Source organism: Saimiri boliviensis, chromosome 15 (assembly GCF_048565385.1).
Source record: "Saimiri boliviensis isolate mSaiBol1 chromosome 15, mSaiBol1.pri, whole genome shotgun sequence".
Classification (NCBI taxonomy): Eukaryota; Metazoa; Chordata; class Mammalia; order Primates; family Cebidae; genus Saimiri; species Saimiri boliviensis.
In genome coordinates, this window is record NC_133463.1 from 68,053,651 (window position 1) to 68,197,829 (window position 144,179).

A 144,179-nucleotide genomic window follows, 5' to 3' on the forward strand; every position below is an offset into this window, starting at 1 on the left:
TAACAAGGTGCTGATGTTGCTTGTCCAGGAACAGCACTTCAATAATAATTAAGACATTCAATAGTTCAACAATTAGAAAACAAATAAAGTGTTCAAAAGGAAGAAAATATTAAAGATTAGAACCAAAACTAATGAAACATACAACTGACATATAATAGAGAAAACACATAAAACCCAAAGTTGTTAAGAGATTAGTGAAATAATAAACTTCATATAGATTGAACAAGAAAAAAAGAGAAAAGGTACATATTACAGATATCAAGAATAAAAGAGAGCATGTCTCCACAGACCCCAAAGGGATTAAAAATATAATAGGAAATCATTATGGATAACTTCGTGACAATATATTTGAAACACTGATGAAATTGACATATTTTTTAATGTCTTTGTATTTTAAAACTTTATGTCATTTAGAATATTCCCACGAAGAAAGTTCTGGGTCTGAACGGCTTCACCAGGGAATTCTATCAAATACTTAGGAGAAAATAATACCAATCCTACAAAAATCTCTCAGAAAATGAAGGATAAACATTTCCGAGGTCATTTAATAGGACCAAAATTACATTGATATCAATGACACTGCAAAAAAAAAAAAAGAAAGAAAGAAAGAAAGAAAACTACAACTGTCCTCCCTTATTTTTAATTTTGCTCTCTGAAGTGTCAGTTACCACAGTCAACTGCAATCTGAAAATATTTAATGCAAAATTCCAGAAATAAACAATTCACACATTTTAAATTGTGTGCCATTCTGAGCATGATGAAACCCTTCAACCTTCAGCTCCACCCTCCCTGGATGTGATGTAAGCCTTTGCTGAGTGTCTCCATCCTGTATAGTTCGTCACTTAGTCCTCTGGGTTGTGGTATTGCAGTGCCTGTCTTCAAGTAACCCTTATTTTACTTAATAACGGTCCCAAAGTGCAAGAGTAATGATGCTGGCAATTTTTGTTTGCCAAAGAGAAGCCATAAAGTGCTTCCTTTAAGTAAAAAGGTGAAAGATCTTTGTTTAATAAGGAAAGAAAAAAAATATGCTGGGATTGCTAAGCTACTGTATGATTGAATCTTCTCCCAGTCATGAATCGCGAAGAAGGAAAAAGAAGGATGCTAGTTCTGCTATCACACATCAGGCAGATGGTCCTCCTTCTGTACTGTTGTCAGAAGGTCAGTAGTAACCTAATGCTAAATCACAATGCCTGTATCAGTCACCTCACTTCATCTCATTACTTAGGCATTATGTCATCTCACACCGTCACATGAAAAAGAAAGGTGAGGCCAGTACAGTAAGATATTTTGAGAGGGAGGGAGGGACGGAGAGAGAGAGAGAGAGAGAGAGAGAGAGAGAGAGAGTTGTCCATGAATAAGGAAGGACTATTGTACCAAAGACTTTTCCTAGTGAAACTCCTTTATATTATATTAGCAAATATGATTCAGTAATATAGCATAATAGGGTAAAAATAATATGATCATCTTACTAAGTGCATGCTAAGCATTTGAAAAAATCTAACATACATTCTTGATAAAACCGCTTAGCAAATTAGAAGTACAGGGCAAATATTTCAATATGATAAAGGCCATCTGCGACAAAACTGCAGCTAACATCACACCCTCTGATTGAAAATTGAATATTCTCTCTTTGAATATCTATCTCAAAAGTAAGAATTTCTACTCTCACCTCTTTAATGGACTTTGTATTCAAACTCCTAGCCAGTGCTACATAACAAGAAAACAAGTAAAAGACATACAGATTGGGAAGGAAGAAATAAAATAGGCTGTATGTGATAATACCTACAAAAAAGCCTAAGAAACCTAGAAATATAAGCTAGTAGAACTAATACATGTGTTTAGAAAGATCACAGAATACAAAATCAAAAATCCAAAATTAGTTCTATTTCTATATGCCTGAAGTGAACAACTGAAAATTGCAGTTAAAAACAACATAATTTATAATAGTGTCAAAAAAATAAATACATAGGAATAAATTTAACAATGCATATGCATGCCCTCTACAGTGGTAATTACAAAACATTGCTGAAAGAAATTAAGTTAGACTTAAATAAAAGTAGAAATATAGCATGCTTATAGTTTTGAACAATCAATGCTTTTAAGATGTCACTGAAGTAAAATGCCAAATTCTCAGCAGGCTTTTAGGTAGAATGTGACAAGGTGATTTTAAAATTTGTATGGAAATTCAAATGACTAAGAAAAGCAATTTGAAAAAGGAGGAAAAAAGGTGAAGGTCTTAACACTCATGATTTCAAGATTTACAGTCAAGTTTAAAAAATCAAGACAGTAGGATGTTATAAGAATAAACACATAGATTAATAAAGCAGAATAAACTGACTCTCCACCTCCTGTTTCTTTCTCTCTTCCTCCTTCTCTTCCTCTGGGCCCCTCTGTTTCTACTTCCCTCCCTTCTTCCCCTCCTCCTCGTTCCCTCTCTTCTGTCCTCTCCTTCTTCCTCCCTCTTTTCTCCCTCCTTTCCTCATTTCATCTCTTCATCTGTTTATCTTAAACTTATATTTGATACAGATATCAGGAAAACTGGGAAAAGTGTAGTTTTTCAATAAACCATACTGAACAATTAGATACATATATTCTGCTAAATGAAAAGCAACCCATTTACCAAAGCGGTATTATACAATTCCACTTACATGAAATGTCCAGAATAGATAAACTGTAGAGACAGAATATACATTAGTGGTTTTCTGGGGCTGCGCAGAGACCTGGGGGAAAATGAGGAGTGATTGCTAATGAGTATGGGATTTCTTTCTGGGGATGATGAAAATGTTCTAAATCGATTTTGTTCATGGTTACACACAGTGACTATAATAAACACCACTGCATTGTACACTTCAGTGGGTGAAATATGTGATATATAACTTATATCTCCATAAAACTGCTTTCTTAAAAAAATAGAAAAGAAAGAAAGGTAGCATTTGATTAGATAGCACCCAGCAGTCATTAATTACTTCAACATGAACAGTTTCAATTTGAGTTCAGAGAAGGGTTATAGAAGCCAAATTATGTTGTTTGTTATTAAAATTAAAAGGAAGTTGTTGAAAACAATGATTGTCGATAACTCGTTTAAAAACTCTAGCTGCAATGAGTAAGCAAAGGCATACGGAATGATGTAATGGACTTTAGAGACCCGGAAGAAGAATATCAGGGAGGGCTAGGGATCAAAAACTATACATTATGTATAATGTACCTCCTTGGGTGATAGGTGCAGTAAAATCTCAGAATTCACCACCATCTAATTCATCCATGTAACAAAAAACCACTTGTACTCCCAAAGCTATTGAAACAAGAAATCTTTTTAAAAGTGAAAATAACAAAAATTTTAAAAATTAAAATAAAATATCTGGCTGCAAAAGACAGAAAACAGTCAACCAGTAAGATCTGTGGTAGATGGAATGAGATCATAGGAGGTGAAAGGAAAAGATAGAGCAGAGTGCTATGGGAATGGGAGCTGACGGTGAGAGGCTTGAGGGGAAATGGAATCTAGAGAACTAAAAGGAATTAACCCTGGACATTTTGACATTATCACTCTGTAACCGACATGAGAAGGAAAAAATGAAGAACAGGTGTTCTACCTTTGTGTTGCTCACAACTCAAGGTGTAGCAAAGTGGCTCTTGCTGAGGGGACATTACTCAGATATCTCTAAACCTCTCCAGCATTTGAATACTATCCATCCAGACACTTGGAGTGTTTGCATGCATGTGCATGTGTGTGTGCATGGGTGTGTTGTGGTGAGGGAAACAGTCCTTCTCAATGAGGTGTCAGTAAGAAAAAAATGACAGTATTCATGAGGAAACCTGACAGTTTTGAAAGTACAGCATTTACGGGGAATTCTCAAACCAAACTTAGAGATTTTAAAACAGGGGCTGACAACTCAATGCCTGTGAGGTTCAGGTGGTTAATAATAACACCCACAGTGTATTGAGCACATATTACATGCAGGCACCAGTCTAAGCACTTTACATTCATAAGCTTATTTAACACTCACAACAATTGTATGAGGTAGGTACTCTCAACCTTTCAAGACAGGTAGAGCATCAAAGCACACACAGGTACAGGAACTCACCAAAGACAGAGTTAGAAAGTACGTGGTGGGGGGAGGGTGTCACATCCAGGAGGTTTGACTGAGAACATATGCTTCTCAGGAATGAAGCCATATTGGCTCTCGGCAAAGGGATATACACAAGGAAATGGTCTGACTGGGGCCTACAGGGAAGAGAAGCACCTATGACTACCCTGGAAGGAAGCAGCCATTACTTATATCCAGTCCATTCCTGACACACACAAACATGGGCCCAGCGTTCCCAGATCATAAGAAGCAGCTGCAATCTAAACTTATAAATGAAACTTCACAATTTTTAAACATTGTAGACTTATTTTTAGTTTGAATATTATTGGCAAATGTGTCAACAATCCAGATATGGCACATGATAAGCCAGTGTGTGACCTCTGCTTTAAAGAGACCTGTAGTCTGCTAAGGGTGTCCAAGATAAAAAGGAGTATACATTCAAAATAGGAAGTTTGATAACTTCAGAAGCTTGAGGTATGTAAAAATGGAATTTTTAAATGTACAGTGTAAGGGGCAAAAGTACACAAAGGAACAAGCCACCTAACGAATATGCATCAAGAAGCAAACTTGGTAATACCAGCCCAATGCAAAGAGGGAAAAAAAAAGACATTTTAAAGTAACAAACAATGCCAACAAGAATGCTGGGATCCTGCATTGACAAGGACAGTTGGGATGAGACATCATTCACCAAGAAAGCTAAATGTGATCTGGAAGAATACATCTTTGCTGTGAAAATCCTGCCCTACTTACATCAGACATACTGTATTCAATGAGACATTAACAAGTAAGTAGCAAATCCACACCTCACAAAGTCATTGGAAAAAGAAGGGAAGAAATGCAGATCAGTGTGGGCCAAATACATCCCATCTTTAATTAAGTATTTTGAAACTCTATCTGACTTTCTCCCAGGCAGATGCAACCAGGAAATGTAAATGGTTCTAGAAATCCTTACCAAAATATTTTTATTCTTAGTAAGGTTGAATACTTTCCATCTACTTATTCGACATTTGTGTTATTATTTTATGGATAATCTTTTCTTATCCTTTGCCCATTAATCTATTTAAAATACCATTTTGACTATCAAGTTATTATAGCAATTCTTTTAAATAGCATCATGTAATACAAGTTAGCATGCGGTGAAACTGGCATTCTCACCCATGACTGACACTTTGAAAAGCAATTTGATATATGTGTCAACACAGTTTTACATCTTTTTACTTAATAATATCAATTTTGGGAATGTATTAACAAATTCACCTGACACACAGAAAAAAAAAATGTTTTATGAACAAAGATATTCAACATTGGAGGTACTTAAAAGACTGCAAAACTGAAAACACAGTAGGTAAAGTAATATTCATTTTTTAAAAAAATAGCACAGGAAACACTTAAAATGTCTCAGGAAAAGGATGTTCAGATGCTATTACCACTGCTGTGCAAATATACATAGAAAGATTACTAGAAGGAAAATATTAAAGTATCAACGAATGGGATTATCGATTATTATTTTCTACTCTAATGCATTTTTCATATTTCTTCAATAAATATGTATCATTTTTAATCATACACCACTAACATGAGACCTGAAATGCCGTAATTAGAAATATATTTCTTTACATCATGAAAACTCAGATAATCAACTCACGTATAAGGCCAGGCACAGTGGCTCAGAGCTTTAATCCCAACACTTGGAAGGCTGAGGTGGGAGGAGTTTGAGACCAGCCTTGGCAACATGGTAGTATCCCATCTCGACAAAAAAATTAAAACTTAGGCATGTGGCGTGTACCTGTGGACCCAGCATTCCCAGCTACTCAGGAAGCTGAGATGGGATGATAACTTGAGCCCAGGAGTTTGGGGCTGCAATAAGCCATGTTCCTGCCACCACCCTTGAGGCTGAGTGACAGAGCAAGACCATGTCTCAAAAAAGATTTATATAAAGATGGCTTGATGATGGATGAATGAATGCCTGTGTTATATAAATGGCAAGTGGCAAGCAGCAAGTGATAGGTAGCAGGTAAGTAGCGGAGATTTTCTTTGAGGATGTATCAATTGAGGACCCCATTTGCAATGAAGAGAAACACTCTGTTTACCTGCTGCACACATAATGGAAGCTGTCACTGGAGCAGCTGCCACTGCAAGTTGGGTATTTGTTCTGTAGAGCACAAATGGTCTCATCTTCATTTCATTATCAGCTTCTGAGTCGACATCTGAAGTGGGCCCATCTGATAGGTGGACCCAATGTAACATGCTCAATCCAAACTACAAGGGGGACTAGAAAGTGAGTACCTAGCATTTTAGCTTCTCGCATGTGGGAAGGGGTGTCTATCTCAGGTGAGGAAATTCCCCAAATTCACGAAGGAGGTTCCTATACGATGGCAGAAAGGACAAATACACAATACAGAAGGCATATCACTGATGACCTATAAAGGGATGGCTCTACCTTGCTGCACTGGACGCCTTGCATGTATCCATTCAAGCAAGGGTTAGACCACAGCTCTTCTGAGTCTTGGCAGAAGTACTTACGAATCTCCAAGAACATGATGGACAAGAACATGTCTAAGAAACAACTATGAAGCCATCTACTATGTGCCTTCCTATTCCTGCTCCTTGTCTTCTTGGATTTCTGATGAAGTGTGGGCCTTTGTATCATCCTTCTTGGAATAGAGGTGCAGAATGTAAAATTTCTTAGCTGACATCTCGAATTGATTCCTCAGAAACAGAGTATCTCTCACAACTAGTGATTCATGCATCTGATTTTTTTTTTTGCTTTTTTAAATGATAAACTTTATTTTTATTAATTTTTAACAAACAAAAATCTGTAAATAATTAGGGCATATAACCTGATGAGGCTAAATATAAGTGTATACCCATGAAAATATCACCACAATCTGTGCCATAAAACCATCCATCGTTTTTGGCTAGCATCTATGACACTCTTCTTTTAGCTCTCTATACTATACGAGTAACAAATTACCCCCCCCCCCAAAAAAAAAGTGGCTCATTGTATCTTTACAGGTCAAATCCCTTCAACCTTGGTTTTGGCCTTACCTTGTCTTACATATGTTTCCAACCTAAACCATCTCAAACAAGAAAATTGATTAAGCCATGGAACTAAAAACTGGATCCAGGAGCTCAAATGAAATTATTATGATACAGTTTCTCTTCTTATTACAGATTCTGTTATCTTCAGTTTGGCTTTTATTTCCAGAAAGTCTAGCTTCACAAGATGGTCTCTGGCAAATCCAGGTTCAAGAAATCCTTAGAGCAGCAGTCCAGTGGAAAGAGTTTATCTTTCCCAAACATTCCAACAGGACAGGAACCCCAGAAATTAATCTCACAGGATGGATTTGGATCATGAATAGAATTTAAACTTCTCAGGGCTCCACCATGTTCTTACCCTTGAAGGCCACAACAGAACTTTTCCTACCCAAACTACACAGTCTGAGGTTGGAGAAATGGGATTCATTAAAGGAAATGCAAAGTCCTATAGCCAGAAGGGGGAAATACATGCTGCTCAACAAGCAAACCACTGATGTTCACCTCAAAGGATAACATCTGAGGCTGTTACCAGCTTACATCATGCTCAGGTGCAGTTGAAAGGGAGATTGTGTTGAACTTACAAGAATTAGATGTAGTAAATAATGGGTGGGGGTGGACATGAAAGAATGCAGAGGAGATAGAAAAATGCTGATGAATAAATAGGAAGCCAGAAAACGCTGACTTTATAAATACTCCCAATGTCTGCTGGCACTGACCTTAACAAACAGAAGGGGTCAAGGTACCACTCATTCCATAATGAACATGTAAGAGCCTATCCTAATGCAGGGAAATAGGTAGATATTTGAGACGTCAGAAACAAGACATATGAGTCAGGCACACATTTGCAAGAGATGCTTTATAATCATAGATAGGAATTACCTGGGGTCTTGGTTAAAGGCAGACTCTGATTCAGTAGATTTGAGGTAAGGCCAGTGATGCTTCATCTCTAACAAGCATACAGGTGATGCTGAGTCTGTTGGTCCACACTGGTAGCAACAATCTAGGTGGCAAAACTTAGATGTGCTATTCATAGCTTCATTGGTGGTGCAAATCAAATCTTTCTTTTTGTTGTTGCTGTTTTTTTCTTTCTGCTCAGGATTCATATACCAGAGAGCACAGATATGATTGGTCTAACTTGGGTCATATGGTCACCTCTTGGCTAACGAGCATTAACCGATGCATGGATAGGAGAAAGGTATTTCCCCAAAGGCAAAATTAGTCTGCTGGTACAATGAGAAGAAATAGTGGGTGCTGAATGGTTCTGCAGGGGTATATATTGTTGTAAGGTACACAGCAAGAATCTGAAAACAGATCACCAGGCCAGTACTCTTCAGTACAACCTATTCACAGTCCATTTTCAAACATTTCTGTCGGCATTACTGAAGGGGCTGAAAGTTACAAACTGCCTTTGAAGTACCCAGCAATAATTACAAACCAATCACAATGACAAGACCAAAGGTACCTGCATCTGCACAAGAGTCCACTGTTATCACACTGGACTGGGTAACAGTTCGCTGGGTTGTCCCTGTCTGGAAGAAACTGTTTATTGCCCCAAGAGAGTTCTATTTTGTACACAGAATTGTCTTTTGTGCCTGTAAAGAAACTCTTAGTTGCCAGCTTAACCATATGCTACACCTCCTGCCTCTTACAACTCTTTGTTAAATCCCATGACCCCCTCAAGCCAAGATTCCATCTGGCAGAATTGCTAAAACCACAAAAACAAACAAACCAGCAGCAACATTAAAGAATGACAATTTTATTAATGCGTAATTGTGTGCGGGTGCTTCTCTAAGATTTTACATGTATTGTTTCTTTTATGATGCAATATGTGATTTTGCACTCGTCAACTTAGCTGAGCTAGGTCTTCACTTTCTGTATTCCTTTACCCATATAGTTCCAGGTTAAGTTTGGCCACAGGAAAAGCTAAGTTGGGATTTGGTGAGGTGGAAGTAAAGTGACAGCCATTACACTCTGGTCATCATTGGTTCGAGGTAGTGAGAAACAGTTGCAAAGGTGCTGGTGGGTTTTAGGCTATTCTTGATTTTTCCTGTTTCACGCTTGCTTCTTTGTCCCAACTGCTGGCCTCACTGACCAAAAGTTACCACAGGCCATGGTTACCAGATTTAGCAATAAAAATACAGAAATATTCAGCTAAATTTGAATTTCAGATAAGTAGCATTTTTAAAAGCATGACTATGTTCCATGTAAGAGATTATGTGTTGTTTATCTCAAATTCAAATTTAACAGGGCATCCTGTAGTTTCTCTGGACCCTAAGACAGGCATACCTTCAGGTGCTTTACTGAGAACTCAGAGAGGCAGCAATGGCAAAGAGCCAACCACCTTCACTTCATGGGCTTCTACAACAGCTTGATGTACCCCGCTTCGGGAAATTCAAAAGTTTTTTCCAATGTTTTTCAGAACTTTATTTCCCTAAATTCTTCCCATGGTCGTATAAGGTTGAATTCCTACAATGCATGCTTTATTCCATAAGACTCATGAGGTTTCTACTTCTCTGATTAAATGCTAACTAATACTCTCTATGACTTTAACAGAAAAGTGGTATTATTCCTACTTCACAATAAAGAAAATGCAGCACAAAGAGGTAAAGCTACCTGCCCAAAATCGCACAACTGATAATCAGTGGAACTAGAACTCAAACCCAGTAACTCTGATATAATAGCTAAATTAACTTCCACAACATATTGCCATAGCAGTATTTCTATGTAGGGATAAATATTATATAACTGTCATATCAGTATTTATAAAGATATAATTTATATTATATATATCTTATACATATATAAAGCATGTGTAAGTTTGTATATATAAACTATATAACTGATTGGATAGATAGATATAAATATTTACCCTATATATAAAATTTAGCTCCAGAATTTCATAAAAACTGGTTTTTCAGTGTTGTCCCTAGTGGATATCAAAAATACCAACTGTGTGCAATGGAAAATTCTCAACTGTATAGAGTTGGTATTTTGATATCTGCTAGTGACAACAGTTGAAAAACCAGTTTCTGTAAAACCCTGGAGCCAAACTCTCATACAAACTAAAAGATGAGTGCAACTGCTTCTTTGGATAATATTGGTTATTCAAAAAAAAGAGAGAGAGAGAGAGAGAGAGAGAAGAAAAAAAGAGACTGAGTTCATTAATGTTCAAATGAGGATCCATTTGAACAGAGAAGGTTAATGAGTACACAGCGTGGGATGAGTCCTGAGACAGTTTAAGGCTGTGAAACAAATGCAATGTTTAGAAGAAAATGATAGGTAATTCCACTTAATGAGTACACAGCAGACTAATTATTGCAATAAAAAACGTTTAATTAAAAAGAAGTCTGCTTTCTAATGATTGTACTGACTGTAAACCAGTTTAGAAAATCCCAAAGACAGCCAAAGACAATATATCTAAAGACTACAGAGAAAATTTACACAAAGAAGATAAGTATATTTGTTTATTATCATGGTGTAGAATTAGCACTCTAGCAATCCTAGCCTCCTTTAATACAATGTTTCCTGATCTCTTCAGGAAACACCCAGTTGAACATGGGAGAAGAGAGTAGTTGGAAACAAAACAAAGTCATAGCAGAATCATTTTAATACATTTTAATATTAATTCAGAGAAAATACATGTTAACACAAATTTGTTTTTAAAAATGTGAAATGATAGCACATTCCATTGAGGTCATTGGTGCCAAAATCCATTCCTGGAATCAAAATATTAACCAAGCCTATATAGCTCCAGTTTGTGTTGGGACTTGAGAAAGACAGATAAGGAGTATTTTCACATTGTGCTTTACTTCAACAACCACCAGTGTCTCAATGGACAGGGCACACAACCGGAAGAGAGTACAACTAGGAGTTTCAAGACAGGGCAGCAAAATGTGACGCTTTCTGCCTCTAATTTCTCTGTGAGTATGAGAGAGAGAAAGAGAGAGAGAGAGAGAGAGACAGAGAGAGAGAGAGAGAGAGTGTGTGTGTGTGTGTGTGTGTGTATGTTTGTGAGAGAGAGAGAGAATGAGAGAGAGTAGCAGGTACACCGATTTCCACATTTATCTTGTATCACTTCAAGACAGAGAACGAGACAGAGTTCAGGTATGGATAGTGTTAGTTATCAAGCAGGTACACTAATTTCCATATGTATCTTGCATCACTGAGAGAGAGAGAGAGAGATGAGACAGAGTTCAGGTATGGATAGTGTTATTAGTTATCAATTTCAGTCTGGGGGAATACATAATGATTCACTTTCTGGGCCTATTCTTCCCTTGACTTGCCCATTTCTCTTCCTCTTCCCAGACAAATGGAGAGATGAAGGCAGTGGTATGGTGGGGTCAGCCTGCACCAACTCATGAGAACTGTCAAATTTTTAAATAACTTGCAAGCTCCCTTTTACAAAATTTATAGCCATATTAAAGTTTAAATTATATGCACTTACAAGTAGATAAATTATATTAGAAACAAAAGTAATATTCAAACTCAACAATTTTGAATTTTGCCCTGGAGCTTATCTACACTTGTCATTTCTGTCGACTGTATGTACTACTGCACACCTCTTTGTAATTCTACCCTCAGTGACTTCATATTGGTAGCTTGAAATTGACCATGGCAGAAATATTTGCACCATTGAAGCAGCATGTGCTAGAAATTAGAGCTTCCCTCTCCCCACAGTGGTTGTTAAACATTTACCAACACAGCACTGAATAGAGGCCATCATGGGGAACTAAGCCATGGGGAGTAGATTCTATGTTTAAAGGGTGGCACTTAAAACTCTGGCTGCTGTTGGAGCAGAGGGAAGTGATAAGAGCTGAGTATGCAGAAGAAAACCCAAACAGATGTGCTCTCAATGCAGTGATATTCTGAAGTAGCTAGTGAGAAAGAAATCAAGACTGGCTAGGAGCTGTTGAAATGAGAATTTAGAAAGCCCAACAAAAGCAGAAATTATTTTTTTTTAAGTAGACCAATGATGAAACCACAGAACAATTATTCAACTGGGTAGATCAGCGTGTTTTATCAGCTGGGTATGAGACATGGATAAGGGAGAAGCATGTAAAAGCAGGTACATTGATTTCCACATTTATCTGCGTCACTTCGAACACAACTTTGGTTTTCTGAAGTTATTTATTTTCTCTCTATTCAAAGCTCTCTAACCCTCAATATCTGATCTAGACTTAAAAATAATGAAATTGGATTAAAATAACTTACACTGAGGTATTATTAACATTCCTGAATACTAGGATCAGTGTTCTCACACACATACACACGCACAGAGAGCAAGAAAGAGAGAAAGAGAAGTGGGGGTGTTGCTAGAATAGCATTCATTGATAAAAACTATTGGAAATAGAATTAGTAGCAGATTGGTAGGTTCCTAGTTGTGGCATAACTGTGCATAAGAGTCAGATGACCCTAAACTTTGAGCTGTGAAGTTGTAATCATGCTACGTGATTAGAGAAGCATTGTTTCCCCTTCCCTTGTGTGATTATCTGCTGTGATGTGGCACATACTTGGCTCCAACTGTATCCTGCCTGTTTATTATTCATGAGTAGTGAGAAACAAGAGTCTCTGTCCTGGGCAGTGAGGTCTAAGCCTTGTAGTTTCAGTTATATGATATACCAAACTAGCAGTAGAAATTGCATCAACAGGGTTTATGGTTGGAGACACATCAGTCCTGCCCTGGCATGATCGAGGGTTGGAGCTCAAGCCTTGCATTCAACTAGGATTGATGACCCTGAGAAGTGGGACATAACCAGCTGGCACAGAGTCTGTGCAAAGTCAGCTCCTTTTCTGGGAGGTCATCTGAAGGAGATCATTCTTGGACAAGTTTATCCTTCTTTTTCATTGACGTATATTCCCTGGATTCTTCAGGAAATTCTTGGAATGTAATTGATGAGTTAATTAGAAATATGTATATATATAGTATATATATAGTTACATATATAGTATAGTTATATCTAGTATATATATATACTATATGCTATAGATATATATGTTATATATAGTATATGTTATATATGTATATACTATATACATGTATATGTTATATATGTATATATACATATATAACATATTTATGTGTGTGTATATGTAGGCATATATATACTATGTGCATATATACATATATGTATATATAATATATACATATATGTGTTATATATGTATATACATATGTAACATATATACTATATATAAGATATACTATAACATATATCTATATAGCATATACTATAGTACAGACTATAGTATATGCTACAGATATATATGTTATATATAGTATATATACTTTTTATAGTATATAACTATATAATTACATATACTATATATGCAGGCAGAAACATAATATATACAACATACTATATATATTATAATATACAGTATATATAATATATACTACATACTATATATAGTATGTACAGACAGAATATGTACTACATACTATATATCTATATACTATATATAGTATGTAGTATATATTATATTTATATATGTAGTATATATTATATATCTACATACTATATAGCTACATATGTATATATATTATAGTATATATATACTATAGTATATATATATGTACTATATATAGCTATATATATAGTATATAGCTATATAGTATGTAGTATGTATTATATTTCTGTCCATATATACTATATATGTCTGTCTATGTATAATCACTTTAATTCATTATACATGTATACATATATGTGAGTTTGCATGTATACTGATATTATATATATATATATATATATATATATACATATATACACACATACATATGTGTGTGTAAGAGAGTGCGAGCTAGTGAATGACCATTATGTAAGATACAGTGTGAAAAGTGTTGGAAAGTTACAGAGATCAAAAGGAAAAGCAACAGAGAGCCTTTTGAAAGAGGTACTTTTCAGGCAGGATCTTAAAGCATAAATGAAATTTGAATATTCAAAAGTTTAAGGAGGAAGTTGGGACAAATGGAGGGATGAGCAAAGGCACAGAGATCAGAATGTGCAGAGTTATGAGGTATAACAAGTTGTTCAGTTTCTCCTTTACTTAGATGCAATGGGCAGCCATCAAAAGCTACTAGGAAGGAAAATGGCATGTCTAGGCTGTGCTTTGATAAAATCAGTGTGACAGAACTATTTAAAATTTACCAGCAGATAAAAAGACTAGATACAATGAAATCAGTTATTTGAGAAAAAAAGAAGAGGTTTAATTGACTAAAAGAGTATGGCATTGTTTTAAGTTGTAGGAATAAATGAATAAGACAGATGTATGAGATATCAAAAAAGTAAGATTGCAAAGATTTGGAAACTGAATATAGACGTACACTAGAAGAAAGGTATTTTTGTGCAATGAAATTAAAAACTGAATAACTAGGAATATGGTAATAGCAAGAACGGAAGAAATATAATTAAAAGGTGAAGTTTCATAGAGAAAGATAAAATTGCCTACAAGATATACTGTATTAGTCTGTTCTCATGCTGCTAATAGAGACATACCCAAGACCGGGTAATTTATAAGGGAAAGAGATTTAGTTGACTCACAGTTTCACATGACTGAGGAGGCCTCATATTCATGGTGGAAGATGAAGGAAGGGGAAAGGGATTTCTTACATGGTGGCAGGCAAGAGAGCTTGTGTAGGGGAACTCCTCTTTATAAAACCATCAGATATCATGAGACTTATTCACTATCAGAAGAACAGCATGGGAAAAACCTCCACCCCATGATTCAATTACCTTCCACTGGGTCCCTCCCATGACACATGGGAATTATGGGAGCTACAATTCAAGAAGAGATTTGGGTGGAGACATAGCCAAACTGTATCATACGTTAAGCTTAAAGTAGATGTTCATTCCAACAGACAATTGAAGTAGAGGTCTGAAGTTTGAAAAAGAAATCAGAGTTAGGAGTGTAGATTAGGGAGTGAAGCAGATAATGTCATTGCTTTCCCAGATTCCTTCAGATCCCTTTACACCATTTCTGTGCACCCACCTTTACACTTTGGTGTGGATTCCATGATCAGCACCTATGGCTCATTTTTGGAAGAGCTCCTAAAGGTGCATGTGCAGAGAACTGGAAGAGTTTGCAGTCTATGTTCCTCCTTCCCCTTCCTCCTTAGCCTTTGACAGTGATAGATAGGTGAAGACATGAAGACAGAAGAAAGCCTTGCCTCAGATTGTGCAACACTGAGTCATAACTTACATTCCAAGTTTTTCTGCTGTATTAGGTTGACTTTTGCCTGAGATCATACTCTTGGCCTGGCTTCCTCTGCCTTGTCCTGTTTTGCTTACCTTTTTTTTTTTTTTTTCCCCCTCAGACTCAGCACAAGAGTACTTCTCTAATCAATCACTTGCACATTAATCTGTATCTCAGGAAGCCAGGCTGAAGACAGGGCATTGTTTGATAGTGTTGATCAAGTCTTTTATAATGTCACTGATTTTCTAATTGTTTCTATCAAATACTGAGAAAGAACTATGAGATTTCTAATTGTGAATTTCTTTACTTCTCTTTGCATCTTAATATTTTGTTAAAACTTTTATAAGGTGTATTAACATTTCAGAGTTTAAAAACCTTCTTGATAAATTGACCCTTTTTGTCATTATGCAATAAGCTTCTTTATCTTTCATAACTTTCCTAGCATTAAAATCCATGTAGCCTGATATTGATATGGCCCCTTGGGTTTTCATTTGCTTATTTTTTTCATGAGATACCTATTTACATTCTTTCGCTTTTAATATATTTGTGTCTTTATATTTAAAGTAAGTTTTTCTGTAGATAGTATATAGTTGTGTCTCACTTTTTATCAAATCTGATCATCTCTGCCTTTAAATTGAAGACTTGGAAGGAATTGGCATTTAATGTAATTAATGGTCTAATTTTACCATCTTCCTGTTTTCTATTTGTTTCATATATTCTTTGCTTCCTTTTTCATCTTTACATGACTTCTTCTGGATTAATTTTATGTTGCCTCTGATTCTTTTATATCTTCTTCATTGAATTATTAGCTATGACTGCCTTTTTCTTGTTTTGCAATTTATTTAGAATTTAGAGTATACATCTTTAATTTTCCACAGCCTATCTTCACATACTATTACAGCACTTCAAATGGAGTATAAAAATTTTAGAACACTACTGTGGCACTTCCCTCTCAAGACCTTGCTGTTGTCATAATATATTCTATTTTTACATATATTATAAATGTTAAATAAACTCATAATTTTAGCTTTAATCAATGACTATAATTTAATTTTTTTAAATTTTCAATACGTCTTATAGTTACCCAAATATTTACCCTTTCTGGCCATTTTATTTCTTTGTTTCAGGCAGACATAAATTGATGTCAGTTGGAATTTCTTCAAATTTCTGCCTGAAAGACTTTATCATTTCCTATAGTGCATTTTCTGCTGCTATCAATCTTTTTCTGCTTCTTCATATCTGAAAAAGTCTATATTTCATTTTCATTTTAAAGGATACTTTTGTTGTGTATAAATTAAGTTTACAGTGTTTATTTTCTTTTAGCAGCTTAAAGATGGTCTACTCTCTTCTTGCTTAAATTGTTTCCTTTGAGACGTCTGTTAGTATTCTTATCTTTGTTGTTCTGTACGTAACGCGTCTTTTTTGCTGTATACTAAAAGATTTTCTCTTTATTATTGCTTATAGGCAATTTGATTATGATGTGCCTTGGTTTTGATTTTATGTGTCAGTTCTTAAGAGTCACTGAGTTAATTTGATCTGTAGGTATAATTTACAACGTTTTGAAATCCTTCAGCCATTATTTCTTTAAACATTTTTCGTGTCTTCCTCTCTCTTTTCTCCTTCTGAGACTCTAATTACAAATATATTAAAACATTTGGCAGGCCTCCCTACGAGCTGGGATTAGTGGCTCATGCCTGTAATCCCAGCACTTTGGGAGGCAGCGGCGGGTAGATCATTTGATGTCAGGAGTTTAAAATCAACCTGGCCAACATTGTGAAATCCCGTCTCTACTAAAAATACAAAAATTAGCCATGTGTGACGGTGGGCACCCATAATCCCAGCTACTTGGGAGGCTGAGGCAGAAGAAATACTTGAACCCAGGAGATACAGGTTGCAGTGAGCTGAGATTGCACCACTGTACTACAGCCTGGGCAACAGAGTGAGATTCCATCTCAAAAAAAATTAAAAACACTTAATATTGTACTGCTGGCTAATGCTCTGTTCATTTTTTCAGCTATTTTTTTCCTTTGTGTGTTTCATTTTAAATTGTTTCTATGGCTGAGCATGGTGGCTCATGCCTGCAAGCCCAGCACTTTGGGAGGCCAAGGCAGGCAGATCATGAGGTCAAGAGATCGAGACCGTCTTAGCCAACATGGTGAAACCCCATCTCTACTAAAAAATTACCTGTGTGTGGTGGCGTACACCTGTAGTTCCAGCTCCTCTGGAGGCTGAGGCAGGAGAATTGCTTAAATCTGGGAGGTGGAGGTTGCAGTGAGCCAAGATCGCGCCTCTACACTCCAGCCTGGCAACAAAGCAAGACTCCATCTAAAAAAAAAAAAAAAAAAAAAAAAAAAAACCTTTTTATTTTCTATGTCTTCATGGTAAATAATCATTTCTTCTGCAGTATCTAACCTGTTGTCAATCCTCTGCAGGTATCTTTCATCTTAGACATTGTAGTCTTCATATCTAGAGGTTGTTTGGATTTTTTAAAGTGTCTTTTGTGCTCAAATATTTACTCTATTTTTCAACATAAGATACATTTATAACAACTGTCTTAATGTTCTTTTTACTACCACAATCGACTGTGCGATTTCTGATTCTGCTTGTAGTGAATGATTATATCCTTACTATGGATCCTATTTCCTGCTTCTTTGTATGCCTGGCAATTTTTAATTGGATGCCAGACACTGTGAACCTTTTCATGATTGCTGGACATTTTTGTATTCCTATAATATTCTTGAGCACTGTACTGTGATTCATTTGAATTATTTGACCCTTCTGATGCTTTTTATAAAGTTTTGTAAAGCAAAATAAAAGCAGCCTTATTTATTTATTTATTTGTCTAAGGTTGACTTTGCCCAGTACTCAGGCAATATCCTTCTGAATATTCTACCTAGTGCTCCATTAATTAGAAGATTTTCCACTCTGGATGGTGGAAACATGAACTATTCCTGGTCCTGCATGAATTCCCGGGATCCTTCCTCTGTGCCTTTGGAATGTTTCTTCCCTGGCCTCGGGTAAGTTAGTCATATACTAGTCAGTACTTATTGAAGATTTAAGGGGGCCCTTTGCTGGCCTCCCATCTTTATCTGTATGCAGCTCTTTTCTCCCCATACTCTGTGAACTCTGGCTTCCTTGGCCTCCTTAAATTCCCAGCTTTACCACCTCATCTCATTGAGACCTCTAGCTTCCGCCAATGTCTCCCTTCCCTGTGCTCTGAAAACTCTCTCCAAGCTGAGGAAATCGCGGGGCTCCTATCATTTTTTCCCATGTCTAGTGGATCACTGTTCTCAGTTACCTGAAGTGCGATGACTATTGTTTCATGTTTTCTCCGGGATTTTAGCTATTTAATGCAAGGAAGGTTAATCTAGTCCTGGTTATTGTATTTTTGACTGGAATTACTTGTTGCTATTTTTGATAAGGGAAACATACATATTCAAAGAGAAAGACTGTGTATAAAGCAGAAATTGAACATTGACGAGAGAGAAAAGAAAATTAATGACTTAATTTCCTAAGGAAAAATACAAAGGGGAAATGATAAAAAGCTGAGATGGGGCTCAACTTTGCCCAGGGGAAGAAATGCTTCTTATGAAACATGAAGTAGCATAGGAACAACAATGAAGCATTGCAGTTTAGATGCAGTCAGTGTTCACTTGGTCAGCTGATTTTGCTCGAGTTCCTATTATACAATGTGAATAAAATTCAGCTGTTTCCTCCAATGAGGAAGAGGGTAGATGGAGAAGGGAGGAAAGTGAGGTGTGATTCCCAGCACAGTTTCTCCCCACTCCACTGCCAGAAAAAACTAAAATCTTTCCAAATCCTCTAACTCATGAGCTTTTCATATTCTTGATAGAAGTAAGGGGTTTATAGATTGCCTAAGCAGCTCACAGTCAGCCCACTTTAGAACTTCTGGTGATCTGATTCACAGCTGACATTGGCATCTGATATCTACCATCTCCTGGTGCCTCCACTGAACTTTTCAATTTAATATCCTGTTATAACACTAACAAGGAATAGGAGACAAGTCAAAATCCAATTTCAGTTCAGTGAGATACTCTCTCTATGTGGATTAAGCACAGCAGGTTATAGAAACACACTGGGTGAGAAAGGGGTCCATACATAATCTTAAATGGGCAGAGAAAGGCTGCCAGAAAGATACGTACCTGTGACCTAAAAGATACAGGAAATAGGTTTCGGATATGGGCGGGGGTAAAAAGAAAAGGATGTTTCACAAAAGAGAGGAGAATGTGTAAAGGTTAGAGGCAGGAGATATTGAAGATATAAGTATATCAATAAGGCTGGCCAGGTGGGAGGGCTCATCAGAAGCCACATGCCAGAAATACCTTGAATGCACTCCAGGGCATCTGTAATTGATCCTGAGAAAAGCAGGGAATTGGAGGTGTTTTAAGTAGAGGAGTGATTAATCAATTTTCTGTTTAGAGATCATTCTGATAGCGATGCAGAAAATGTAACAGAGGGAAATTCACTGTCAGAAGCATATTCCTTGTGAGAAAAGCATTGTGAGAGGGATAGTGAGAGTCAGAACAGTGGGAATGGAAAGTGGATACATTCTAGAAAATAAAATGGTAGCACTGTCAGAACCTGATAACTGATTAAATATGTGTCATGAGAAGGAGGTACCTAGGGAAACACCCAGGTGTTTGTCTTGGATAACTGGATTGATGGCAGTGTTTTCAATGAAACGAGTATTACTGGTTAGATGTCCTAAAACATCTTGTAAACTAAAAGAAACTATGGAAGGGTGGAATAGCCCAAATTTGCTTTCGTTTGGTGAACATAATGCCTACTTGTGACAGGCACAAAGACAAGTAAAACAAAAGAAGCTGTGGAATAAGAACTAAGAGATATGTTGCCAGGCCTGGGGGTGAGGGTGAGGTAAGAGGAAAGTGACAGCTGGGAATCCCCAAGGCCCAGCCAAGGTTAGACAACATGAATTAGTAGTGAAACCAAGGGTCTTCATTATTACCTTCTTCCGGCAACCCTTAGCAGTATGATGAATGGTTCAGAGAGGCCAGATGTAGATTGTGGGTTGAACTCAAGCTGAAGAATATGGAAGGTGAAAGTAAGTTGGAGTTAAGTACAAGAAGGGAAGCAATGTGGGACCAATACGAGCATCACTAAAATGCTTTCCCGTAATCACAGGCTAGATGCGGAAGCTAGAAAAGCTAGAAGGGGGCCCAATAAGAAGATATGAGGGATGGAAAGGCTGGAGGCTGAAGAACTGGGGATAAAAGCAAGAGATCAATAGGAGACAGACATCAGAATGTCAGCATCCAAGAGAATGGCAGAAGCAAAATTCTCAATCATAAGGTGAGAATTTATTGAAGCCAGCAAGTAGTTGTGAGTCAAGATCATTGAAAGTATTATAATATGAATGTTGACATTCCATAAAAATGGAGTTCAAAGTAAGTCTATGAGCTGGGTTAAAGTTATGCTGGAAATCAGAAACCACAGAAACAGGATGGGAAACGAACAGAAAGGTGAAACTGTTAAGAGCTCACAGTTAGTGTCCTGCAGGAAGAGATGAAGGGGTGGGGTGGGGTGGAGTGGAGTGGAGCTAAGTGTGTTTTCTTCCTTTGATTTGAGAGGTGTTGCCTTCACTAGAAGGAAATTGGTATTATCAAGAACAAACAGGTGTTGGTAGTGATGATAAGAGGAAAAAAGTTCTAGAAAAGGGCTCTTTTTCAAGGAGATGATATGTTACAATAACAGAGCGCTCATTAACAACCTTTTTGTGCCACTGTTCACTGTGAAAGCAGGAAGTGGATGCAAAGCAAGGATGGCTGAGGATACGCAGTACAGCAGTGAAGGTGGTGCAGTAAGAAACACAGTGAAAGTGTTCTCCTAGGTGGCAATGTTAAAATAAGCTCACTTGAGACTCTTCTGAATCATTAGCCCTTCTAGAAACACCAAGGACATATTAAGTTCATTCACTAAAACATTTTGGGCATATTGTAGTTGCAGATTATCTCCATGATTACTTCTTTCAAGTCTTTTCTTTGAACATTTTTAAGTGCTTCTTGAGAATTCTTAGGCAGACAATAAAACAGAAAGATCATCCCCTGCCAATCAGAGTTTGAACACAGAAAGGGCTCATTGATCAAATGAATCAATGCAGAAAACGTAAAATTTCCTATTAAATAAACACCACACATTAAATACCAGAAAGTGGTGACTAACAGGTGGAGAGAGGAGGGATATACAAAAGGTTTCACCCACACCCTGTTTTGTGGTTTTTACCCAGATGCCACCACCACACCTATGAGTTTCACCTATTAAAATAATAGAGAAGTAGAGTAACTAGAATCTGCTGACCAGAGTATAGTTCTAAATACAGTTCCTCAAAGACTAAACCTGACAGACAAGGTCAGGATTCAACTTGGAGAATGTCTGATGACATTAGCTAATGTTTTTTTCCAACCTAGTTTACCTGTGTGTGCTGATGTGTGTGGATTTGCTCATGTTGAGTAGATCTTTGAGAAAATTAAGCTTATCTCCTCTATTGCACTTACAAAATGTTAACGTTAAAACCAAAGACAAAATGGACATAAATGTGATAAACTAGAGTAGGGAATTCGAACGATACATAGAATCCTTAAAAAAAAAATTCCTTAAGCATTTAAAAGGCAAAAAGCAAGTAATTTTATACCAGTGAAATTAATAATTAAAAGTTTTATGTAAAAAAAAATAATAAACCCATGGAACATTGTGTGTCCACTGAGCAGTTACACATGCGTGTGTAAGGAAAAGAACCGTCATCATATCAGCTAGCATTTAAGGAGCTTACTGAGCGCTAAACTCTTTTCATGTTATTTGATCTAATCAGAGCGTCTGTGCCAGCGGATTTCACATCCCCGTTTCACGGACGAGGACACCGCAGGTGCACAAAGCAGCCACTGACCTGCACGGACCCTGCGCCAGCGGCTGCTGCAGCTGACTCATCCAACTCCCACGTGCGACGCTGCCCGAGTGGCATTTAAAAAGATCCCACTCGAGTCCCATTTAAAATATATGCACCCCGCTTTTTACGTGTAATTGGTGACCTCGATTTTACCTTCTGAGTCACAGTCCCAAACCTGCGTATCTGTCAAATTGAGCACAGTGGGCGAGGGCGCGCAGTGAGAGTTGGGGAACAGACAGGTGGAGAGCACAGGTGCAGACTAAAGGGAGGGCTCGAAGGTAAAATAGCGACCAGGGGTGTGGGGCCGCGCAGGGAGACGCCGGGACAGCGCTGGCGCCGGCCCGCGGAGCAAGAGGCGAGGACTGCGGGGCTGGGACGACCGCACCTGGCGGCGGCCGCACCTGTGCACGTGACTGCGAGCCGCTCGAGCGCCCGGGCGGAGCCGTGCTCACCTGGGCCCACGTGACGGGGCGGGGCCCGAGGACCCCACGGCCACGCCTCCTCCCGCGGGGCGCGCCTGGACCCCGCGGAGCCGAGCGGCGGCGGCGGCTGCGGCGGGAGCCCGGGAGGCGGAGGCGGGCGGCGGCGGCGGCGGCGGCGGCGGCGGCGGCGGCGCGCGGAGACGCAGCAGCGGCAGCGGCAGCATGTCGGCCGGCGGAGCGTCAGTCCCGCCGCCCCCGAACCCCGCCGTGTCCTTCCCGGCGCCTCGGGTCACCCTGCCCGCCGGGCCCGACATCCTGCGGACCTATTCGGGCGCCTTCGTCTGCCTGGAGATTGTAAGTGGGGCCGCCGGGGCGAGGGTCGCGCGGGAAGCGAGGACGGGCGGCGGCATCCTTGTCCCCCGGGCTGTCCTCCTCTGCGCCCGCCTCGGCTTCTTCCCTTCGACGTGGCCTTTTCCTGCGCCCCCTCCCGGGGTCCTCTTGGTGCCCTGCGCCGCCGCCCGGGCCCGCCCGCCTGGCACCTGTTAACGCGGGCACCTGCTCCCCCGCGGGCGACGGAAATGGCCTGGGGAGAGCGAGCAGGCTGCTCAGCAGGGCTGAACACTTGGGGACGTGGAAAGGAGAAAGGTGTTGGGGCTCGGAGGCGCCTTTAGAAACCCAGGGCTCGGCCAGGGGCCGGGCTTGGCTGGAGTAAGCTCCTGGCTTTCGGCCGGCCTGGCCTGTTGCTAACCTGCCATTTTGTTGGGTGGTGCAAAGGTGTAGCCTGTGACTGGGTGACCTGGAGGCTGCCACGCCGTGGGAAGTCGGGGCCGAGGACTTGAGCATGCTTTTCCCCACTCACCCTTGCCATCATTAGTGCCCTTTGGGTTGGAAAGAGGAGCTGGGCAGGAGGCAGGGCAAAGAGAAAGGTGAGATATGTGCCATGCCCTTGGCAGTTTCGAATCCGGTGGACGCAAGAATGGTGGGGGAAAGGTGGAAACGTGGCTGTCGCGTTCTTCCCTGCCTGTCTTTGTACCAACTCACTCACTTGTCCTCTATGCAACTCCAAGGCTTTTCAGCACACTTCGTTGGGCCCAAGTAAAGGCGGGGTCATCTGCCTGCCGTGGAACCTTTTTAGGTGGCACTTGAACTTTTTAAATGGAATTTTATGGAGCTGGAAACTTTCGAAGCTCCTTGTGGACAAGGAGAAAATGTGCAAATATAAATTGGGCAACCTGAGGTTGCATCATGCCCTGAGAATGGCAAATAGAGAACTGTTAGCGAGTTAGTGCCTTTCTGGCAGGCTGGTGGTGTTTGCTGGGGTTAGGATTTTCATCTCTCCCCTCACCCTCGCCTTTTGAGTTTGCATAACCTGGATTTGGGTCTCTTTGGTTTCGTTTTTCTGCTTGTGGAGCTGGAACACCTTATGAGCACTGTTCTATTACGCTAAGGCAACCAAACCACCCTACGTTAAGTTTAGCCCAGATTTGAATCTGAAAGAGGACATGTGAGTGAGTTGCAGGCGATGACATAAGTAATGGGATCCTGACTGTGAGGCTGGTTTGAGTTTGAGCCTGGTTCAGAAGCATCTGAAGTGCTTAGGATGAGGTGCAAGCATCCATGTGGGAAGAATGGAGAGAGGATGGCATTGGGCTGGCTGCCTTGCTGTGGGAGGGAGACATGTTTAGAACAGGAGGATATGCAAGGAACGATTTCTTAGGTTCTCGGCTACTTTATTCCGTGTTCTACAAGCTTTGCCTACCTCTCTGAGAGGCAAAAGTTTTTTGTCTACCTCTTGGAGAAGTTTTTGCCCTATCTGCATTCCATCTGTCTGTCCTAGAATTTACAGACAGTTCATTGAAATACTTTCTATGCCTCAGTACTTTATCCTCTTCTTAAGCAGTAATATACATGAAATTTCAAATTTGATATTCTGGTTATATTTTTCTAATGTTTAGTCAAATGTATATGTAAAGATACATATATGTAAATATATGCATATGTATATGCAAAGAAGGCTTATCCATGCGCCATCTAATCAATACCATCTCAAGAACCTGTAGTCATGTCAGACTTTTAGAAAACAAGGCCTAATTCTGAGGAAAAAGTAGAAAGTGACTTACTCAATTTTCCCTTCCCCCTACCCCGTTATATCTTTTTAAAATCTAGCTCAGTGGTTAGTTCTCAATTCTTGCTGTACTTAATAACTTGGACAGCTTTTTAAAGTACTGTTGCCAGCCCAGACTAATTAAATAAGAATCTCTGGGGGAGTGCCAGAGTTCACTAGTTATTTTTTAAAGCTTCCCTGGAGATTCTAATATTCAGACTGTAATATACAGCAGGGAAGCACTGTAGAGAAGACAGCTCTGCTCTCACAGATGTGAATTCTCTCTACTGCTAAAACTTCCACCACTCCCCAACCTAGAAGGGATCCCAGACTCACAGCAGTGTCCAGTCTATTCCTTTTATCTCAATTCCTCTGGCCTCTTAACCTCCTGAAACATGCCTCACACTCTTGGCCAGGTTGAACATCATCACTTTCAAAAGCTTATCAGTTTGCTTTTCTCTTTTTATGGCCAACTCAATAAGTTTACATTTTAGGCCCCCTTTACCTCCTTTATTTGAATATCAGTCTCCCCACCCCATTGAAAAATGACTAAAATGTTCCAATGAAACTGGTGACCTTAGAGAAAAAGGAGACCACACTAGAGTCAAACTACAGCTCCTCAGCTCTCATCCTTTAGGACTGTTTAGAGAAATGGGTTTACATGCTTTAAGAGAGCAGAGCTCAAAGCTGCCGTATTTCTCCTTTATTTAGAATACCCATCTTGAGTGGATGTGCAGCTAGGAGCTGAGTGAACACTTTCGAAACATCTTAGCTCCTAGATGCCTCAGTTTCTCTCTGATTCTTTTAAAATTTTCCATCTCCTATGCTCCTTCCCAAAAATTCCTCAACCTGTAAATTAAATGTGAGTATTTCCCAGGCACAGTCCTAAATGCTAAGTGATCTCTATGCTGGGGACCCGTTATTTTAACCTCTGCCTGCGTTTCTGGATATCCTCAAACTCCATTTTAATTTTGACCTTCTATTCAAATTCATTTGTCTTTAAGAATTCTTCATTTCTGTCCCATTGCCTTCTGAAACTTAACATGTGAAAATTGTACCTGACTGGGCTATCAGTAGTTGACTACGCTACTGGCACCACATTCTTGAAGTCTGGTTCTCACACTAACAATTTAACTTGGCTCGAAGAATTCATTCCCAATCCCCCTTAGTGTATTATATTCACAGTCTCTCAGATGTAAGTCGTTTGTTGGGGAGATACTACAAAATATATAAATAGTACCAGTCTCCCAGCACCAGGTAAAGCATTATGGCACTGGCTTCTTAGGTGGAGAATATTACAACTTCACATGCATAGTGATTTTTTTTCTTCTTTTTTTTATTGCATTTTAGGTTTGGGGGTACATGTGAAGAACATGCCAGATTGTTGCATAGGTACACACATGGCAGTGTGATTTGCTGCCTTCCTTCCCCTCAGCTATATCTGTCATTTCTCCCCATGCTATCTCTCCCCACCTCCCCACCCCCCATCCCTCCCCCATTTCCCCCCAATGGACCCCAGTGTGTAGTGCTCCCCTCCCTGTGTCCATTTGTTCTCATTGTTCAACACCCACCTATGAATGAGAGCATGCGGTGTTTGATTTTCTGTTCTTGTGTCAGTTTGCTGAGAATGATGGTTTCCAGGTTCATCCATGTCCCTTTTAAAATAGGTGTGTCCCACTCCTGGATACCTAATTGTCAGCCCCTTGGTTTTGGCCCTAGCAATATTTACCAATGCATACTTGCCACAGACTTTAATACTAAGTTAGTATTGCAAAGCTAAGCTTTTTAGTTTAGGATGGCAGACATTACCTTCGGAATTCTCATTTTCAAAATCTCAGTTTTCTGAGTGAATATTTTCTAAAAATCACTCATTGGGCACTTACTGAATACCTACTATGCGCAAGGCACTCCTCTGAGAACAAAGATGTTTAAACCCTTCCTCGCCAGAAAGACCTATAATCTAGTTGAGACTAATACACAAAAGTAACTACCATTCAGGGAAGAAATCATTAAGTATGGGAAGTAGACTGCAGCTAAAACATTTTCCAGGTGGGTCTGTCTACTTTAAAAAATGACAGTGGAGCATCTGTACTATTGGGCTGAACAAGATATTTAGGGTCCCTTTTCTCAATGGGCTTACCTTGTAAAATGCACAAGAAAAAATGAATTTTAATAGTATTAATTGCAAAAAAGAACACAGATCATCATTGAATTTGCTGTGTTTTATTTTACAGTTTCAGCGTTTAAGAAACTACTTATATTTGCCAAGTTATTTATTCACATTTATCTTTGTGAGAGATACTCTAGGACTCTAATTCACATGCTTCTAACTGCAGCGTTTTGGGTGACACCATAGTTTTCATTTACTCGGCATATAATTAAAAACATACTATGCATCAAGCCTTCTTTTATGCCCTGAAAATAGAGCAACTAACATAGCCCCTGCCCCTAAAAGAAATTACTGTTTGGTGGAATATAAAGTCATGAAAAAATTACAGTGCGGTGTATGAAGTGCTAATATAGGTTTATAAGAAATATTGTGGAAAAGCAGGGTAGAGTACGTCTGACTTCTGGAGAGGCCAGAACAAGCAGCTTTAATAAGTGGGGACATTTGAGGTTAGCCTTCAATGATGAGCCATAGTTTATTAGAAAATGGGAAAGAGAATTCCAGGTAGAAAAAAGGACATGTGCAAACATGGAGAGAGGAAGGACAATGACGAGAACGTTCTGTCGGTTGTGAGATTTTGGTGGGCAGATCAGGTTCTGGTTTGCTGAGAAGTGCTAGGCCAAGGCATTGGATTTCTTATCTGTGATGGGAAGCTCTGAAGGACAGGGATAAACTTGATCCAACTTGTGTCTTGGAAACCTTTGAGCGATAAAGTTCGGTGGTAAAAGAAAGAGATTGAGGGCAGCGGGGAGCAGTTAGGGGGCCTATTGCAATTGTTTAGAGAAGGGATGAAAAGAACGTGAAACAGGACCAAGGAAAGAAGGATAGAGAAGCCGAGAGAGAGGTTTGAGGTTTCAGAAGTTAACTAAGCATGTAAAGTTTGACTTGCCCCAAAATGAAACCTGGATTAAACTTAAATATAAGATGTAACTCAGAGGAATTATGCCAGAAAAAAAAATGTTAATGAAAGGATGATTGTGAGGGAGGGGCTGTGGGAGAGGCAGGTGCAGTCATGCAGATAAATCTATGGAAGGGACTTCAAGTTATTTTCAACTGAAAGCTTTGACTTTGGACTAGATAACATGTATATGTTCTGATGTATACAGTTTTCTTTTATTGCCCGGAAAATAAATTTTGACTGAGAAGGGACACTGTTTATTTGCAGTGTACAAGAGAACTATCCATGGACATAGTTGTCTCCTAAATAGGTTTTAAAATTTTAAGTATTTTTTTTCTTTTGCCTCTGGATTAAAAATCTTCATCCACATTAAAATAACCTTTAGGCCAGGCACAGTGGTTCATGCCTGTAATCCCAGCACTTTGGGAGGCCGAGCCAGGTGGATCACCTGAGGTCAGGAGTTCGAGACCAGCCTGACCAATATGGTGAAACCCCCATCTCTACTAAAAATACAAAATTAGCCAGGCATGGTGGTGCATGCCTGTAATCTCAGCTACCTGGGAGGCTGTGGTAGGAGAATTGCTTGAACCTGGGAAGTCAGTCAGAAGTTTGAGGTTTAAGAAGTCAACTAAGGATGTAAAGTTTGACTTGACTCAAAATGATACCTAAGCTAAACTTAAATATAAGATGTAACTCAGAGAAATTATGCCAGAAAAATAGATGTTAATGAAACTCAGCTCACTGCAGAGGTTGCAATAAATAAATAAATAACCTTTGAAGTTTCTAAGAGAAAATAAACCAGTGGCCCCACCAGAGATTACTATCAACAATCACTTGCCCCCACTGGCATTCCTTTAAAAAAAAACTATGAAGAACTGAAATATGGAATACTTTAAACCAAGTAGCTGTAAAAATTCACCTTGAGCCCCAAAGGAAAAAGTCACAGAGAAGAGATTTGTTTTGTAGAACCTTATAGAAATGTATGTGGTGGTAGGAGCTGTGGACATGGTATATTTGCAATGATATGGCTGAATAGAAATGACCCTGTAATGACAAAGGACAGGAACCAGGTTGGCATACCCAGTTTCATGCACGTGCAGTACTTAACAAATGCTCCTTTTTGTTCTATAGTACAAACTGAGCAGTGTGTGAAAATGGTCTGGAGACACTGGCTGGAGGGGAGAAAGGCAGGTTGGAAGTAGACGCTTTCTTAAATCTTGCCCAACATGTAAACTGCCATAATTCTTCTCCAGGTTTCTACACTTTGACCTGAATTTCCTAAGTGTTCTATTTTATATGATAGGGCCATGTCCTTTCATAGACAACATATATGACAATCTGAACTTTTGTATAATAACTATGAGAAGGAGGAAGGTAAAAAGAAAGGAAGGAGGACATGATTTATATGGGTCTCTCCAGTGTCAGGGCATTGGCATGCAGGAACAATTTTAACCTAAAAATGATAGTTACTTATAAACATGAAAAGAGAATTTTCCAAATCAAGGGGAATTATGATAAACAAGAATAAAAAGAACGAGGACACATTTCTCCTCTGTAATATGAGCTTTCCATTTTAGGGTCAGTGTCAGCTATTTAAGCAGCTGAACTAGAGGTTTAGGTCAGAGGGGGAGGAAGAAAGTAGAACTCTCTGTAGCATTCTCAGACTTATTTTTAAAGCTTTCAAATGTAAAGCTAAAAAGTAGAAATTCTTTTGTAATGAGTATTAATATATTTTGGTCCTTAGCCTCTTGTATCTATGTCATTTCTCATTACATCCAAGAATTGTTTCTGTTTTCCTTTTCCTAGTTAAAAAAAAAAAGAGAGAAAAAAAAAAAAAAAAAAAAACTTGCTGCCTTACCTCTCTAATGCAGGCCTATACCAGGGCCAGTCCAGAAGCAGTTTGGACGGAAGTGAGCATGGTTACAGGATTCATGGGGACTGATGAGGGGAGCATGGGGACTGGGAGAAGGCACAAGACTTACCCTGGTCAAAAGTTCCAGGGGCAATTATAGTAGGAATAGGTCATGTGGGCAAATACGGGGCCGAAAAAACATTTAAATTGGGTGTCATAACTCAACTGGCAAGAGGTACAAACTTTCCCATAACTTTTCATCTCAGTCCCCTGCGATCTGATACTAAGTGGTGGGTGTTGCCAGCAATAACTTGAGAATTGAGAAGTACATATTCTTGCTTCACTAGTTTTCTTTCTATTTTTTTTTTTTTTTTTTTTTTTTTTTTTTTTTTTTTGAGACAGAGTCTTACTCTGTCACCCAGGCTGGAGTGCAGTGGCACGATCTTGGCTAACTGCAACCTCCACCACTCGGGTTCAAGCAATTCTCTGCAACCTCCCGGGTAGCTGGAATTACAGGCACCTGCCACCACACCAGGCTAATTTTTGTAATTTTTGTATTTTTAGTAGATATGGGGTTTCACCATCTTGGCCAGGCTTGTCTTGAACTCCTGACCTCATGATCCACCCGCCTCAGCCTCCCAAAGTGCTGGGATTACAGGCATGAGCCACCATGCCCAGCTGATACACTAGTTTTCATGCCTATATTTGGACATCCAGCATGAACCAGGGAGTTAGCTGGGTTCTAGACAGCAGTGTGTTCCTAGCATCCCAAGCTGCACTTCTAGAACATTCTCTTCTGGAACCATTCATTACACATGCCGGTTGGATTCCATTCATTACATACCCGGTTAGTTTCCATTCATTTCAAGGAGAATGGACTGAGGACCTTCTGTAGAAAGCACCATCCTGAGTTCTGAGCATACAGAGATGTTAAAGGCAATGTCACCAACTCTGACGTCACAGTCTAGTGTGTGAAACAAGCATGTGGACCCATGATTTTAATCCACTTGTTGTAATTGCTGTGGAGAATACATGCACCAGTAACCATGGAAGCACCAAGGGATGGCATCTGGCCAGGGAAGTCTTTCTGGAAAACATGGTACTGGGGTTTAGTTATTCAGCAAAATTTTTACTGGCAGCATAGACAGAAGCATGGGCAAATGTGATCAATTCTCTATTCTCAGGGGATGAAGGACAGAGGCTGGAGTGCAAAGAGAGAGGGCTGTAGGAAAAGAAGCATTACAGGAGAGATAGTGAGCTTGGGAAGGGGGGCAGCAGTATGCCTAGTAGTGGTACCACTGAACTACGGTTGCATTGTGAATGAATCTACACTTGTGTGGGCTGCCTTGTAAATATATCTACCAGTCATTTTATCTGTTGGTTGAAGTATGTTTCCAGTTTAAAGAAATATTTCAAAATGCAAGTTGTATGTAAAATGGAGCTAATGTAGGTAATCTTTTTTTCTAGCTGATAAATTCCTGAACATACTACACCCATCTGTAACCATGATGTTTCATGTGCAGCACCCCATAAGTAAACATCCATTAAAGCAGAAGGGGTTACAGGTGATTCTGATGAAAGGTGTGGACTGTGTCCTCAGAGAAATGCATGCACTTATCTACCCAATTTTATATGATTTTAGGGAATCATATGGAAAATGGGTAGAAAACTGCTTTAGAATGAACACTAAACCATGAGGGGGCAGAATAGCATAATGTTAAAATCGTAAGTTCTGGAAGCCAATTGCCAAGTTCAGATTTCAGGTCTAACACTTATTAACTGTAGAACTAGGGACAAGTTATTAATGGATTTGTACCTCAATTAACTTATCTACAAAATAGGAATAATAATATTGTCTCAAGGTTTGTGAGGATTAAATTGACACAAATAAAACGCTTATAACAATGTTTATAAGAGCTCAGTAAATATTAAGTAATATTTCTGCTATCACCATTAGCTTCAACCTCTTACTGTAACTCTACAGACCAGGCTGGGAGACACTTTTTTTTTCCACCTTTCCTCTTTGCTGGTTGTTCATTCTCACTGCAGTAGAATAATGCAATGTCCAATATATAGATAACAGGAGAATTCGAAAAAGGCAACTTAATACGGAAAGTTCTAAATAATGTTTTCCCTTATGGGTAGTTTAGCCAGTCTTTTATACTTTCAGATTCACTTACCTTTTACAGTTCTCATTCCAAACATTCACTGAAGATAGGTCACAGTAGAAAGTAGCCTGTTTACTTTGTGGGTATACTAAGATGGAGGTGTCAAATTGAAAAAATTGTTAGCTGTCAGAGGGCATGTTTAAAAGCAGGTAATTTGGAAAGAAGTGACATTTGAAAAGAACAAGGGCATTTGCAAAATGATTCCTTTGGGAACATAAGACCATCCAAATAGGAGATTTGTTAAGGCGCCTGTAATCCATGCACTCATAATTGCAAGAGTTGCTGCTTGCCCAAGAGCATGTTTTCCCATGGGACGATGTATTTTTCCCATTCCACGGTTTCTAGCGAAAACATGTTTTAACACCAACTCTGAGGGTTCACTTTAGTGTGATTTGCAGATAAATAATTCTGTGGTTTTCTTATGGGAGGGATTCAGCCAAGTCATACCTTTCTGGTCTGCGGAGACCAAGTGAACATAACAAACCTATGTTAAACCACAAAGAAGATCATTCGTTTTAGGAATGTGTAGCAATTTAATACCTGCAACTCAGAATATATTTGAGGACTTCTGGTGTGTACCCAGTACACCTAAAGATGGGTTAAGGAGATAAGAGATCACCGAGTCTCAGGGGAAGGCTGATACCTACTTCTGGGAGGTTTTTACCTTTGCAGTATCTGGAAGCAGAGGTAGTCTTTTTGTTAGAGCTTGAGGTTTGAAGTCATGAGCACTGACTTAGTTTCTTAAATTTCAAATTGAGGAGCATTTGGCTGTTTTATATATAATTATTGGACTTTTTAAAACCTTAGAAAGCAGTGGAAGGCAGTGGTAGAGAAGGGGTCAAAATATGGATTCATATCCAAGATGATGAGAACAACGTGGGCGAAACATATGATTCTGAATACCTTTCTTCACAGTGTGTACTCTGCGGTTGCTACGGCATTTATCATCTGTTCTCTGTCAGATTTAACCATGTTTTTGCTCTGCTTTTTACCTCCAAAAATGTGGCCGCCTCCAGTGTCATCTCTACTAAACAGGAATGCTGATAATTAAACTGTTTTTGCAAACACTCTAAGTTCACTAATGCACAGAATTACATGAAGTGAATAGACTGAGCATTGGTAATCTCAGTTTTTTTAAGTTCCGTTTTTTCGTTGGATCCAAGTTGGGAAGCTCAAGAAGAAAAGTAGCTTTTATCAAAAGGAAATCACAAAGTAGGGAATAATAACTGAGTTAAGGCCAGAGTGACCCATACATCAGTATGACAGTCTCAAAATGAGAAACGTGGCTCTCCAAAGTGGGCTCCGTTATGTTCTTTCCCCCATCCTCTCTCTCGCAAAGCGAGCCTAGATTTCACAGAATCTCAGATGTATTCTGAGGGAATGTAAGGATGTATCATATGTATTTATGTGGGTGAGAGAGAGGGGGTGTTCATACACTCCTTCCTTCTCCCTTTTCCATGCAGCAACACCCCACAAATCAGGAGGTGAATCGGACCTCCGTTCATGTAGCACTTAGTTTCCTTCCCAAGCCTTTGAGCTGTTCGAAGAGCTATAATTCTGAGTACATTAAGAACAGTTAATCTATACTGTTTTACAATATAGCCTCTGCTGTCAAAGCCTTGGTCTGTCTCGAAAGCTTGCTTGGAAGCCTGCCTCCCCTGCCTACCTTTCCACATTCTTCCTGTTATGTATTTTCTCCCCTCTCCCAGCCTCTCAGAGCACTCTGTTGAGTGAGCTCTTTTTATAGCACCCACCACAATCTGCTCCTGAATCCATTTAATGGTGTCTCTTTCTTCCTTATTTCAAGCTCCTGGAGATGGAACCTTGCCTTTTTTTTTTTTTTCCTTGAGTGTTCTTCTACAGTGCCTAGCAGTAGGTTTGGGGCTGGTCTGTTTGAGGTCCAGTCTGGGTTTAGTAAATGCTGTGTTTAATTCCAAAAGATCACATAGCCTTCTCTTTAGAGGTGTGAATGTATCATAATCCCTAACTCATTATGTTTATGTATTTGGCTCTGCCTGCCCCTAATAAACAGTGGGCAATTCCTTTTTATTATCCTTTATATTTTTACATAAGTTCTCAGGAAATAACCCATAAGAGCTATTTAATAATGATGTATGTTTCTCAAACTAAATTGAAAGTTTTGTAGGTTATTCTTTGTGGGAGAGTAAGAAAATGCTACAAGAAGTGGAAGAAAAAGGGAAAGATTGATCTACTAAAGACATTCTTATCGCCATCAGATATTTATTTGGTAGTATATAAAAGTAGATACTTTTTTATTAGGAATAAGTTGGTTTCTTCTACAGGCATTGATAAGGTGGTGATTGAACTTTTAATATGCACTGACATTCATTAGATTTATTTCATAACACTTTCTGGATCAATTGTTAATTTTTCATTTGACATTAGGACTTCAGGTATACACCACAACTATACAGTTTTTAGACTGGTGATTTGATTATCATTGCTCAAGTGATCATTTATGCTTTCAAAAATGTTTCTTCAAAGTAGTAACAAATTATATGATTGGGCCTTTTCTTGAAGCTTGAATTAAAACTTGTGTTTTTAATGTTCAGAGACTTGTGAAGTAAATTGGATATCTAGACACTTAAATGCAATGTACAGATGAGTATTTTTAATATTTGGAGCTTAAACTGTTCTCATGAGCATTAGTTTGTTCACTAAGCAAATAATTAGGAGCTTGCTCTACCTCACTCTCTCTCTGGGGGTGTGTGTGTATTATGAGAGAGAAAGAGAGATTCTCACTTTCTTGAGGTGTTTTCAGGGCAGGTATGCAGGCCTAAGGTTTTGTGCTGCCAAATCTAGCACAGTACCTGACTGATGGTTAGGAAAGGATTACTGTGTAGATTAATAAATGCTTTATATGTGCAGAGACATATAAAGCAGTATGCTCCCAAGAAGGCCTGGTAGCGTAAGTGGAGAGCCAAAGGGATTTAATTACAGTGTTTCTCATTGATGTAACAAAGCTCTAACAGGGAGGTTGCCCAGTGGAGGGAGGCATAACTGAGCTAAGGGTGGATCTCAGGAAAAATGTTGTAAATGACGTGTTCATGATTAGATACAAGTGGGAGTATCTCAAGTACACATAGGGAGGGAATGGCATTCACAGCCAGCAAGTAACAGGCTACTTTGATGTGAAAGATCTTTGTCATGGAACTGTGGATTTTTTTCTCCCTGTAATACAAAATGTGAGGGCATAGTGGCAAGAGACAAGGATGAAAAAGACATGTCAGATCACAAATGGCTTGGAATACCATGCAAAGAATGCATAGTATGGAGGAGACAATGGTGACCAATGCATAAAACTCATTATCTTCACCCCATTTCTCCTGCGGTATTCTCCGGTGTTCTCTCAAGCCTAGTGACTCATGCCAGAAATCTGGGTATTTTCCTTATCTGTTCTTTTTCTGTTGTGTCCCACATCTGATCGCTTACCAATTATTATGTCCACTTTTAAATTTCTCTCTAATCTATGCCTTTCTCTCTGTCCTCTGTTCTGATTCTTATACTCTGTTGGTATAACAGCCTCCTGTGTGGCTCCCTGCCATCCACCCTTTCCTCCCCAGTCCATTCTCACATTCTAGCCAGAGAGAAATTTCTAAAGGCGAATCTTGACCCTGCTAGTTTCTGCTCAAGATGATGTTGGCTTTGCAGTTACCCTTAGATGAACTTCAGTTCCTTGCCCTGAGCTTTGGCACCTCCTTGCCCAGTCTCCAGTGTAGTTTTCACCAGTCCCCACCCGCGCATGCCCCTCCTGTCTTGCTGGGCTTTGTTCTTCACCTGTGCTGGGCTCCTGTCAGCTCCCACCCTGGAACCCACTTTCCTCCCTCTTTTTTACCCCATAGCACTGTGCTTTGGATTTTGCTTCTAGGAAGTATTTACTTTCTTTTCAAATGTGGATTTAGAGCCCTTGCTGTGTGGACCTGCAGTGCCCATTATTTGTTCAATTGTGACATTTACGAAGCAGCTTTTTAATCACTTGCTTGTCTTTTTCCTCTAATGGACTTTGAGTTCAGTAGTGACAGAAACCAAGAGTAACCTGTTTACCACTTGATTCCCAGCACCTGGCATAATGCTTGAAATGTAGTAGGTATTTATTATTAGATCCACAGATAAGTGAAGTACTTATTCCAGTGTCCAGCACATAAGAGATACTCAGTATATGATGGTAGTTTTTTTTGTTTACCACCATATATAACAGCTATAATTATTATTCTAATCATTTTTTATTAACAAACTCCCTAAGAAGTTCGGGCAAAAGCTGGTTTATAGTGATGTGAAGAGCAGCTTCAAGGAGAGGAAGTAGAAACCAAGCACAGATGAATTTGGTAAAATGGTTGACTGAAAAAATACCTTCATTGAAAGGGTGGTAGTCAGAGATCAATGAAGTTAAAGGAAGGTATTTTTCAATGGTGAGGGAATGCTGGGCATGTACATGGGTTAAAGAAGAGAGTCCAACCTGAAGATACAGTTGTGGAGTCGGATCAATCCTCCAAGTAGGAGGATTGGTCTTGCATCTAAAAACAGAAGGGATCTTGCATAATAAGGAGAAAATAGAAGGGGTGGGGTTGCTGCAGTATGTGCAGGGGTCTGGGGAAGAAAATAAAAGCATCACCGAGGGTAACACAAGCATGTTTAATTATGTTGCATGAAAGGTATCTTTTAAGCAAAGCAATTACCCTCTTTCTTTTTTTCTTTCAGCTGTTCGGGGGTCTCGTCTGGATTTTGGTTGCCTCCTCCAATGTTCCTCTACCTCTGCTACAAGGATGGGTCATGTTTGTGTCCGTGACGGCATTTTTCTTTTCGCTCCTCTTTTTGGGCATGTTCCTCTCTGGGATGGTGACCCAAATTGATGCCAACTGGAACTTTCTGGTAAGGGCTTTTTAAGTCTGTTTTGCAAGAAGATGGAGAAACCTACATTCCATTCTGTTCTGAAAAGCCAGAGTCCTAGTTCTGCCTGTTGTCTCTAATGTCCTTGATGGACAACAGGGCCCCAGTTTGTGAAATCTCTGTGTTGATAGAGCTGAGAAATAATTCTGTTACTCCTGTAGCTTAGATGACTCTTAAAAACTGTTTCATTTCATACAGCAAGTGAATGGCATTACAATTTTTTAAAATTTATTATACTTTAAGTTATGAGGTACATGTGCAGAAAATGCATGTTTGTTACATAGATATACACATGCCATGGTAGTTTGCTGCATCCATCACCCTGTCACCTACATTAGGTATTTCTCCTAATGCTATTCCTCCCCAATCCCCCCACACCCTTCTATCCCTCCCCAAACCCCCTACCCATCTCCCCCACCCCCCGACAAGCCCTGGTGTGTGATGGTCCTCTCCCTGTATATGTGCCACATTTTCTTTATCCAGTCTATCTCTGATGAGCATTTGGGTTGGTTCCAACTCTTTGCTATTGTGAACAGTGCTGCAAAAACAGGTGTGAGCATGTGTCTTTATAATAGAATGATTTATATCTTTTGGGTATATACCCAATAATGGGATTGCTAGATCAAATGGTATTTCCAGTTCTAGATCTCTGAGGAATCACCACACTGTCTTCCACAATGGTTGAACTAATTTACACTCCCACCAATAGTGTAGAAGTGTTCCTACTTCTCCACATCCTCTCCAGCATCTGTTGTCTTCTGATTTTTTAATGATCGCCATTCTAACTGGCATGAAATGGTATCTCAATGTGATTTTGATTTGCATGTCTATAGTGACTAGTCATGATGAGCTTTTTAAAATGTTTGTTGGCTGCCTCTTTTGAAAAGTGTCTGTTCTATTCTTCACCCACTTTTTGATGGGATTGTTTTTCTCTTATAAATCTGTTTAAAGTTCTTTGTAGATTCTGGATATTAGCCCTTTGTCAGATGTGTAGATTGCAAAATTTTTCCCCATTCTATTGGTTGCCAGTTCACTCTGATGATAGTTTCTTTTGCTATGCAGAAGCGCTTTAGTTTAATTGTATCCCATTTGTCTATTTAGGCTTTTGTTGCCATTACTTTTGGTGTTTTAGTCATGAAGTCCTTGCCCATGCCTACACCCTGAATGGTATTGGGAAGGTTTTCTTCTAGGGTTTTTATGGCGTTATGTTTTATGTTTAAATATTTAATCCATCTTGAGTTAATTTTTGTATAAGGTATAAGGAAGGGGTCCAGTTTCAGTTTTCTACATATGGCTAGCCAGGTTTCCCAACACCATTTATTAAATAGGGAATCCTTTTCCCATTGTTTGTTTTTGTCAGGTTTGTCAAAGATTGGATGGTTATAGATGTGCGGCATTATTTCTGAGGCCTCTGTTCTGTTCCATTGATCTATATCTCTGTTTTGGTACCAGTACCATGCTGTTTTGATTACTGTAGACTTGTAGTATAATTTGAAGTCAGGTAACCGATGCCTCCAGCTTTTTTTTTATTTTTTATTTTTTTTTGGTTGTGGGGAGGGGGCTTAGGATTTTCTTGGCTCTGCGGGCTCTTTTTTGGTTCCATATGAAGTGTAAGGTTGTTTTTGTTTTTTTTTTTTTTTTTCCAATTCTTTGAAGAAAGTCAATGTTAGCTTGATGGGGATTGTTATTTAGTCATTTTTTTTTTAATTGCATGGCTTGCTTTTGATAGTTTGGTAACATATTTTATACACTCTCTCCCAGGAAAACTTTTTAGCCATGTATATAATGGAATTGTCACTAGTTGGTAACAATTTTTAATTGTTGCTTTCTGGAACTGTTGGCTCAAAAATAATTGTTTCCCCCTGTGATGATAGTTTATTACCACTTTATGCCATGCTTGAAGGAAGCAAGAATGCATTATGATAAAGAACTTATTTTTAGATGTATTTGTTGTAGGATATTGAGTTTACTATTTCTTCTAGTTTTTAAGAAATTAAATTTACATTCATGATTGATAGCTTCAGTAGTTTTTCCTGAGCTTTCTAGCTTTGATATAGTGAAATAAAAATAAAATATCTAATAACAGATATAAAGTGCTAAAATACTTGCCTTGCTGTATTCTAGGCAAATGATGAGATTTTGGTTTTGAAATAGTTTTTCTGTATTTGTGTGTGTATGGAGAGGAAAAAATACCATTTTTGTTGAACCTTAAACAGAAGATTATAAATTTATAGTTTCCTTTGTACAGGAAAGGTACTAAGGAAAGATACATTTTAGGAAAAAGAGCTATTTAAAAGTCCTATGCACCTAAACATATTTCTCTTTATTGCCCCATAGTATAACTAACTGTCACACATTTGATCATTTGCCTGTTATGGACATCACTTAATATATTTTTAGTTTTTAATTTTTTTTATTTCAATAGCTTGTAGGGCATAAGTGATTTTGTATTACATGGATGAATTGCATAGTGGTGAAATCTGAGATGTTAGTGTACTCAGTCCCCTGAGTTGTAGTATACATTGTGCCCAATATGGAGTTTGTGTTTTTTAATCCCTCCCTCTCCTCTCCTTGCCCATTCCTGAGTCTCCAGTGCCATAGCTTAGCTCCCACTTACAACTGAGACCATACAATATTTGGTTTTCAAATAACAAGTGAGTTACTTAGAATAACAGGCTCCAGCTCCATCCACTGCTTAATATCCTACGTGTCCTCTGTTCTTGTTCTCATTTATAAAAAAGAGAAAGCTAAGGTTCAAAGTGGGTGTCATCCTTCTTTTCTTGCTGTTAATGTAAACCAGCATCCCCCTATATACAATGCAGCTTTTTTATTAAACTAGTAGATAGAAGTTTGACCCTGAACTGAAGAGCAATGCATGGGCTTAAGACAAGAATGTAGGATATAGTCACTTGTGAAGGAAAACAAAAACCAAGCTATGCTTGAGGCTGAGGTTGCCCAAGGAAAAGGGGAACACAAGTGGGCAGTGCTCTGGGGTATGTGAGCATTGAGAAGGTTGGAAGAGCAAGAGTACATGAAGGTGACTAAGAAAGAGGCTGGGTTCATCTGTTAATAAGTGGAGGCCAGGGGCCTAGGGCAGAGGTTCGCAAATGGTGGTCCTGGCCAGACGAGCAGCAGCATCTGGAGACGTGTCAGGAATGGACATTCTCAAGTTCCACTGTGAGCTAAGTCAGAAACTCTGGGAGTAAGACTCAGCTGTCTGTGTTTAAACAAGCTCTCCAGGTGGTTCTGATGCAGGCTATCATTTGAGAACCACTGGCTTAGCAGAAATGATCTGGGCTGTCAAATGTCATGAGTGAGCCTTGTGGAAGAACTTCTTACACAAATGAGAATGATACATTCAGGATGGCCAAATACAAATATGGGTATAGCTCTCCAGAAGTTGGGAGTATTTACTGAGTAGTAAGCACTATACTAGGCCCTGGGAATACAATTGTGAAAAACAGGTCCAGTAGTCACTCTGAGTTTGTTATACTAGACAACATAAGAAATTGTTACATAATCAATGCATTAATTAATGTTATGTTAATAGCCAAAAAGCAAAAGCCTAGCATGCCAAAACAACGTAGGTGTCATCTCAGATCCACTGGGAAGCAGACTCTAAGATGGATTTAGAGGTACAAGAGTTTTGGTTTGGGCTTTTTGTGCATTTTGTTGTTGTTACTCTTTGTTTGAGGGAAAGGGGAGATAACACTTGTAAAAGGAAGATAAGGAAGAAAACCCAGATTGATGTATGCCACAAGTTCTTGACCACATCAATCTAAAACTTCAGAGCACAGCCGATCCTTCAAGACTTTTGTGTTGGGGCACAAGTGGCCAGGCACTAGAATCTCCACTGTGCTGTCTGTCAGTAGTGGGGTTGGGAGATATCCTGGAAGAATGTGGCCTTGGCTCACCCATTGTAGCAGATCCCAAATCCACTGAAGCTGGAGGCTGTCAGCTACGTGCACTCCTCATAGCTAAATATCAATTTCTTTCTTGATGGAAAATGTGTACAGTACACAATTAGATGCAACAGGTTTTTTTTGTTTGTTTGTTTTGAGATGGAGTTTCGCTCTTGCTGCCCAGGCTGGAGTGCAATGGCATGGCCTCAGCTCACAGCAACCTCAGCCACCCATGTTCAAGTGATTCTCCTGCCACAGCCTCCAGAGTAGCTGGGGTTACAGGCCTGCACCACCACGTCCAGCTAGTTTTTTATATTTTTAGTATAGACAGGGTTTCTCCAATGTTGGTCAGGCTGGTCTCAAAGTCCTGACCTCAGGTGATCCACCACCTTGGCCTCCCACGGTGTTGGGATTACAGGTGTGAGCCACTGTGCCCAGCTTTTTCTTTTTTCTTCTTCTTCTTTTTTTTTTTTTTTTAATACAGTGTCTTGCACTGTCGCCTGGGCTGGACTGGAGTGCAATGGTGCAATCTCAGCATACTGCAACCTCCGCCTCCCCGGTTCACATGCTTCTCTTGCCTCAGCCTCCCAAGTAGCTGGAATTACAGGTGCACACCACCACACCTGGCTAATTTTTTCTATTTTTAGAAAAGACAGGGTTTCACTATGTTGGCCAGGCTGGTTTTGAACTCCTCTCATGATCCATCCACCTTGGTCTTCCAAAATGCTGGGATTATAATAATGAGCCACAGCACCCTGCCCAAAGTTTTTTTTTATTTTTTTGAGACAGAGTCTCGCTCTGTCGCCACACTGGAGTGCAGTGGTGCGATCTTGGCTCACTGCAACCTCTGTCTCCTGGGTTCAAGCAATTCTCCTGCCTCAGGCTTCCAAGTGGCTGGGACTATAGGCATGCTCCACCATGCCTGGGTAGTTTTTGTATTTTTAGTAGAGATGGGGGTCCACCACATTGGCCAGGATGGTCTCGATCTCTTGACCTCATGATCTGTCCACCTCAGCCTCCCAAAGTGCAGGTGCCAGCCACGGTGCCCAGCCTTAGTCTCTCCTTTCATAATGTAGGTCCATTTCTCCATATGCATCTGGATAGTTGCTCCTCCGGGGTTCCAGCGTACCTTTCTTCCTGAGGAAAGACTTAGGTTAGAGGGATACATGACAGCTCCTTTCACTAGAGTTGGTCTCAAGGCCGTCTGGTACTTATCTTCTTCATCTTCCGCTGACTGTTTTACACTCCTCTCCTCAGCTTTTCTGTCCTCTGGTCTCAGTGGTTTCCTGGAGGTGAATCCAAACTCTCATTCCTGAGAAAGTAAGAGCCCCTGGCAACCAGATCTGCTTCAGGCCAGCATTGCTACACCTGTTTTTAATCACAGTAGGCACAGAGGGCTTCCAAGAAGCCCTCAAGTAGATCACCTAAGTTCTACATATAATTCTTCTCGCTCTGCGGTGGCACATACACTAGGGAAGCACATGCTCCTTACTGCTGTCTTGACTTCCAGCAGCTCTGTTTCCTCATGATTAGGGGCACCTACCTTTGTCAAGATGGTAACTCCTCTGCCTGCTTTTTTGTCCCTGGACAGAAGAGTTCGAAGTGGCCAGGGAGTAGCCATAGCTTGTAGCTCAGTGGGACCATTGCTGTATCCTCTGTGAAGAATACTCCTTTGGGGACAGGGACCCCAACCAGGAAAGGCCTAGAGTTGTAGGGACAGAAATCAAAGAATTTCAGCAAGTTATTAGAAGTGATGACAAGTGGGGAAACTCTTGCTTTCACCCCTAAGTTTCCATTCTTCCCATGGGGACACAATAACACGTAAGAAACTCTTCTTCAGTATATTTACTGCGTCCTAAAGGATGGCTCCCATCCTCACAGACTAGTGCCCCAAGCTGTACCTTCATCCAGACATTCCTCTGTGCTATCAGGCCAGGCCGGCAGCTTCTAGGTGGTACAGTATGTGATCCAGCCCGTGGGTGGGCACCCGTTTCCACTTCTGCTTTGATGATAAGTGTTTTCCTTGGTCAGAGACTGGAATGCTTGTGAATTGGGCACTCTGTAAATCCTTGCATATAGCTGGTGGCTCAGGTGCTGGGAGACAGAAAAGCAAATTCATAAATCCATACCCTAGGGTAATTCTGTTTTTGTGAGAATAACCATTATGCATGTCTGTTTTTGAGAGTGAAGTATTTTGCCCTCCAAGAAGGTAGGAGCTCAGTTTTCATTCACTTACTACAGGTGACTGGTTGGTGGTCCCCTTGAAAATAATACCTTATCAGGAGTTCAGAGTTGGTCTCTGTTCCGGGCAGGTTCAACATTCAGAGGAAGCAGTGGGTAGATCAGCTTTGGCAATAAGGAGTCCATGCTCTTGGGCCTTTCCATGACCATTTTCTCTGACCATGGGTGCTCTGTTTATGTGCCCACAATGACAGGTATGAGGTGGTCGATGACAAAGGCTTGCTAACATCAACTAGAAGGGCCCTTTTGTCTGTATAACATTCCAAAGTGATGCTTCTGGTAAGCATTACCAAATGACAGCAAGATGGTTGCATTTCATGCCTAGTCCCTTCCTTGTCCCTCAAGCTGTGATCTGTTTTATCCCAGGGCCCTGACAAGTGCAATAGGCTATTTGCTATGGACCATGAGTCTATATAATCTCTCTGTGGCCTTTTTTTTAATGTGAGACAGAGTCTTGCTCTGTCACCCAGGCTGGAGTGCGGTGGCAGGATCTCTGCTCACTGCAACCTCCACCTCCCAGCTTCATGTGATTCTTCTGCCTCAGCTTTCTGAGTAGCTGGGATTACAGGCATGCCCAGCTAATTTTTGTATTTTCAATAGAGATGGGCTTTCTGCATGTTGCCTAGGTTGGTCTCGAACTCCTGACCTCAAGTTATTCACCACCTCGGCCTCCCAAAGTGCTAGGATTACAGACATGAACCACTACACGCAGCCATGGGCCACTTTCCTTTCTAAGCAAAGTGTGTGACACGCGTCATCACTCAGCTCCACCCATTGGGAAAATATTCCCAAACCACTGTCTTTCAAAGCCAACTCTAAATGTGGCTATAATACACATATAGTATAGCTGCTGTCCCTTTCCACTTTGCAACCACCCAGGAGCCCACTCTTCCATAAATGAAGCTCAGGGTTTTGTTCTCCTGAGGAAATCCCTGCTTCTCTGTGGCCATAGGTATGAACTGAGGAAGGAGAGCAGTTTCACTCTGGTGGGTAACGTGAGAGTCTAGGCTACCTGCTCACACAGTTAACTCCTGTTGTCTGGTCTTGCTCAGGTCAGTATCATATGTGCCTTTACCATCACAAGGAGACAGCCTCTGGACCACCTGACTTTTTCAGTTAGTGGCTTCTGAGGAACCCAACTCAAAATAAGCAGTTCTGGATGCCTGGCCACTTGGTATCTCAAAATCAAGTGTTTCTTCTCTACCAGGCCTAGCACCAGGAGCTGCTTTTCAGACCTGTCACTCTCTAATGCAGGATACTAGAGGCTCTAAAACTCCAGGAACCTCCATAGTAATTTTCACACTGGCATTGCCATAAATTCCCCACTATATCCTTTCTCCTAACACCAAGAGTATATATGACCCTAGCTGGTTAGGATGACCCAAGTATATCGAGTGAGGAGCACAAGGGAAGTAACACCTGTAAAAGATGAAAGGGGAAGAAACAGGATTGGACAGGAAAGCCTTACTCCTGAAAAGGAGGGTGGAAGAAGTAAAACTGGCAGGAATAGAGAGAGAGACGGGAAGGGGCAAGCAGTAACTGCTAGTTGGCAGAATCCTCTCTGGCAAAAACAATACCATGTGTCAAGAGTAGCATTCTTGACCTATGAAATGCTTCCTAGAGACCCAAATGAGGCGAATGTGGCCGACATGAAAAAGGTGTCTAATGGTAAAGAAGTCACAGGGTCAGATCACACCAAGAGTTGCTGGTCCTGTCACTGAATCTCTTTATTACAAGATCGGCTGTATCTGAGGATTCACCTCAGTAACTTAAATGAGTGTCTAGTGATCTCAAATTTTCTCTTAATTTTTCTTACTAAGATCCAGCTGCATTTCATTTAGCCATTAAAAGTGGTGACATTTGAATTTAGAGTTGACCCTTCGTCAGCTAGTATTTATTGAATAACCACATGTATTTAGCATATATCCTATAGATTAGACATGTGGCCAGTATGTAACACTTTTCTTAAATCTTTTGAAGGCATTTGTGAATCAGTTTACAAATGAGAGTTATTTAATAGAAAGCACACCTTTGTAGTTTTTAACCCATGGTTAGTTAAATTTGTCCTAGCAGAGTATTTCAGATGTGAAGACAATTCCTGTAAACAGTATCATTTGCTGTATGGGCATTTGCAAAGGCAGTACAATGCTCTCCTTTGTAATATTGCTATAACACTAATAGAAATCAGTAATAGGTTTGACAGGAAAGAAAGCGTACTTCAAAGGGAACCCTTGCACACTGTTGGTAGGAATGTAACAGTACAGTCATTATAGGGAACAGTGTGGAAGTTCCTCAAAAAGTTAGAACTACTATATGATCTAGCCAATCCCACGCCCAGGTATATATCCGAAGGAAATAAAATCAGTGAGATATCTGCATTCTCATATTCATTACAGCATCATTCATAACAGCCAAGATACAGATTCAAACCTGAGGGTCTATCAGCAGATGAATGGATAAAGAAAATCCAGTACATAGTTCATATTACTAATTCAGCCTTTAGAAAGAAGGAAATCCTGTCAATTGCAATATACATGAACAATATGTTATATAAAGTAAGCAAGGCACAGAAAGACCACATAATCTTAAGCTGAATTTACAGAAGTAGACAGTAGAATGGTGATTTCCCAAGGGATGAGCTGATGGGGGACTGTGGAAAATGTTGGTCAAAGGATACAAATTTTAGTTAGGAGAAATAAGTTCAAGAGATCTGTTGTATAACATGATGACTATAGTTAATAACAGTGTATTGTATTCTTGAAAAATGCTAAAATAATAGATTTTAAATGTTCTCACCACAAAAAAAAAGAATTATGGGGAGTAATATATATATATATATATATATATGTATATATATATGTATATATATATATATATATATATATATATATATAAGCTCCATTTAGCCATTCCACAATGTATAAATATTTCAAAATATGTAAACAATAAATAGGTTTTTGTAAAGTAAAATAATTTAAAAAAAAAAAAAACTGGACTTAGGGACCAGACACACTACAGGTTTTTCTCCCTCCTAAAATTAATATTTACTGGCTTTAAACAGTCATTTAACTGAAAAGAAATTATTTGTAAAATGGAGATAATTAATTGTGGTTATAAGGTTGAGTAATAATACACATAAGGTATCTGATATGTGGGAGCTATTACAAACAGTGATGTGTTGATATATTAATTCAGGTAAGACCATATGAACTGTAACAGTGTTAATGCTTCACTTAAATGTCAGCAACATACAAAGAAGCCTAACAAATGAGTTCTTATACTTTGTGTGGAAGTATATAACATGTTTTTAATGAAACAAACATATGGATATATGTTATTGAATTATGTATTTAATTAGTCTTCTGAATCTTTCAGTGGAAAATCTCTAATGATAAAAATAACTGGTCAAAAATAATTTATATAATTTATATGAATACATATAATAATATAAAAATATGTTATTTAAATGCTATTTTACTTGAATTTTAAAGACAGCATATGTTATGGCTTTTTTATATTATCCTAATTAACATTGATCTCTAGGGGCATCTTAATCCAAATTAAAATAGTATATAATTATAAAATTCAGTATATGGAAAGGTTTACCAGTTTACCAATGTGCCCGTTAAAATGGGTTGATTTTTGCTTGGATTCTAACAGTTGCTTTAGAAATGTCAGGCTAAGATAAACAGAGAACGTGATTAAGATGATTTAATTAAATGTTTTGATCTTGCGAAACCTAGACTTCATTTGAAATACGGAACAGAAAAATATCTTATTAATTGCAGATGTCTTTTCTCTCCTCTTTTAGGATTTTGCCTACCATTTTACAGTGTTTGTCTTCTATTTTGGAGCCTTTTTATTGGAAGCAGCAGCCACATCCCTGCATGATTTGCATTGCAATACAACCATGACCCTGCAGCCGCTCCTGAGTGATAACCAGTATAACATAAACGTAGCAGCCACAGTAAGTACTCAATGAGTACCGTTCACCAGCACTTCCGCTCCACTGTCAAGGCCTCCAAGAAACTCTTCAGGCAACAATAGTTCTCTTTAATACTAGCCATTAATGTTAAATATATCATAGCTATTATCTGTACAATAACCCTGTGAGTAAAGTGCCATGATCACTTTGCTCACAGGGTTGCGGGTGATTAAACAGAAGCATAAAGAGAATGATGTTCATATAAGACCACAGCAAGCCACCGTCTCTCATTAAGAATTGGCCAGGCCTGGTGTGTTGTGCCTGTAGTGCCACCTGTTGGGAGGCTAAGGTGAGAAAATCTACAGAGCCCAAGGAAGCGGAGTTGCAGTGAGCCAGTGAGCCGAGACCACACAACTGCACTCCAATGGGGAGTAACCAGTATGACTAAGGAACTGTATTTTTAATATTATTTTAATAGTTTTAGCCACATGTGACTAGTGGCTATCATATTAGACGGTACAGGTCTGGAGTCTGAGTTTTGAGTGGTCTGCAAAAAGAACTGTGTTTTTTGCTTCTTATAACTTTCAGACATGGTAAGGGAGATTTCCCAGTTTGGTTCTTTAGTATTCAATAGCTGTTTGCACTTTATTTTTATTCAATGAATAGATACCGTGGGCCTACTATATATCAAGTAATTTTGCTGGCTGTTGAGGATGGGGTGAATAAGCTGCAGTTGCTGCCATTCAGGGAAGTGCAGGTGAGGAAGGGAGGCAAATATGGCAGCCATTGCAGTAGATGATAGGTAGATGACATGCATTCCTTGGGGCATTTATAAATTTTTAAATCATCTTTAATTCACATACTGGAGTGAATTTGTCATTTGGTATTGTATAGATAATTTGAAGAACTAAGGTATTTTTGTTGTTAAAGATCACTTTTAAGATGCTAGAAATCCAAATTTTCTGAAATAGTGTGATATTTAATATAAATATATGGCAAATTAGTGACCCTAATGTTTTATTATTTTTTCCAGGTTGCCTATAAATAACCCAGTACTCCCCATATAGGCGTTAAAATCTGTCTGGAGCAGCACTGTCTAGTAGAACTTTCTTTTTTGTAAGTGCTGTACAATATGTTGGCCACTAGCCTCATGTGGCTGTTGTGCAATTGAAAAGTTACTAAGCCAAAGAGCCATGGCTCATGCCTGTGATCCCAGCACTTTGGTAGACCGAGGTGGGAGGACATCTTGAGGCCAGGATTTCCAGAGCAGCCTGGTCAACATAGCAAGACCCTGTCTCTCAAAGTGGGGGGAAAATGTCTCTCAAAGTGGGGGGAAAAAAAAGAATAAAGAATGGGCCAGGCCTGGTGGCTTGTTGCCTGTAGGGAAGCTGTTTGGGAAGGTGAGGTGAGAAAATCTCTTTAGCCCAGGAGGCAGAGGTTGTCTTGAGCTGAGACCACACCACTGCACACCAGTATGATGAAGGGATTGAATTTTTAGTATTTTAACCACATGTGGCTAGTGGCTATCAAACTAGACAATACAGGTCTAGAATCTGAGTTTTGAAATGATTTCAAGACCCATTATAAGTTTCCCAAGTCTCTGATAGGATTTGTCAAAATTTATTGAGTGCCTGCAATGAATTAGGCTGAAGGTGGGATTACAACAAAGAGTCATGGTTTTAGCTTTGAAATGTCCCATCCATGGGACATTAGATTGGGAGGAAAATTCCTTTTCTCTAATGCATGTATCAAAAGCTGTTGCTCTCATTTAGAAAACAATGTCTAGATTAAAAATTGTCAGAGAATCAATCAGCAGAAAGAGGGTGGAAAGAATAGCAGAAAAGCAATTAAATTGTGAAAATGGTCTGTAGGTGAATCCGATATTGCTTCCCAGAGCTATGGTTTCCTGGTTAAGAACCCCTGTGCTAAAACATAATATTGATCATGTTGAACTGCTTTAGCTTTGTCTTTTAGTCTTCTATGGATCATAAACCCCCAAAGGGTGACGACATCATCTACCGTTTGCTTATATGTACCAAATGTAGTGATATACACACAGCTGGTGCTGAAGAAATTCTCATTAAATTCTAAGGACAGTAATTCACAGTAGAGTGCAGATTTGTGCATAGGACTGTCTCCCAGACAAGAGAAAGCCAACCTGGTCATTCATTTCCACTTGTCTTTGTTGACTTTTAAATTCTGAATTTTTAAATACAGTGCCTGGGGGTTCACAGTTACTTAATAAGTGAGTCCAGCATGTGAACCAATGTTCAATATAAAGTTGTCTACAAATGAGAAAATTAATTATTAGGCCTAAAATGTTTAAAGGAATTGGGGGGTAATTGTATGAGGGAATAAAACAGTTGTACAAATCATCAAAAAAATATATTTTCTAAGTGTCTTTAGGTAGAGTGATCAATCTTCATATGGTTGTTCTTTAGGACACTGCTTTTAAGTCAGTGTTGTGAATCTGATGTGAATTTTTGCTTCTTTTTTCTTAGATTTTTGCCTTTATGACGACAGCTTGTTATGGTTGCAGTTTGGGTCTGGCTTTACGAAGATGGCGACCGTAACACTCCTTACTGACAGTCGGGTGTTAGTTTCATTTGTCTACTTTATATGTCTGATCAATTTGGATAACATTTTGTCCAGATATAAAAACATTCCAAAAGTAGTTTGTTTAGTAGGGAGAGACTCTAAGCTCAAGTTTTGGTTTATTTCATGGATGGAATGTTAATTTTCTTATGACGTTAAAAAAAATGGCCTTTTATATTTCTCCCCTTCTTCCCTTCCTTGTTCCTTTTCTTAAAGTTTCCTTTTATGTCCATAAAATACAAACATATGGTTCATAAAAAATTAGTATACGTTCTGTTTGGTTGCTGAGTCACCTGACCCTTAATTTTAACCTTTCAAATAGGCTTCCCACTGACCTCTACATTTTAGTGTAAAACAGAAAATGGCACACTTTGTTTTAGAACAGACCAGATGGTAAATATTTGTGCTTCATGGGCCATACAGTCTCTGCCACAACTATTCAGTTCTGCTGTTGTAGCATGAAAGCAGCTATAGATAAAACAGAAATGAATGAGTGTGGTTATGTTCTTATGAAACTTTATAAAAACAAGGGGAGTCTGAGTTTAACCTTGTGGGCTATTGTTTATCGACCACTGGTGTAAAACAACTGATCATGAAAACATAGAAACCTAACAACTAGACAAGCCACATAATATTTAGTCTCATTATGCAATAATCACATTGCCTTTGTGTTAATAGTCAAATGCTTACCTTTGGAGGGGCATGTAGTTTCTCAAACTGTCTCAGGCAGAGTCCTGAATATAGGAAAAAGTAATTTAAAAAGTAATTTAGGAAGTAAACTTTAGTTGCTTAATCAAACTAATGATCTAACAACTGAGCAAGATTCTTATCTGCGAGTCCTTAAAATGGGATCCCCAGAGACCATTAATCACTACTGGAACTGGTATCTAGCTACTCATGTCTTACTTTTAATTTATTTATGCTTCAGAATACAGTTGTTTTCCCTGTGCATGAATAGAGCCATATTTGTGTGTGGAATGTGAAGCTTTTCCAAATAGAGCTCTCAGAATAATTGTTACTTCTAATTATTTTGCATTACTTTGAGTTAAATTTGAATAGAGTATTACATATAAAGTTGTAGATTCTTATATGTTTTTATATTAGCCCAAACATCTATACTGTTTTTGCACTGGTGACAGAAAGGCAAAATCAGTTTTCTAGCAATAGCCAGGAATAAAAACTATTTCTGGCTGAATAGCATAGAAAAGCATTTTAACCTACCTGTAGAGATCCTGGTTATGGAAAGGTGCCAAAGTGCTTTGAATGGAAGAACAAATAGAGTGAGGCCACAGTTCCCACCACACCAGGGCTTTTGTATTGCTCTGTTCTTTCAGCCCTTTCCTTTCTGGCTGAAGCATCCCCTTGGAGTGCCACGTACAAGTCAGGCTATCAGAGTTCATGGAACGTACAACAACTGTGAATGAGTGGCATGATCAGTACTTAATGATTAAGTGTTATTTATCTAATAATCCTCTAGAAAGAACCCTGTTAGAACTTGGTTTGTGATTAAAAAAATATAAAGACAGAAGACATGAAGGGAAAAACAAGGCTTGAGGAAATCAGGCATTATGACTTTATACTTACATCAGATCTTTTAATATTCTACTTCCTTGGTTTTCCTAGCTACATCCCACACACCTAAACCTGTATTATGAATTACATGTCATAAATGTGCCATAAGGACATATAGTCCATTCTAGTTGGAATCGTTTAGTCTGCTAAAATTTAGTTGTGAGATTTTATTTTTGTTTCCCAGGTATAGCAAGCTTATGTTTGGTGGCATTAAAGTGATTTCTTTAAAATGCTTTGGTGGCACTTTTTGTAAGTAGATTGCTTCTAGATTGTTACAAACCAAGCCTAAGGACACATCTGTGAATACTTAGATTTGTAGGTTAATCACAGTCTAGATGTGTGAGTTGAATGACAAAGCAGTTGAACAAAAATTATGGAATTTAAGGATTTTACATATCTTGTAAAAATGAGGAAGTGTTGGTTGGTTTTAAAATCTGGTGACTCCATGATGAAAAGAAATTTATTTTATATGTGTTATGACTAATAAAGTATTCATTTGATAATCTTTGTGGTTATCTATTTATTGTACCATTTTCTTTGAAATTCAGTTAAAGGCTTAATATAAACTTGATAGAGCTTCTAGACTTACAATGTATAAAAAGTTCTGCTTAAAATATTTCTGTGCAAAAGAGTCTCTCAGGAATTGTCAGTAAGTCTTATTTCTTTGATGAAGGTGAAAGAGGTAAGTCTTTGAAAGTAATGTTGCAAAGGAAGTTTAAATGAGAATTCTGTTTTGCTGAGTGCAGTGACTTACGTCTATAATCCCAATATTTGGGAAGCTGAGGCAGGAGAATCACTTGAGCCTAGGAATTCAAGACCAACCTGGGCAGTATACTGAGACTTCATCTCTACAAAAAAAAAAAAAAAAAAAAAAAAAAAAAAATTAGCTGAGCATATGGTGAGGCACGTGCCTTTAGTCCCAGCTACTTGGGAAACTGAGGTGGGAGGACTGCCTGAGCCCAGGTAGAGGCTGCAGCCTGGGTAACAGAGTGAGACCCTATCTCACCAAAAAAAAAAAAAAAAAAAAAAAAAAAATTATATATATATATATATGTGTGTGTGTGTGTGTGTGTGTGTATATATACACACACACTTTATATATATAAATTATATAAATTTATATTTTATATATATACACACACACACACATATATATATAACTATCCATGCCAAAAAGAGAGAATTCTGTTTTATCTAAAAAAGCATTCTTGCCATACTTTGTATATTCCAAGCATTTTTTTCAGGCATTACTTAATTTATTCCTCATCATAACAACCCTATGGGGTGTATAATCTTTTCCCATTTTAAAGGCTTGGAGACTAAAACACAGATGTTAAGAAACACCCAGTGCTGCCTACCTAGCAAGTGAGAAAGCTGGGATTTAAACCCTGGCAGTCTAACTCCAAAGTGCAGACTTAATTTCTGTTTACCTCAGTTTACCGAGATTTTACATACATATCCAAAAATGTGATCTTCCCCGCCCCCCACAGAAGTTTTAGCAGAATGTTTAACAACATAATTACGGTAAATTTCATATCTTAGAACATTTTTTTCATAACCAAGGACTCATGATTTTAGCTGGAAGAATTTAAGCCAAACCTGCATGAGGGAGAAAAGGTTAGGCTGCTTGCATCTTAAACCTACTTATGCCTAGTGCTCCATTATTGGAACACTAAGCTTGTGGGAGTTATTTATATCCTACTGCTTAAGGTCATCGTCAAGGTCTGACTTTTCACAAAAAAATATTTGCAACCTCTGGCAAAAATGGGTTATGTTTAGTGTTTTGAACATCCAACTTTGTAACGAAAAAGCATGTTAGTTACACTTTTATTAGGCTGTGCCCCTAGCAAAAGGGCAATCCTAGTGCCTCTTATCTCAAGTCACCTGCATGGCTGGCTTTCTCACCCTCTGGGTCTTTGCTTTGTTGTTGCCTTTACAGTGAGGTCCTACCTCAGAACCACATTTAATCTCAAATCTCACAGTAGCACTCCCTGTCCTCCTTTTCTACATTTTTCTCCATAGCGCTTAGGACATATTTTACATACAGTGTATACGTATATAGCATTAATTTCTTATACATTTACTTTGCCCTCTTCTCCACTAGAAGGTAAGATTTGTGTTTTGTTAATTTTACACAGTGACTAAGTTTGGGCAACTTATACCACATGGGAAAATTACATAATGTCTTATTTCTTTGTTGAGAATTTATTTGTTCGATGAACAAATTTTAACAGAATTAAAATATTTCCTTTGTCACTAGGTAATTATCTTGCATATTTCCTCACACTCCATTTTAGAGACCATATAAATAGAATATTGGCTTGGAGGGCATAAAACTATCTCCTTTGTTGTTTGATGGAAGTGTCTAACATAGAGGCTGGCAGCCGTAAGCACTGAAATTGGTTTCTCAGTAAGAAGATAGGTATCCCATTTCTTCAGAATGACAAAGTTGACTAAATCTCAAAAATTAACTCTTGGCCGAATATGCTTTCATAGAACAAATAAATTCCCAACAAATAAATATATTATGTATTTTTCCCATGTGGAATAACTAAGTTGCCCAAACTTGGTCTTGTTTTTTTATTTTAACTTTAATAGTTATACTTTCCATGTGAATTAGGGAATTGTAACTTGCGCATCAATTACATGATTTCATGGATATTATTCAGTGTAAGAATAAAATATGAAAAAACAGTTCACTGAATATTTGTGGGACCTGAGGTGAACCACTTAATTTATTCAAGCCTAAGTTATCATCTACCAGTGATGATGACGCAAGTCTGGGAGACGAAGACCTTTGGAAAGCATCAGCCAAGATGCAGTTCCAAGCCCAAGTTGTTTGTTGGAGATAATGCCTCCAAAAGACAAAGGGGAGAGGGAGAACAAGTAGGAAAAGAAAGCTTTCTGCCCCTGATGCAGGTTTGACTTTCATGAAAGTAGAAGAAGATTAGGGAGTAAGACCCTCAGACTGCACTCACTCTGAGAAAGTCTCAACCAATTTAGCAGTGAGCTCCAACACAGAGATTGCCCATCGAGGAGCCTCATGCTAGCTAGAAGCAATGAACTCTGGGACCAGCACCGTGTGCAGTCATTGTCTGTGGACTGCCCAGAACGAATGGGCCCAGCTCCTTGTCCTGGACACTGAAGGAAGATCCTGAAGGCATCTGCAACTGGTGCTATCAGAGAACTGCACTCCCTGTGAACCGTTCTCTTTTGGAGATCTAAATAGCACACTTCATAACTGCCACTTTTCACTCTTTCTATCAAATAAATCCACTTCTTCATGCATATCCTGGGAGCCACTCCTTAGTGGGCCTCTCATCCTGAGGGTAAGACTTCTAGAAAAGGAAGATTAGTGGGTCAAACTCAGCCACATCACTCCAGTTGGTCTTGGGAACACAACTGGTTTCATCTCTCTCTCCAACCATCCATTCTGAATTCTCTTCGCAGCTATCACCTACCTCTGCAGGTCTGGGTGAGTTATCTGGTGATGTGACCCTCACCCTCATTCCTGAAGGGTCTGAATCCAAGAAAGTAACTTTTTCAGGTGGGGGTCACTGCACTTGCCCATCCACAGTCACAACTGGGCAAGAAATTACCACAAAGCTACCCATGTGGATCACCTGAGTTTCATACATTCTCCTCCCTATTTCTCTGGTGTAGTATCAGTCCTATGTGCCTTTTTATCAGGATCAATTACCACTGCAAAGAGGGCAACTCCTTCCTGCTCGCTGGTGCTTGGACTCCAAAATGCCTCAAGAGCTGCTACAGCTTGTACTTCAATAAAGCCCTTGCTCTGCATTTAATTCTCCACTTCAAAGGGCATGACCTTGCTGCAGAATCCACAATCTTGGACCTAAATTGTAATTCCATTTTTACCCACACCTCCACCTGAATTCATATGTTGAAGCCTTCATTTCCAATGCAACTGTATTTGGAGATAGGATCTTCAGAAGATAAAGTTCAATGATTTTATAAAGGTTGGGCCCTAATCCATAGGACTGGTGGACGCTCTAGAAGAGGAACTCTCTCTGACTCTGTCATGTGAGGGCAGAGCAAGAAGATAACCCTTGAAAGCCAGGAAGAGGCCCTTAACGGGAACTGGCTCTGTCAGAAATGGATTTAGGACATGTAGCCTCCAGAACTGTGAGAAAATAGATTTCTATTATTTAAGCCACACAGTTCTGTGGCATTTTGTTATGGTAAACTGAAGTCACCAAGACAAGATGCTGTGTCACAGCCTGGATCTGCTGCACAGCTCTTTCCTGTTCCAGACACCACTCAGAGACCATCCCCTTTTATGTCAGTGTAGGAGCCAAAGGAATATTCCTACCCATGGAACATATTGCCCCTAGAAAACCCAGTGAGATCTACAAACCATGGTACTTCCGTTTTGGAATGAAGAAAGCAAAATGCAACCATTTAACTTTTTCTATGCCCCCGACAAGTAGATGTCTAAAATTTTTATAGAAAGAGCAGGTGCTTGAATCTTCAGAGGGTTCATCTCATGCCCTCTGGAGTGCACATTTTACCAAGGTTTTCATTCTGCCCTTGTTCATTCTGATAAAGAACCCAGTATCATGTTTTGCAGTTATTACCAGGAGGTCTTCAGATTATGACACACAGCAGGAGAATTATGCCAGACCTGCTACAAATCTGTCAACATGAAGGAGGACACTCTGGCCAACGTAATGATTTGGGCCTTTGAAAGTACAGAGAGAACAATACTTGAAAGTATGTTTAGTTTAAACAATACGTTTAGTGCTGTGTGACCCTTGTAAAAGTAAACTGTTTCTGATGTTCTTTTCTGGCCAAGAACAAATTCCTTCCCCATACCATATTCCCCATACCTCATCTGGCATCACAGTTGTTGTCAGGATCATCACTTGGTTGAGCTTGTGGTATTCTATGGTCGGCCTCCAGGATGCATCTGATTTCCACACCGGCCATACTGTTGAATTAAGCAGAGATATAGTAAAGACAAACTTCCTTGAATCATTAAGATCCTTAGCGATGGCACTATTCTCTGTCAACTCCCTTCCCATGAAATGTAATATTGTTTTTTCTTTTTAATTTAATACATTGGCTGAAGGGCTGCACAGTTTCAGAAACCTTTACCTGGGCTTCTCCACTACGATAGTTCTTAATATACAGACTAAAAATTCAATACAAGGTTTACACCAATTGCCAAGCATATAAACCCAATTATACATTTAGGGAACAGGGAGATGGCCAAAGCTTAGTTCATAAACTCAGTAAGCTTATCAGGAGATGGACTTTGACCAGGGTTCTATTTATTACCTTTCTACTTATGTACCCAGTCCAACAGTGAAATGATAATGACGTTTGGGGCCTTCAAATATGAATGTCAACTCAGTCCCTGTGTCCAAAACCCTCACGATATCTTATACTTCCCCTTGACCCAGTATCAATCCCTTGAGTAAATTTTCATACATGTCTTTGGGAAAAGACCAAGGGAATCACCATAGTATATAATTGCCCTGGTACTGCAGGGTTCTTTTTTATGGAAAACCATCCACCTCATCAGTCAATAGCTTCCTGGTCTTAATACTGGTTCAGATTTGTTACCTGACCAAGAAAATGTGAGCCCTTGCCAAAAGCTTCCTGCTCAACTATTCTTGCCTTTTTTTTTTTACTGTGTATAATAAGCAGTACCCTCATTCATTGTCCATTTGTTCTCGCCCCTAAGAATACCATGTTCTAATAAACATCTGCATAAATCTCTGTAGGTCAAGGCTCTATGACTACCTCTCCCAGAATGTGCAGCATCCTGGAAGTGGGTCGTTAAGCCTCACCGTTTACTCTTACCTTGGGGTCTCATCATCTTCATTATTGATGAGTCAGGCTTTGTTAATGTTTTTTACACCATCAATCCTGGTCTTTGGAGGGGATCCATCACTGACCTTAGGATGACCTTCCTGGTTCCTCTCATCAGAGCCTTCCTGCGAGCATGGGCAAATTATGTGTTTTCTACAACTTCCTACAAAATAAAATTTTAGAGAGTATTTTTCCCTTGCATAATATATTACCCCAGCATGCCAACTTTGCTGAGTTTTCCAATCCCTTCTTGCACTGTATTCTTTCATAATTCAGTTACCGCAACCTCTGGAATTAAAGCATTTTTTCTCATCTAGTCCTATGTTCTGCTTTGCTTGATCAAGCATCCTTAAACTCCAATCTCACTGGTACTCCCCTGGCTCCCACTAATACACGCTAGTTAACTTTTGCAACTGCTTTAGGGTATAATCTCCTTATTAACATACCCTGCATTAATTCAGCTGGGATAGCTGAGAATTAACTGTAGTCATCAGCCTGCAGCCAGGAGAACAGTGGAGACATATCCCAAGGAAAGCCTTCTGCTGCCTCCTGAGGGAGAGGCCTCTGTGTGGGGACATTTCTAGTAATTAGTAGGGAAGGATTAAGGGAGGGAACAGCAGCACCTCTGCAGCTCTAATGTTCAGGGGATTCTGGAAAGCCTCAGTATTTGAGAGTATTCATTCAAATGTCCCATTTCATGTTTTCCTGGGCTTTCCCTACTAGGGTGCTGAACTTATCATTACATATTTGCTTGGCAGAGCATTCTACCATCTTTGAAGTTCAATAAACCTGTCAGATCTTGAGTGTGTTCTTCAGCTGTGTTATTCTTTCATGGCAAAAGACAGGTCTTCTTTATATACTACAAAATAAGCTCTCTAGCTGTTACATTTAGCTTTCAGTATTTGTTAAGGACCTCCGTGTGTCACCATCCTTCTGTAGGGCATCAGTATAGCCAATCATTAGATTTGGTTGTTTGTAATTTAATGTATTATTCCCTCTGTACTTTCAAAGGCCTGAGTCATCACACTGGCCAGAGTGTTCCCCTCCACATTGATCTTCCCCTGTAGAGTGGAATTAGGATGATTATCTTTACCATTAAGGTATTTGTGCTTTTTATCAGTTCTACTGTTACTATAAAATTTAATATAAATGTATAAATGTGCTTGCCATTAACCCAAAAGAATAGTATTTTACTCTACATAGAGTATCATTGCAAAATATACTAAGGTTCCAATAACTAGTCATAATATTTTTTAGTCCAAATGAATTTAAGTAGATTTCATTCTCAAACATAGAAAAAGGAATCCAAATGACTTGCTAAAACAAAGTAGAGGAATAATGTAAGAGATTCCCACAAACTAGTATGAGTCTCCTTCAACAACTGCACATTATCTGGAACCATTCAGTCCTAAATTTACTTGTGGTGTTTGTTCACATTTTAATAACACTCATCTGGGTAAATTATAAAAGTTCTCCTTTTTCTTTTTTTAACTTCTTCCACTTTTGAATCTATCGGTCATTTTAGGTATATCAAACATGGATTTTAAATTGTTAAACTATGTCATGTGCGGTAATTTAGGGGAGCACAAATAAATAATATTGAGTGTACGTGCCCATTTTTTAAAAAACTGAGTGCTTTTGCATTGCTCTAAAGAAATATCTGATTAATAAAGAAAAGAGGTTTATTTGACTCATGGGTTTGCAGACTGTACAAGAAGCATGGTGCCAGCATCTACTTCTGGTGAGGGCCTCAGGAAGCTTACAATCATGGTGGAAGGCAAATCAGAAGCAGGTGTATCACATGATAGGAGACAGAGAAGGAGGTTCCAATCTTTTTAAACAATGAACTGTAATCGTGACTAATAGAGTGAGAACGCACTCACCACCAAGGGGATGGAAACCAAGCCATTCATAAGGAATCCACGCCCATGACCTAAACACCTCCCACTAGGGCCCAGCTCTAACACTGGGGATCACATTTCAATATGAGATTTGGAGGGGACACACATCCGAACATATCAGTCATTTGTTTTGTGCTATATATTTTTCTCATTTGTGTATAATAGAAAAAGAGACCGTTATTTAAGAGGTGTTTCATTTATCCACTTAATTCAGCAAATATTTATTGAACTCCCATGTATTCTATATGCTCCAGACAGACAGTAAAGAAAATTATATTCCTGTCCTCATGGCACTTCCATTTTGGTGTAAGGAGAGAGGCAAAGCATAAATGCAAGGTACATACATGAAGTATTATTCATGAATGCTAAGGACAAAAGCAATGTAAAATAAAGAGGGTGGATGTGCCAGGAAAGGGGCAGTTGCCGTTTTAAATAATCTGGAAAAGGAAAGCCTAACTTGGAGGCAATTAGCAGAATTCTAAAGTTGAGGGAAGGAATCATGTAGGTGTCTAGGAGAAGGAAGAACCCTTTAGAACTGACATGAGAGCATCGTGATATGATCAAGTTCAGCAAAGAAGGCCGTGTATCCAGAAAATGAGTAGGAGTAGGAGTGGCGTGAGATGAGACAGGAAGCTGTGCTGCTTGATGCAGCTCACATAAAACCTTGACATCTAATGAAAGGACCCTACATATTTCCGGGATAGGTGGGAAGCCACTTCAGACTTTTGAGCAGAGGTATGGTATGATCTAATGTGTACTGAGTTTTTGTTTTTGTTTTGATACGGAGTCTTGCTCTGTCTCCCAGGCTGTAGTGTAGTGGCATGATTTCAGCTCATTGCCACCTCTGCCTCCTGGGTTTAAACGATGCTTCTGCCTCAGCCTCCCAAGTAGCTGGGACTATAGGCATGTGCCACCACACTCGTTTTGTTTTGTTCGTACTTTTAGTAGAGACAGGGTTTCACTATACTGGCCAGGCTGGTCTCAAACTCCTGACCTTGTGATCCACCCGCCTCGACCTCCCAAAGTGCTGGGATTATAGGCATGAGCCACTGTGCCTGGTTAATCTAACATGTTTTAAGAGGACAGTGCTGGCTGCTGGGTTGAGAATAGATGGTAGGAGAACAAAAGGAGGAACAGGGACACTTGTGAAGAGGCTCCTGAAATAGACCAGGTGAGAGACGGATAGGCGAGAATTCAGTGTCAGCAGTGGAGGCGGTGATAAGTGCTTAGAGTGTAGACATGTTGTGAAGGTAAAGCTAATTTAATGCACTGATAGACTGAGTATGGAATAGGAGCAAAAGAGAGAAAAGTTTAAGACCAAGGATGAAGTGACCATTTACTGCTTTACAAGAGACTGTGGCAGAAGGTGTGTGGAGGCAAAGGCGACCCCATCTTGGATACTAACCCACCCTGTTGACATTTGAGTTGCCCCAGTTCTGGAAGTGCCTCCTGATTCCTACTTTATTTACTGTCCTTAGTATTCTCCATAAACTCTTTTCTAGATCAAAACAAACTTGATGTTATTATGCAAACTCTAGGCTATGACGCACATAGCATTCTTGCCTGTTCTGAAGTTTGCCTTTAATTGTCTCTATTGAGCATGTACACCTTTTCTCTATAGCATACAAGCCCTAGATTTGGGGGTGTCATGATGTGCAAGTCTACCTGTCTTACTGCTGTACAAGAGTACACCTCTGTTTGTAACATCCGCAGTAAACCACCCTCTACTGACATTTGCCTCCCTTGCTCATTGATTTCTCAGCTCCTTCTGCGTTTGGGGGTCACTTTGCACATAGAGAACAACGTGTTTTGGAGAAGAGTCAGGAGTTAAGTTTTGAACATTGCATTTGTTTTTTAGGGCTGCCTCAACAGAGCACCACAATCTAGTACCTTATGTATTTCCTCACAGTTCTGGAGGGTAGAAGTCAAAAATCAAGGCGTCAACAGGATCTTGTTCCCTCTGAGATTCTTATAGAAGCCTTTCTCACCTCTTAGCTTCTGGGGGCGGCCTGCAATCCATAGTGTTTCTTGGCTTGCAGCTGTGTCATTCCAATCTCTGCCTCAATTGTCACCTGGCATTCCCTCTGCATGTCTCTGTCTCTTCTTCTTAGACACCAGATTGAATTAGGGCCCACCCTCATGACTGCATTTTAACTAAACTGCATCTGCAAAGATTCTATTTCCAAATCAGGTCACTCCCAGGTCCCATGAGTTTGGACTTCAATGTAACTTTCTGGGGACACAATTCAAACCGTAACAAATATGTCAAGTTTGTTTGCAAGTTTGAGATTCCTTAGACATCTATGTAGGTAGTTGGATATACAAGTCTGGAGTTCAGATGAAAGATCCAAACTAAAAATGTTTAGGGCTGTCAACTCTGGTAACCACTTAATTACTGGATAAGCTTGGGAAAACCACAAAGCAATCATAATTTCCTTCTTCTCTGTAAGATGGGGAAAATACAATCCCCACTTAGAAGGGACTGTGGTGAGAGTTTATGGGACAATGAACGTGAAAGACTCCCATGAAGTTTCAAGAGCCATGTGAGTCAAAGCTCCTCATATTGTCTACTGTTCTAAATTCAGCAGTCACATATTTGGTGCAAATGTTTTTGGAATATAACAAGCTTTATGTTTTAGTAATATACCACCAGTTTGTATTTACAGCTAAACATCAGCTTGATTTGGGGCAGTTAATGTATACAAATAAATTACACATTGGTGGAATTTAAAAAACAAAAAAAGAAAAGAAGAGTTATGGATTATTCATCAATCTGAGAGCTTTTAGACCCTTAATATTTCATTAAATCAATATCCAAAGCTTACCACATGAATAAAGTGAAATCACCACTCAGAGAACTTCTCAAGTGGAAATTCTGCATGACTCTTAGAGTAAAAGAATCCTTTCAATTATTCAAAAATAAATTGAAAATATATTTTAGGCTAGGCATTATTCAAGAGATGGGGCTATAATGGTTAATAAGACCTAACAACTGTCCCTAAGGAGAGATACCTACAAATCAGCATACAATTAACACAGAGCAAGTTAATTTTAGATATAAAGGTAAGATGCTATTGGAATCGCAGGGAAAGGCTAGCTAGCTGGATCTTGGAGTAAGGAATGACAGATATGCAATCTGACAGATAAATTAGAGTCAATCAAGAAAATAACGAAAGGGCATTCCAGGCAGAAGGACTCACCCGTAAAGGTTCAAAAAAAAAAAAAAAAAAAAAAGAGATGATGTGTTCAAGAAGGAAAATGGTTCAATGCAGCTGACATGGAGGATAAGATGGTGATGGATATACCGATGACTCTGCCATTGTTAGCAGGAAGATCCCTGTGTGACATGCTGAGGAGTACGGGCTTTGTCCTATGAGATTTGAAGCCACTTTAAACCAAATTGCACCTGCCCAGGTATTTCTCAATATTTCTTTCTTTACCTATATGCTATTTTGTTTTATTTAAGGACTATGAATGTTGAAGTTTTCCCAACTGCCCTGGAAGTCTGTCCAACATCTTGGCTAGATCACTCTAGTCCAAGAATTCTAACGCTCAGTTTCAGAAGCATACAGCAGATCACTCACAGGCACTCAGAGGTAGCAGGTCTGTTTTTAAGTTTGCCTTCCTTTCTCTTTGCCAACTCACTCTCTTAATCCCCTAATCTGCTGCCAGGTATTCTGTGACTTGGTATTCTAACCTGGTAACATTCTAGTTCACAATGATCTCTTTATTTCTGAAATGAAGAATAGTCAGAAATCCCTATTCCTTTTCCATTTTTGCTAACAGATTTAAGAGCAAAGGTGCATATCTGATATTGCATAATTATGTGGCCTTTCTACTTTAGTCAAAACTGCTGGAATGATGCTAAATCAAAGGCAAGTACCTATGGGAGCTCTGTAGTGAGTGGAGCACTCAAAGGATACTTACCATTGCCTGGCCATTGTGAATCTGTGTGTTCCCTACCATTGAAATAGTCAAGTTTTTCTTCCCCTCCATCAATGGATAAAAAGAATGATGCCCTTCAAAAAATTTCCCATTAACCTGTAAAACTTCAAGTCACTTCTGACATTTTGAGCTATTCGCTGGATACTTGGCCTGAAGATGTTTTTAATGAATTTCTTCTACTTCAAAACAGCAGCAGAAAAAAAAAAATCTCCGTTTGTGTGTTGTGTGGGTCACAGTCAGGAAATAAGGTATATATGGCAGATCTCAGGAGAGGAACAAAGATCTAGAGAGGGTCTTGAGGTCAGCGTAATTCTACTAGACACATCAAATCTGTTAGACATGTTGGTGGCAAGGAACAATTTTATGGTTCCTCTGCTGAATGGAGCTTTTAACAAGTTACTGATCCTACCCTTCTTTTGACTATAGAGTAACATAAGCAGCTAACATTTACGAGCATTTATTCTGTGTTAGTTACTGATTTAAGAATTTTAAATGTATCAGATTTAATCTTCATGATAATCCAAAACATGTGCTCATAATCACCATTTTACAGATGTGGAAACTGAAGACACAGAGATTAAGGGACTTATGGAGGTAACACAGCTTGGTGCACAGATGCATTTCATACCCAAGTAATCCTTCAAGGCCAGGAAATATTGGCATCCAAAGCATTTTTAAGAATCAGAATTCTGAACCAGAGGCAAGGAGTTGAATAGATACATACATTTTAGGTTTTTATCACAGCCATGAATTTGGTAGATGAATGACAGAGAAATGCTGGAATGTTTTACAATGAAAAACAGAACATTTTCCACGGATCTCCAGCTACCTCTGCACTTTCACACTTCAGCCTGATATCAGTCTCTTTATCTGTCACAGAGACACCCCAAAGGGCACCAGGCTACAAAATACATATATAAATTAAAACAAATCCAACATTGGTCTCCCCAGCTTCCACTGGGTTCTGACTGACAGTGTATGAGGCTGAAACCAAACCTATTCAGAACTTGCATGAGTTCTGGTCACTCATAAGAGGTAACTGTGGGACAGCCCTGCTGACCAAATGGCCCTAAAGCAAGACTTTAGTCCAACATTGGAGTGCTTTTTCGTGGGATCTGATGAGTCAGGGTTTATGTTTGCACTGCAGAGTCACATCTGAGAAATTCTTTTTCTGCCCCATTGTTTTTCTCTTTTGATCACTAGGTAATTTCCATTTCTATTAAATTCAGATTTGTCAAAGAGCATGCAATGAACGCTAAAACCAGTGTTCCTAACTTCCCTTCTTGCTATTCCTATATCCAACCAGGAGAGGGCAGTCAGAGTACATTTTAGAGACTACAGGCGGCTGCTGACGGTGGGAACCCTCAGAGAGATTTTTCCTTTTAATATGAGGTACCCCTGAATCCCTTTCTTCAGCGTAATGTGAAAACCCAAATTTTAAAGCCATATGTAACATGTTGTCCTAAATAACAGCAGAGAGTTATGGTCCCTTTTAAGACACTAGTCAAAACTTAATCTTTAAAAGCACAGATTGCAATAAATGTAATCAGAATCCAATTAAAAGCACAGAAAAATATAATCAGAATGCAAGTTTACATTAAGCAGGGAGTTGAGGGTGGATCAGACTGAAAACACCAGTGTCTTTCGTGTCCTTGAGACACTCACTTTGGTATAATTAAAAGTTATTTTTCAGCACCTTGCAATATATTTCTGTTAAAATACAATTTCAGAACATGTAAACTGGGCTCTGCTTGCAAAATTTGGATTCTTCTATTGAGGTTGGGCACAGGTCTTTCACTTTTCACTAGAAAACCTTAGCAATGATTGAGTTATTAATAACAACACGGGCTTAAGGCCAACAGACATTACGTGCAGGAGTAAAAGTAAAAGAAAGAAGGCTACATCTTATAGCAAACTTTCTATTTTGGTCTTCGCCTTCTTGATTGAAGTTACAGTTATTCTCACAACCAGCTTTATCAGGTGGTTACTTAAAAGGAAGACAGGGTTTAGAGCCAGGTAGAACTTGTTTCATAGTTTGGCTCAGTGAAAAGATTTGGGGCAAGTCTCATAATTTCTGGGTCAGATTTTCCCCCAGCAAAGTGAACATTGCTCTGATCTTAATTGAAGCAGGAGAAGTAAGAATTGAAGCAGGAGCTGCTGCTGCTGCTGTTTTTGTCATTATTTTGACCAAACTAGCCAGATACTAACCAGTGACTTCCTTCCAAAGAGTAGCTAAGCTTTGCTTTGCTCTGGCAATGCAAATGTAAATCCAATAATTCTGGCTTTTACCTAAACATGCCAGTTTTCAATATTAAAAGGTAAAAATTCAACTTAGGGGGTTTTGACCCCTCAGATAGTTACATTTCTCAAATTTCTTTTCTATAAAGTCTTCTACATACTTTTCTTCCCCTTAGGAATGTGAACACTAAAAATAATGAAAAATAATAGCAAAAAAAGTTCTCATTACTAGTCACAGTTGACACTAAGTATGTGTAACAGTTACCTCTCAGGAACCAAATTTGGTTCTTAAAAAAAAAAAAAAAAAAACGTATTTTCAGCAAATACCATAAATGTACCAAAAGTTATTCTCAGGTTATTTGTATATTGTGTTGCATTTTATATGTGTAAATTTAATGCAGAAATAAAATTATCAGTTTTAACAAAACACTTTCACAAACATGATTTGTTATTTTACAAGTCTTCTAGAGAAACATATTACTTTATTCATATTCTTCCAATAAATAAACTGATGCTAAAGGATCTACACAGATCTCAGAAACCAGGTTTTCAGACTCCTAGCTCAGTCTTCTTTATACAGTACTGAATAATTTTTATAGCCCAGTTTCCAGAAATTTTAATCAGGGTGCGTTTATAAGGAATCAATGAGTGTACCGGCCACCATCCATGTTCTCAGCAGGCACACCAGGGCCCCATTGTAACATCTTCTGACCACCCTTAATACTACAAAGCCTAGTTTTATAATATACCATCCTGCCCCAGAGCTAACCAAAGATTTTTGAAATTTCTTAAGTCAGAAGTGTAATGAAACTAGTCCATGAGAGGACACTAGCAGCTAAAAAGGCAAATTATTTGATCCTCAGGGTAAAAACACCTTTGAGTGGGTGCTTAACTGTTGGTAGAGTGAAACTTAGCAAGACTAAGAACTAGAAGAGTGTGCCATCATTTGGATAATACAAACTGGAATAATTTGTTGCAAAGAACTGGGTTATAGCCATTTATTTAGTTTTTTCAGTTTGAATGACTGGCATATGTATGTTGTTAGTAAACTCTATTCTCAGAGAATCCCAAAGAATGATATTGGAATACTGCACAGGCACTGCTAATTAATAAGGAATTAATGGGAGTGCCAGAAAAGGGTAATACATATTTTAAACAGTGTGTCACAATAATGTCAAGGGCTGACTATATGTCAGGATTGTGTGATCAGGGCTTTTTATATATTGTTTCATTCAATATTCATGACAAGGCTATGAGATAGGTACTGTCATTATTAAACCAGTACAGATAAGAAAGCGAAGGCTCAGGGAGGGCCCCTTTGCATGAGCCAAAGACTTTCACGAGGAGATAATGAGAAAATGAGGTCACAGTAGAGGTGGGGAACAAATTATAACAGGCCTTGGGCGATAAGCTTTAGGCTGAATATTTTATTCTACAACCTTTGGTGAAAGACTGAAACCCTATGGAATATTTTAATGGGATTATTCAAGCTGCAATGTGTAGGAGCAAAATGAAGGAGGTAGACTGAGAACAGTCAGCAAGCTAGCACTATATTCCAGAGATGAAGGCCCGGGCAAGGACCACAGAGAGAGGAAGGAAGGATTCCCTTGATGATGGAATGCATGGCAGGCATGGTGTTTAAGATTTTAGAGGCTCAGAGAGTCAGGGCTTCATATGCTGATCTAGAAGGAGAAGAAAAATCAAACAAATTCATATTCATCTAGAAGTTTCTTTATAAAAATCAACTTGTGATGTTAAACAGTATGTTTTTTTTCTCATAAATGTAGTTTTAAACATGATAAAACAAATCAAAGGTCTTTATATATAAAGTTCTGCTGGTCACCAAGTATTATAAATGTTTCAGGATTCTAGGCACATGGACGGCTTGTCCTTTCTGGGGCCCATTGAAGCCATATGACCTCTAAGATTAGAGATTGTTTATTACTGCTTATAACCTTACTTAATCTGAATGATATGCTAGTAGTTTGAATCACAAAAATCAGAACAGCATTTCTTAGAGTTAATGAGCCAATAGCTAAACTTTAGAAAAAAAGAAACATACTGAATACTTTATGAGAGCCTTAATATGTGAGAAAGGGGAGTGAGTGCGTCAGAGTGTGTGTTCATTGATTCCCCCATTAGACAGAAGTTTACTGAGAAAAATGCATCCAACATTATCTAGACAATGAGGATATGAACTTCTTGGCCTCTGCTGAAATAAATCCAGAAATCTTATGAAAGACGATCAACACTATAAAGTATTTCTAATAGGATTATAAACAGAGTGCTATAGGTGTGCAGAGGAGTATAGTGATTCCAGCTGGACATGATCAGAAAAAGTTTCTGGAGAAGCAGGTGTCTGAGCTGAGTCTGAATCATAAATATAATTAGTTATTTGAGGAGATAAGCAGTTTTAGAAAATGAGGCTACCATGTGCAAAGAAACAAGACAAAATGGTTTGAGCACGTTTGGAGAGATACAAATAATTTCCTAAGATTGGGACACAGAATGGAAACCGAAAGTGAGTGCAGAAACTAGAGGCCAGGTGACCTGACTGCAGTATCAGAGAATGGAATTTGGACTTGATCTTGAGGGTGAGGAAAGTCACAGACTTGAAGCAGAGTGATGACTTGATTAGATTTTTGAGAAAATAAAGAAGATAATGACTTATAAAGAGTGTTAACTAGAAACAGGAAAGTGAGTTAGGACGCTGCTGAGTAGTTCATGCAAAGAATAATGAAGTTCAGAATTAAGATGGTCACAGAATAAATGATGGAGAAAAATAAATATATAGGAAAGATATAAGCTAGGTACTGTGCAAGAGATAGAACTTCATAACTCAGGAATCTGTCTTGGGGACCTGAATAGATGGTGATAGTTTTCACTAAGATACGAATGGGGAGGAGAGCAGAAAAAGAGAAGAAGGGGAACATAATAAACTTAATCTGTAACTCATTATCACATTTGATTTGGGAAACATCTTGTCAGCCATAACTCTTGATCTTAGAAAATCCACATAAGCTAGTGATACAGCTTTGGAGATGTGAGCATAATTGAACATATAAACTGATAGATTACCCACTTAGGATTATCTACCGCAAAAATCCTAAGTGGGTAATTGATGCAGTTTACCAACGAAAAGCATTCAGAGAAACGAGAGGGGCCGGATACCAAGACAAAAGGAGCACGTGGAGGGAAAGTACTTCAAGAGTGAAATCAAGCAGGACCATCCAGTTATTGAGATACAATGCAGCTTGATGAAAATCAGCAAAAGAGAGACCAGGCTGAGCACTCTACCCATCAAATGCTACAGAGGCCATTGATGAGTGTGATGTGACCATTCAGTAGAGACAGTGGGACAGTGAGATGAAAACACAACCCATGATCCAAAAATGGATACAAAGTATTCATTTCACTAATAGTTGTTAAACACCTACTATAGACTTGCACAGAAGAAAAAGACAAGGAGGTAAATTCCATGTACCTTAACATTAATAAAAATAATTCAACTTATTCATTGACATTCCAGATTCCATCTCTTCTTTATCCTACCCAAGATGATCTCAATCACCTCTGATGCCTACAGGTCCGTAGTCCTATGTCCACTGCTCCAGAATCCAGAAAGCTCTGGAATTTTTTTCAAAAATTCAACTTGCCCTGAACTAAAGGGAAACTATTTGTAATCTTGCTATGTAAACATTCATACATTTTACTATAGCAATGGTGATATATATGATTAAACTGTGCTACACTGTCTCCTACTTTTGATATCATCAATGATACATGTTTTCTATTTGCATTTTAAAATTTAAAGAATTGAATTCCAAATCACATATGACTTCAAAGACTCTAGATGAGAGATTACAGATATGTAGAATTATAACACTTATAACACCTCAGAAAGTATATGTTTTTCTTTCTGGATTAGGCACTGCCGATGGGAACCATATATAATATTTATTTTGAGTGTGAAACTTTCTGGCGGAAACCAAGTTATTGCACCAAACAACAGTCTATTTATCCCTCTCTATGGCAACTATCACCACCGCTCCAGCGCACTCACTCACAGAGCAATCAGCGGTTGCTCTGGAGGGCGCTCCTCAGCTTGCAGAGAGATGTCCTGTCCTGGAGCTGACCTTGTTCCCCTGAGCATTCTTTTTGCTTCCTTCGCTCTATGGCCCGGGTCCACTGGCTCCCTTTTCTGCCCTGCACCTGGGTCTGCTTCCGTTTTCTTTTCCATGAAATCTTAGGCCAGGAGAATCTTCCCATTCTCATTTGGCAGGCTTGGGATCATTACCATTTCAGAGCTGGAAGAAAACTTGGAGAGAGCATTGAATTCAATCCCTGCCTTTTAGAAATGAGGATACAGAGGCACAGAGAAGTGAAGGGATTTGGCCACATCACCTAGGTAATTTATAACAAAGCTAGGATGTCCATCCAGGCAGCGAATTCAGTTTACCAATCAAGAGATTTAAACATCAGAGGAATAGGTGGGGTAGGTGTGTAATGGACATTTTTGTTTCACTCTGTTCGCTGGTTGGGTTGTTTTACTTCCAGTATTTATTGTCTTTTCCTTTGGGGATGATACCTCATGTTTCCTTCACAATATCACCTCCCTGTCTCTTTCCCAGTAGTTCAAGAAAAGCTCACTCAAACCCTTAGTTCCACCAGGTAACACATAACTGGGCCCTGACCAATCAGAAAACCACATCTTTCAAGCACAGTGATTGGCTCATAAATGAACTCTTGACCCAATCAGACACCTAGGGAGTTTTGATATAATTACTGAGAGAGGAGCATGTGCATGTCATTTTAATCTCCCACTGGGCCTCAGGAAACTAGAAGCACACGGCCTCAGGTTACTTAAAACCATTTTGCCATCACATGAAGACAAGAGAGGAAACCAAAGTTCAAAGGTGGAAAGACACAGAACTCTGTCTTTGACACTGTGTATTTGCCATGTTCTGATGACATTGTTTAAGTCTGTAAATTCTCCCATACCTGAAACCCACTCTACACCTGACTTTTTCAGTCAGTTAAACCAATTAATTTCTTATTTTGTTTCAGCCCAGTCCAGTGAATTCTCTGTTACGTGCAAACAGCAGAGGCTTAACAAATAAATGACCTTTTATAATGTCTCTTCAAACACTGTCAGTATGTAATTTGATTATTTTTTTTCTAAAGGACTGGTACTTCTGAAATGTCTGAAATTCAACAGCTTACTGAATTAAAGAAATTAGAAAGTAGAGTGAAACTCTTAACTCTCGGTGATATGCTGTAGTCTTCTACGTAAAAGATATCCGTTGTTCATGTTACCAAAGTCTGATTTTCTCACTCTGTTACAGATATATAAGTCCATTTGGCTAATCTGAAACTTACACAAGCATCACAAATTTTGATGTTGCAAACTGAAATCTGCAATTGGTCTTTTCTGTTTATTTGTGTTTGTAATATTTCCTGTTCTTATGAACAAAAAGTGTTAAAAAAAAGACCTTTTAAAATTAAGTATTTTTTTTTTAGGTAAACAAGTCTCAAAAGGTTTTTAAACTTCAAACCACTGTAAAAGAATAACATGGTAATGAGTTAAATGTAAATGAATCAGAATCATCCAGATTGCTTGCAAATCTGCATGAGTATACAAACCAAAGGGAAAGTTTTTGATCCTAAAATACCCCATGGGATAATGGATATTTAACATGTTTATCTACACTAAATTAGGCCACTTTTGTTGAATAATTAACCTATTTGCATATGAAAAGTGTCTTCCCATGGCCTCCAAAACACAGAATTTGACTGAGTAAAATCAATGGAAGAAGGTCTGAGTTAGACAAAACAACTCATATGCCACTCTTCAGATGAGGCAAACCAGTGGTGACAAGACAGTTTCAGGTTTAGGAGGAAAGGGCAAGGGTTGTATAAAGACAGCAACAGTGATTATATCCCTCTTCTCATGAAAGGAAACTTCACTCTTTTATTCTGTTTCTGAATTGCGTGCCTGGGCCTTTCTATTCTCATTTTGATTTTTGGCTTCATTCATTTCCAACTTTGCTCGATGCCACTCTTTCCTTTCCTACCTCTATTTGGCTATGTCATATCTCTTTCTGTATCTTGAATTTGTTAAGTTCTTTCATATCTCAGGGCTTTTGCACAAGCTATTCCGTCTACTTAGAAAGCTCTTTCTGTGGCTCTTTGCAAATTGGTCCATACGATATTCTCACAAAGAGGTCTGCTCATCCAATCTCATGTATTCCACACCCCATTATCTCATAACATCTTGGAAACTTCTTCTATCATGGTTATTGACGACCATTTATAGCTTATTTACTGCCTATCGCTTCCTTTTGGCGTATAAGTCCCTAAAGTGCAGAGATAACTTTGTTGTTCACTGATGTGTTTCCAGAGCCTTGAACAGTACCTACTACATAGTGTACAAACAATAAATAATTGTGAAAATAAATAAGGGGCTTAAGGAAGGCAATTGTACAACTATGCTCCTGTTTCATCTTTTCTCACAAAAATTTCCCTTTACCTAAAAAATTACTTACCCAGAGGGAAGCTTAGTGTGACTAAACAATAGCAATCTTAGTTAGGTTTGGGGAAAGAAGTCTTTATTTGTTTAGCTGTCATTAAGTTCCACTACAAAAAACAGCATATTGGTGAGAAATGAGTTTTCCCACTGCAATCAGGGACAGGGCAAGAATGTTTCTTCTTACTCCTCCTTTTAAACATCATACTGGAAGTGCTAGATAATGAAATAAAACAAGAAAAGAAAAGAAAATGTGCAGATTGGAAAGAAAGCAAGCTGCCTTTGTTCACAGATGGCACAATCATCTATGTAAAAAATCCAAAAGAATCAACAACAAGAACAACAAAACACTCCTGAGACTAGTAAGTGATTACAGCAAGGTTGTAGGATACAAAGGTCAATATACAAAAGTTGTATGTTCCTATATGCCAACAATAAAAAAATGGATTTTAAAATTTTAAAATAATATCATTTGAAGTAGCATCCAAAAAATATTTCCATATAAATCAAACAATATATGTACAAGATCTAAAAGATGAAAACTATAAAACTCAGATGAAAGAAATCAATGAAGAACAAAATAAATTGGAGAAATACTTTATGCCCATAGATAAGAACACTCAATATTGTCAAGATACTGGTTCTTCCCAATCCTATCAATGGATTCCAAATCAAAACCTCTGCAATGGAATCCCAATCAAAACCTCAGCAATTTATTTTTATGGACAATGATTAATTTAACATTGATACGGAAAAACAAAAGACCCAGAATCACCAACATAATATTGAAGAAGCGCAAAGTTGAAAGACTAATACTGCATAACCTTAAGACTTATTATGAAGCCACTGTAATGAAGATGATGTAGTATTGATGAAAGAATAGACAAATCAATGGAACAGAATTGAGAATTTAGAAATAGACTCACATAAACATGGTCAACTGGTCTTTGACAAAGAAGCAAAGTCAATACAATGGATAAAAGATAATATTTTCAACAAATGTCAGTGGGACAACTGGACATTCACATGCAAAAAATTGATTCTGGACACAGACATCACAACCTTCAAAAACCCAAAATGGATTGCAGCCCTGAATCTAAAATGTAAGACTATAAAACATCTAAAATATAACATAGGAGAAAATCTAAATGACTTTGGGTTTAGCAATTTTACGTTTTAGATACAACATCAAAGCCATGACTTATGAAAGAAATAATTAACAATCTGGACTTCATTAAAGATTTCTGCTCTGTGAAAGATAATGTGAACAGAATGTGAAGATAAATCACATACTGAGAGAAAATATTTGTTAAAAAAACACATCTCATAAAGAGCTTTATTCAAATATACAATAACTCTTAAAACTCAACAATAAGAAAACAATCCTACTAAAAAATGAGTCAAAATCTAAAAAAACACCTCACCAAAGATGATATACATATTGCAAACAAGCGTATGAAAGCATGCCCCACATCATATGTCATCAGAGAAACACAAATCAAAATAATGAGATACCACTGCACACCTGTGTGCAGGATGAAAATCCAAAACCACAAGAGCACTCATTCATTGCTGGCGGGAATACAAGATGGACATCCACATTGGAAGACAGTTTGGCAGTTTCTTACAGAGCTAAATATATCCTTATTATACGGCCCAGCAATTGTACTTCTTAATATTTACCCAAGAGTTGAAAACTTATGTCCACACAAAATTATGCAAACAAATGTTTATAACAGCTTTATTCAAAATTGCCAATGTGTGGAAGCAACCAAGATATCCTACAGTAGGTGAGTGAATAGCTAAACTCTAGTACACTCAAGCAATGAAATATTATTCAGTAATGAAATGAGCTACCAAGCCACAAAAATACAAGGAGTAATCTCATATTCATATTACTATTAAAAAAATGACAATCTGAAAATCCTACATACTATATAATTCCATCTATATGACATTCTGGAAAAAGCAAAAGCATGGAGAAAGTAAAATAAAAGTCAGTGGTTGCCAGATGTGTGGTGGGGAGGGATAAATCAATGGACCACAAAAGATATTTTTGGGCAGTGAATTCTCACTGTATACTATACTGTATACTATAATGTGAATTATAGTATATATATACTCACTGTATACTATAATGGTGAATACATTTTATTAAATATTCACCAAAAACTATAGAGTGTACAACACCAAGCATGAACCCTAATGTCAACAATGGATAGACTTTGGGTGATTATGATATATTAAAGTGGGTTTATCAATTATAACAAATGTGCCATTGTGTTGGGGAATGTGAGGACAGAGGGCAGATAAGAAAGCTCTGTATCTTATGCTCAATTTTGCTGGAACCCAAAACTTCTCTGAAACCAAAGTATTTTTTTAAAAAGTAGCCTGTACTATGTTTTATGACCCATAGCCTGATTTTTAAAAAATGAATAGACTTTTTGTGTTGCTATGACAGAAGAGCTTAGACTGAAGAATTTATAATGAATGGGAATTTATTTCCTCACAGTTTTAGAAGCTGGGAATTTCCAGATTCCAGGCTCCAGGAAGTCCAAGATTCAAGGCACCAGCAGGTTTGATTGTTTGATAAGGGCTGCATCCTCCAGAGAGGGGAAACGTCATGTTTTCTCATGGCATGTGTACAGAAGAGCAACCTAATGGAATGCTGCATGACACCTTTTTCATAAGGTCCTTAATTCCCGTAAGGAGGGAGGAGACTTCATAACCTAATCACCTCTTATAGTCCCCATTCTTTAGTACTATCACACTGACAATACTTGAATTTTAGAGGGAATACATTCAAACCACAGAATGTATAATACTGAATTGTTCCACCAATAACTATACATTGTTTAACTATCTTTATAAATTAAGAAAAATTAGATATTCAGAATTCTAGGCTACTAGAGTGAATTCTACAATTTTTCTTCCTGGATTTTTACTTAGAAATAAACCAGTAGTATAGGTTACCTTCACATTTAAGGACAAATGCTAATTAGCCAGGGAAGTAACTCAAGTAATAATGAAAAGCAAGAAAGATATCAGGCTGGATATTGTCCACGGTGAGGACAATTTTAAATTGGGAGAAGACAGGGAAGGAGAGTGCCAAATTCAAGCTAGAGTACAAATTAAAGTACTCCTTGGAGAATGTGAAAGTTCAGCTCAGCAGAATTAACTCAGACAGAGGTTTTATGGGTAAAATCTCAGCATAAATAAGCACAGAGACAAGAAAGGAAGGATGTCAAACTTCAAGAAAGGAACTGATTTAGACAAAGACTCTACCTTGGTAGAGAGGAACTGGTTTCAAAGCACCCTGAAACTAAATTCTCATCTGAGACAAGGCTAGTCCCTTCAACCTATGAGCCTGTAAAATAAAAAACAAGTTGGTTACTTCCAAGACACAATGGAGGTATAGGCATTGAGTAAATACTCCTATTCCAAAAGTGAAAAATCATCCAAAAGAAAGGGGCTACAGACCCCATGTAAGTTCAAAACTCAGCAGGACAATCATTAAATCTTAAAGGTCCAAAACAATCTCCTTTGACTCCATGTCTCACATCCAAGACATACTGGTGCAAAGGGTGGGCTCCCAAGACCTTGGGTAGGGTGGCTTTGCAGGGGTTAGCCCCCATAGCTGCTCTCAAGGGCCGGCATTGCATGCCTACAGCCTTTCCAGGTACAAAGCACAAGCAGCCAGTGAATCTACCATTCAGTAGTCTGGAGGATGGTGGCCCACTTCTCACAGCTCCACTAGGCAGTGCTCCAGTGGGGACTCTGTGTGGGGGCTCCAACCCCACATTTTTTCTCCACACTGCCTTAGCAGAGGTTCTTCATGAGAGGTCCACCCCCTGAATCAGACTTCTGCCTAGACATACATCCATATGTCTAGTGTTTCCATACATCCTCTGAAATCTAGGTAGGGGCTCCCAAACCTCAATTCTTGCCTTCTGCACACCTGTAGGCCCAATACCACATGGAAACTGCCAAGACCTGGGGTTTGCAACCTCTGAAGCAATGACCCAAGCTGTACTTTGGCCCCTTTTAGCCATGGCCAGAGCTGGAGTGGCTGGGACATAGAATGCAATGTCTCAAGGCTGCAGGGAGCAGCAGGGCATTGGGCCTGGCCCATGAAACCATTTTTTCATCCTAGACCTCCAGGCCTGTGATGGGTAGGGCTGCCACAAGGGTCTCTGAAATGCCCTGAATGCATTTTCCCCATTGTTTTCACTATTAACATTTGGCTCTTTACTTATGCAAATTTATGCAGCTTTGACTTCCTCTTGAGAAAATGGGTTTTTCTTTTCTACCCCATGGTTGGACTGCAAATTCTCCAAACTTTTATGCTCTGCTTCTCTTTTAAATATAAGTTCTAGTTTTAGGTCGTTTCGTTGTTTAGGTAAATGAACATAGGCTTTTAGAAACAACAGGTAAATGATGTGTTGAATGCTTTGCTGCTTAGAAATTTCTTCTGCCAGATACCCTAAATCATCTCCCTCAAATTCAAAGTTCCACATATCTCTAAAGCAGGAGCACAATGCCACCAGTCTACTTGCTAAAGCATAGCAAGAGTGATCTTTGTCCAATTCCCAATAAATTTCTCATCTCCATCTGAGACCTCTTCAGCCAGGACTTCACTGACCATATCACTACCAGCATTTTGTTCCAAAACAATTCAACAAGTCTCCAACCCTACATTTCCCCCTATGTACTGCCTTAGGAGAGATTCTCCATGCAGGCTCCATCCCTGTAGCAGACTTCTGCCTAGACATCTATGCTTTCCATACATTGCCTGAAATCTAGGCAAAGGCTCCTAAGCCTCACTTATTGTACTCTCCATACCCACAGGCTTAACATCATATGGAAGCCACCAAGGCTTATGGCTTTCACCCTATAAAGCAGCAGCCTGAGCTGTACCTTTGAGCCATGGCTGGCACTGGAGCCACTGGGATTTGGGGAGCAGTGTCCCAAGGCTGTGCAGGGTGGAAGGGCCCGGAGCCTGGCCCACCAAACAATTCTTTCCTCCTAGGCCTCTGGGCCTATGATAGGAGATACTGCCAGGAAGATGTCCAAAATGCCTTCAAGGCCTTTTCCCTATTGTCTTGATCATTAGCACTTGATCCTTTTTACTTATGCAAATTTCTATAGTTGGCTTGAATTCATTCCCTGAAAATGGCCTTAGTTTTTCTTTTCTACCACTTGGTCAGCCTGCAATTTTTCAAATTTTTATTCTCTGCTTCTCTTTTAAATAGAAGTTCCAGTTTCAGGTCATTTCTTTGCTCACATATATGAACATAAGTTGTTAACAGCCAGGCCACAACTTGAACACTTTGCTGCTTAGAAAGTTCTTTTGCTAGATACCCTAAATCATCACTCCCAAGTTCAAAGTTCCAAATATCCCTAGGGCAGGAGCACAACACCTCCAAATTCTTTGCTAAAACATAACAAAAGTGACCTTTGCTCCAGTTTCCAGTAAGTTCTTCATTTCCATCTGAGGCCTCCTCAACCTGAATTTACTGTTCATGTCACTATCAGCATTTTTGGTCACAACAATTTACAAGTCTCTGGGAAGTTCCAAACTTTCCCCCATTTTTCTGCCTTCTTCTGAACCCTCCACACTTTTACAACCTCTGCCCATTAGCCAGTTTAAAAGGTGCTTCCACATTTTCAAGTATCTTTAAGGTCATGTTCTACTCATCAGTACCAATTTTCTGTATTAGTCTATTCTCACGCTGCTATGAAAAATATCTGAGACTGGTTGATTTATAAAGAAAAGAGGTTGAACTTGCTTACAGTTCTGCAGGCTGTATAGGAAGCATAGCAACTTTTGCTTCTTCATCTACTTGTAACCCTCAGAAAACTTACTCATGGAGGAAGGTACAGGGGAATGAGGCATGTATATGTGGCCATAGCACCAGAAAGAGAGAGGTATGGAAAGTTCCACATACTTTTAAATGACCAGATCTCATGAGAATTCTATCATGAGAACAGCCAAGTGATAGTGCTGAACCATTAGAAACCACACCCATGATCTAATCACTTCCCACTAGGACCCAACTCCAACACAGGATTAAAATTTGACATGAGATTTGGGCAGGGACACGGATCCAAGCTATATCAATCCCTGACCCCAATTCTGTCCCTCTGTAATCTATTCTCTATACTGCAACCAGAGTGAGATAGTCAAACCATAAAATAGATCAATTCACAATCCTCCTGAAACCCCTGAAAGCCAGAATAGTTTCCTCTGGCCAAAAAGCAAGACTCCTTGGGACTGGCTGTAAGTGGCCAACCACACAATGCATCATCCAGTTGTAAAATTCATCGTATTTTGAGAGTGAAAGAAGCTATTAAAACCGATCTAAACAACAAGCCTGAACCAGGACTGTCGCAGGCAAACAGGAACATGTAATCACGAGACTACTTCAGCTTTTCAACCTCACCCTTCACCGCTTCACCCATTGCCTTCTTTATTGTACTCTTGCTTTAATGCTGAGCTATGAGAAACCTCACATCGCATTCTTTTCACTTCCGGGACCTCAGCACATACTTTGTCATCATCTTACTCCTCTTTACCAAGTTTTCTTTACCGACTAATTTGAAATCATCAGTTTCTTTGGAACCCAGACCAGAATTTACTTCCTCCTAGAAATTTTGTCCAATGTCTTAAGGCTAGATTCAATGCTATTTTTATGGCTTTCATTTCACTATGTACATGACCCTATCACTACTTTTAATGGATCATATAATTGCCTATATTTTCTAGTACATCTTCCCTTCTGATTGAATGTCCCATTAGGTAATCATTATGTATTAAATTAATATATACTCATGTAACACCTAGCACATAGTAATATATAATTATGTAACACCTGGGTCAGTTTCATTCCTAACATATAGGAGTTTATATAGAAATGTTTAACAAACATATACTGAATAGACTGATGGGTGGAAACAGATGAAAGGATAAACAAACAAAAGATATTTTCCAGGTTCATAAACCACTAGTATGATAACTTCTTCAAGGTAATGATTTCCTGGCCTTGCTATGCATTTGAATCCAGGAATTGGAATATCAGATACTGGATACAAGGAATCCATATTATTAGTGAGATTATTGAGTGATTCTTATAAAACCTCCATCTCGCTTGCCTAAATTCAAGAAAAAATATATTTGTAGTGACCATCTTACAGATTTTCTTCATTTCTATACACTTTGTTCTGGTGGAGATAAATGTTAACTTTCTATCTGAAGAGGGAATTTGCTTTGGAATTGTTAGGTTGCAATATTTACAGTCTGAGAAAAAACAAAACAGGAAGAATCCTTGACACACTACTGCTCCTAGAAAGGTTCAGTGATACAAAATGAACAAAAGTAGGTTTATGTAGATATGCAGCCTAGGGTCTGCAGTCTGGATATCTATCTTGTCTATCTGGAGCTAGCTCCTACTGGCTCACTCCTATGGTCAACGTTTTTAAGATGATGAAGATTCTTTAGACTAAGCCAGGGCTGGGAGTAGGGAGAAGTCACTAGTTCTCCTTAGGGAATACATTTGCCGATTTTTTTTAAAATTGCCACATTTCCTATCTTTAGCATTTGAAAATTATTGACTGTACTGAAAGGTTTTAAATTTATGGCAGGTTACTAGAGATTTTTTCAGGGTAGTCTGATCCAACTATTCCCTTTGAAGTAGTGCCTATAATAGAGTGCACTTCACCAAAGAAGAGAAAAGAAAAATAGCCTGTCTCCTTGAGAACAAGAACAAACGGACTACAAACATGAATTGTAGGCCACTTTCTGAGTAGGAGAACTGAGCTGCTCAGAGTTGAGTGGCCAGCAAATTTGTAATCTCCTCCACATCTCCTCCACATTCAGCTGTGTCTGGGAGGCAAGACAGGGCAAAGATTTGTCTCTGATGACTTCTCAGAATCAGTCACCCTTGGACCATCAATCTTTATATTAAGAATCTCAAAAAAGGGAGAGTGGTTTGGACTCTTAATGAGGGAAGGGAAATGGAGGTCAGAAGACAGACTCCACCACCTATGCTGCTGCCAGTTTAAGTGTTGGATGACAAACCCAAGTTCAGGGCTCAGTATTTTATCCCTTCATAAAAACAAGTCTTGCAGGATTTGTCAAAAGTGCCAGCCCTAATTACCACTATTCATCTCCATAAAATGTGTTGTGTTCCTTGATGAAAGCTTGCCATCTAAAAGTCAGGGTACCATCTAGGCTTGTTTTGTTCTTGGGAACTTTGTAGTAAAGACTAACATTTTGGCTTTACTTTAAAAAAATATCTCACGTATAAAGGTAAAAAAATATCTAAGGCTTTGGTGATGCAAGCATTTGTGTGTGTCATGAATGAGAATAATATTAGGTTTTGTATCTCCATGAAGCAGCAAATTGGTTATAAATAAATCAGGAGGGCGAATCTGGAAAATATTAATTAGAAGGCAATGGAAAAATGAGTAGCAAGCTGTATGTCAAGGTTGAGAACAGCAGAGTTAGAAAAAGAAGTGTAGTTAAGTGAGAAATCTAAATTAAGAAAGGAAAAACCTGTTGTAGACAGTCTGAAAGAGATTCTAGGTTTTGAAGATGTCAGGCAGAAAGATCTTATTCATCAGTCCAGTTAGCAAATAGGTATTAAGCACATGCGTTTTCAAACTTTTTATTTTGAAATAATTTTGGACTGAAGAACAGTTGCAAAAACAGTAGGGCAAGTTTCTATTATTTCTTTTTTTTCATATTTTTCTCACTAATTTTAGCATTATCAATGATATTTGCCTACAAAATTGTTGCTGTCATTTCTGCCTAACAATTTTTCCATTTCCTTCATTCCTTAGATGTTGCTATTATGCTCTTTTAAAAAGCTATCTCTTATCAATCTATCATTTATTTATTCAGTTATTTATGTAAGTATGAATTCAGGTATTTGTTTTATTCTACAGATTCTAATCTGATGCTACTATACACTTTTGCAAGATAATACGCTAGGTACTAGAAGTACAGTGATAAATAAGACCAAGACCTGCACTCCCTTACATAAAGACAAGGCCAGTAATAGACCAACCAGAAATTATGATTCAGAGTAAGAAAACCTATGATGTTGGTGGCGTCTAAACTCAGAGACACCTTCTCAGAGAAAGATAACATAATAAATGGCAATACAATCTTCGTTACCTAAGCCAAAATCCTTGAAGCTGTAGGACTCTTCTCCTTTTCTTACGGGTAACTTATCTCCACTGGGCCTACTTTCCAAATTCATTCACAATGGTGCCTCCATCTCACCACTGTCACTACTAGCCCTGTCCAAGACACACTACATTACTTGTAGCATCTCAGAAGTCTTTGAACTGGTTTTCTTGCTGTTACTCTTTGACCTCTTTAGTTTCTTCTCATAGTATCAAGAAGAATGTTTGTAAAACATAAGTTAGTTGTATAGGCACAATTTAAAAATCACTCAGGGCTTAATATTCCACCATTTTCAAATAAGTACTAAGAAGATAAGACTCCCTTGTACAGTTCCACTTTAAGAATATAAATTGACTCTCAAAACAGCAATGTAAGATGGGTTTTGATACAGCAGATCTGGGTTCAAATTCTAGTTTCATCATCACTAGTGACACGGCTTTGAGCAAATTATTTAACTTCTACCTTGTATTAACACGTTTTCATGTTGCTGATAAAGACATACCCAAGACTGGGAATAAAAAGAGGTTTAATTGGATTTACAGTTCCACATAGCTTGGGAGACCTCAGAATCATGGTAGGAGGTGAAAAGCCCTTCTTACATGATGGGAGCAACAGAAAATGAGGAAGATGCAAAAGCAGAAACTCCTAATAAAACCATTAGATTTCATGTGACTTATTCACTACCACAAGAACAGTATGGGAGAATCGCCCCCATGATCCCAATTATCTCCCACCAGAGCTCTCCTGCAAGGTGGAAATTATGATTTGGATGAGAACACAAAGCCAAACCATATTATTCTTCCCTGGCCCCTCAAAATCTCATATCTTCACAATTCAAAACCAATCATGCCTTCCTAGCAGTACCCCCAAAGTCTTAACTCACTTCAGCATTAACCCAAAAGTCCACAGTCCAAAGTCTCAACTGAGACATAGCCAATCCCTTTCACCTATGAGCTCATAACATCAAAAGCAAGCCAGTTACTTCCTAGATACAATGGGAATATAGGTATTAGGTAAATACAGCCATTCAAAACGGGAGGAAAGGGCCAAAACAAAGGGGTTACAGGGCCCATGCAACTTACAAATCCAGCAAGGCAGTCAAATTTTAGAGCTCCAAAATGATCTCACTTGACTTCAGGTCTCATAGCCAAGTCTTGCTGATGCAAGAGGTGGTTTTCCCATGGTCTTGGGCAGCTCAACCCCTGTGGTTTTGCAGGATATAGCCTTCCTCCTGACGGCTTTCATGGGCTGGCACCGAGTGTCTGGGGTACACGGTGCAGGTACATGGTGCAAGCTGCAGGAGGATGTATCATTCTGGGGTCTGAAGGACAATAGTTCTCTTCTTGCAGCTCTGCTCAGTGGTGCCCCAGCAGGGACTCTGTGTAGGGGCTCCAACCCCACATTTCCCTACTGCACTATCCTAGCTGAGGTTCTCCATGAGAGCCTGCCTCTGCAGCAAATTTCTGCCTGGACATCCAGGCATTTCCATACATCTTCTGAAATCTAGGTGGAGGTTCCAAAACCCCAATTTTCAACTTCTGTGAACCCACGGGCTCAACATCACATGGAAGCTGCCAAGCCTTGGGGCTTGCACCCTCTGAAGCCACAGCCCAAGTTCCACACTGACCCCTTTCAGCCATGATTGAAGCAGCTGGAATGCAGGGTATCAGGTCCCTAGTCTGCATATAGAAAGGGGACTCTGGGCCTTGCTCATGAAACAATTTTTTTTATCCTAGACCTCCAGGTCTGTGATGGGAGAGGCTGCCACAAAGGTTTCTGACATGTACTGGAGACATTTTCCCCATTTTCTTGGGATTAACATTTGGCTCCTCACTACTTATGCAAATATCTGCAACCAGCTTGAATTTCTCCTCAGAAAAAATGATATTTCCTTTTTTATCACATTTTCAGGCTTCAAATTTTCTGAACTTTTATGCTCTCCTTTTTTAAAAGGAAATGCCTTTAACAGCACCCAAGTAACATCTTAAATGCTTTGCTGCTTAGAAATTTCTTACGTCAGATACCCTAAAATCATCTATCTCCAGTTCAAAGTTTCACGAATCTCTAGGGCAGGGGCAAAATGTTGCCAGTCTCTGCTGAAACATAACAAGAGTCATCTTTGCTACAGTTCCCAACCAGCCTGGATTCTATTGTCCATATCACTATCAGTATTTCTGTCAAAGGAATTCAACAAGTTTCTAGGAAGTTCCAAACTTTCCACATTTTCCCGTCTTCTTCTGAACCCTCAGAACCGTCCCAACATTTGCCTGTTAGTTCCAAAGTAGCTTCCACATTTTCAGGTGCCTTTTCAGCAACACCCAACTCTTGGCACCAATTTACTATATTAGTTCATTTTCATGCTGCTGAAAAAGACATACCCGAGACTGGGAAGAAAAGGAGATTTAATTGGATTTACAGTTCCACATGGCTGGGGATCCCTCAGAGTCATGGTGAGAGGTGAAAGGAACTTCCTACATGGTGACAACAAGAGAGATCAGTATAGGGGAAACTGCCCCCATGATTCAAATTATCCCCCACACCGACCCTCCCACAACACATGGAAATTATGGGATACAACTCAAGAGGAGATTTGGGTGGGGACACAGAGCCAAACCATATCATGCCTGAACCAGTCTGATACCCTTAAGAGTTATTTTCCAACCTCGGCCTATTTTTTGATACTTAATGGAAATATTCAGGGTTCTGCTCTTTATTTGCCCTCCAAATTTGATGTCTTAAAGTTGATACAAGTTAGACCCTCTTGAACTTCTCCCCCACTTCTCTTTAGACCGTCTCCTGATATCTGGCTTAGCTTTATACTTGGGATGCTTTTTTTGTTTGTTTGTTTCTTCTTTAATCCAAGCTATACAACCATGGGCCACTCCTGCTTCTAACTCCCATTACACCTGTACTCATCCCCAACCCAATGAAAACCTGAAATGTGCTTTTCCTCCTGACAGAGGGAAGTTTCAATGGTTTCCAAAAATTAAGCCTAAAAATTCTCATTTCATGAGTTATTTGTAAAGATTAACATGAGATTCTATGTAAAATGTATATATGTATGCGTATGTGTATGTGTACATATGTGTGTGTATATATATCTCCAGCATATGCTGGGCATACAAATAAATCAATAAATGTTAACTTTCTGAATCCTTTATTGGAATATTAGCTGTAAACATGCCATTCCCAGAAAACTTTCGGCCAATGGGCAGCAACAAGACTGAGTCTAGACACTAACTCACAATGTGCCACAGTTTGGATGCTTGTTCCCGCCAATCTTATGTTGAAAATTTGATCTTCAGTATTGGAGATGGGGCAAAATGGGAGGTGTTTACATCATGGGGGTGGATCCCTCATGAAGTAATGCCCTCTCCAAGGGGGTGGTAAGTGAATTCCTACTCTATTAGCTCTTGTGAGAGCTGATTGTTAAAAAGAACCTGGCACCTCTCAGTCCCTATTGCTTCCTCTCCTAACATAATCTCTGTATGTGCCAGCCCCGCTTTGCCTTTCCCCATGAGTGAAAGCAGCCTAAATCCCTCACCAGAAGCCGACGATGGTGCCATGCTCTTTGTACAGCCCGCAGAACTGTGAGCCAAATAAACCTCTTTTCTTTTTAAACTACCCTGCCTCAGCTATCCCTTTATAGTGACACTAAATGAACTAAGACATGATGATGGGGAGAAGGCAGGAGAGGGTGAGGGGAATGCTTTTCGAATGATAAAGCTTTTCTTTCTTTCCCTTCCCTATATCTACTTTCATCTCTTCATTACTTTATGATTTACTTGCCCACACAGTGACAAATTATTTTAATGAAGCTTAAAGAAAGGACTTTCTGAGACAAAGAACTTGTGCATTGTAGCAAAGCCTTAATCTAGCCCCATGGAAAGAAACTTCCCATCTTTTCACCAAAGATGATATTTTCAAACTCCTATAACATTTGGAATAAATTGAAGTCACCATGTCTATCGAGGACATAACTAGAATTTTCATTTGAAAGAGTACATTCCCGTACAGCTTGAAATCACAGCTTGATGAAGAAATGTAAATTCTCAGTATTTTAGATCCTTGTTGATTTAACAATTCAGCAATTAGTCCTTGATTTTATTTTCAGTGCTCAGAACTATACTAAGCACTGGAGATACAGTGGAGACTGATACAGACATGTACTTGGCCTCTATGGAGCTTTTAGTCTAGCAGAGAAAGCAAATGATAATATACTTAGTTAAAGTGACAATGGATTCACAGATGGAGAAGAAAGGACATCGTAGATTAATAAGGGCACCTATCCTTGTTTGGATTGGGTAACTGACCTGATCTACAAGGGTATTTCAGGCCATAAAAGAAATAAAAGGATGCTAATGTATAGAGATAAATAAGCAGTATGAAGAATTGGGGAACAATGAGGCTAAAGCAGTAATCAGGGGAAATGTTGAAGACCATTTTAGACATGTTAGAGAAGCTAAGGTTTACCAGACAAACAATGGAAAGTTATTTCAGGGCTTTTAAAAGGGATAAAACATATTCATATTTATAATTTTTAAAGACTACACTGGCAGCCCATCTTCAGGCTAGTTTACAAATGTGACAATAGGGGATATGAGAAAACAATTTAGGAGATTCCTGTGGCAGAACAGGCAAAAGATAAAAGTATTTTAGATTTGGCTAATGATAATGGACATGAAGAAAGGATTCAGGAGATGCTAGAAGGTAGAACAAGTCCAGACGTGGTAACTGATTAGGTATGAAAGTTGAAAGAGACAGATGTGTAAAAGATCGTCTCCAGAGTTCTGGCTTGGACCACTGAGTGTGCAATGGAGCATTCACTAAGAGCAAGTAGAAGAGGATAAAGTTTGCAACGTAAGCTTGTGACTTGCATTTGGGACATAAATAATTTAGAAAGAAGCAAGTGTAAATGTCCAATGGGGAATTGGATGCATGTGTCCACAGCTCAGGAAATAGCTGATGTTGAAGATGTGCATTTTAAACTTATAACCATACAGATACTATTTCAAACCATAGGAGAGATTGGGTTGCCTATTAAGAGTGTAGGTTGAGAATAAAAGAGGCCAGTCACAGAAGCCTGGGGAAATCCCACCTGGAAATATTCCATAGGGAATGCTGAGTAGCAAAGTTCACTGAGAAGGAGTGCTAGAGAAGTGAGAACAAAACAAAACAAAAGGCAATGTCATAAAGAAGAGAATATCTCACTCTTCTCTCCCACCAGTGTATCTTCTGTTTCTACTTTTTCCCCACAAGTCTACCTATGCTTCTCAATTTCTTTGTGTCATGCTGAAAAACTGAATGGACACTTCTGATCATTCTTAATCTAAAATGGTCTTTCAGCAGTCTTTTATAAAGTTAGCAACCTTCAGTAATATATTGCTATGTAACAAAGCAACCCAAACTTACTGACTAAAAGCAACAATGTATTTTATTCCATGGATCTGGATTAACTGAGCTCAGTTATATGCTTTTTGCTTACAGTGTTTTATGCTGCTGCAGTCAGATATCTACTGGGGTTGCACTCATCTGAAGGCTTAACCGAGATGAATAAGCAAAATGAATCATTTACATAGTTGGCAGTTTTAGCTGTCAGTTGGGAACTCAGCTGGGGCTATCCACTGGAGTGTCTATACATGGCCTCTTGTACCAGCTGCCAGTTTATTGTCTCAGCTCCAAATCTATCCTCCTCTGCCCTGTTTTATGATACTGCGACTGGACTCCATATGCTTCTAAAATGAGAGGTTTTTAATAGAGGGCACTGGGGTGACACTGCAAGGTGATAGCAACAGAAAGAAATTTCTCTTCCAGGTTATAATTCTCCCTTATCATTCAGTATTGGTGCTTGGTGGCCCATGTGGATTAGTTTCAACTATAGCTTCAGACCACATTCTCTTCAGTGATAGGCATTTCTTTTCTTTTTTTTTTTTAATTGCATTTTATGTTTTGGGGTACATGTGAAGAACATGCAAGATTGTTGCAAAGGTACACACATGGCAGTGTGATTTGCTGCCTTCCTCCTCTTAACCTATATCTGACATTTCTCCCCATGCTATCTCTCCCCACCTCCCCACCATCATCCCTCCCCCATTTCCCCCCAACAGACCCCAGTGTATAGTGCTAGTGGTAGGCATTTCTAAGTTACAGCAGCAGTTAGCTGCTGTGGTAGCTCTAGCTGGACCCTCAGGCCAAACTTTGCTCAATCCGAGCTTTGCTGCAGCAGCTCCAGCCCGCAATCTCATTCCATACAGCCACAACATCATACAGCCACAACATTATAGGGCCTCCTCCCCAGCCCACTTATTTGCTACTTTTAGCCTGCATTTTTCTGCAGGAGCCATAGCGTCTCTAAAGAGGCCCAAATCTCAGCATCGAGGGAAAGAACCTCCTTGTAGTCTTAAATTCTTTTTTGTTTTTCTCTAGACATGGTAGTTTCTAACCGCCACTTCTGGACAGCTTAAAATTTATGGTTAACCCTGTTAGTAGCTAATTACCTTTCTCGGTTAATGATTATTTATATTACATTTTCCTTGTTCAGGTAACTTACATGGTTTTGTCTCTGACTAGACTCTAGTTTATTTGCCTTCTTATGTGTCCCAGACTTTTCATAAGATTGGTTTCTAGAGAAAATGACTCAGAGATCTGTCATCGCTTATTTTGTCTTCTCTCTCTATATATATATCATTCTTTCAGTTATATCACCTAGAATCACAGTTTAAAATACCATCTTTATGGTATTGACTTCCAAACCTGCAACTCCAATTAAAACTTCGCTGATCCCCAATTCATAATTTATCTATGTGCTTATCATCTCCATCTTGTAGATACTTCAAACCAGGTGTCCCCAAACTATGGCCGCGGGCCGTGTGCAGCCCCCTGAGGCCATTTATCCGGCCCCCCGCCGCACTTCAGGAAGGGGCACCTCTTTCATTGGTGGTCAGTGAGAGGAGCACAATACGTGGCGGCCCTCCAACGGTCTGAGGGACAGTGAACTGGCCCCCTGTGTAAAAAGTTTGGGGACAACTGCTTCAAACAAAGCACTTAATTTTCCACATTTACAAATAAACTATTTGAAGAAGGCATCACTAGGAGTGACATCAGCAAATGGTGATATAGGCTTTTCCTGCACTTGTCCTCATACAGAAATATCAACTTGAATAACTATCCATAAACAGAAATACCTTCACAAGAGCTAAGGAAATCAGAAGAGAAATTACAACATTTGAAGAGAAATTGCAACATTTGAGCATAACGCAAAAATAAGAAAAGACACTGTATTAGTTTGTTCTCGCACTGCTATAAAGAACTTCCCCAGACTAGGCAATTTGTAAAGAAAGGAAGTTTAACTGACTCACAGTTCTGCCGAGCATCAGAAAACTTACAATCATGGCAGAAGGCGAAGCAAACATGTCCTTCTTCACATAGTGGCAGGAAGGAGAAGTGCTGAGCTAAGAGGGAAGAACCCTTTATAAAACCATCAGATCTCATGAGAACTCACTATCATGAGAACAGCATGAGGGTAAACACCCCCGTGTTTCAATTACCTCCCACCAGGTCCCTCCCACAACATGTGGGGATTATGGAAACTACAATTCAAGATGAGATATTGGTGGGAAACAGCAAACTATATCATTCCAACTGTGGACCTTCCCAAATCTCATCTTTCTCACATTTCAAAACACAATTATGCCTTCCCAACAGTTCCCCAAAGTCTTAACTTATTTTAGCATTAACTCAAAAGTCCAAGTCCATAGTCTCCTCTGAGACAAGACAAGTCCCTTCTGCTTTGTAAAATCAAAAGCAAGTTAGTTACTTCCTAGATAAAATGAAGATACAGGCATTGGGTAAATACACTTATCCCAAATGGGAGAAATTGGCCAAGACTAAAAGGGCTACAAGGCCCCATGCAAAACCAAAATTTAATAGGGTAGTCATTAAACCTTCAAGTTCCAAAATGATCTTTTGACACTATGTCCCACATCTAGTTCATGCTGATGCAAGAGATGGGCTCCCACAGACTTGGGAAGCTGTATCCCTGTGACTTTGCAAGGTACAGCCTCTCTTCTGGCTGCTTTCACAGGCTGGTTTTAAATATCTGTTGCTTTTCCAGGCACACGGCAAGTTGTCAGTTAATTTACCTATCTTGTCTGGAGTATTGTGGCCCTCTTCTTGTAGCTCCACTAGGGAGTGCCCCAGTCGGGACTCTGTATGGGACATCCAACATTTCCCTTCCACATTGCCCTAGCAGAGGTCCTCTATGAGGGCCCTGCCCCTGCAAGAAAACTTCTGCCTGGACATTCAGGTATTTCCGTACATCCTCTGAAATCTAGGCAGAGGTTCCCCAACCTCAATTCTTGACTTCTGTGCACTTTCAAACCCAACATCATCTGTAAGTCACCAAGACTTGGGGCTTTCTCCCTCTGAAGCAACAGCCTGAGCTGTAAGTTGGCCATTTTAGCCACAGCTGGGATGCAGAGCACCAAGTTCAAAGACTGCAAAAAGCAGCAAAGCCCTGGACCCAGCCCACAAGACCATTTTTTCTTCCTAGGCCTCCAGACCTGTGATAGGAGGGGCTGCTGTGAAGTTCTCTAACATGCCCTGAAGACACTTTCCCCATTGTCTTGGTGATTAAAACTTGGCTCCTTGCTTTTCAAGGAGAACTACAAACCACTGCTCAATGAAAGGAGAGGACACAAACAGATGGAGAAACATTCCATGCTCATGATTAGGAAGAATCAATATTGTGAAAATGGCCATACTGCCCAAAGTAATTTATAGATTCAATGCTATTCCCATCAAGCTACCAATGACCTTCTTCAAAGAACTGGAAAAAACCACCTTAAACTTCATATGGAACCAAAAGAGAGCTGGCATAGCCAATTCAATTCTAAGCAAAAAGAACAAAGCTGGAGGCATCACACTACCTGACTTCAAACTATACTACAAGGCTACAGTAATCAAAACAGCATGGTACTGGTACCAAAACAGAGATATAGACCAACAGAACAAAACAGAGGCCTCAGAGGCAACATCACACATCTACAACAATCTGATCTATGACAAACCTGACAAAAAACAAGCAATGGAGAAAGAATTCCCTGTTTAATAAATGGTTTTGGGAAAACTGTCTAGCCATGTGCAGAAACAGAAACTGGACCCCTTCCTGACACCTTACACTAAAATTAACTCCAGGTGGATTAAAGATTTAAATATAAGACCTAACACCATAAAAACCCTAGAAGAAAACGTAGACAAAACCATTCAGGACATAGGAATAGGCAAGGACTTTATGACTAAAACACCAAAAGCACTGGCAACAAAAGCCAAAATAGACAAATGGGACCTAATTAAACTCCAGAGCTTCTGCACAGCAAAAGAAACAATAATTAGAGTGAACTGGCAACCAAAAGAATGGGAAAAAGTTTTGGTAATCTACCCATCTGACAAAGGGCTAATATCCAGAATCTACAAAGAACTAAAACAGATTTACAAGAAAAAAATAAACAAGCCCATTCAAAAGTGGGCAAAGGATATGAACAGACACTTTACAAAAGAAGACATACAGGAGGCCGACAAACATATGAAAGAATGCTCATCATCACTGGTCATTAGAAAAATGCAAATCAAAACTACATTGAGATACCATCCCACACCAGTTAGAATGGAATCATTAAAAAATCTGGAGACAACAGATGTTGGAGAGGATGTGGAGAAATAGGAACACTTTTACATTGTTGGTGGGAGTGTAGATTAGTTCAACCATTGTGGAAGACAGTGTGGCGATTCCTCAAGGACCTAGAAATAGAAATTCCATTTGACCCAGCAATCCCATTACTGGGTATATTTCCAAAGGATTATAAATCATTCTATTATAAGGACACATACTAATGAACATGAATGTTCATTGCAGCACTGTTAATAATAGCAAAGACTTAGAACCAACCTCAATGTCCATAGATAGACTGGACAGGGAAAATGTGGTACACATACAGCACGGAATACTATGCAGCCATCAAAAACGATGAGTTTGTGTCCTTTGTAGGGACATGGATGAACCTGGAAACAATCATTCTCAGCAAACTGACACAAGAACATAAAATCAAACACTGCATGTTCTCACTCGTAGGCAGGTATTGAACAATGAGAACATATGGACACAGGGAGGGGAGCATCAAACACTGGGTCTGTAGAGGGGAACTAAGGGAGGGACAGTGTGGTATGGGAAGTTGGGGAGAGAGAACCTGGGGAGAAATGCCAGATATACTTGATGGGGCAGAAGGCAGCAAACCACATTGCCATGTGTGTACCTATGCAACAATCTTGCATGTTCTTCACATGTACCCCAAAACCTAAAATGCAATAAAATATGTATTTTTAAAAAATTTGGCTCCTTGTTATTTATGCAAATTTCTACAGCTGGCTTGAATTTCTCCCCAGAAAATGGGTTTTCGTTTTCTAGCCCAACATCAGGCTGCAAATTTTCCAAATTTTATGCTCTGCTTCCTCTTGAATGCTTTGTTGGTTAGAAATTTCTTCCACCAGACACCCTAAATCATCTCTCTCAAGTTTAAAATTACACAAATCTCTAGGTCAGGGACAAAATGCCACCAGCCTCTTTGCTAAACCTTTCTCCAGTTCCCAAGAAGTTCCTCATCTACCTCTGAGACCACCTCAGCCTGGACTTCATTGTCTATATCACTATCAGCATTTTGGTCAAAGCAATTCAACACGTCTCTAGGAAGTTCCAAACTCTCCCACATTTTCCTGTCTTCTGAGCCATCTAAACTGTTCCAACTTCAGCCCATTACCCAATTCCAAAGTCACTTCCCCATTCTCAGGCAACTTAGAGCAATGCTTCAGTACCTGGTGCCAATTTACTGTGTAGTTCATTCTTGCACTGTTAAGAAAAGAACTGTGTAAGACTGGGTAATTTATAAAGGAAAGAAGTTGAATTGACTCACAGTTCAGCATGGTTGAGAGGCCTCAGGAAACTAACAATCACAGCAGAAGGGGAAGCAAACATGTCCTTCTTTATATGGTAGCAGGAAGGAGAAGTGCCAAGCAAAGGAGGAAATGCCCCTTATAATAGCATCAGATCAAATGAGAACTCACTATCAGGAGAATAGCATGAGGGTAACCACCCCCACGATTCAATTACCTCCCACTGGGTCCCTCCCATGACACATGGAGATTATGGGCACTACGATTCAAGATGAGGTTTGGATGAGGATATAGCCAAACATATCAGACACACTGAAATGGGTAAGAACAACAGTTTCACATTACAAGCATTACCCCTCTTCCCAATCCCAGGCAGTAGAGAGAGATACCCATTATTTTGAGAAAAAAAAAAAAAAGTGAAGCAAGCACCAGACTGCCTTGGACCCTAATATTGGCACTGCACCAGCAAAATCCACTACCTGACAGGCCCCCAAGTCTCCAAACTCCAGGTTGGTACCTGAGGATTAAACCTGTAGGTCCACCTTGACACTAGCCCAGATACTGCAGCCCCAGGCTTTAGACATACCACAATGCTGGGCCAACTCTACAAACTCAGGCTGTAGGTTGGACCCCACAAACTCAGGCTCCAAGCTGGTCATCGCACCCCTAGGCTCCAGGTTAGCTGTTGTGGCTCCAGACATTAGGCCAGCACCCATGGTCCCAGGTTTTAGAATGTCCACATTGACCCAGCCTCCATGCCTGCCTCAGCACCAAGCCATCTTCAGGCTCTAGGCAAGTCTCTGTGGCTCCACTGAACCTAGGGTCCAAGCATACTCCAGTAGACCCTAGTACCAGTCCAGATCCTGGAGACTAAGGCTCAGGGACCACCTCTGTAAACATGCTCTAGGCCAGCATCATGGACCAAAGACTTGTAACTGCCCCATGGACTCAGACCAGCTATGCCTCAGACACCAGTCCAGCACCTGGCCAAACTCTGCAGACAGGTTTAAGGTTCACCCTAGTTCAGGCCAGCACCCATAGAAGTTCCAGGTCTTCTCCCACCTACTTAATCAACAGGTCCAACCCCTAGGCTCCAGGCTCAATCTCCAACCTGGGTCGGCAGGGACCCAGGATGTTCTCAGCCAAAGCCAATATGCAACGACTAGAATAAGTTCCTATATGTGCTGCCACCAATGCAAGACCATTTCATTGGGTACATGGTTAAAAAAAAGAAAAATAATCAAGAAACCATGATACTACCAAAGGAACAAAAATCAAACACCAGTAACTGACCCTAAAGAAAGATTTATGACCTACCTTACAAAGAATTCAAAATATCCATTATATAAGTTCAATCAGCTACATAAAAATAAAGATAGATAACAAAGCAAAATCAGAAAACAAAACACAAATAAGATGAGAATATCAAAAGATAAAAATCAGAATCAATAGAAATTCCATAGGCAAAGAACAAAATGGCTGCACTAAACAAATTCCATAGAGAACTTCAACAGCCGACTCAAGCAGACAAAAAGAATCAGTGAATTTGAAAACTGATTATTATCAGTGAATAATCAAATCAGATTATTTGAAATTGGAGGAACAAAATGAAAAAAAAATTGCAGAAGAGTAAGAAAGCCTACGGAAATTATGGGACACTGCCAAGCAAACCAATGTATGTGTTACAAACGCTCCAAAAGGATCAGAGAAGGAGTTGGGGCACAGAGCTTACTTAAGGAAGTAACACTTACTTTGGAGTTGGCCTAGCATTGTGGTATGTCCAAAGCCTGGGGCTGCAGTATCTGGGCTAGTGTCAAGGTGGACCTACAGGTTTAATCCTCAGGTACCAACCTGGGATGACACTTCCCAAATACGAAAAAATAAGATATAAATATTCAAGTGCAGAAACTATGAAAGTCTCTAATCAGGTTCAATCTAAACAAAACTACAGTAAGACATATGATAATCAAACTGTAAAAAAAATCAAAGCCGAGAGAGGATCCTAAAAGCAGCAAGAGAAAACAAGCATATCATGTACAAGAGAACTCAAGTATGGTTGAGTTGGTTGTCAGGATGGTTGTCAGGATTCTTAACATAAACCTTACAGACCAGGAAAGAGTGAGATGACCTGTTTAACGTGTTTAATTAGTAGGCCAGGATTTATGAAAATAAGAAACAAAAACAAACAACCAAACAGAATAAAGTGCTCAAAGACAAACAAAATTGGCAATGAAGAATACTTTACCTGACAAAGATGTTCTTCAGAAATGAAGGAAAAGTAAACACTTTACCAACAACAACAACAACAAAATTTGAAGTTTATCACCACTACACCTTCCTTACAAAAATGCTAAAGGGAGTTCTAGAATGCTTGTTAGTCACATGAAAACATATTAAAGCATAAAACTCACCGATAAAAGTAATTATACAGTCAAATTCAGAATACCCTAATACTACATTATCAGCTTGTAAAACACTTAAATCTTTAGTATGAAGATTAAAAGACAAAACTATTAAAAGTAAAATAGCCAGTTTCCTCTTTTGCTATCTTTGTCCCAGAAGGATGCTCGCCTACTGTCAGTCCGTTCTCTCCTTTATGAGGTGCGTCTTTGGATCTATGGGGGTCAGTTCACGTCCTTTGTAGGGACATGGATGAACCTGGAAACCATCATTCTCAGCAAACTGATACAAGAGCAGAAAATCAAACACCGTATATTCTCACTCATAGGCGGGTGTTGAACAATGAGAACACATGGACACAGGGAGGGGAACACTACACACTGGGGTCCGTTGGGGGGAAATGGGGGAGGGATGTGGGAGTGGGGAGGTGGGAAGAGATAGCATGGGGAGAAATGACAGATACAGGTGAGGGGACAGAAGACAGCAAACCACACTGCCATGTGTGTACCTATGCAACAATCTTGCATGTTCTTCACATGTACCCCAAAACCTAAAATGCAATAAAAAAAAGTAAAATAGCTACAATAATTTGGCAAGAGATATGCAACATAAAAACATGTAAACTGTGATATCAAAAACATAAAATATGGAGGGAATTGACAGTGTAGTTTTTATATGTGTTCAAATTGTATTTATTACCAACCTAGTAGGGCATAATAACCGTAAGATGTCTTATCTAAGCCTCATGGTAACCACAAAGCAAAATGTGTAGTATATACATAAATTATGAAAAGTGAGAAATCAAAGTATGTCACCACACAAAATTATCTAATCACAAAGGAATACAGCAAGAGAAAAAGAAAGGTATAACAAAGAAACAACCAGCAAACAATTTAAACGACAGTAGTAAGTTCTTACTAACCAGTAATTACCTTGAATATTGTATTAGTCCATTTTCTGTTTCTTAAAACAGAATACCTAAAACTGGTTAATTTAGAAGACATAAAATTGAGTTCTTACAGTTCAAGAGACTTGGAAGAAGTCCAAGGTTGAGGGGGGCATATCTGGTGAGAGCCTTCTTGCTGGTGGGCACTCTGAACAGTCCTGACTTGGCACAAGGTATGACATAACAAGAGGGCTGAACATGCTAACATGTTGCTACATCAGGTCTCTCTTCCTTTTCTTATATATCCACCAGTTCCCTTTCCATGAGAAGCCATTAATCCATCAACACATTAATTTGTTATCTATAAATGGGTTAATTCATTTATTGATGTTAATTCATTCATAAGGGCAGAGCCCTTATGATCTAATTACCTCCTATAAGTCCCATCTTTCAACATTGCCACATGAAGGACCAAGTTTCAATATGAGATTAGGAGGGATATTCAAACCATAGTAAATATAAAGAATTAAAATTTCCATTCAAAAGACAAAGCAAGACTGAATGGATACCAAAAAAAAATAAGATCCAGCTATATTCTACCTATGAGACTCATTTCATCTTTAAGGACACACATAAACTGATGACGGAGGAATGAAAAAAAAAAAGAGGGGTATTCTGTGGAAATGGAGACCAAAAGAGAGTAGGAATAGCTATGTTTACATAAAATACACTTTTAAGTCAAAAACTATCTAATGAGAACAAGAATGATATTGTATAATGTAAATGGGTTATTACATCCTGTATGTAATATGCTCTTGCTATAACAACTGTAAATATATATGCACCCAACAATGGAGCATATAATTATATAAGGCAAATAATAATAGATGTTAGGAAAAGAGACCATAATATGAGACTTCAATATTCCACTTTCAACAATGGACAGATCATCCAACCTAATAGACATGTGCAGAAAATTTCATCCAACAGCTTCAGAATACTGCAAAATATTCTTATCATGTCACAGGAAACATGTTCCATGATCTCATATGTTCAGCCACAGAACAAGTCTTAACAAATTCAAGAAAACTGAAACTAAAGTCTCTTTTATGACCACAATAATTTAAAACTAGAAATCAATGGCAGGAGGAATTTTGGGAAATTCACAAATTCATTCATGTACCATATAATGATATTTCAGTCAATGATGCATCACAAATACAACAGTCTCATACAATTGTATTGTATTTTTGTATTTATAGTATATCATTTTTACTGTGCCTTTCCTATGTTTAAATTCACAAATACTTAGCATTGTGTTACAATTGCCTAGAGTACTCAGTACAATAGTGTCCTGTATAGTTTTGCAGCCTAGGAGTGATAAGCTATACTATAAAGCCTATGTATGTAGTAAGCTATACCAAGCAGGTTTGTGTAACTACACTCCATGATGCTTGTACAATGACAAAATCAACTAATGTCACATTTTTCATAATATATTCATGACTGTAGGTGGAAATTAAGCAACACACTCTGGAACAACCTATGCATCAAGGAAGATATTAAAGAGCAACATAAATTTTATTGAGACCAAAATGAAAACACAACCTATCAAAATTTATGAAATGTACCAAAAGCAGTTTTAAGAAGAAAGTTTACAGCAATAAATGCTCACCTAACAAAAGAAAAAAAAAATATCTCTGAGCAACTTAATACTATACCTCAAGGAACTAGAAAAAAATATATAAGCCCAAACTTTGTAAAATGAAGGAAATAAAGATCAGAACAGAAATAAATAGAACAGAATAGCAAAACAATAGAAAAGATCAATAAAACTCAATTATTTTTTGAAAAGATAAACAAAATTGACAAATCTTCATTTGGACTAAGAAAAAAGAAGACTCAAATAAATGAAATCATAAATTAAAGAGGCAACATTACACCTGATATCAGAGAAATAGAAAGGATCATAAGAGACTACTATGAGCAATTACATGACAACATATTGAATAACCCAGAATAAATTAATTCCTAGATACAAACTATAAATACTGAATTATACAGAAATAGAAAATCTGAACAGACCAATAATTAAGGAGATTGAGTCAGTAATAAAATGTCTTCTATCAAAGTAAAGCCAAAGACCTAATGACTTTACTGCTGAATTCTACCAAATATTTAAAAAAGAATTCATACCAATTCTTCTCAAACTCTTCTAAAATTTTGAAGAGGGAATATTTGCAACCTAATTTCATGAAGCCAGCATTGCCCTAATACCAAAGCCAACCAAAGACATCACAAGAAAAAAAATTACAGGCCACCATCTTTGATGAACATAGATACAAAAATACAACAAAATACTAACAAACTAAATTCAACAACACCTTGAAAGAACAATTCATCATGAGCAAGTGGGATTTATCTCAGGGATAATGCTAGTATGGTTCAACACATGCACATCTATAAATGTGATATAACTTATTAATAGAATGAAGGACAAAATGGGTGTAATCTTCTGAACAGATGCAGAAAAATCATTTGACATAATTTAACATTTTTCATGAGAAAGACTCTCAATAAATTAGAAATAGAACAAAACTCAACACAATAAAAGCCATGTATGATACGTCTGCAGCCAACATTATACTTAACATTGAAAAGTTGAAAGTTTTGCCTGTATGATCAGGAAATAAGGTGATCATTTTCATCATTACATTGTAGTCAGTGTAGTACTGGAAGTTCTAGCTAGAGCAATTAGGCAAGACAAATAAATAAAATACATCAAAATTGGAAAGAAAGATGTTAAATTTTCTCTGTTTGCAGATGCTCCTATATGTAGAAAACCCTAGACTACACACACACAAAAAAGTGATAAAACTAGTAAACAAATGCAGTAAAATTGAGGATACAAAGTCAGTATATAAAAAAAATCAATAACATTTCTATAGGCTAACAAAAATTTATCCCAAAAAGATATTAAGAAAATAGCCTCATTTACAATAGTACAGAAAAAAGTATTTTGGAATAAATATTGCCAAGGAGGTGAAAGATATGTGCATTAAAGACTATAAAATGTGATAAAATAGAAAAAAGACAAAAATAGAGTGACATCCTATGTTCATGGATTGGAAGAACTAATCTTTTTAATATCTCCATGCTCTCTAAAGAGATCTACAGATTTTGTACAATCACTATCAAAATTTCAATTACATTTTTCACAGATTAGAAAAAAACAATTTTAAAATGTGTATAGAGCCATAAAAAAAAGAATTAAAGCAAACCAGCAAAAAGAACAAAGCTAAAGGCTTTACATTCCTTGTCTCTGAAATATAATTCAAAGCTATATTAATAAAAACAGTATGGTACTAGTATAAAAACAAGCACATAGATATAGGAAGCACAAACACACAGGAACAGAATAGAGAGCCCAAATAGAAATCCACGCATTTGTAGTCAATTAATCTTCAACAGAGATACAAGACTATATACATGGTAATAAATAGTGTTGGGGCAACTGGATATCCACATGCAGAAAGATAAAACTAAATCCTTATCTCATACCACATACAAAAGTCATCTCAAAATGAAGACTTAAAATATTAAAGCCTAAAATTGTAAAACTGCTAGAATAAAACATAGGGAAATATTTTATATAATTGGCTTGGGTAATAACTTTTTTGGATATGACTCCAAAAATGCAGGCAACAAAAGTATAAATAGACAAATAAGATTACATTAAATCTAAAATCTCTGAACACCCAAGGAAATAATCAACAGTGAAAAATATATGGATTGGGACAAAATATGTACAAACCATATATTTGATAAGGGGTTAATATCCAAATACATAAGGAACTCAGTAGTAAGAAAATAATAACTCCATCAAAAGGGCAAAGGACTTAAATAGACATTTCTCAAAAGACAACATGCAAATGACCATGGTGTAAACAAAAAAACTGGTACTTTTCGACTATTCACCAGAGAAACTCAAATTGAAACTATAATGAGATATCACCTCATACCTGTTAGAATGATTACTATCAAAAGACAAATGATAAGTATTGGCAGGGATTTGGAGAAAAGGAAACCCTTGTGCACTGTTGTTAGGAATGTAAATTAATAGGTCACTATCAAAAACAGTACAGTGATTTCTCAAAAAATTAAAAATATAACTGTCATATGGTTGAACAATCCCACTACTGGGTACATATCTGAAGGAAATGAAATGAGCATGCCAAAGAGATATCTGCACTCCCATGATCATTGCAGCATTATTCACAATAGACAAGATATGAAATTCAACCTAAGTATTCATCAGCAAATGAATGGATAAAGAAAACGTGGTACATACACACGATGGAATACCGTTTCACCATGAAAAAAAAAAAAAGAATCCTGCCATTTATGAAAATGGATGAACCTGGAGGACATTATCTTAAGTGAAATAAACCAGGCACAGAAAGATAAATGTTATATGACCTTATTTATGTGTATCATCTAAGAAATAACTGAACTAATAGACGCAGAGAGTAGAATGGTAGTCACTATAAGGTTGAGGGGGTTCCCAGAGAGGGGAAGGGCTTTGAGAAGATGTTAGCCAAAAGACAAAAAATTTCTCTTTGACACCAGTATCAATTTAAGCAATGTATTTTAGAACATGGTGACTACACTTAAAAACGACATATTGTTCACCTCAAAATTGCTAAGTCTATTATAAGTGTTCTCACATCAAAAATGATAAGTATGTGAGAAAATACAATATGTTAATTAGCTGGTTCTAGCCATTCCATGATGTATACATATTTCAGAACATTGTTTTATACCACAAATATACATACTTGTCAACTAAAATAAATTTTAGAAAGATGACAACACTAATTGCTCAGGTTTAAAAATTAGAAGTCGCCGGGCGCAGTGGCTCAAGCCTGTAATCCCAGCACTTTGGAAGGCTGAGGCGGGTGGATCACGAGGTTGAGAGATCGAGACCATCCTGGTCAACATGGTGAAACCCCGTCTCTACTAAAAGTGCAAAAAATTAGCTGGGCATGGTGGCACGTGCCTGTAATCCCAGCTACTTAGGAGGCTGAGACAGGAGAATTGCCTGAGCCCAGGAAGCGGAGGTTGCGGTGAGTCGAGATCATGCCATTGCACTCCAGCCTGGGTAACGAGCGAAACTCTGTCTCAAAAAAAAAAAAAAAATTAGAAGTCATTCTTCATTGTTCTCTTTCATTCACCCTGTCCTCCTCTATTTCCAGTTGATAAACAAATCTGTTCTATTTTCAAAACTCATCATGATGACACCCTCCTTTCTATTTTCTCTGTTATCACCCTAGCCTCAGTAATAATCACCTCTCTTGACTGCCCTCCCAATACTCTTGACCATGACTGCCTCTAATGTTTTCTTTATATAGCAACCAGAATAAATATTCAAAAACCTAAATCCGATCATGGCACAACCCTGCTTAAAATACTTCAGTAATCGCTTCTTGGCCTTTTGACTAAGATCCACTGTAAAACCCTTCATTGATATTAGATTTACCTTAGAATAATTCAAAGTTCCTTATTCCAGCCTTCAAGACCACAAATCATCAGATGCCTGTCTATTCTTCTCAACTTACATAATTCTTCTTCTCAGTCACTCTGCTTCATCCATGTTAGCCTGCTTTTACATATCTAAAACACCTGAAGTCTTTTCTTTCCTCGGAGTTTCCAGAGTATGGTCCTGCCTATAATACTTTTTCTCTGTCTTTGCACTTGGTCCAAGTCTCCTTCAACAATTACTCTTCGAATTCACTTTAAATTATGTGGCCTTGATAAATTATGCTCTCACTTTACTCTTTGTGTTTTCTTCTTAGCATGATCGATCATAGTTTTCAATTCTCCCACTAAAAATCTTTCTTACTTACATAATAAAGAACCATTTGTTAATTCAAAATACACTTTATAAGTTCTATGTTTTTGATAATTTTCTAGGCAATAACATACAGCAATTATCAATCTCCTGACCTCATGGAGATATTTATGTTTTCAGTCAACCAATACCAAAATGTAACAAGAAAAATTTAATTTTATTTAGTTCCAAATAAAAGCAAATATCAGGCCCTAAATCTGGCAGGAAATAGTCCATCTTGCTTATACAGTTAAGATTCCTTAATAAATGTCTACAGTGCAAACTCTTAGCAATAATCACAGAGGCTTTGATAAGGAAAGAATCACCCAAGTGTAGAGACTGAACTTTTGTTGGCATGTTTACATGTTCTATTTTTTTTTTTTAACATATAAGGGAGTGGTGACATTTACTTGTTTTTGTTAGTCGTTCATCTTCTAGATTCACGTAGGTGTCTCCATCTGGAGATTTCAAATCTTCTCTGAATGCCAGCCAGAATTTGTAAAACACTGTGAATCGTTTTTTATAGCAAGCTCATAGAGAATGTTGCTAGGGTGGGGAGAAATAAGCTACCCATGATCCATGTGGGTAGAACTCAGACTCACAGAGAGAGAACCAGAAATGCGGTAAGAGTGAACGCCATAATCAGAGCATAACCTAGGGCAATATGTGAGACAAAAACTTTGCTCAAACAGGTGGAAAGACACGCTTTCTTATTTTTTGGAAACCATTTACTACAAATGATTTATAGAGTTGATCTATATAAAGAATTCTACTCCCTTTTCCCAAAAATTACACTGTGGCCCATTAAACCTTAGAATCTTAAAATAATTGCACCATAGAGTATCACAGATATTATAGACGATATTCAAAAGTCAAAAGCATGAATCTTCTATACAATGTCTCTGCCAAATCATCTTCTGGATCATGTTTACATACCTATAGTGCCAAAATATTCATTGCATTTTCACCTAAGGGCGTCTCTGGTTGTTAAAATAGCTAGAACTTAAGCTATTCACATGTCTCTAATGTACAACTTTCTAGGTATTAATTTTCATTAATGCAAAATCAAAATGGTTCAAGCCTTCATCTTTTACACTTAGAAAGTTACAGTTTTCCTCCAATATTCTAGGGAGTACTTTCTGGATCTACTGATCTCCTGGACAAGTCTCATTCTGAATTCCTACTCACATTAAGTGTACCATCTAATCTTTTTAATCTTATTATAGAGGCTGCTGTCTACTGTGACACACCGCTGTGACCCTAAGTGTGAATGGCCTTGCCCACATTTCATTTCCTAAAATACCAACTACTAAAAGCTGCTTATAAAATTTTTTACTGCAAGTTGGCAGGGTCACAGAATAAGAGCAACTAAATATAACATTTACAAAGACCCTTAGTCATATGCCATACAGGGATTTAATTTCTCACTGGTCTTTCTTCTCCTTAGTCCGTGGTCTACCACTGTCTCTCTCACCCACTCCCTTAGATGCTTGTCTCTCACTCTCTTCCTTCCAACCTAAAATGTCCAGAGGTGCATTGTAAAAACACACAATTCTTTATTACTTTATTATGGAGAACAATTCACTCTCTAACCAGCTTCTCCCACCCAAACTCATTTGGAAACCTATATTTGTATAATATCTATTATAGAATTTTTTGTACACAAAAGAATAATTTTCTCACTTAGATTAACTCTCTGTCCTTGACTCCTAAAGTAACCAGCTCAAACTAACAAGCCTAAAAATAACAAAATGTTACTTCCTGTATCCTTATATTAACCTGGAATGTGTCCCATTAGTGGTAATATTTATTGATTTTATTTCATTCATTTAATGTTATTATTTTCTACTGTGCTCCAGGTACCATGTTGGACATTGAAGGATGTAAAGACCAAATCTCTGCCCTCAATGAAGATATAGAAATAAATACAAAGGCAGTTAAAATATGTTATAATAATTGGTTCTATGGGGATATAAGCAGTTTATGGGAGACATGAAAATCCTTAATCCAGACATGGAAGTTTCAGTGGAATGAACTGTGTTCTGCAGAGAGATAAATCCAAGTCCTAACCCCTGGTACCTGTGAATGTGTCTATTAAGGATCTCAAGATAAGATCATCCTGGATTTAGAATGGGCTCTAAATCTAATGACAGCATTCTTATAAAAGAAGACATGACACAAAGACAGGGAAGAAGGTCAGTTGAAAATGGAGGCTGGATTTAGATTATGCTGCACAAGCCAAGAAATGCCAGGAACTACCCAAAGGTTAAAAAAAAAAAAAAAAAAAAAGACAGAGAAGCATTCTTCACCAGAGTCTTCAAAGGGAAGGTGGTGCTTCTAACATCTTGAATTCAAACTTCTGCCCTCTAGACTGTGAGACAATAAAATTTCCATTGTTTTAAGCTACCACATTTATTATAATTTGTTGCAGTAGCTCTAGGAAATGAACATAGAGGATCATCTAACATTTTTCTCAAGGGTATGATGTCTAAACTAAGAAAATTAATGTGAGTAGGTTAGTAAAGGGATAATAGGGATTCAAGAGTGTCCTGACCCAGAGAACAGTACTATGAGGATGTAATATGTAATACAAGGATATTAAATGATGATGGATGCTGTACACAAATGGCCCTGGAGATAACTCACAGCTTTGACAAAAGGAACTGTATACCCCTACCTTTCTAGTTCAGAAGAATGCCAATGGTTCCAACCTTCATACTGCAGTTTACTAATAGGGGATGTGTTAGTCCATTTTCACACTGCTGATGAAGACATACCTGAGAACGTGCAATTTGCAAAAGAGGTTTAATGGACTTACAATTTCCAGTGGCTGAGGAGGCCACACAAACATGCTGGAAGGTGAAAGGCATATCTCACATGGCAGCAGACAAGAGAAGAGAGTTTGTGCAGGAAACCTCCCCTTTTCAAAACTATCAGATCTTGTAAGACATATTCACTATCACAAGACAAGCATGAGAAAGACCTGCATAAATCAATTACCTCCCACCAGGCCCCTCCCACAATAGGTGGAAATTCAAGATGAGATTTGGGTGGGGACATAGCCAAACCACATAATTCTGCCCCGACCCTTCCCAAATCTCATGTCCTCACATTTCAAAACCAATCATGTCTTCCCAAAAGTCCCCTGAAGTCTTAATTCATTTCATCATTAACTCAAAAGTCCACAGTCTCAACTGATACAAGGCAACTCTCTTCTGCCTATGAGCGTGTAAAATCAAAAGCTGGTTACTTTCTAGACACAATGGGGATACAGAGATTGCATAAATACAGCCATTCCAAATGGGAGAAATTGGTCATAACAAAGGGACTACAGGTCCCATGCAAGTCTGAAATCCAGCAGAGAAGTCAAATCTTAAATCTTCAAAATAATCTCCTTTGACTACATGTCTCACATCCAAGTCACACTGATTCAGGAGGTGGGCTCTCATGGCCTTGAGCAGTGCTGCCCCAGTGGCTTTGCAGGGTATACCCCCACTTCTGACTGCTTTCACAGACTGGTGTTGAGTGTCCACTGCTTTTCCAGGTGCACAGTGCACATTTTCAATGGATCTACCATTCTGGAGTCTGGAGGACAGTAGCCCTCTTCTCACAGCTCCGCTACACCTAGTGCCCTAGTAGGGACTCTGTGTGGGGGTCCGAACCCCACATTTGCCTTCCACATTTCCCTAGCAGAAGTTCTCCATGAGGGCCCCACCCCTGCAGCAAATTTCTGCCTGGGAATCCAAGCATTTCCATACATACACTGAAATCCAGGCAGAGGTTCCCAAACCTTAATTCTTGACTTCCGTGTAACTCCAGTCTCAAAAGTACATGGAAACTGCCAAGTCTTGGGGCTTGCACCGTCTGAAACAACAGCCTGAGCTACACCTTGGCCTTTTTTAGTAACAGCTGCAGTGGCTGGGACACAGGGCACAAAGTCCTTAGACTGCACACAGCACAGGAACCCTGGGCCTGGCCCACAAAACCATATTTTCCTCCTAAACCTCTGGACCTGTGAGCAGAAGGGCTTCCGCAAAGGTCTCTGACATGCCCTGGAGACATTTTCCTGGTGATTAACATTTGGATCCTTGTTACTTATGCAAATTTCTGCAGTCAGCTTGGCAAAGACTGAGAAGTAAGAATAATCATGACTTATTCAGAGAAAGAAAGTTTTAGAATGTTTGGAGCAGAGAAAACAAGAGAGAAAGACAAAAGATGAGATTAAGGGGCTAAATGAAGGCCGTTTATAAATAACCCCCAATTAAAGTATTATTCTAAATGTAACAGGGGAGTAGTATTTAATCAGAATAATGCTACGATCGGATTTGACTTTTGGAAATATCCCTCTGGCTCCACTAGAAACTTGTTTGGAAGTAATCAATTCAAAATATGGGAGATCAGAAAGGAAGCTGTTTTGAAACTATCGACAAAAGATGATTGCCTACACTGTAATAACAACAAAAGATGGAGGTAAGTAAAAAATAAAAGGAGAGTCATTTTATCAAATAGAAATACAAGGCTTGATAACTGATTAAATATAAAAAGAAAATGAGAAAAGGGCAAGTCATGAAAAATACTTGGGTATTTGGCTTTCATAATTAGGTAAACTGGTATTTTCACTGACACAAAGAACACTAAAGGGGTTATGTTTATAAGATTTTTTATATGGTGATATGTAAGAGGTGACTAACAATTTAGATCTGAAGCTCTGGAGAAATATCTTGGCTGAAGTTATAGATTTGAGGATCATCATGATGGAAATGGATAACTGAATTTGTGAGTGGGAAAAAAAAATCCTCATAGAGAGGCTGCATGAAGCAAAAAAACAAAAATTTTATCTAGGCTGAATCTGGAAGAAAATTTATATGCAAGAGATTAGCAGAAAGGGAAATTCAAAAGAAACTAAGAAAAAACAGAGTAATTAGAGAAAGCTTAAAAACTATAATAACAAGAAAAGGAAAAAATATTTCACAAAGTAGGGAATAATCAAGATTGTATTAGGCTTTTTAAAAAGTAATGGCAAAAACCGCAATCACTTTTGCACCAACCTAATAAATTTGTTGCCCGGATATCAAGTCAGTTGAGGATCAGTTAAAGAAATTATTGGCGACTTTGGCAAGAGCACGTTCAGAAATGCAGCGTGAGACTGCTCTTTCTATCAAAACTGCCATCTTATAATCATTCACATACAACAACTAACCAATAAGAGTATGGGAGACAGACCCAGTGTGTGTGCTTTGGCTCTGAATATGTTGACTAACAAAGCAAATGATATTGACAATGTTAAGAGTATGGATACTGCGAATAAGAAATTACCCATGACAGGAATGTATCAGATTTTGATTCGACCATGAAATTTTACAAAATTTGTTTTTGGGACTCAGCCTTGCTCTTTGGAAGGGTAACTAATCAAAGATTTACTTTATCATCATCTCTGGAACTCTAAACTTGCTGATGATCAAGGATGAGACAACTAAAATTATCTAATCACCATAAAAATATTAGTTATAAGCATTGCATATTATTCGAAGTGTAGTATTACTATTTAAACATTCATTTTCACATATAGACATTCAAAATGTGATGAGTAAAAATTAATATCCTTATATGCTTTATGTGTTGCAATTCTGCCCAGAAAATCTTCACTTAGGGTCCATTTCACCATTGATATTTACAATGGCAGAGCTCAAAACAGAATAGCTTGCTCCTCCTTCGATCTGAATTGAAAGTGAGAGTCTACTCTATTAGGATTACAAAGGTTTAGTGTATTGTCCTCTGTTGAGAAGGCTGGGAAATCACTCACTGTATGTACAATTATGTCAAATTATACACTTTGACTGTGAGCATTTTTAATGATAAAATTGAAATGCGGAAAATGTAATATTTATTCTTGTTTCCAAGTAGTTCATGTCATGAAGTGATATTCATCTCAAATTTCAGCTTAGGCTTAATATTGTTTTTGACCCTTGGCTAGACATTCAGCTAAAATGTATAATTTGATGGACCCTACGCAGCAGTTTCATGGGCTTTTTTTGGAGTGTCTGCAATGTAGCATGGCTTGCACAACAGTAAATAATCAAAAAGCAAGATTCTTGACAAGAAAGTTAATGTGTTTAACATACTAATCAATCTGCAGTAGCCCGAAATGTTAATGAAAATCAGCTGGGGAAGAATAAAAGGAAGCCTAGAAAAAGCCCACAAGCCTAGCTGCTGTGCTAGTTAATTCTACTGGAGGAAGGGCTTCTGTGAAGATTAGTGCAGCAAGAAACAAGGCCCACTGAATTCATGACACGATGCATGCCAAAAGAATAAAGTATTTGGGATTATAGAAACGCCTTATGATGTGGTTATAGGTACAGGAGAGAGAGCAAAGATAACTCACAATGCAAGGTGGAGAGAGAATAAATAAGGCAGAATCTTAGAAGGGACTGGCCTTGGGTAAGAGAGAGGTCACTTCCTCTCTGGTAACTGATATGAAAGAGAGATAGGATATCCTTGGCTTTTATCTTTGTTCTGTTTTTCTTCCCTTTGAGGATTGAATAAATTTGAAGCTGAGCTTCCGTCTTGTCTGTTTCCAGTTTACCCACACAACTCTGGTGTAGCCTTGAACGACTCTAATTCTAGTTTTAATTCCTATTCTTCTAGCCCCATGATTAGCCAAAATCTCTGCTTAGCTCCTCAGCCTCTCTTCTGCTTTCAGATTGACAAACGCCCTGAAAGAAAAGTGATGCCTAACATTGTGCTATCAGCCTTTCCTCTCTCCCTGGGATCTTGAGTTCACAAATCTTGGCAGCCTCAATAAGATCTCAGATATCTCCAAATGACTTGCTGTTTTCTTTTCTTTCCCCTTTATTCAGATATTTTGGTTGTTCTCAGAGAGAGATTTGATCCAATACAGCTAGTTGGTTAGCTATCCGTGTTTTTTTCTATATTACATATTATTGTCTCCATACATCTCCTTGTCTTTCATATTCAAAGATTTTAATCTGTGATCATGTACACTTTACAAAAACCCACAAAACTCCTGTGAGACATTATAAATATAGGGAGATTCTCTCCCTACGTTTCTTTACCTTCAGCCTCATCCACTGATAGTCACTGGCTCAGACACTCTTTTTCAGGAAGCAAACTGGGACCAGAACTTTGGCAAGGGCTGAGTAAATAATCTCCCCAATCACTACAGCCGTCTCTTTAGACCCTGCAGGTTCATCTGTGAATCACAGCTGCCACCTGAGAGCAATTATTAAAGTCAAGATTGAAAAGACTGTGTAAAATTCAGAATTATTTCACTACATAGTTTATTTGTTCTGTTTCCCAAAGATTTCAAAGAGAAGTTTATCATTTCCCTGTATAACTTATACATTGACTTAACTAAACTCGGGTTTTTTGCTAGAAGGCAAAATAGAAATGCTTGTATTTGTATAAAACACATGCCTAGTATTACGAAGTCTGAAAGCACCTTGTTCTTCCCTGGCATCTTACTGGTGGTGACTTGCAATGCTGTCTGTCTGTTGTTCAAAAGGAAGAGCCGTCTCAGAAAGTTACCCTATAGGTGGCAAGGCACAATGGCTCACACCTGTAATCCTAGCACTTTGGGAGGCCGAAGCAGGTGGATCATCTGAGGTTAGGAGTTTGAGATTAGCCTGGCTGACATGGTGAAATCCTGTCTCTACTAAAAATACAAAAGTTAGGTGGGTGTGGTATTGCACACCTGTGATCCCACCTACTCGGGAGGCTGAGGCAGGAGAATCACTTGAACCTGGGAGGCAGAGATTGCAGTGAGCCGAGATTGCACCACTGCACTCCAACCTGGGTGACAGAGTGAGACGCTGTCTCCAAAAAAAAAAAAAAAAAAAAAAGAAAAGAAAAATTTACCCTATAGGAAAACAGGGCTTTCAACTAAAAGATAATTATAATTTCTACCTTTCCAACTTTTTCTCTGAACAAACATGTTTTAAAAAGAATTGCAGAATTATTTGAGAAATCAAATGCTCCTATTTTTCAGAAAATTGCATACTTTGAGAAAATCTTTTTAAACTTTACCAAAAATAAATTCTTTTACTCTCCCTAATTCTATACCTGGAAATATCCTGTCTTAAAACAAGAAGCTAAGGACAAAGTAAAGAAATAATTCCTCTAAAAAATTATTTTTAAAAATAATTGAGAAAGCTTCTCAATAATTCCTTCTCAATAACTCCTCTAAAAAATTACCCTGCTTTTTGGAGCAGGGTAGGGGTAGGGTCAGTTCAGCACATATTTTATGATTAGTGTGTAAAATATCACCTGCTAAAATGAATCCTCAGAAAAAAGACAAACTGCATAAACCCTTTTGTGGAGGTTTAAATTAGCCATTTACAACATTCAGGGAGGTGAGCCTACTTTTTTGAGGGAAATAATGTATATACATACACACACGCACACGAACACACACGCGCATATACACACACATCACAGTGACTTGAATTTTATAGTGTGATATAGAGAAGACTTTCAAGACACTCAGAAATACACAGCAGCCATGAAAAAGATCTGTGAAACTCACTTTCAAAATATTTTTTTTTTCATGAAACTGCATATTTCAAAGAAAATCTAGAAAAGGGTATGACTATAACTAGGGCCATCTATTACTGTAAAATGTTTTTACTGTTAATACATGTAGAAAATCTCTACTTCCAAAATTAAAATAAAAACCACAATGAGGTATCATCTCACTCTAGTAGTTAAAGGGCTTTAATCCAAAAGACAGGCAATAACAAATGCGAAGAATGTGGAGAAAAGGAAACCCTTGTACACTGTTGATGAGGATGTAGACTAGTAGAACCACTATGAAGAACCGTTTGGAGATTCTTCAAAAAACTAAAAGCAGAGCTACCCTACAATCCAGCAATCCCATTCCTAGGTGTATGCCCAAATAGAAAGAAAATCAGTATATCTCAGAGATATCTCAACTTACATGTTTATTGCTGCACTATTCACAATGGCCAAGAATTGGGAGCAAGCTAAGTGTCTATCAACAGATAAATGGATCAAGAAACTGTGGTACGTATCCACAAGAAAGTACTATGCAGCCACAAAAAACAATGAGATCTTGTCACCCACAACAACACAGATGGAACTAGAGGTCATTATGTTAAATGAAATAAGCCAGACACAGAAAGACAAACTTCACATGTTCTCACTTATTTGTGGGAGTTAAAAATCAAAACAATTGAACTCATATACATAAACAGTAGAAGGTTACCAGAGGCTAGAAAGGAAGGGGGCAAAGTGTTTGGAAAATGGGATTGGTTAATGGGTACAAGAAAATAAGAATTTATATTTGCTAGCACAACAGTCAGACCATAGTCAGAAGTAACTTATACATTTTAAAATAACAAAAAGAGTATATAATTAGATTTTTGGTAACACAAAGGATAATTGCATGAGTGATTTACCCTGATTTACCAGATTTACCCGGATTTGATTATCATATATTGCATGTCTATATAAAAACATCTCATACAACCCACAAATATAACTACATGCCCACAAAAATTAAAAGTTAAAAATTAATTTAAAAAACAAAAAATCTCTATTTCTGAATTTTATATAATAAATATTATTTTACAGTTATAATGAGAAAATCTATACAAAGCCTTTAAACGCTTTATTCTCTTCCCCTTTACTATTCAAGAACAGTTCCTTTTTGGTATGAGTGAACTTGGCAAGCTTGGCTGAGAAAAGCCTTTACCACTGAGTTGTCATTCAAAGCTGCTCCACCATGTCCTGATCAGCAGTAACAGGACAGCCACTGTGAGTTAATTGCTTGCCAAAACTTAAACATATGTGATAACCACACATCAGCAGGGTTACTCTATCCTATCTTCCAAAGTCTAAATGGACTTGGACTCTAGCCTAGTGGACTCTACGAACAAGAGAAAGAAGTCCAAGAAGTGAGTTGTGTGCTTGGTCACCACTGTAGACAACACTTCATTCTAAAATGGCCCACACGTGTGTTATCCATACTGTGGTTAACACGGAGCCATTCCATACATAAGAGCCAACAGGATGGTTCAGCATCAAGGGTGTCAGGCAAAACATATCTTCTCAACAGCTTTTCATACATATTAGTCAACCTTTTGTAGTAAACCAACGTCTCTCCTAGATAACATTCAATGGCATGGGGTTCTGTACTAAGTGCTATATTGTATTATCTCATTTCTCTTCACAAAATACAGTGAAATCAGATGCTGTATTAGTTCATTCTCACACTGCTACAAAGATATTACCTGATACTGGGTGATTTTGTAAACAAAAAAGGCTTAATTGACTCACAGTTCTGCATGGCTAGTGAGGACCCAGGAAACTTACAATCATGGCAGAAGGTGAAAGGAAAGCAGGCACCTTCTTCACAAGGCAGCTGGGGAAAAAGAGACAGTCCAAGAGAAACAGCCACTTTGAAAACCATCAAATCTTGTAAGAACTCCCTGTCATGAGAACAGCATGGGGGGAACCACCCCCATGATCCAATCACCTCCCACCAGGTCCCTCTCTCAACACATGGGGATTCCAATTCAAGATGAGATTTGAGTGGAAACGCAGAGCCAAACCATATCAGGTGCTTACTGTTTCTGCCATTTGTAGTTAAGAATTAGAGAATTAGTGAAGTAATTTTACCAAAAACACAGGGTTAGGGAATGGCAAGCTGAAATCCCAATCACGTTGCTATATTGCCTCCTCCTGTGGCCCCTAGGACATTTGAGAGCCAGTATTAAGTGTGTGAGCTACTGAATAACCTTGGCAAGTCACTTAAGCTGAATTTCCTTAGTTGTTTCAAAAAGAAAGGGGGAAAAAACACCTTACTTTCTACTTTCACATACACAACTCACCACTCAACACAGAATACTTCATCTTTGGTCACCTAGATGTATGGGGACTTCTCTCATACCGATCAGTTCTCTAGAGGACACCAGATGTGTATTCTATAATTCAATTCAATTCTGACACTATCTATTTGTAGACACTGTCAGATCCCAAACGTTAAGGGCTCAAATCCCATAAGCCTGGTCTCTACTTCACACGCCAATAACAAGCCTCAGATTGTGATCTGTGCTTATGATCCACCACTCCACCTAGGGTTTAATTTGCTACAGTGACCCACAGGACTCAGAAAAAACTCTTATGTTTACCCACTTAATATAAAGGATATTACAAAGTGTTAATCCATTTTTATACTGCTATAAAGAACTGCCTGAGACTGGGTAATTTATAAAGGAAAGTAGTTTAACTGACTCACAGTTCAGCAAAGCTGGAGAGGCCTCAGGAAACTTAAATCATGGCAGATGGTGAAGGAGAAGAAAGTCACCGTCTCTAGAAGGCAGCCGGAAGGTGAAATGCCAAAAAAAGAGGGGACGAGGCCCTTATAAAACCATCAGATCTCGTGAGAACTCACTCACTATCACGAGAACAGCATGGGGGAAACCACACCCATGATTCAATGATCTCCACCTGGTCTCTCCCTAGACACATGGGGATCATGGAGATTACAATTCAAGATGAGATTTGGGTGGATACACAAAGCCTAACCATACCACAAAGATTAACAGATGCACAGCCAGATGGAAGAGATGCATAGGGCAACGTACATAGGAAGGTTTGTGGAGCTTCCACGCCCTCTCTGAGTAGCACCACCTTCCAGGTGCCTTCATTTGTTCATCAGTCCAGAGGCTCCATCCTTTTGCATTTTTACAGAAGCTTCATTAAGTAGGCATGATAACATCACTCTCATTAGTGATCAGCTCAACCTCAATCTCCCTCCTCTGGAGGTTGTGTGGTGGGGGCTGAAAGTCCCAACACTGTAATCATGCCTTTGTCTTTCTGGTGACCAGCTCCATCCTGAAGCTACCTAGGGCTCCCAGCCACTAGTAAGCTTAATAGCATATAAAAGATACTCTTTTCACTCCAGATATCTCAAGAATTTTAGGAGCTGTGTGACAGGAACCAGGATAGAGACCAAATATATATTTCTTATAATAAAAGTATCACAATATTACAGTTGTGAAATTGCCATTGTAACAATACTTATCTCAGAGTCATTGTGTTTATTAAAATGAGATAGTGCACATAGAATTTATAACATACTCTAGCACTGAGAGAGCACTAAATGTTAGCTTTTATTATCTGCTGTGAAGACTAATGCACAAACCCTTTCTTACCACCTACAATATAAAAACTCTAACAAAATACATTTTAAATATTATAGACATCTTTGCTGATTGGTAGTGTTAAATTAAATTAAATTTTGCCTGAGGATGTCTCTGTACGTTGAGTCCTCATGTAATTAATTGCAACCTAACTTGGTACATAAACTAACCAAAAGCCTAATTTAGGAGTATACGTTTTAAACAAATAGCTAAGTCTCAGCCTATCACAGCTGCCAAGTTTTAGTCAATTACAGGCAGCCAATTAATTAGGCCATATTCAGATGAGGCAAATGCCAAGATATAACCAATCAAACTCTCTCTGTATCTCATTGGTGATTTCTGGTTATGAAGGTTGCTTGGCTCACAAATAGTTATTTGCTTAATTAAATTGTTTATTTTGCTAAAGTTTTAATTTTAACAATAATAATACACTCAGGGCCAAACTATCTCTAATCCCATGCAAAGCTTTCAGCACAGCTAACCAGACTTCTGTTTAGTCCACATTTCTCTACCCAGTCATCCAATAACATGTAAAGCTTCATCACATTCTTCATCAAAAGTCTTGACATACTCTGTCAAAATCATTCATTTTCATGATATAAGTCTAGAAAACTCATTAAAAAATAAGGGGAAAAGAAAAGAAAGACACAACAGGTTGCACCTGAGAATAGCTGGAATACACAGTGGGCTTCTCTAATCCATTACGTTTGAAGCTTAATTGCTATCTTGGCTTACAAATCTGTTTCCCGGCTGGACACATGGCTCACGCCTATAATCACAGCACTTTGGGAGGCTGATCCAGGCAGATCACGAGGTCAGGAGATTGAGACCATCGTAGCTAATATGGTGAAACCCCATCTCTACTAAAAACACAAAAAATTAGCCAGGCTTGGTGGCACATGCCTGTAATCCCAGCTACTCAGGAGGCGGAGGCAGGAGAATTGATTGAACCTGGGAGACTTGAGATTTCAGTGACCCAAGATTGCACCATTGCACTCCAGCCTGGGCAACAGAGCAAGACTCCATCTCAAAAAAAAAAAAAAAAAAAAAAAAGAGAAAGAAATCTGTTCCTTTTCTTTCCTATGTCACATGAAATAGTGAAATAAAATCATCATCACCCCGGCACTCAGACTAGAAACAGGGAAGTAATAAAGTTTGCTTTTAGTTATTTTAAATACATATATAATGAAAAATTTCAAGCATATTTTGAGAAAATAACAAAAACAGTATATCGCCTTCCAAATTTTTTCAGTATCAATATTTTGCTATATTTGCTTCAGATATTTTTTGAAATGTTTTTCAAAGACATGCAACCCTATAGATAATGTTCTATGTATAAAACTCCCTGATCTCATTTTCTTCCCTTCCTTCCTAGAGATAATTACCATTCTGAAATGTTGTTTATTTTACTGTATACTTTGTGACGTTTGTTCCATATGTCTATATCTATAAATAATATGCATTATCTCTCTGCATGTATATAAAAGTTACATGAAATAAATCATATCCTATCATTTAATAACCACTTTTATATTTTATGTTTCACGAATATTTAAAGATAGCATTGGCCAGACGTAGTGAGTCACTCCTGTAATCCCAGCACTTTGGGAGGTCAAAGTGGGCGGATCAGTAAGTCAAGAAATTGAGACCATACTGACCAACATGGTGAAACCCGCTTTACTAAAAATACAAAAATTAGCTGGGCGTGGAGGTGCATGCCTGTAATTCCAGCTACTCAGGAGGCTGAGGCAGGAGAATCGGTTGCACCCCGGGAGGCAGAGGTTGCAGTGAGCCTAGATCATGCCACTGTACTCCAGCCTGGGCCACAGAGTGAGACACCATCTCACACACACACACACACACACACACACACACACACACACAAAGATAGCATTATGCTAAGTAAAACTGAAATGCCAGAATATTCTGGTATACTGTAGTGTAAGATATCCAAATATTTAGAATGCCTTTGGAATGTTGGAGTAGATTTATTAAGTAAAATCTGCTCACTCCACTTCTAATTACATCTCCTGGTGGGTTGCAGAGTACTCTCTTTTCACCAAGGCTATGAGAAATGCACTCAGGAGGGATGTCTGGCATTCTTGAAGAGCTCTATTGTGTGTAGCATAGGAATGACAATGGGAAATGCTACCATCAAACTCTGCTCCCTGAGATCTATCGATTTAGCTCTGATGCTCTAGTGATTCATTTTTGCTATTTTTTTTCTGCAATATTGGTCTGTGTGGGACTGGCCTTTTTTTTTTTTTTTTAAGTGAGCCTTTCTCTTCAGCTAGCCTTAGAAGCACTGTTGTAACTACCTATAAAGTAATCCTTCAAGGATTCCTACATGATACAAAGCATACAAAGAACCAATTACCTAATTATCCAATTTTTTAAACTTTTATTTTAGGTTTGGAGGTATATTTGCAGGTTTATTATATAGGTAAATCATGTCATGGGGGTTTGTTATACAGATGATTTCATCACCCAGATACTAAGCCTAGTACCCAATAGTTGTTTATTTTTTTCTGATCCACTCTCTCCTTTCACCCTCCACTCTCAAGTAGGGCCCAGTGTCTGTTTTTCCCTTCTTTGTGTCTATGTTTTCTCATTATTTAGCTCTCACTTATAAGTGGTATTTGGTTTTCTGTTTCTACATTATTTTGCTAAGGATAATGGCTTCCAGCTCCATCCATGTTCCTGCAAAGGACATGATCTCATTCTTTTTATGGCTGCATAGTATTCCATGGAGTATATGTACCACATTTCCTTTATCTGGTCTGCCATTGGTGGGCATTTAGGTTGATTTCATTTCTTTGCTAATGTAAATAGTGCTGCAATGAACATACACGTGCATGTGTCTCTATGGTACAATGACCCAATGATGAAATTGCTGGGTGGGATAGCAGTTCTGTTTTTAGCTCTTTGAGGAATAACCACACTGTTTTCCACAATGGTTGAACAAATTTACATTCCCATCAGCACTGTGGGAATGTAATGGTGAGTTTTCTTCTCTGTAACCTTACCAGCATCTGTTATTTTTTGACTTTTTAATAATAGCCATTCTGACTGGTGTGAGATGGTATCTTATTGTGGTTTGATTTGCATTTCTCTAGTTATCAGTGATGTTGAGCCTATTTTCATACACTTATTGGCCATGTGTCTGCCTTCTTTTGAAAATTATCTGTTCATGTCTTTGCTCACATTTCAATGGACTTGGCTTTTTTTTCTATAAATTTATATTGGATTCTGGATTTTAGACCTTTGTCAGATGCATAGTTTACAAATTTTTTCTCTCACTCTTTAGATTGTCTGTTGATAGATTCTTCTGCTGTACAGAAACTCTTAAGTTTAATTAGGTTTCATTTCTCAATTTTCATTTTTGTTGCAATTGCTTTTGGTGTCTTTGTCATGAAGTCTTCACCAGGTCCTACATCCAGCATGGTATTTCTAAGTTATCTTCCAGACTTGTTATAATTTTTGGTTTTAGACTTGAGTCTTTAATGCATCTTGAGTTAATTTTTGTATCAGGTATAAGGATGAGGTTCAGTTTCAGTCTTATGCATATGGCTAGCCAGTTATCCCAGAACCATTTATTGAATAGGGACTCCTTTCTCCATTGCTTGTTTTTGTCAGCTTTGGCAAAGATCAGATGGTTTTAGGTGTGTGGCATTATTTCTGGCTCTCTATTATGTTCCATTGGTCTGTCTGTTTTTGTACAAGTGCCATACTGTTTTGCTTACTGTGGCCCTGTAGTAAGGTTTGAAGTAAGGCAGCATGATGTCTTCAGCTTTGTTGTTTTTGCTTAGGATTGCCTTGGCTATACAGGCTATTTTTTTTTATTCCATATGAATTTTAGAGTAGTTTTTTCTAGTTCTGTGAAGAATGTCTTTGTTAGTTTGATAGGAATAGCACTGAATCTATAAATTGCCATGGGCAGTATGATTTTAACAGTATTGATTCTTCCTATCCATAAGCAGGGAATATTTTTCCATTTGTTTGTGTGATGTCTGATTCTTTTGAGCTGTGTTTTGTTAATTACCTAAAATTTAATGAACACAGTGGATATGTTTATCTGCACTACACAATGAAACTATAAAATTTTATACAAATTATATTTTCCTTTTATACTTCAATAAATATGAACTATAATGTAAATAAATAATGAAATGTAATATGTTTAGGATATAATAAAAGCAAAGAAAATTTAACTTAAAAAAACAAAAGGCAATATAAACTGTTTAGTGCTTATTAGTTATTTGAGTGAGGTTTGGTATTGAAAAGAAGGGAAATGGAGTTTGGTGGTAAGTGAAGATTAGAGTGAGCTGGAGGAAAAAATGAGTAAAAAAGTAAATATCTGAGGTATACAGTACAGGCTGCACTTATTGGCACTCAGATGGCCATCTAAAACCACAGAGAAGGCATTGGGTTAGAAGTCTCAATAATAGCTTTAAAATCCTTTTGGTTCCAATTACACAGTTCCTGAGAGTATGACACAGTGCATGTCCTCATCTTTTTAAATGTGATGTTTTTCTTCATATCATGATCATATTCATCAGCAAGAGCAATAATTTTGTCTGCATAATCTAAAATTTCTTTTAAAGATTTTACATCTTCTATTCATGACACATTTTTTCCACCAACAGTTCCCTGTATTTCACTGAGAAAGATGGATTCAGCCTTGCTATTAATAGAAACTACTTCAACCCTAATTACTATTTACCTTAGATCTCAGCAAACCTGCCTGAGCTTGGATCTGGCTTTCCTCCTGCCAGACTCCTCCTCACAGGGAATATAGTTCTAGATATCAAAAGGATATGCCCACCTAGTTCTCTGCCTCTCATTTAGACCAAAATCAGGTAACTAAGACCCTAGAATTTCCTGCCCAAATGGACACAAGCCTGCACAAGCTTCTCTCTAGACTGATCCTGCAGGTAGTGGATGCACCACGAGGGGTGGCCATACTGTCGCTCTTTGCTGAGCCTGGGGATGGGGAGTGAGTCAGTGAATGGAACTTTTAAGTGTGGACTGGAATGTTCACATTCACATATGCAAAGACCCTCACAGTATGGGATAGCTGATGGAGGCTAATTTGGGCTAGCACCCTTCATTTTACTCTACCTCAGGCTGTACAAAGCTTAAGGATGGGCCTGTCAATAATCTTTAAATTATATAATCTTACAGGTTCTCAACTTTCTCAAACCATTCCTGACTTGCTTTGGAACTCAACTTCCCTCCACAATCACTCCCTTTCTCCACTGCTTTCTTCAGATCTTTAGCGATGTCCAGCGTCTTCTGCTCTCTCAATACAAGGCTAAATTACATTCCATGCTGAGTGTGCTCTCAATCCATTACATACTCTATTTCTCTAGTTATTAAAAATATTATGCTGTCCTCAAGTAACACAGTGATGCTTTCCAGCATCAACAATGCTTTTATAATATTTATTTTCTCCTTAGATACACAATCGATATAGAAACGTGTATGGTGAAGCTTCAAATATTTTATGCATTTACTTTGTTCAATAGACTTTACCGTCTCCAACATCTTTTTAAGCATATGAGCTTTCCTAGAAAATTTCTTTCTGCAGAGTTTTTCAAAAAATATATTAAAAGCATTTTCACTTAATAATGTAAAGCAAATAAGTAAAAGAATGCACAAAATGTTTTAAAAACAGAAGTATGAAAAATCATCCTATCAGAACAGAGAAGATACAAAAGCAGTACTCTCTGAATCCTCTTGTCCAGAGTCCAACAAAACTGTTTTTGCTAGCACATGTACGCTGATTTATTGGCTTGTATTTCATCTTAAGTAGTGAGTTTTACATAAAAATTTTACAAGTATTTACAGTGAATATTTTGAGAGTGAGCATTCATATAGTGAGGGATACCTGCACTTCTCTATTCAATTTATTCTGTGAGCTGTCAGAAGACTATATTTCCAACATCAATGCGATTCTAATTAATCAATTTCTGTCTATTAAAGCACTGATACTTCCCAACAGTTTATGAAAAAAAATTTCCAAACCATTAACATGTCATTCAAGGCCACTCACAATCTGATCCCAACCTACCCTTCCAGCCCTATCCTAACCTCTTCCAATTATAAGCTTACACTCAAACCACACAAAGCTACTTGTGGTTATGCAGACAAGCAATAGTGATAAAACTGGTTCTTCTGTTTGGACTGTCTTTCTCCATTTGTAAGGTATACATACCTTCTCTTTTCTCAACTTTCTAATGCCTCCTTTTCTATCCCCACATTCCATTGATAACTTTGTTTTCTACTTTTCTAAGAAAATTAAAGTCATTGGAAGAGAACTTACACCAACTCTCACCATCACAACTATTACCCTTTAGAATCTCTACCTAGAAACCCTGCCTTCCTTTGTGTAACTAGAAATAAACTGTTTCTGTTTCTATCCAGAAATAGCCCCTGTATGCCTGTGCAAGATCCGTACTGACCCAAGGACATCACTCCAGCAATTCTTCCCTCTCTTCTGCAGCATCAAATTTCTCCTCTGTGCTGAATCACTCCCAACAGCATATAAACAAGGTATTATTTTCCCCCTCTGGGAAAACAAACTCCTCTCTTAGCTTTACTTCATCCTCTGGCTTCCACATCATTTTTCTGCTCCTCTTTGTAGCAAAACTCCAGGAAAAGTGCTTTATTCTAGCTATCTCTAATTCCTCTCCCCTCAATCTTTCCTACTTTCATTCCAATCAGGTTTCATGCTATAAAACTGCTTTTGTCAAGGTCAGAAATGACTTCCACATTGTAAAGTCCAGAGGTCAAAACTCAGTTCTCATCATGCATGGCCCATCAGAAGCATTTGACATTACTGATCACATTGTCTTCCTGGAAACACTTTCTTCATTTGGATTCTAGAGCATCACACTATTGGCTTTCCTTTTACCTGAAGACCCCATCTTCTGATCCCACTGCTATTTCTACCACTATTCTCAAAATTCTTAATGTTGGTTCCTCAGAATTTAATTTATGGACCTCTTCTCTATCCGTACTTACTTATTTGGTAATAGCATTCAATCTCATGGAGACATTTCAAATCTAATATGTTTAAAACTGAAGTTCTAATTTATCCCCTGAAACCTGATATACTCAGTCTTTCTCATTTCAGTTGACGGAACACCATCCTTCTAATGACTTAGATTAAAATATTCAACCATCCCAAATTCTTTCTTTCTCTCAAAATCACATCTAGTTCATTAGGAATTTATTTATGATGTATTCAGAATCTAACCACTTCACGGCATCTACACTGATTTCACTCTGGTTCAAGCCGCCATCATTTACTGCCTCCTAACTAGTGACCCTGCTCTCACCCTTACTCTCCAAACCTGCTCTTGACAAGAGCTGCAGTCATCCTGGTAATAGCTAAATCAGTCAAGCAGCCCTAACATTTGGGCCATACACTCCTCATATGAAAAACTTCTCATGTTTCCACTTCTCTTTAACAACCTGTAGAATTGTACTTCTGCTATGCATAATAATCACCTGATGTGGCAGGTACAGGTGAACCACTCAGATTTTCCTTCCAGAAAAGAAAAATAAGCTGAAAGGAGGACAGTTAGATGGTAGCCTCCACCTGCAGAGGCTTTGAGTCAGCCTGAGCTTTCAAGGCAAGTCTCTGGCTTCCTAGATTGCCTTCAACCAAAGACCAGCCATGGAGAGGGTACTAGCACCTGGCCTTTTCTCCCTAACATGGACTCCTTTAACAGGCAGTCTTCACCCAGAGCTCCCGGGGCTTTGACAGAGACCTTGTCTGAGGCTCTCTCTACACAATCCTGCTGTAATCTCCTTTTCTTTCACAGATTTCAGGTCTGGATCATGGTCTGAAGTCTTCTTCTACCTAATTTTGCTTCTTTCCCCATGTCTTTCACAGACACACCTTCCAAGGAATGGCTTACACTTTCAACTTTCTCAATCCTGAAAGATCAAAATTTGTCGAAGTTGGCAATAGTTTGAGAATGACATTTGGACACTTACCACCCAGATGCCCATAATTAAAGAATACCAGTAGTCAGGGATTTACTCAGACATCCTCTGCAATGTGCAAATTGTCATAATATACATCTCCAATAATGAGAAAACTTTAGAATCTAGGAAAAACACATTCCATGCTTAGGAATATTTATCTGGCCTATACACTGATTGATATGAAAAGTAGCCAGTTTTGACGGGCCCAGAGTACAAAAGGACTCTGCAGCAGGTCCAGACTTCAGTGCAAGCAGCCCTAACACTTGGGCCACACAATGCAACAGACCTTTTATGTTTGGAGGTGTCAATGGTGGAAAAGTTACAGTATGGCGATTATGGCAAGGACAAGTGGGAGTACCATGATGCAGGCTCCTGAGGTTATAGAGCAAGGTCATGTTAAGGTAATGGGGAATTTCTTGCCTTTTGTGGGACAGCTTCTAGGTGCTAGTTGGCCCAGGGAGAGATGGTATGCTTGACCAAGGGATACCAAGTAACCATATATCCAAACTTTCCAACAAGAGCTGAGTTCTACTGGGGCCACCAAGCCATCAATCAAATAGACTTAGTAGCAATCCATGAAAACATGTGAATCATCACTGGTCATCAGAGAAATGCAAATCAAAACCACATTGAGATACCGTCTCACACCAGTTAGAATGGCGATCATTAAAAAATCAGGAGACAATAGATGCTGGAGAGGATGTGGAGAAAAAGGAGCAGTTTTACACTGTTGGTGGGAATGTAAACTAGTTAAACCATTGTGGAAGACAGTGTGATGATTCCTCAAGAATCTAGAAATAGAAATTCCATTTGACCCAGCAATCCCATTACTGTGTATATATCCAAAGGATTATAAAGAATTCTATTATAAAGACACATGTGCATGTATGTTCATTGTGGCACTATTTACAATAGCAAAGACTTGGAACCAACCCAAATGCCCATGAATGATAGACTGTACAAAGAAAATATGGCACATACACACCATGGAATACTACACAGCCATAAAAAAGGATGAGTTCATGCTCTTTGTAGGGATATGGATGAATCTGGAAACCATCATTCTCAGCAAACTGACACAAGAACAGAATACCAAATATTGCATGTTCTCGCTCACAGGCAGGTGTTGAACAATGAGAATGAACACACGAGCACAGGGAGCAGGGCATTACATACTGGGGTCTGCTTGGGAGGAATTGCAAGGGGGTAGGGAGGATTGGGAGGGATAACATGAGGAGGAATGCCAGATATGGGTGATGGGGGGATGGAGGCAGCAAACCACCTTGCCATATATATACCTATGCAACAATCCTGCATGACCGGCACATGTACCCCAGAACCGAAAATACAATTTAAAAAAAGAAGATGATGAAGAAGAGGTAAAAAGATTAAAAGGATACTTATATACAGGAGTGAACACTGGTAAGACCAGAGGGAACAAGTAAACCATGTGATCAGGCATCCCACATCACCATGATGCGGCTGTGGAAGCTCACACTAATGGAACTATGGGGCAGGGAGAGGGGTTCTACAAAACCCTTAAAAGGGGAGGAAACAGATTGAGCTTAGTTTATACACGTATGATCTCAGTTTTATATATGAATGCAACCCAAAATTAAATGATAGCTATGCTACAGCCACACTTAGTGATGGATATGAAAGATATTAAAGAAGAAAAATATTCCTACTGGGCAGAATCATAAGAAATATGCCTGATTTACCCACTATTAACGAAAGAGAAATAGCCTAGGGTGGCCTAGGTAATAATATATATAAATAAAGTGAATTACTAACTGATAAACAGCTTGCCAGGCTGGTGAGCAGTCTGGAAGAAAACAGACCGGAAATTTGGAGACAAAAATTAAGGATATTATCTAAAATAGAAAATCTCAACTGTAAGAAAATAGCTCAATTAAAAAAAAGGAAAAAGTCTTAAGAGACACCGCACCTAAGAAGGCATACAGATTGCAAAAATGCTTATGAAAAGCTATTCCACATTGTATGTCATCAGGGAAATAAAAAAGTTTTAAATGAGATAACCACTACATATTTTTTAGAATGGCTAAAATTCAAAACACTGACAACACCAAATGTGGTAAGGATATGGAGTGACAGAAACTCATTTATTGCTGGTGGGAATGCAAAGTGGTACAGCCACTTTGTAAGATAGTTTGGTGATTTCTTACAAAACTAAACATATTCTTATTATATGATCCAGCTACTATACTCAAAAGAGTTGAAAAACAGGTCCACACAAAAGTCTGTACATGGATTTTCATAGCTATCTTCTTCATCATTGCCAAAACTTAGAAGCAAGCAGTATGTCCTTCAGTAGATGAATGAATAAACAAACTATGGTACATTCAGAAAATGGAATATTATTCAGTGCTAAAAGAGATATGCTATCAAGCCATGAAAAACCATGGAAGAAACTTAAATGCATATTACTAAGTGAAGGGAAAAAAAAAACAATTTGAAAAAAATCAGTGGTTGCCAGGAGTCAGAAAGTAGGAAGGGATAAGGTAAAATTATTCTGTATGATACTATTAGTGGTGGATCTATGTCATTATACATTTTCCAAAGCCCATAGAGTTTACAACACCAAGAGTAAAACCTTGGACTTTGGGTGATAATGATGTCAATGTAGGCTAATCATATGTAACAAATGTACCATTCTGGTGTGGAATGTTGATAATGGCTATGCATGTATGATGACAGGGGGGTATACCAGAAATCTCTGGATTTCTGCTCAGTTTTGCTGTCAACCTAAAACAGCTCTTTAAAAAAAAAAAAAAAAAAAAAAAAAAAAAAAAAAAAAAGCCTGCTTTAAATAGAAGAATTCAAGGATGGAAACATGAGAATGTTTGTATGGGAATGAGCACCATCTCTAAAGATCCTTGTATCACATGTTAACACCTTCCAGAAAGCATCCACCATTGAGGAAACACCAAATAGCTAAGAAACATCTCAGCCAGTTGACTTTGGCCAATGTCATCAGCCATCCCTGATGAGTGTGTCTACGGCAGTAGAGATGAAGACTATACATGGACTTCCCTTTATCAATGCCTTTGAATGTCTAACCCATAGCAACAGAACGTGAAAATGTATCCCTAATACAACACTATCCCTCGAGGAAACTAAATCGGACCACTGTGAATCTCATGTCTGCTATGAATCTGGCTGCATCTGACTCATGAGAATCATGGCTCTATTCCTCTGCTTCCTTCCAAGTTTTACATGAATGCCTTTTATCACAAAACTCTAGCCAGAAGCCACTTAAAGATGAGGATAAATGTCCCCACCTTCTTTTCTATTATATATAGGAGACCTTAGAAGAAGGTGGTGGTAAGGCCAAGTTAACAACAGACATCAGAATACGGATCAACCCTAGTTAACTTGGCATCTATACACACTCCTGCCATAACTTAACTTCCAAGTTAAGACAGTAATGATACGTAAAGGTGATAATGTCAATTGGTGACCTCATATTAATCTTTAAGTAAGGTATCAGCATCAAAGAGGAAAAAAGGAGGAATTTGATCTAGGCAAAATAAATAATTCATCAGTGAGGGAGTTAATAGATTTTCTTGTGTATGTGGTGGAAGAGTGGTATTTATCATGAGGAGAAGTAGGAGACCACAGTAGTTAAAAACATGTACTCAGAAGCCAAATGTTTACATTTGCATCTTACCTGTGTTTGATCTTATGCCCCCTTCTTTCTAGCATGTGCCACTGGGCAAGTTACTTAGGCTTTTGATGCCTCATTACCCTTCTCTAAAAAACATGGAGATTTTCACAGTACCTACATCAAAAAGTGATGATTAAACATATACATACATGTTACACCATCTAAATCGGTGTTTACTATAATGGTGTGCACTCTGCAGTTGGGCTGTTATTATTCCTGTCTTAAGGACAGTTGCTAGAAAAAGAATTTTCAAATGGCCTCTCATTATTTCTTCCCATACAAAAATGTAAAAGATTTTGTGATTTAAAGATTGTTGGACTTAACCAGTTCTAAAAATGTCCCCACCTGTCCCAGTTCATTTTCACCCACACTGCCCACTCCATGGAACACGGTGCTCTTAGAAGTGTCCAGACAATGTCACTGGCCCATGATCTCCTCCGCCTACAATCTCTCGGTCCTTTATTCTCAATCCATCCATCTGGTCCAGGCATCTTCAAATCAACCTATCTTATTCTTTCAAATAGAAGAGAGAGGCAAGAGTTTTTGAGATTACTTCTTAACCTTTCCTAGAAAGTGGCTCTGATTTGGTTCAGAATAACTTTTACTCCACTGATGGAAATTCAGAAGGCTCAAATGTAATGCCAGGTCCAAATGCACATCAGATTGTAAACTCTTTTAAGGACACGGCTTGTCTTTTATTCATCTTTCTGTCTTTCCTAACATCTGGCCCAATGCTTTGCTCAATAAAAGATTATCAAATAGTACTAAATAGAATAAAATTGAACCTAGTAATTTCCAAAACTCATGAAATAGCTTGATCATCTAGCAATGAGATTATTTTCTATGATTTTTAAAAATTAGAATGACATTTATTATTTTTAATACAGAAAAAACTATAATAAAAATACAATGCCACAACCAAGAGATCACCATTGTTGTTATTTCTGTTATATTTAATTTTAACATTTTGATGCTTTTAAAAATTAGAAACAATATCCTTTTTCTTTTGGTGTTCTGTAGCGTTTCTTAACTAAATTTATTTTCTATTATTTACCTTAAGAAAAAATACACCATGGAATATTACGCAGCCATCAAAAACGATGAGTTCACGTCCTTTGTAGGGACATGGATGAACCTGGAAACCATCATTCTCAGCAAACTGACACAAGAGCAGAAAATCAAACACTGTATATTCTCACTCATAGGCGGGTGTTGAACAATGAGAACACATGGACACAGGGAGGGGAGCACTACACACTGGGGTCCGTTGGGGGGAAATGGAGGAGGGGCGGGAGGTGGGGAGGTGGGAAGAGATAGCATGGGGAGAAATGACAGATACAGGTGAGGGGACGGAAGGCAGCAAACCACACTGCCATGTGTGTACCTATGCAACAATCTTGTATGTTCATCACATGTACCCCAAAACCTAAAATGCAATAAAAAAAAAGAAAAAATATTGGTATTTTTAAATTTCAACTTAATGGTATTTATTTCAGATTTCAGTATTTTGTTATTATATAACAAAGGGTTTTTTTAATAAACTCTGCTGTGTTAAACATTATGATCAGTCTGAGGGTTCAGAGTGATTGGGCTCTAGGTTTCAGTGAAAGAAAAAAGAACAGAAAAAAAGGAAAGAAAAAAGAAAAGGACAATTCCATTTACAAAAATCCAATATCTTAAGATACGTATGGATGGATGAATGGCTTTCCCTGCCTTGCCTTCTAACCAATTTCTGAACCACAGATCTTGGGTTTTCCTGGGTCCCTAGTACACACATCTCATTCTGGACAGATTTGAAGGTTCTGCTTTACGTTAATCTAGATTCTTTTTCTCTCCATATTCCTGCTTTTGATCCTTAGTCTAAAATTCAGAATCCTGTTCAGATACCCTAGGCATTGAGTTTGGGTCAGCCTGATTTTCTGCTTTGTTATGACCTTTTTACCACTGACAATTATAAATGTTCTCATTTTTTCATATGGATTATATAAAATATCTGATAAATCAGAGGTCCTATTTGGCTGTTTTAGTGAAAGCTACAATACTGGCATTACATATTGATAACTTTAAAGCAAGTATCCTGGATAAACGCAATTGTAATGATTATCTCATTTTCAGTAGCTTGTTCAAAAATTATTAATCAGGCTAACATCACTTGGAGAATATTTGTAACTGTAATAATGAGGAAGTAACAGAAAATATCAAAAATACTGAAATGATAGTAAAAAGACAAGTTCTAATCTCAAGTATGTCAATAATTAGTTTTGATGACTTAAATTTTGTCTGTGTGTTCTCTTATTTGTTTATTCAATAATGACTAACACCTTGTCAAAACATCAGTTCTCTATGTTGTTCCTAAGCATCATGCTAGGTATTAAAGATACAAAGGTCAACAAGATGAATTTATTGCCCACAAGCTCTTCAGTTGTTTATTCAATCCCAAGTAGATAAATAAAACAAATATTAACAAACATTGTGATATTCATTATACATGTGTGTATAGGACATAATGGGAGGTTGAGAGTCAAAGAAATTTTAAAAGAACTGGTATTTTTGTAACACTAGATCTTTCACTGTGTTTCCTTATCTCAGGAGATTTCATTATCTCTAAGTTTGTTCTCAGTTCTGATAGTCTAGGGAGCAATATGTGACATTTACCAGCCAGGAACTAGTTTATTTTTTTTTATTTTTTTTTTTAAGTTATTTTTTTTTTAATTGCATTTTAGGTTTTGGGGTACATGTGATGGACATGCAAGATTGTTGCATAGGTACACACATAGCAGTGTTGTTTGCTGCCTTCCGTCCCCTCACCTGTATCTGTCATTTCTCCCCATGCTATCTCTTCCCACCTCCCCATCCCCCCTCCCCTCCCCCATTTCCCCCCAACGGACCCCAGTGTGTAGTGCTCCCCTCCCTGTGTCCATGTGTTCTCATTGTTCAACACCCGCCTATGAGTGAGAATATACGGTGTTTGATTTTCTGCTCTTGTGTCAGTTTGCTGAGAATGATGGTTTCCAGGTTCATCCATGTCCCTACAAAGGACGTGAACTCATCGTTTTTGATGGCTGCGTAATATTCCATGGTGTATATGTACCACATTTTCCCTATCCAGTCTATCATTGTTGGACATTTGGGTTGGTTCCAGGTCTTTGCTATTGTAAACAGTGCTGCAATGAACATTCGTGTGCACGTGTTCTTGTAGTAGAATGATTTATAATCCTTTGGATATATACCCAGTAATGGGATTGCTGGGTCAAATGGGATTTCTATTTTTAGGTCCTTGAGGAATCGCCATACTGTCTTCCACAATGGTTGAATTAATTTACATTCCCACCAACAGTGTAAAAGTGTTCCTATTTCTCCACATCCTCTCCAGCATCTGTTGTTTCCCGATTTTTTAATGATCGCCATTCTAACTGGTGTGAGACGGTATCTCAATGTGGTTTTGATTTGCATTTCTCTGATGACCAGTGATGATGAGCATTTTTTCATATGTTTGTTGGCCTCCTGTATGTCTTTTTCACAGAACCAGGAACTAGTTTAAATATCCCAAATATGCAGGGATTATTCATGCCTCAAAATTTTTCCAAAGATCTCACTATACTGGACAAACTGACTTATTTATCATTATTTTCTTAGGTTATTGATTTGAAAAGATACACATAGAAATAGTAGTCTTTGGTAGAAGAATTTCTGATAAGGTGAAAGAGTGTCATGTCATAGAACTCATTTTCCCATTGGCAAATCTTTCCTCCTGGTATATATTTCTGTCTCTGGTTACCTGATTTTGTATCTCTGTCTGATCTTGAAAAATTAGTAAACATCTTAGCAACTGTGTTTTATTATCTGTAGAATGTCCACCATAGTATCTATGGAGCTTAAGTCAGATATGAGATGTGTTAAAACCTTAAAATGTATTGTATTTTTAATGTACTCTAATAGTATTTTTTGCATTCTAAAATTCCCAAGTGTAAGACAGATATGACTGACTATTAATAACAAGACAGGTATTGTTTTCTCTGAAGCCTTGCTGCATTCCTCTCACACTGGACAATCAGGACTAAGTATTTTGAATCTGTAGACACTGTCTTAATGATCACTGAATTCCCACACTTGGCACAGTGACTAGGACATAAAAGATGCTTGATAAACATGTATTTAATTAATGAGACATCTGAGATACATTCAAAGACATCAGTCAAGAAGCATCACTGGTCAAAAAGAAGGAAAGCAATTCATTTATTGTCATGTGCCACAGAAGGCATTTTCCCAAAGGATCACTTTCTCTTACTGATGGGATTGCAGTCCCAACCACACAATTCCAGCCATGTTGTAAATTAAATAGGCTTATGTTATTTAGCTTTGGGTCTTAAGTATCAAGGATATTTCTATGGAAACATGCCTCTTGGTTCAAACCATTACCTAATCTATAAAGCATAGTTCATCTGTTAGTTGAGGGCTGACTATATACTTTTTCTTCTTAATAAGTATTTTTTTAGAGCTGTTTTAGGTTCAGTGACATATTGAGTGAAAAGTACAAAGAGTTCCTATTTACCTCTAACCCCCATCGAAATGCATAGCCTTTTTTATTATCAAGATCCCTATACCAGAGTAGTATAACACATTTGTTTTCATTAATGAACCTCCATGGGCACATGATTAACACCTAAAGTTCATAATTTACATTGGTGTTATACATTGTAGGCTTTGACAAATACATAATAACTGTATCTATCATTATAGTATCATACAGAATAGTTTCACTGCCCCAAAAATTTTCTGTGCTCCACTGATTCATCCTTTCTTATCTTCTAATCCCTGGTGACTGCTGTCTCCATAGTTTTGCCTTTTTTGGAACACCATAGAGTTGGAATCATACAGTATGTAGCTTTTTCTGGTTGGCTTTTTTTTTTTCACTTTGTAATATGCATTTAAGATCCCTCTGTGTCTTTTGTGGCTTGAGAATTCAGTTCTTTTTACTGGTGAATAATATTCCAATGTCTGGATGTACCACAGTTTATTTATTCATTCACCTACTGAGGGACATCTTGCTTGCTCCCAAATTTGGGCAATCATAAATAAAACTGTTATAAATATCCATGTACAGCTTTTGTTGTGGACATAAATTTTCAGCCCCTTGGGGTAAATACTAAGAGATATGACTGCTGGATTTCAGAGCAAAAGTTTGTTTAGTTTTGTGAGAAATTGCCAAACAGTCTTTCAGAGTGACTATACTATTGTATATTCCCACTGACAATGAATAAGTTCCTGTTGCTTCATATTCTCTCCAGCATGTGGTGTTGTCAGTGCTTTGGACTTTCACCATTCTGACAGGTGTGCAGTGGTGTCTCACTGTTGCTTTAATCTGAAATTCCCTAGTGGCATATGATGTGGATCTTTTCATGTGATTATGTTCCATTTGTCTATCGTCTCCAGTGAGGTGTCTGTTCAGGTCTTTGGCCCATTTTTAAAAAAAATCAAATTGTTCATTTCTTTATGCTGAGTTGTAAGATTTTGTTATCTATTTTGTATAACAGTCCCTTGTCATATATGTCTTTTGTAAATATTTTCTCTCATTGTGTGGCTTATCTTTTCATTCTCTTGGCACTTGTCTTTCTCAGAGCAAAAGTTTTTAATTTTAATGAAGTCCATCTTATCAATGATTTCTTTTGTAGATCATTGCTTTGTGTTCTATCTAAAATGTCACTGCCAAGCCCAAGGTCGTTTAGAGTTTCCTCTAGTTATTTTCCAGGAGATTAGTAATTTTGCATTTTACATTTAGGGCTGTCACACATTCTGAGCTAATTTTTGTGAAGAGTGTAATATCTGTCCTAGAATTTTTTATATGGTGACCAGTTGTGTCAGTACCGTTTGTTGAAAGATGTCTTTTCTTCATTGGTCCATTTTCTCCTTTGCTTCTTTGTCAAATATTTGTTGACTATATTTGTGTGAGTCTGCATATGAACTCTGTATAGTAACACATCACTTAATGATTAGGATTTGTTCTGAAGAATACATTGTCAGGTGATTTCATCATTGTACAAACATCATGAAGTATACTTCCACATATCTAGATGGTAAATATTATCGTATTTTTTTCTTAAGAAAAACCAAATGTTCCAGCACCATTCCTCTGAATACTAATCATTTCCCCTTTTTAACCTGCCATGCCAATATCAAGGGCTGTAAATCAGGTTTTTATATATGATTAGTTGTAAACCTAGGGGACCACTGTTGTATATACAGTCTGTCATTGAACAAAATAGTGCTATATGGTAGATGACTATATACTGTTCTATTGATCCATCTATTTTTTTTTTTCACCAAAATTACATTGTCTTGATTACTGTAGTTTTATAGTAAGTCTTGAGGTTAGATAGTGTTGATTTTCCAACTTAATTCTTCTTCAATATTGTGTTGGCTCTTCTGGGTCTTTTGCCTTTCCGTATAAAGTTTAGATTTATTGACAAAATAAATCTACAAAATATCGACAAAATAAATCTACAAAATATCCACAAAATAACTTTCTGGAATTATTACTAGAATTGCACAGGATCTACAGATCAAGTTAGGAAGAACTGACATCTTGGAAATATTAGGTCTTTCTATCCATAAAAATGGAATATCTCTTTATTTGTTTCTTTGATTTCTTTCATAAGAGTTTTGTAGTTTTCCTCATATTGATCTTGTACATAGATTGTTAGCTTTTTACCCAAGTATTTTATTTTGGGAGTTGATCTTATAAGTGGTATTGTGTTTTAATTTCAGAATTCAGTTGTTCATTGCTGATAAAGAGAAAAGTGATTGACTTTTGTATATTAACCTAGTGTCATACAACCTTGCTATTATCACTTCTTAGTTCAAGGAGGTCGACAGTGTATGTGTGTCTGTGTATGTGTATATATTTTCTTTGTTGGTTCTTTCAGATTTTCTAGATACATGATGATGTCATCTGTGAACAAAGATAGTTTTATTTCTTCCTTCTGAATCAGTATACCTTTAATTTCCTTTTCTTGTCCTACAGCATTAGCTTTCAGCATAGTGTTGAAAAGTAGTAGTGAGAAGCATGATGCTAGCTTTGTTTCTGATCTTAGCAGGAAAGCTTTTAGTTTCTCACCATGTAGTATAATGTTAACTGTAGAGTTTTATAAATATTCTATACTCAAATTGAGGAAGTTCCCCTCTATTCTTAATCTGTTGAATTTTTAATCTTTAATGGATGTTAAAACTTGTCAAATGTTTTTTCTGCATCTATTGATATGATCATATAATTTTTCTTCTCTAGCATTTTGATGTGATGGATTACATTAATTGATATTTGATGAATATATTTGCATCATTATTAATTTTTTATGGCACACAGGAGAAGCCTTAGAGAACAAGGGTAGGTAAATTCTCATATGTCCTCGATATACCTCGCTGCAGAAATATCTTTTCTCATAAATTGAGAGAGAAGCTCTTTCAAGCAGAAAGAAATTATGAGAGGAGTGACTCATAAGCATGAAGGCCATGAATAATTGATTCATCACATCATTTTTAGATCACCAAAAAAATCAATCCAATTCAAAATTAAGAAGTTAAAAACATTGTTTCGTATCATATAGATAAAAACATTATCCACATATTGAAATTTTTACTTTCAACCAGTTGTGTAAGACAAAGATTCCATCTTAAAATAGTACAATAGTTTCCATTAAATTGCACAATAAGCAAGATTATAATTTGTTGGAATTCAGTCTTAGAAAAGACCTAAGCAAAGGGATCAGATAAAGAATCAGGAAATCTGGGGTCTAAAGCTGATAAGGTATCTTTAAGCAAATTATTTCACTACAGTGGAATCTACATTTTTACCTAGAAGGCAATGTGAGATAAATAAACAAATAAATAAAACATTAACCAGCTAAATTTTTAAAAAGCTTATCAAAAAGTTTTATTTTAAAGTAATGTTATAAAATAATGGTGGATCCCCAAAACATGCCTTTTGTTTATTATCAGAATATTTATAATGTAATCCTTCATATCAATGGGCTAAATAGCAAAGATTGCATGATTTTATATATATATATATATATATATATATATATATATATATATAAACAAAATTTTTATTAAGTTCAACACCAATATGTAACTCAAAATAAGCTCATTCAGAAAACTAATAATAGAAAAAAAATTCTTAGAGAAAGGCTAAATATTAAAAACCTATTATAGAAAAGGAGGTTAAAGATGGCTGACTAAAGGAATCTAACACTTGCCTCTTACAGAAAGAAAAACTAAAATTATGACCAATCATATAAGAAAGAACACTGAAATTCAGCAGAGAAATGACAGAAAACACAAGGCATGGAAGGAGAAGGAAGTGAGGCAGTTAGCTCACCCATGGTCTGGGAGCCTGGAGAGGCTCTCCAGTATGGGGAAACGGTAAGTTAAAGACCCCCAGAGGTCCATGTCTTCACCAGACTCCTGCAGTCCCTGCCATGGGAGAGCCTTTCTACCCACACAGGCCCTCAGACTAGCATAGGCAGCTGCTTGGAGATCCTGTGAAGATATCGCTCTAGTGGGCTCATGCTGGTTCATGTGTGACCTTGGAGAACTAAGTGCTGGAGCACCATGCCATTTGAGAGCCTAGCCTCCACTGGCTTACATCCTACCCTGGGGCCAAACAGCTCCTGCATCTTCATATCTCGGGATCCCCCACTGACATCCCTCTGCAGCTCCCTGAAGGGCTGAAGCAACCCAATGCTAGCTGGACCCAACAGTGTGTCAGCATTCCCAGAACTGTGGCCCACACATAGACCCACACCTCAGGGAAAGGGCAGTATAGTACATCCAAGAGGCTACTCTTGGAACAAAGGTAACTGAAGCCCAAGCTCCTCAAAGACTATGAGCTGTCTCTCTGACTTGAGCATAGGTGCTGTATTCTACCCTGTGCTCTGAAGATAGAGGCTCTTCCCACAACTCATATGGCCACTGCTGCCACAGAGAGCTACTCAGAGCTACTTGCTTGAGGCTATGGACAGCAACCCCATCCCCATCAGCGCATATTCTGTGTTTTAACATACATACTGAGGACAGGCTCCCCTTACACACTGCCATGTTTGTTGCTGCTGCAGGAGGCTGAGGTGTAAATTCCTCATAGTCAGAAAGTCACCTGCCAGACTGGGGTTGCTCCCACTGACAGCAACCAGCAGTAGGGCCACTGTACACTTGTGTGAACCCTGACAGGAGGCTTTCCCCCACAACCCCCACTGCAGATCACCCCCACCCTGCCTACTACAACCTATGCTTATATGCACCACTAAAAGTTGGGAGGTAGAATGAGGTCAGGTTCACCTAACCTGGTACCATGTCCCCCAACCCAGTGCCTGAGCATGCCTTCCAGGGGCCTGGGGAGCACCCCACCAAGTCCACCATCACTAGCATCTGTGTATTTCTTCTGGGGAACTGAAAATGGGCCAACTTAACCTGCATCAACACTACCACTGACACCTACCTGCACATGCTAGCCAGCCCAACCCATCACAGCCATCACTAACATTAGCCACTGACAGCCGGGAGCCCAATGGTTGCCCTGCTACATTTGTAACCCATTGAACTGCCCAGGAGCCCAAGGGCCCACCCACCTCCACAAACAACCACAGCCAAGCCACTGAAGAAATCACAGAAACCACTGACCCTGTTTACAGTGAAGAAATCAGATGGAGACTATGCCACTACACACACCCAGAATCAATGCCAAGGTACCCTATCCAACCAACTCACAGACACATCATTAGGAAAAAGGCCACCCCTACAAAGGCAAGTCCAAGAAGCTGGAAGAAGTGACTTACACCATATGTGTACATATCAACAGAAAACACAAGAAACATTAAAAAGCAAGGAAATATTACATCTCCAAAGGAACATAATAATACTCCAGTAACAGATTGCAATGAAAAAGAAATTTATGAAATCCCAGATAAAGAATTTAAAATAATGTTATTCATGAAGTTCGGTGAGATACAAGAGAACTCAGAGAAACAACATAAAAATTAAGAAAACAATTCAGGATATGAATGATAAACATTCCAAAGAGACAGAGATTATAAAAAAGAATCAAATAGAAATTCTGAAACTGAAGAATTCATTTAATGAAATACAGAATACATTTGAAAGTTTCAACAGTAGACTAGATCAAGCAGAAAAAAAGAATTCCAGAACTTAAAGGCAGATCTTTTGAAATAACCCTGTCAGACAAAAATAATGAATATAGAATTTAAAAGAATGAACAAAGGCTACATGACATATGAGACATGACAAAGTGACCAAATATTTGAAAATTTTGGTGTCCCAGAAGGTAAAAAGCAAAATAAAAGAAAAAGAAAAAAAAAGAAAGAAACAGAAAACATATTTAATAAAATAATAGGTGAAATGTCCCCAAGCCTAGTAAGATATTTAAACATTCAGACACAGGAAGCTCTGATATTCCCAAATAGGTACAATTTTAAAAGTGCTTCTCCATGGCATATTACAGTCGAACCATCAAAAGTCAAGTACAAAAAGAGAATTTTAAATATAGCAAGAGAAAGGCATCTAGTCACTTGTAAGGGAACCTCCACTAGACTAACAGCAGATTTCTCAGCAGAAAGCTTATAGGCAAGGAGACAATGATATATATGAATGATATAATCAAAGTGCTGAAAGAAAAACAAACTACCAAAAAAGGATACTATACCCAGCAAAGTTACCCTTCACAATTGAAAGAGAAATAGTCTTTCCCAGACAAGCAAAAACTGAAGAAATGCATCACCACTAGCAGTCTACAAGAAATGTTTAAAGGAGTCCTATACCTGGAAGCAAAAGAACAATATCTACCATCATGAAACAACACAAAAGTATAAAATCCCACTGGTAGAGCAAACATACAAATAAGGAAGAGAAAGAGCTCAAATATTATCACTACAGGAAAACACCAAACCACAATGATAATAAGAATGAAGTGAATAAAAAAAAAAGGATATACAAAACAACCAGAAATAAATCAACAAAATGACAGGAATAAGCCCTCACATATCAAGTTTAATCCTTATGTAAATGCATTAAAATGAACAAAAAACATAATCCAACTATATGCTGTCTATAAGAAAATCATCTTACCTGAAAAGCTGTATAGACTACAAGTAAAGGGATGTAAAAAAAATTCTATGCAAACAAAAACCAAAAGTTAGCAGGAGTAGCTATACTTATATAATAAAACAGACTTTAATCAAAAACAATAACAAGAGACAATGAAGGTAATTATACAGCAATAAACAGATCAATTCAGCTAGAGAATATACCAATCTTAAACATCTATGTACTCATCACTAGGAAACCGAAATACATAAAGCAAATATTATTAGATCTAAAGGGGAAGATATACTCCAACACAATAGTAGTTGGGGACTTCAACAATTCACTCAGCATTAGACAGATCATCTGGACAGAAAATTAACAACAAGAACAACAAAGAAACCTCCATTTAACCTGTACTTTAAGCTAAATGGACCTAACAGGCATTGATTTACAGAATATTTCATCCAACAGCTACAGAATATATCACCAGCACATCATCAGCACGTGGGACATTCTCTAGGATAGACCATATGTCAGGACACAAAACAAGTCTCAAAAAAATTTTAACAATTGAAATTATATCAAGTATCTTTTCAGACCACAAGGGTATAAAATTAGAAATCAATAAAATGAGAAACTTTGAAAAATGTACAAATACATGGAAACTAAATAACATGCTGCTGAATAATCATTGCATCAAGAAAAAAATTAAAAATTCCTTGAAACAAATGAAAGTTGAAACACAATAGACCCAAATTTATGGAATACAAAGAAAAAAAAACTTCTAAGATGAATGTTTGTAGCAATAAATGTCTAAATCAGAAAGTGGAAAAATTTCAAACAAGAACGAAACAAAATGGAAACTAAAAAAATTCAAAAGATTAACAAAATGGAAGCCTGTGTTTTTGAAAAAAAAAATCAACAAAATTAATAAACCACTAGCTGAGTTAACCAGGAGAATAAAAGAGAGTAAAACCCACAAAATAAAATCAGAAATAAAAAGAAGACATTACAACTGATATTACAGAAATACAAAGGATCATACGAGACTATTATGAACAACTATATTCTAACAAACTGAAAGATCTAGAGGAAATGAATAAATTTCTAGACACACACAACTTATCAAGGTCAAATCAGGTAGAAATAGAAATCCTGAACAAACTAATAATGAATAATGAGATTGAATCAGTAATAAAATGTTTCCCATTAAAGAATATTCCAGAACTGGATGGCTTCACTGCTGAATTCTACCAAACATTCAAAGAAAATATCAATTCTCATCAAAGTATTCCAAAAAAATTAAAGAGGAGATGATTATTGCCAACGCATTCTACAATTACGCTGATGCCAAAACAAAAAAGGAACACCACAAGCAAAGAAAAGTACAAGCCAATATCCCTGATGAACATAGACACAAAAGCCTTAAACAAAATACTGACTACTAGCACATCAAAAAGATAATACACCATAATCAAGTGAATTTATCCCAAGGATGCAAGGATGGATCAACATATGCAAATTAATTAATGTGGCAACATCACATCAACAGGTAGAAAGACAAAAAAAATGACCATCTCAGTAGATGCAGAGAAAGCATTTGATAAAATTCAATGCTGCTTTATGATAAAAATGTTCAACAAGCTAGGCATAGAAGGAACATACCTCAAGATAATAAAAGCCATATATGAAAAACCCACAGCTAATATCATACTGAATGGGGGAAAGCGGAAAGCCTTTCCTCTAACAACTGGAACAAGACAAGGATGCCCACTTTGACCACTGCTGCTCAACATAATACTGGAAGTCTTAACAAAAGCAATGAGGCAAAATAAAAAAAGAAAAGGAATCTAAATTGGAAAAGAAGAAGTCAAATTTCCCTTTGCAGATGATGTGATCTTATGTCTATGAAAACCTAAAGGTGCCTAAAAAAAATAATGCTTAGTTCTTATGAATAAATTCAGTACGGTTGCAGGGTACAGGGCCAACATATGAAAATTGGTAAAATGAACTAGCTGAGAAAGACATCATGAAGGCAATTCCATTTACAATACCTGCCAAAAAATACCTAGGAATAAATTTCACCAAGATAGTGAAAGAACTTTAAAAGGAAAACTACAAAACACTGATGAAAGAAATTGTAGAGGACATAAGCAAATGGAAAGACATTTCATGCTCATGAATTAGATTGTTAAAATGACCATATGCTCAAAGCAATTTACAAATTTAATGCAATCCCTATCAAAATATCAATGTCATTTTTAACAAAAATAGAAAAAATCCTAAAATGTACATAGAATCAAAAATGGGCCTGAATAGCCAAAGTAATCATGAACAAAAAGAACAGACCTGGAAGCATCACACTATCTGACTTCAAAATATATTTCAAGGCTATAGTAACTAAAACAGCATAATATTTGTAAAAAAACACATACACCAATGGAACAGGACAGAGTACCCAGAGAAAATATTTGCAAAGTATTTATCTAACAAAGGACAAATATCCAGAATATACAAGGAACTCAAACAACTCAACAGTAAAAACAAGAACAACAAATAAAAATACCATTTAAAAATAGGCAAAAAAAAAACATGAATAGATATTTCTCAAAAGAGGACATACTAATGACCAATAAAAATACCTAAAAATGTTCAACATTTGCCTATATTTGCAGGCAAATACAAATCAAAACCACGATGAGATATTATCTTATCCCAGTTAGAATGGATATTATTAAAACTACAAAAATTATCCAGCATTCCTCCCCATGTTATCCTGCTGAATATAGTAGGCACCTATGCAACAATCCTGCATGACCTGCACATGTGCCCCAGAACCTAAAGTAAAATAAAAAACAAAAACAAACAAACAAACAAAAACAGAAATTAACATGCTGGTGAGAATGCAGACAAAAGAGAACTCTTATAAATTATAGTGGGAATGTAAATTAGTATAGTCACTATAGAAAATAGTATGAAGATTTTTAAAAATACTAAAACTAGAACTGCCATACCATCTAGAAATTTCACTATTCGGTATTTATTTAAAGGAGAAAAAATCATTATGTTAAAGGGATACCTGCACTCCCATATTTATTGCAATACTTCACAATAGCAAAGATATAGAATCAAAGAGTCCAGTAGCAGGTGAATGGATAAAAAATATATATACAAAATGGAATGCTATGTGGCCATAAAAAGAATGAAATTGTGTCATTTTTAGCAGTGTAGACAGAACTGGAAGTCATTAAGTGAAATAAGCTAAACACAGAAAAAAAAAATCACATGTTCTCACTCCTATGTGGTAGCTAAAAAAATGGATCTCATGGAGGTACAGAGTGGAATGTTAGCTATCAGAGGTTGGGAAGGGTTTATGGGTGGGGAAGGAGTAATGTATGCAGAGGAATGAAGGGAAGTTGGTTAACGGTTACAAATAATAATTAGTTAAAAGGAATACGTTCTACTGATTGATAGCAGAGTAGAGTGACTGTAGTTAACAACAATGTATTTCAAAATAGCTAGAAGAGATCACTCAAAATGTTCCCAATATGTAGAAATAATAAATACTCTGGGTAATAGATAACCCACATACCCTGACTTGATCATACAGTCTTTGCATGTAACAAAATATCACATGTACCCCATATATATGTACCTATGTTATCTATCAATTTTTAAAAACCTAATCCAAACCTTCTGGTCATTGGACAAATGTCAGATACGTTCTCTTTTTTATGTGGAACATGACAAAAATTTCAATAATATGCATTCATTATTTATTATTCATTTATTTATTCACTTTTCAACAAGTAGTTATAAGGCCCCCTTTTATATGCCAGACACAGTTCCAGGCATCAAGAGTAAAACAGTGATCAAAGCACTCAAAAAAATATCTACTTTTTATAGGCCAGACATATTCTAGCAGTGAGAGAGAAAAATAAAAAAATAGCAAAGTGACTTCTGACATAGTCTGTGTTAAGCGGTTATATATGCTATAGAGAGAAATAAAGCTAAGAGGGATAGAAGGTGCTGGCATAGGTGTGCATGTTCATTTTTAAACGACCTGAGAAGGGAACATCTAAGCAAAGGCCTGCAAAAAGTGAGAGCGTAAACCATGCAGATATTTGAGGCAAGAGCGTTCCAGGCATATGTAAAAGTAAGCACAAAGTAGGTTCTAGACCAGAGTGAGGCAAATAAGATACCTAGGTTTTAAAATATAAGGAAGCACCCACTTTCAGCTCATGCAAATACAGGTGGTCTTGCAAAGATCCTGAGGCAAAACTTTAGCTGGCAAGTTTCAGAAGCAGTAGGACACTCAACATTCCTAGAGCAAAGGACCAATGTGGATAGATGGTAGCAGAAAATAGAAGTGTGAAGAGGCTGTGACAAGTGAAAGGAGGGCTTTTGATCTGAGTAAAGAAGTCAAATTTCCCTTTGAGTAAGGTGGGGCTACAAGGTAACCCATTATGCAGTTTTGAGCCAAAGAGTGCTTTAATACAACTTAAAGAGGAAAAAAGTATAAAGATATAACAGAATGTGATGAAACTGCCATTATTTGCAGATGATACAATTAATATTTGAAACCTAATAAAATTGAAAGAAAATAATTGAAAAAATAAGACATGAAGGAAGGTTGTTGAGTTTGAAATCACTCATGAAACCAACAGTATTCCTCTATGGCATAAATAATGAAAAAATATAGAAATAAACATGATTTGTAGAAGTAAATTGAAATCTCTTACATTACCTATGTACTAACAAAACAAAAATGTTCATGATCTTTCTAGAAAAATATTTAATTTTATTAATAGAGCTGCAGGCCACTATCCTTAGGAAACTAATGCAGGAACAGAAAACTAAATATCTTATGGTCTTACTTGTAAGTGGGAGCCAATGAAACGAACACACCTACACATAGAGGGGAAAAACACACACTGGGCCCTATCAGAGAGTGAAGGGTGGAAGGAGGGAGAGGATCAGGAAAAATAACTAATGAGTACTAGGCTTAATACCTGGGTGATGAAATAATCTGTACAACAAACCCCCATGACACAAGTTTACCTGTGTAACAAACCTGGGCATGTGCCCCTGAACTTAAAATAATAGTTTAAGAAGAATGAATAAGTAAAAATTTAAAGACATAAAAAAGATTGGATTAATATTCTATACAGGACTTAAATTTTTTTATTTTAATTTGTGTTTAGGACACATGCAGGTTTGTTTTATAGGTAAGTTCCATTTCCCAGGTGTTGAATGTGCAAAATATCTCATCATACAGGTAATAATCATAGTACCCAATAAGTAGTTTCTCATTCCTCACCCTCCTCCCACTCTCCGAACTCAAAGTAGGCCCCAATGTCTGCTGTTCTCTTTTTTTGTGTGTCATTTGTACTCAAATGTTTAGCTTGGACATAAGTGAGAACATGTGGTATTTGGTTTCTGTTCCTGCATTAGTTTGCTAAGGATAATGATCTCCAGCTTCATCCATGTTCCTGCAAAGGACATGATCTTGTAGACTTTTTATGACTGCATAGTATTTCATGGCATACCATGTTTTCTTTATCTAGTCTACCATTGATGGGCATTTAGATTGATTCTGTGTCTTTGTTATTGTGAATTGTGCTGTGGTAATATGTGTGCATGTGTCTTTATGGTAGAAAGATTTATATTCCTTTGGGTATAACCCAATACTGGAATGGCTAGGTCAAATGGTAATTTTGTTTTGAGTTCTTTTAGAAATTGCCAAACTGCTTTCCACAACGGTTGAACTAGTTTACATTCTCAGCAGCAGTGCGTAAGTGTTCCCTTTTCTGTACAACCTCACCAGAATTTATAATTTTTGTACTATTTAATAGCCATTCTGACTTGTGTGAGATGGTATCTCATTGTGGTTTTGATTTGCATTTCTCTAGTGGCCACTGATGTTGAGTATTATTTATATGTTTGTTGGCCACATGAATGTCTTCTTTTGAAAATTGTCTGTTCATGTTCTTTGCCCACTTTTTAAAGGAGTTGTTTGTTTTCTCTAGTAAATTTGTTTAATTTCCTTATGGGTTCCAGATGTTAGACATTTGTCAGATGCATGGTTTGTAAAAATTTTCTTCCCTTCTGTAGGTTGTCTGTTTATTCTGTTGATAGTTTCTTTTGTTATGCAGAAGCTCTAAAGTTTAATTACATTCCATTTGTCAATTTTTGTTTTTGTTGCAATTGCTTTTGATGTCTTTTTCATGAAGTCTGTGCCAAGTCTGATGCCCAGAATGGTATTTTCCAGGTTATTTTCCAGGGTTTTCATAGTATTTGGTTTTAGACTTAAGTTTTTAATTCATCTTGAGTTAATTTTTGTGTTAACATATGATATAAGGAAGGAGTCCAGTTTCAATCTTCTGCATATGACTAGCCAGTTATCCCAGTGCTTTATTGAATAGGGAGTCTTTCCCCATTGCTTGCTTTTGTCAATTTTGGCAAAGATCAGATAGTCTTAGTTATGTGGCTTTACTTCTGGTTTTCTATTCTGTTCTATCTGTATATTGGTCTATGTGTCTGTTCTTGCACCAGTGCCATGCTGTTTTGATTACTGTGGCCCTGTAGTAAGGTTTGAAGTCAGGTAGTATAATGTCTCCAGCTTTGTTCTTTTTGCTTAGGATTGCATTGGCTATTCAGGCTCTTTTGCTGTTGTTCCATATAAATTTCAGAAAAGATTTTTCTAGTTCTGTGAAAAATGTCTCCGTTAGTTTGATAGGAATAGCATTGAATCTATAAATTGCTTTGGGCAATATGGCCATTTTAACAATATTGATTCTTCCTATCCATGTGCATGGAAATTTTTTCCATTTGTTTGTGTCATCTGTAATTTTTTTCAAAATTGTTTTGCAGTCCTCCTTCTAGAGGTCTTTGACCTCCCTGGTTAGCTGTATTCCTAGGTATTTTATTCTTCCTGTGGTGATTGTGAATGGGATTGTGTTCCTGATTTGGCTCTCAGCTTGACTGTTATTGGTGAATAGGAATGTTAGTAATTCTTGTACATTGATTTTGTATCCTGAGAGTGCTGAAGCTGTTTATCAGTTTAAAGAGCTTTTAGGGCGAGACTAGGATTTTCTAGATAAAGGATCATGTCATCTGCAACCAGGGTACTTTGATTTCCTCTCTTCCTATTTGAATACCCTTCATTTCTTTCTCTTGCCTGATTGCTCTGGCCAGGAATTCCAGTACTATTTTCAATAAGAGAGGGCATCCTTGTCTTGTTCCAGTTTTCAAGGGGAATGCTTCCAGCTTTTGCCCATCACATTAACTAACTTAATGTGATGTTAGTTATAGGTTTGTCATAGATGGTTCTTACTATTTTGAATGATGGGGTTCCTTCAATGCCTACTTTGTTGAGGGTTTTTAACATGAAGTGATGTTGAGCTTTATCAAAAGACTTTCCTGCATATATTGGAATGATCATATAATTTTTGTGTTAAGTTCTGGTTGTATGATGAATAACATTTATTGATTTGCATATGTTGGACCAATTTTGTATCCCAGGGATAAAGCCTACTTTATAATCAGCTTTTAAATGTGCTGCTGAATTTGAGTTGCTAGAATTTTGTTGATGATTTTTGCATCTATATTTATCAAAGATATTGGCCTGAAGTTTTATTTTTCTTTCTTTCTTTTTTTTTTTTTTTTTTTTTTTTTTTTTTTTTTTTTTTTTTTTTTGTTGTTGTTGTTGTTGTTGCTGCTGCTGCTTCTCTGCCTCTGCCAGGTTTTCATATCAGGATGATGCTGGCCCCATATCATAGAATGAATTAGGAAGGAGTTCCTCCTTCTCAATTTTTGGAATAGTTTCAGTAGAAATGATACCAGCTCTTCCTTATACATCTAGTAGAATTTGACTGTGAATCCGTCTGATCTTGAGTTTTTTCCAGTTCAGAGGCTTTTTATTACCGATTCAATTTTGAAGCACATATTGATCTATTCAGGGATTCGATCTCTTCCAAGTTCTGTCTTGGGAGGTTGTATGTTAGAAATTCATCCATTTCTTTTAGGTGTTCTAGCTTGTGTGCATAGACATGTTCATAAGAGACCCTGAGGCATTTTTGTATTTCTCTGTGATCACTGGTAACATCCTGTTTGTCATGTCTGATTCCATTTATTTCATCTTCTATCTCTTCTTTATTAGTCTAGCTAGTGGCCTATCTTATTAATTTTTTTTTCAAAGAACCGGTTCCTTGACTCATTGATCTTTGAGTCATGAATTTTCTATGTCTCAATTTTTTTTCAGTTCAGCTCTGATCTTGGTTATTTCTTATGGTCTGTTGGCTTTTAGGTTGGTTTAGTCTTGTCTCTCTAGTTATTCTAGTTACAATGTTGGATTGTTAATTTCAAATATTTCTGACTTTCTGATGTTGGCATGCAGTGCTATAAACTTTCTTCCTAACACTATTTTAGCTTTGTTCCAGAGATTCTGGTATATTGCATTTTTTTCCAATT

The 144,179-nt window shown here is 38.1% G+C and overlaps 1 protein-coding gene across 1 annotated transcript; it reads left to right on the forward strand.

Moving 5' to 3' along the window:
* Positions 1-22,823: 22,823 nt before the first annotated feature.
* On the forward strand, positions 22,824-51,493 carry MAL2 (mal, T cell differentiation protein 2). Its single transcript, XM_010343714.3, has 4 exons — positions 22,824-23,012; positions 36,567-36,737; positions 46,710-46,865; positions 49,325-51,493. The coding sequence occupies exons 1-4, from the start codon at positions 22,881-22,883 to the stop codon at positions 49,394-49,396; spliced, it is 531 nt and encodes a 176-aa protein (XP_010342016.2). The 5' UTR covers positions 22,824-22,880; the 3' UTR covers positions 49,397-51,493.
* The last annotated feature ends 92,686 nt before the right edge of the window (positions 51,494-144,179 follow it).

Bases quoted from the DNA above. Each gene is read 5' to 3' on its own strand.
- MAL2 (XM_010343714.3), top strand. From the start codon at position 22,881: ATGTCGGCCGGCGGAGCGTCAGTCCCGCCGCCCCCGAACCCCGCCGTG. The intron at 36,738-46,709 runs GTAAGGGCTTTT...CTCCTCTTTTAG, and splicing joins ATGCCAACTGGAACTTTCTG to GATTTTGCCTACCATTTTAC. The intron at 46,866-49,324 runs GTAAGTACTCAA...CTTTTTTCTTAG, and splicing joins ACATAAACGTAGCAGCCACA to ATTTTTGCCTTTATGACGAC.